Here is a 144,179-nt window from a genome sequence, read left to right on the forward strand (position 1 = left end):
CCTCAATATCCACGGATGTTGAGGTGGGTTTTGCTTATGGCTCTCCATCGAGGTGATGGTCTAGTGGTGAAATACACACATGCATTTTTTGTGTGGTTGGGTCAACATATTATCATGATCTAGGATTTCCCATATTCAAGGATGGACTACAGGGGTGACTCGGATATTCCACTTCTGGCAGGGATGCGGTGGGGTGACCTAGGTAAAAAATTCTAATTTTGATGTTTCTTTTTATGTTTTTAAATTTTTATATGTTTTTCGTCTTTCAAGGTTAATTATTTGAAATTCTTATCCATATCTGGGCCCAATTTGACCGACAAGGCTACAATGTTTTAACAGGTGGGGTGACCAACCTGTATCAGTTGTAGCACCAAACCCAGATGTAGTAGAGGTGTTGACCAAGCTGGAACACAACCTATAGAGGTTGACCATAGATATCCCAGAGACCGAGACTGATGATTTGCCTCTCTAGTACCAGAGGCACGTAGTTGGGGTTCTAGGACCGCTCAGGCGATTGTTATGTCGGGTTACTCGTGCTATTGTCTGCTATCATGATCATCATCATGCTTAGTCTTCTAGGGCTACATTTTTGTTTTTGTATCGGCATATTCGAATAATAAAGGCCATGGGGCTTTATCTTCTTGGATGACATATTTTTTATATAACACACTCTCTACAAACTTTATCTAATGGATACTACTACTTTTGATTTCAGTTTGTCTTGTTCAATATATGGATGGATATTATTTTTACTTACAAATGTTGCAAATTTATATTTAACACGTGATTAGCTAATGCATCAATTAATGTGTTTAAATTTCTTGGAATGTGTTGATATTCGATGTAATCAATCTGCCTTTCCAAAAGACGGACCTGTAAAAACATTCTTAACATTGTGTTGGGCATGGAATCCCCCCAATGCATGTTTTGGGGCTCAAAGCCCAAGTTTCGACCCAATCTTGTTGTAAATTTTTGTGAAAGTATGATAAAGTCACAAGGTTGTCCGCCCTAGTTTTGTAATGTAATGTCGGCCTACCCATGGTCCGCGGACCATGGCATTGTATAAATAGAGTGAGGCTTTAAGTGTGAAAGAGGAGGAATAGTAGAGAAGAATAAAAAGTATAAGCAATTGAGTCGCAAGTGTAAAGTGTGTCTTTAGGTCGTAGAGTAGGAGAAGGCTCTGCAGCTGAGTGCGCAGAGGCATAGTCGCCCGCAGATGAGTGCGCGGACCCCTGCAGTTGAGAGTGCAGGGCGGAGTCGAGTCTGTAACCGAGGAAGGAATTAATAAAGAGAAGTTTTATCATAATTCTATGTATCTGTTCTTGGGTTAATGCATGGTTGATTTGATTTGTAAATATATTGTTTATTTATTGCACGCACCTGTAAAATGGTTTATATTGTTAAGTATAACTTAAAGCATGCAAGTAGGCTAAGATAATCAACTAACATTGGAATGCCAGTAACATCTTGGGTAATAACGAAGAAGCGCGATGTTCAGCCCCTCGGTAGGGTTGTGCGCAGGCCATATATCGGGCCGCGAGGTACGGGAAAGTGCGTGAAGCAACCTGTGCATAGGGTCAAACCACAAACCACTTGAACTCATCAGACATTTCCAAGGTGTGAAAACCTGGTTCTAACACCCTGTTACACTAAAAAATGTCACCTTGACTACTTACAGTTAGTATGGCTCAAAATCAACAGTCATGCTACCCTCTTAGGAAAGTCTATGCCTCTGTTATCCATCTCGAACTCAACGAAGAGAGAAAGTCTTGTAAAAACTATGTTTATCTCTGGGGTCGCAGGTTCTCTCTAGCCTTACCTGCGGGGACGCAGGAAATGTTCACAAAAACTGCGTCCATGGACGCTCTGTATGTTAAAGGACAGGTGCGTCCTCCTGTAAAAGGCAAAATGCGCAAGTTTTATCTTGAGAAAGTTACTTGTGGTTACTTCTAGAACATTCTAGAGGTCGGTTTGATGAAATGGATGCGCCTCCAGTTGGTTCATGTATCTCTATTAAGAGGGAGCTTATCCCATCAATAAGGGAGCTATCCCACCCATAGAGGGGGATGATCCCATTGATAGTGGACCTGAATAACCTCTTTACAGCACTATAAATAAAGGCATTGAGCCAGAAGGAGGAGAGGTTGGAGCTATACATTTTCTTTGGGTAAATGCTGCAGGATTTAGGTCTTCCATTAGAACCTTTGTGAGGAGAGATTGTCTTTACATGATTCTACTTGGAAGTGGGTGAGCTTTGTCAAAGTAGAGGAAGACACTTGATGGACCCTGGGAGGAACTTGCACAACACCGAGGCCAGGTTGTAAGAGTTTCTTTGTTTCGTTATTAATACAAACTGGTTTGTTTTTCTCAATAGCTTATGTTAATGAGTTATTTCATGTGTTCCTTGGTCTGCATGTTGAATCTATGTTTTATTATATGAAATACAAGTGCTCGGTAATTGTTTGATTGTTTGTGGTTGCAGGAATTGACTTGAAGGAAGAGCTCATCCGGATTGGCAAGAACGAACTACAACAATAGCGTTTTGGAATAAGGTAAGCCTAAACACTTGTACTTTTCATGTTGTAAAAGGTAGATTTAGAGAAAGATCACTCCATTTTGTCTTGTTTGTCGCTAGCGAGTTTATACTCCTAGGGAGGTCAGTTGTGTCAGCCCAAATGACTTTTTCCGCCACGACAAATTGGCGACTCCGCTGGGGACTCCATTAATGGATAAGTCTTTTCCTTTATATGAACTTTGCTTTGTGAAAATCATTTTTATTTTCTGGTTTTTGGCTGTGGGAATTAGTATTTGGGTGGTTTAGCTGTAGAATTAGTTGGCTTTAGTTTTTCTTCCTTTTTCCAGAAGGACGCAGTCTCTGTGTGCTTTACAGTGCGTCCTTGGACGCGGTGTTGTCGACTGCACAGTGCGGGGCCGCACCTGTGACAACGGGTGGCCTGCGTCTTCCTGTAAAAGTCAAGAAAATTCCATTTTTGCTTTAAATTACTTTTAGATTTTGTTTTTCCTTAGTGTTTTCTGCCCATATCCTTTAGTACCCTGTCAAGAATTCTCACCTGAACTGGTTTTGTGAGCTTTGAGTGTTTTAGTGGATTTCAACGAAGTTTAGACCTAGGGTTTGATTTTTGAATAGGTTCTGTAGTGACTTTGAGCTTAGAAAGTTGTCCAGCCTTAGATATCTCTGGTTAGTCAACCTTCTTAGAAGTTGAGCCTGTCGTAAAGTCTCCTTGTGTGAGCAACTTATCATTTGAGTTGTTTTGGGTCAAATTTCGCATTGCTTGTTTTTAAAGTATTGATTTCCATTTTCAAAAAGGACAAAAAGATTAGACTTTTGTTTTGACTAGTTTTTGGTTCTGCGATAAGCTAGTCCTTGATTCGTTCATAATCAAGTAAAACACCTTAGAATAATCATTGTTAGTTTTGACCTTGTTAGAATTGCTTAGAATAAATTTGCCTTTAGTTTGCTTATGAGTGGATTTTCATAGATTTTGATAGTTGTTAAAAGATTGCTTTTGGTTATATTAGTTTTATTTACTTTATTAAAAGAAAAATACAAAAACATCTTCTTTAAAAGTCTTGTTTCAAGTAGCTTTTTGTTTTTTGTTTCAAAGAAGAAAAGAGTTTTTTCGTGCATGTAAAGAGAAGTTATGTTTTTATGCTTGGAAAAGAAAATCGAATTGTTTCTTTGATTGTCTTCAATTAAGAAGTTGCTTTTATAAAGATTGCATTCTCTCAACTTTTTAGTTAAAACAATTCATCGAAAAAGCAAAAGTAGTGGATAAATCATCCTAGGTGCATTTTGTAGTGGTTTTGAGTCGAGTCAACACACCACAAGTTTCACTTCCATCACCTTTTGACTTAAAGAACAACCTTAAAAGTAACGCTTAAATTAAAATTGATCTAGTAACTTTTATTTTTTAGGGTTCTGAAGCACCAACATAGCGTAGGCTAGGGTCTTGGAGTAGGTGAGTACTTAACTCTCCAAGACTACAAAACCAAACAGTTAGTCTATCTTGAGTAGAACAAATCCAATTATTTCAGTTACATTCTGGGAAAGCTCCTCTTAAAGGAGAAGCACGAGCTCGTGTCCGAACCAGTGAGGGGATCATTCCTCCCTCGTTGGGAACGACGCCAGGCAGTACGTATTAAAAACGGTAAACCTCGGATTAACCATTGTCGAGGAGCCAGGGGTCACTTATCGGTAAACCTTGGATTACTGTCAAGGAGCCGGTAAGGGGATTGGAGCTTGTTACTCTGCCCTTGCGTGCTGTCGGAGTTTAGACTGTTCCCCCAGGTGTAATTGTTGTGATTGGTAACCTTAGTGGCCATAATATCTAGGATTCTACCCAAGGTGACGGTGGAGGGAAGGTCCCACTGTACCTGGAGCAGACGTCGGCTATACTCACTTGGATTTTCTGGGGGGTACGCTTCACTTCGAGACGGTTAAAGTGGAGGTACTTGGTCCAGTCTATTCATTAAGCAGGTTGTCGGCGTAACTGTTCCACCCGCCATTTCTGTACTGAATCCTGCGAGGTTGGGCCTAATCACCAACTAGCGCTTTTGGTCCGGAAGATACTGTTTGTGTGTGCTTTGACACTCTAGATTATTTAGGCGTATGCTTCAAATTTTTTTGGTTCTTTAGAAGACTTAGGTGGTTTGATTTGAAATTTTTTACTTTGTTTTCGTGTGTTGTAATTAAAATCATTAATTGTGGCGGAATTACCGAGACGGTCCCGTCGCATTGCGGGCCAGTCTCCTGAAGTTGTTTCTGTGGCCGAATTGTTGAGAAGATCCCGTGAACTTAGGGGTTCACCTCCTCGAGACGTCCCCAGTGTTTTAGAGGGTTTAAAGGTCCTTGTAACTCCTAGTGGCAGTAAAGTAGGTTCACCTGAAGAAGGAGAGTCTGCCTTGGTAGTCCATCCAGATTACCAAAGTTTAGAAACAGGTTACAATCCCGAAGCTGTTACAGTTTCCGAGCTTACTGGTAGTTTTTCATCTGCCAGTGAAATAGGCGAAGAACCTGAAATTTCCGAACCTGTTACTCCAACTCCTAGTGTTCCTGATTCACCAAGAATAGAAAGAATTATCACCGAAAATCTTCCTGTTGGGTTAATTGCAATAGAAGAACTTGTTCCAGAGGAAGAACTAGGCGTTTCTGATTCTGAAGATATAATTACCCTTGATCTAAGGGAGCGTGAGTCCATCTTTTACAGTCCTCCTAGAAGTGAACCTTGGTACCTTGCTTTAACCAATTTTTTAGACAACTCAGCAGGTTTTTCTACACCTCGTACTCCTTTTCCACCCGGAGGAATTCATAATCCTGTAAATATGTCTGGTCCGTCATCTGTGTTTTCACAAAGTCCTGAATCATTTTTACATGGTGGTCCTTCTGTTCCTGCTGGGTATCAGTCACTTTCTGGTACTTTTTCAGGAGCATCTCCTCGACCCATTGAGCATGGGTTATTCGTTGGAAATAGTGGTAACGTTCCATTGAGTATAGGTGATGTTTATATGATGTCAGGTTCAACTCCCGTTAACCAACCTCAAGGTGGCCAATTACCGCCTGGGGGGCAACCTTCGTTAATGCCTGGGGGGCAACCTCAAGGTACTTCATTCGCGTCTGGGGGGCAACCTCAAGGGTATCAACCCCAAGGGTATCAACCCCAGCCTCAATATGTACCCCAAAGTCAACCTCAGTATCAATACCAACCTCAAGGATGGCAACCTCAAGGATGGCAACCCCAAGGGTATCAACCCCAAGGGTATCAACCTCAAGGATACCAACCCCAAGGTCAAGGTCAACCCCAGTACTCGTATTTACCTCAAGGTTATCAACCTACGGGTCAATATCCTGGTCAAAGTTATCAACCACCTCAAGGACAGTCATATGGGACTGCACCTTACAGTTATCAACCCTATCCTCAATACGGTTATGGATCCAGTATCCTCAACCTGTTACGAGTCAATACCCTGGAATGTTAACATGGGACCTGTCACAAGGTCAACAGATGTTGCAGCCAAGTGTACAGTCGGCACCTCAAGCAGGACAACCTGTAGTTCCGGGTCCACCCCAGCAACCGCAACCTGTCCAGTCAAGTGTTCAGACCCCTGTAACTTCGGTAGTTACTCAGCCGCCAATTGCACCTGGTACTCCACCTCACACGGCTGCAGCAACTATCGCTTCATCTACCATGCTTACTTCTGGAGTATCGGCAGCTCCGGTTTCTACAGTCCCTGTAACCACTCCTCAGACATCTGTTCCGTTGTCTGGACCTACAGTCCAAACCACAGTCCAGATGCCTGTAAGACCACTTGGTACAAGTACGGTTGTTACTACTCAACCTCAATTTGTTCAACCTCCGTACCAGGGACCTTATCAACCTGCGCAAGCTGCCCAACAACCGGCTTACCAGTATCAACCGTATCCTGGGTACACTTATCAACAACCTCAGCAACCCCAGTACGGTCCAGTTAATCCTGGTTTTCCAGGAGGATATAATATCCCCAATGCGATTCCTGTTCCTAGTTATCCAGGATATCCTCCTCCTGGGGCTGGTATTGTGACTCAGAATTTTAGAGATCCTAACCGGTAGTTACCCATTATTGCAACTTTAGATTTACCCGACTTGACGCGCCTAACAAACGATCCAATTCAATATCAACAGTTCTGGCCGCCAATGCCAAATAAGTTGCCCAGCGATATACCCAAGTTCGAAGGTAAGTCTGGAGAGGATCCATCCAATCACGTGATGACTTACCACCTCTGGTGTGCATCAAATCCATCTCAAATGATTCCATCCGCTTACGTCTTTTCCAGCGTACACTCATTGGTCTCGCAGCCAAGTGGTACATTGAGTTGCCATGGGCTTCTTTTTACAACTTTAGCCAGTTAGCTACTTCATTCTTAACTCATTTTCAGTTACCAGTCAGATACGATAATGGTACAGAATTATTAACTTCGCTAAAACAATCGACATCCACGTACATTTCTGATCACATCCATGAGTGGAGACGTCGAAGAAGATTAGTGAAAGTTTTTATCCCGGACCAAATCTTAGCTGAATGGTTTGTAAAATCATTATTACCACGAATTACTGAAGATGTAGCTAAGGCCGGAGTAGTTACTGAGGAGCAAGTCATTGCTCAAGCACAGTACCTTGACTTAGTTTATACTCAGTCGGGTACGTTACACGAGAAAATACCGGATCTTCCCAATCAAACCAAATCGCTGCTGCTCCTTCGGGATCTCATGCCGCTGATGGTATGATTGGTATCGTGACTACGAAGAGCAAGAAGAAGTCTTCCAAGACTTCAACTACTCCAATTATCACTTTGCCTGATTCTCCGACAGGAGAGTCTTCTCCTGAACTCACCGCCGACATTCACGCCGTAGAGTCATCTACGGCCAAACCAAAAAACGGTGGAAAGAAGAAAGGAAAGAAGAAGACCAAAGCAGACAAGGCTCCAAAGGAGAAAGTAGAAAAATCGGAAACCAATGACGAAAAACGCAAACCTCGTTATCCTTGTCTCATTTGTGAAGAAGATCATTTTACGAGAGACTGCCCTCATCGGGCCGAGGTAGTGAAAATCGTTAAAGGTTCTTCCACTCCTGCTGTGTTAAAGAATCCATTTCCCGAGCAGGAAAATAAAATGATAGGTTCTTCTTCGAATGCCAGTGAAGAACCCATTTTGATGATGTCTCATGTCAGGATTGCGACTCGATCGCAAGATTATGGTAGTAAGGCTCCTATTGATGGTAAAGAAGCAGAATCTTCTCACTCTAACCCATCAACCTCAACTCCTGGTTCCGATCCACTACAGATCAAGAAACCTAACCCAGACTTAGTGATTAAGCCGCCCGCCAAGGGTGTACTTCGAAGGTCTGCTTTCAACCCACATGCGAGAGCAGCCCAGAATTACAACATTGTTGAAGACTTAGCTGTTTCACCTTCAGCAATGTCGGCACTCGAAGTGCTGCAATCATGTCCAGCGCAACGAAAATTGCTTTTGTCGGCTATCGGAGCTGTCGATGTTCAGGACCCGAACCTAATGATCTTTGATCTAGAAAATAGTACACCACGTCTCCCCCATCAAATGGCTTTCCAAATCCCAGTGATAGTCAAAAACAGGCCTATTCATCGGACTGTGATTGATGAGGGAGCTTCTACGTGTATTATGTCGATTCAATGTTGGAGATCGCTTGGTTCTCCTTCGTTGAACCAATCCCCCACCATCCTTAAGGCCTTTGATGGCCGTGGGTTCCGTCCGTTTGGTATTCTACAAGAATTGCCTATAGGGGTCGAAGGTAAAACCGTTAGTCTGGATGTGGAAGTGGTTGATGCCCCTCTAGATTACAACCTTCTTTTGGGTCGAAGTTGGTCATATGCTATGACAGCGGTCGTTTCATCGGTCTTCAGAGTCATTAAATTCCACATAACGGTAAGATCGTGACTATTGATCAGCTGACATACTTTTCATCCGACCCATCCTCTTCCGAAACTATCCAACATGTTGGTAAAACGACAATCCCTTATAAGGACATTGGTGTAGGTTTAGTTAAGGATTCCGGTTTACTGGGAACTTTTCCTCTCCCTCCACTCAATGTAGATCCTTCATTTGCAACGATTCATATGATCACGTCAGAAAACATTATTTATGATGATCCTTGGTATGTTCCCTCTGACTCTGAGCTAGATTCACTCGGTGATGTTATGCCGTTGAGTCCGTATGAAATTGCTTATGAAGCTCTTATGTCTTTTACTGATTTTCATTCAACCGAACCCGATCAAATGAATGTGGTCAGTGAAGAGTCACTTTTCACCTCACCTTTAGAACGGATAACGTTTCCCGAAGAAGTGTCATCTGACGAACGAACTTCGCGAAATCCTAAGTGTAGATGATCTACCATGGGAAGATCTCCATCACAGATCTTCGTTTTTACCTAAGGGCGATGCATTTGAAAATGATTTTTCATCTATCTTTACCGCTGATTATGTCAAAGACGCTCAGGATCCAACGAAACATTCTGATTCAGAGCTGAATTTAGGGAATATTTCTCGTACTGTCCCCATTGATATATCAGTGAAGCCCGGAATTAAGGAGAACATTCATATAGGTGCCGCATGTACTGACGAAGAAATTGAAACTTACAAGGCCCTATTCCAAGAATTCCGCGACGTGTTTGCCTGGTCCTACGAGGAAATGCCAGGAATCGATCCTGCCATTGTTGTTCATGAAATCAAAACCTACCCGGATGCTAAACCCATTCGGCAACGGTTGCGTCAGATTCACCCTCGAAAAGCAGCTGCCATCAAAGCCGAAGTCGAAAAGCTGTTGAAAGCAGGTTTCATTTATCCGATCCCGTTAACGGATTGGGTATCGAATATTGTTCCCGTCAATAAAAAACAAGGAACAATAAGAATCTGTATCGATTATAGGGATATCAATCGAGCTTGTCCAAAAGACAACTATCCTACGCCTTATATCGATCAAATAATTGATGATTGTGCCGGAAGTGAGATGTTTTCCTTCATGGATGGTTTCTCAGGTTATAATCAAATCAATATTCTACCTGCCGATCAACCAAAAACGGCATTCATTTGTCCATGGGGGACATTTGCTTATTGCAAATTACCTTTTGGCCTTAAGAATGCCGGTGCTACTTTTCAACGGGCTATGTCTTATGCGTTTCATGACATCAAGCACATTGTGCAACCCTATCTCGATGATTTGCCTGCTCATTCTTTACACCGAGCTGATCACCTTGTCCATTTACGAGCAATCTTTATGAGGTGTAGGCATTATCGAATTCGGTTGAATCCCCACAAGTGTGTTTTCTGTATAGAAACAGGTCGATTGCTGGGATTTGTTGTTTCCAAAACCGGCATTCGCGTCGATCCCTCGAAAGTCGAGGCTATCATCCAATTGCCTCCTCCTTCGAGTTTGCGCCAACTCCAAAGTTTGCAAGGGAAAGCGAACTTTTTACGCCGATTCATCCCTAACTACGCCGAGGTCACTAAAGGTTTTACACGGTTGTTGAAACAGAACGTACAATTCTTTTGGGACGAGATTGCTCAACAATCTTTTGATGCATTAAAACACGCGTTGACCCATGCACCGTTATTGCATCCTCCCAACTACAACCAGGACTACTTCTTATACCTCGCAGCTTCGCATTCCACCATTGGAATGGTGTTAGTCTAAGAAGATGAATTCAAGGCAGAGCATGTGATATATTACCTTAGCAGAACCTTAAATCCAACTGAGTTAAAATATTCACATGTGGAGAAATTGGCCCTGGCAGCCGTTCAAGCTGTCCAGCGTTTTCGTCACTACATTCTTCTCCGCAAAACTACTGTTATTTCGGATTGCAACCCTATGATTTATATCTTGACAAAACAACTGCTAGGGGGCAAGTACTCTAAATGGATCGTCATCCTGCAAGAGTTCGACTTGGAGTTTGAGAAGTCCAAGTCTAAGAAATCTTTAGTCTTCGCGGAATTGATGTGTGATTTCCCGAGTGCTGACACAGAGACTGTGGCAGAGGAGTCCATTGCGGACGAATCTTTGTTTCTTATTAGCACTGTAGATCCGTGGTATGGGGATATAATCATCTATCTCCAAACCCAAACCTTTCGGCCTGAAGCTTCCAAGGAAAACCGTCGAAAAATTCGGTTTCAATCCCAGCAATACAGAATTATTGGAGATACACTTTATCGCCTGGGGGCAGACTTAGTTTTTCGACGTTGTTTAACTCACGATGAGGCTGAGAGAGTTTTGAATGATTGTCACTCTGGAGCATGTGGCGGTCATATGTCTGGGTATGCCACAGCTCAGAAGGTGTTGCGCGCTGGCTATTTCTGGCCGTCTATGTTTAAAGATTGTATCCTTGCCGTCAGAAAATGCCACAACTGTCAAGTGTTTGATCGCAAGATGCGCGCTCCACCTGCTCCTCTCCACCCTATAATTGCCGCTGGTCCATTCGCCAAATGGGGCATTGACTTTATTACTTGTAACCCTCACTCGGCCGGGGGGCATGCGTATATCATCCTTGCGGTTGATTATTTTACTAAGTGGGCCGAGGCGATGCCTACATTCGACGCAAGCGGCAAGACAGCTGCACTTTTCGTATTCAATCATATCATAACTAGGTTTGGTGTCCCACAAGCAATCATTACGGACCATGGAAGCCATTTTCGAAATGTCATGATGACTGAGCTTACAAGCCAGCTTGGTTTGCGCCACGATAGCTCTACACCTTATTATCCGCAAGCCAACGGTTTGGTTGAGTCAATCAACAAAGTTCTAGTCGTCATGATTCGACGGATCATTGGTATCCATCGAACGAATTGGCATAACATGTTATTTTCGGCGCTATGGGCATATCGAACTTCAGTGAAAAATTCAACAGGTTTCACCCCTTTTCAGCTAGTTTATGGCTTAGAAGCTGTGTTACCTATTGAGTGCGAAATCCCATCACTTCAAATGGCTGTCGAATTACTTCCAGCTACTTCCGAAGAGGAGAAACGGTTGTTATACTTGGCTAAATTAGATGAGACTCGACGTGACGCTACTTTAGCCATCGAGACTCACGCAAAACGAATGAAAGCCCAGTACGATAAAAATGTAACTCCTCGAAGTTTTTCAGAAGGAGACCTAGTACTATTATATGATCAAGCGAACGATAAGCTAGGTGCTGGAAAATTCGTTCCCATGTGGCATGGGCCCTACATTGTAAAGCGAAAGCTAGCAAAAGGGGCTTATGAGTTAGTTGATTTTGATGGGGACTCTTTGGGCAAACCCAGAAATGGACTTTACCTAAAGAGGTATTATGCTTAAAATGATGGATGGAGAAATTTTTAGATAGGTTAGATTTCCTTTCTAGCTAGCAAGTGTGTTAGTTTAGTCAGTGTGCTTAGTTTAGCGAGTGTGGTTTTCGTCATTATCCTGGCTTATCTTGGTTTTACTCTTGATATTGTAGATGTCGACGCCTCTCCAAACATACATTGGATTCGCTGATGGTGCTTGTCGTAGTACACGGAATATCTCTTCCGCAGCTTGGGTTATCTATTCACCCTCTGACGAGTTAGTTTCTATGCATGGGGTAAGCCTCGGTCAAACAACGAATAACATTGCAGAATACAGTGCAGTGGTTGAATTATTATCCGAATCTATTTCATTTGGAATTCGACGTTTGATTGTGAGGTTAGATTCTGAACTTGTTGTATTACAGCTTAATAGAGTTTATGCCATTAGAAATCCTGTGTTGTTAAGGTTGTTTTTGAGAGTGCGTCTCTTGGAACGTGAATTTGATTACATTGAATATCAACATATTCCAAGGTCCCTGAATACATTAGCAGATGCAATTGCTTCTCGAGTGTTGGACAGACATTTATAATAATCATGCAAGTAAATTTAAAGACATTTCATCATACATGTTAAACAAGATAAGCCAGTAATAGTGATATATAGATATAGATAGAAGTGTGTCCAAAAATATATACATCGTCTTCGATCATAGGTTTAACACACCTTATGATCGGCAAAATGATAGTACAAAAAGTCAAAAATGTCACATGTGACTACAAAAGTGACTAGTCAATCACTGGTGATGCTCTCTGTACGACACCACTGCGCGGGCTACCTTGCGCAAAAATCTCCTAAACGGTCCAGGAACCGCGACTACAAAACGTTGAAGCCTGATAGGAATGTCGTCCATAGAAGTCTCAGGTATGTCTACCGTGAGACGATCTAGGTCATGCTCCAACTCAGCTAGTACGTCCGCAGCCGCGTCCTGTGGGGCCGGTGCCGGTGCAGCTGGATGTCGTCTGTCGTAAGGCCGGAGATTGGCTGGACGCTGTGGTCCAACATCTGCATTTTTAAAATTTTACTGTTACTTTGAGACGATATATATGAAAAATAAAAAATACATAATTAGAAAACTTGTGAAAATGAAAGTACCTCTGTCATCCCATTGTTCTCCCTGTGGAAGAACCATGTCCGGATCACCTCTGAAATCCATTCCGGCATATGGAAAGTCTTGTATCACAAAAAGCTGGCCCTCTAGCCAGTCGAAGTAACTGTCTGAGAATCGAACCACTGCAGCACCCTCGTCAGGATGCCGGGCCATCACCGCTACCCATCGAACAAGCTTTGGCTCCCGAGGACCCAAGTCATCAACAGTGAGTTGCTGAGGGATCAGCATAGGAACTCTCTCCAAGGCAAAGCTCACGACTATAGGCCCATATCCAAAAGTCTTTAGTCGTCCGTTCTTTGCCTTGGTCAGTTGGCTCTTCATATGAGCCGACACAGCTTCGCACCAGTTGAAGATGGTGCCTTGGTAACAGTCAACTGCCATCCGCATTTGGGATCCGGAGGCAATGTGCAAGGCGGCCGCGCCACAAATCCTGGTGACCGTAAATGCAATAACTCTAAGTTCCGCCAGAGCGATGTGTTTTATCTCCACGCCTTTTTTATGGCGAGTCCCTGGTCTGCACCACTCCTCGCGGAGATCATTAAGGGATTGGCCACCCGGCCTGGTCCCCGCAAGGTTGAGTTGCTCACCTCTGTTTGGCAAGCCAGTGAGAAAGTATACATCCGAGGGCTCTATCTCGAGCTGGTGCCCTCCAATGTAAAAACATTGATCCTGAACGTTCCATCGCTCAACTAGCCATTCCAAAAATCTTACCTGGCCCCTCATGCCCGGTATGGTCCAATATTTGTACAATCCACATGTTCTTAAGGCATCCAGAGAGGGTTGGTGGTTAATCGCAGCTTCATCGTCCTCTACGTGCTCTCTCTCTCTCCAGTCTAACATGTTCAAGGTCCTGCACATCAAAAGAGTCAATTAGAAATTAATTTGAGCAAATTTGGTGGTTTTTTGAAAGAGTTGGGGTTTTGAAATGCGCCCTTTGCGGAGGACGCACCCCGGCTTTGTAGCACAGGGCGTCCGGACGCAGTTTTCCTGAAGGCGGGCTGCGTCCCCCGACCTTTTTCCCGTGTGAGAAAAAGTCGGGGGACGCAGGTCACCCGAAGGGCACCTGCGTCCGCCGAGGGGCGCATTTTGAACCCAAACCCCCCCCAAAAAATGAAACAGAGACCAAAAACTAAATTCTAAACGGATAGAAATGAAGAGTGGGATGTGTAAAATACCTCGGTGAAGCGGCGTTCGATTCCGACGGTCAGATTTTCCGCAGCGACCACGGGAAGTTTCTTGTCAAAAGCTCCTTTTTCAATCTCCAAAGTCAAACGGTAAAAATGACATGGTAAAAGGTCTTTTTATAGGTTTTTTGGGTGAATGAGTTCATTTTTTACCATGAAAAGATGTTTTTCGATGAATTTTTGCCTATTTTAAACAGGTATGAGTAATGTGTCGCTTTTGTGCAGGACAAAGGGATTTCGAGGGAAATTGTAATTTTCACTAATAAAAATATCAGAGTCATCTTTTAAGCCCTTTTCTGACTCCTAAAACATGAAAAGATCGCCGAGTGTCTCTTTTTCACTCGTTAAAACGGAATTAAAAGACGGTCCCCTTTTAGCTCTTTTCTGACCGTAAAATCAGGAAAAGATTGCCGGGTTTTTGTCGTTTCAAACTCGATAAGGAACTAAAACGACGTGTCTTTGATCACTTTTTACTTTTCAGGTCAACGACACTATTATGAAAGTACTCCTTGGTCGCAAGATCAAGCGGTTCCCCCAGGTATTATTTTATACTTTTTCGGGCTTGAGGGACACAAACTTACGAAAAAGTTCAACGTGGAGTTTCCTTAAGTTTTTCAGACTCTCTAAAAATGAAAAACACCGAGTTTCTCCTATACTGGGCTCGTTAAACTTTTACAGTAAAGGACCTGTTCAATTACAAACAGGAACGAACCACTCCTTCCTAGGGTTCGAATTTAAACTAGGTTGGACTCGTCCGAAGGATGAGCTTATAACCAAGCATATGTTATCCTCCTCAAGCTTGTTAAAAATAAAGAGGTACTTGCCAGAAATGGTGGGGGAAAAGAGAGAAGAATGAACCTATTTGTCACCTTTTGTCTCAAACGAAACTTTATTACCACTCTTGAGCACGACACTTTTTCATTTCACCTGGGTTGGGAAATCTTTTACCTCACAGTTGACCAAATCACTTTGAAAATCTTTAACCGGGTTCAGGGATCAACTTTGAGTTATTCGCCACCAAACCATCTGTTGTGTCGTTATGTGTTCAAGAGGTCTGCAAGCAAAACTTTCATCTGCAAAATACTTATCATCCATTTGACCATCCCTGAGTCAGTCCTTACAGCAACATTTCTTCAACTTGAACAATGATTTCGTGTTGCAGGCTTGCCTGCAACGAGTCACTTTCTATCGACATCGACACATTATCTAGAAAGATGACTTAGGAATCGACAGTACCTTGAAGTCTGCATGCATCAATGGCAGGTTTCTCGCCTTTGACGACAGTTTACATCATTGACTTTCGATCAAAGGATTCCGTGAAGTGTTCGACATCAGAACATATATTCACATTTCACGGGTTGTGCTTGGTACTTTGAGAACCATTGACATTACTGGTGGTCTCTCTCACGCTTGTTAACAGTTCACATCATCGACTGGTAATCAAGTGGTTTCTAACATGTTCGACATCAAATCATTTAATCACATGCTTAGAATCGTACCAATTCGGGAAGTAGGAGTGAAGACCCTGGATCTAGTTTCTACCATCCAGGCTGCGAGGAGTTTTGTATTCATTATCTATGTAGACTAATCATAAACGGATGGCTGCGTCCATACTGTGTCTACAAAAGTCTATAAAATGATGTACTGCAAGATCATTCCTGTATCAGACTAGTTAGTCCATTAGTTAAAGTTTTGAATCTGAGTATGGGAATGCCTACCTCAGTGATGATATAATCTTATACATGTATTTTGTGTTGAAAATTGCAGGTTCTAACCAGGTCATCCACAAGTCAATCCTTGAAATGATAAAGCGCTTCACCCTTCCTAGAATTACAAATACCAATCTATTCCAGGCTTCGCACTTTAGGGGGCAATCTGTTACACTAAAAAATGTCACCTTGACTACTTACAGTTAGTATGGCTCAAAATCAACAGTCATGCTACCCTCTTAGGCAAGTCTATGCCTCTGTTATCCATCTCGAACTCAAAGAAGAGAGAAAGTCTTGTAAAAACTATGTTTATCTCTGGGGTCGCAGGTTCTCTCTAGCCTTACCTGCGGGGACGCAGGAAATGTTCACAAAAACTGCGTCCATGGACGCTCTGTATGTTAAAGGACAGGTGCGTCCTCCTGTAAAAGGCAAAATGCGCAAGTTTTATCTTGAGAAAGTTACTTGTGGTTACTTCTAGAACATTCTAGAGGTCGGTTTGATGAAATGGATGCGCCTCCAGTTGGTTCATGTATCTCTATTAAGAGGGAGCTTATCCCATCAATAAGGGAGCTATCCCACCCATAGAGGGGGATGATCCCATTGATAGTGGACCTGAATAACCTCTTTACAGCATTATAAATAAAGGCATTGAGCCAGAAGGAGGAGAGGTTGGAGCTATACATTTTCTTTGGGTAAATGCTGCAGGATTTAGGTCTTCCATTAGAACCTTTGTGAGGAGAGATTGTCTTTACATGATTCTACTTGGAAGTGGGTGAGCTTTGTCAAAGTAGAGGAAGACACTTGATGGACCCTGGGAGGAACTTGCACAACACCGAGGCCAGGTTGTAAGAGTTTCTTTGTTTCGTTATTAATACAAACTGGTTTGTTTTTCTCAATAGCTTATGTTAATGAGTTATTTCATGTGTTCCTTGGTCTGCATGTTGAATCTATGTTTTATTATATGAAATACAAGTGCTCAGTAATTGTTTGATTGTTTGTGGTTGCAGGAATTGACTTGAAGGAAGAGCTCATCCGGATTGGCAAGAACGAACTACAACAATAGCGTTTTGGAATAAGGTAAGCCTAAACACTTGTACTTTTCATGTTGTAAAAGGTAGATTTAGAGAAAGATCACTCCATTTTGTCTTGTTTGTCGCTAGCGAGTTTATACTCCTAGGGAGGTCAGTTGTGTCAGCCCAAATGACTTTTTCCGCCACGACACACCCTCCCATACTACTTCGGGTGCGGCCTCAGTCCGCGCTCCGTAGACTGTTACCGAAAGGGCAGTAGTACTAGGATTTGTTTGGATAAATTAAATCTAAACCTAGATCAGGCCCCAATAAGCCAACAAATGGTTCCGTTGTCAGGACCAAGATCTGCATAAGAGATGTCTGATGTCGTATCACTGGAATCCGACAAAGAAAGGAATTGAAGAGTGGTTGGACAGGAAGATTCACGAGTTCACGGCGTAGGAAAACAAGAATCCATGATTATCGAAGGAAGAGTGGTTAGATTTCTACTTATATACGAAAATCCATGAAATTTTCTTTGCATCTTTCCCCTCTGAGTTGTGCGAGTGGATCGCGAAGCTAGCAGACAGTCAAGGAAGGTGTAGGCTTGAAAAACCTATTGTGTGGACTCTAGAGTTGGTGCACATACTGGAAGCATCGAAAGATAAGATCGCGCACATTGTGGATCACTGACTCGATCAAATTATAGGGGGATTTATTACCGAGTTCATGGTAGATACTTCAATCAGCTATAGCGAGGCGGAATGACGCTTCCTCAAAGGACCGTGAGGTAAGTACGTTAAATCTTTGAACACTTGGATTAAGATGCTACTGTGTGAAAAGCAGGTTATGTGAATAAATTGATGTTTCAAGCTATGCAAAGTGGGAGGATCTATAGAAACAAAGGTAGCGCAGAACTAGAAACTAGCCCCTTGATTTCACCTCCATGAGAAAGCGAATAAGAGCTCGCGAAGGTCTTGCCAAGAAGTGTGATCAGTTTGATAAAGCAGTGAATTCTGCGCATACCACTTCCACCTACACCACCACCAGTTTCACCATCTTCACCCCCGTCTTCGCCCACACCACCTCAGCCACCACCACAATTCAAAATGGTGAGCGTGATAAAGTTGTCAGTGTTCAAAGGAGTAGGGAACGAAGATCTGGACCAGTTTTGGTTCGTGGTAAACATTGTATGGGAAGCACAGGGAGTCACGGATGACAATATAAAGAAAGAAATGCTCGTGAGCGCTCTGCGGGATTACACACTGACGTGGTACATTAAGCACTCCAATGACAATCCAAACATATGGGTCGCAGATATCCAAGCTGTGCTAAACAGGGAATTTAGCAGGGCAAAATCAGACACACAGTCGATTATTGGATTTAAGGAAATCGCGATGCTTCCAGGTGAGACCCCCTGGGAGCTGGATCAGAGACTGAAGGGTATGATTCATGAAGCTAACATGACCTTGACAGATGGGCAGCACCGCGCATGGTTTGTAGCATCGCTAACGCCGCATCTAAGGAACGCGTTGTCATAGTAGAAGCTATCCACTCAGGCCAAGGCCTTGGATATCGCAATGAGACTGCACGAGACCCCGATACAAGATCCTAACCTGGGAGTCCAACAGATCCATGCGCAGTTGAAAAACTTGTGTCTTGAGATGCAGAGTTTGAAACAAGACAAGACAGCTCGCCCAGAAGTGCGTGAGGAGGTATGGTGCGTAAAGTGCAAGGGCCAGGGACATGACAAGGACCATTGTCCAGTCTTCGCGAACTACCTGGCGGGAGGTGGACCAATGCTATTAAGACCAGAGGCACAAGCCAAACCGAGCATGGCGCCTGCATTATGGTGCACAATTTTTCAGATAGGAGGGAAGCATGCTACAGATATCTGCCATCTATTGCATAAGTATATGCAGAGTTCCCAAAATTTGTTCTATAATTTCTGTAGGTGAGTAGGCCACAATGAGTGTACCTGTAGAATTTATGAACTAATGATGGATCGGACTCCTACCTACAGAGTTCAGACCGAAACACAGGCTCTCGATCAAAATGCAGGGATGGCGCCCACTGGATTTCAAGGGCCCAAACGAGGTCGAGGTGGAATGGAACTAGGAAGAGGTTTCGGACAATTGATATGTTACAATTGCGGAGGACCGGGGCATTATGCTCGCAATTGTATAAATCCGACGAGACCATCATGCTTATATTGTACCTAGTTTGATCATGAGACGAAGGATTGTCCCATGCTGATAGCGAAGTTGCGTGATAAAGGAGCACTCCAACCTCCCCCGACTCAGAACCTGCAAATGATGAGGTCTGAGCCGTGCGAGGAAGACCCAAATGTATATCGTGCTCTAAAGTGGTATCACAACAGGAGATGACAAAGGCAAGCAACCCGAAGAGAGTGCCTGGGTTCACAAGGTTCCAACAAAGGGCCCAAAATTTTATTTGGATCGCGCTAAGGAGACATTCATGGAAGCTAAGAAGAACTTCACGTAGGCCTCCACTTCAGGTAGTAAAGACAAATTGGAACAAGAAATGGACCCATCAATGCTCACTACCTTTCTGGAGATATGCATGAAGCTGTTGCGCGACAGCAAATCTGTGAAGGGACTGCAAGAACTCATAACTAGATGTGCAGGGACCACACCAGGAGAACCGCGTGCAGTCCGGAAGCTCGAGAAGCACACAACACGAACAAGAAGAGAGATGAGATTGACCACGCAGATCGAGGAATATGAAATGGATCAAGTGGCTTTAGATCTAAGATCGGACACGAGCTTCCTACCAAAGTAGACATGGGAGAGCATGGGAAGACCCGCATTGCAATGGTCTCCTATTCAATTGTGAATGGTGAACCAGCAAAAAATCCTACCTATGGCACGATTGCAAGGAATAACATTAGATATCAAAGGTGTGAGTGCGCTTGCAGATTTCGAAGTGATAGAGATTGTTGATGACAGCAATCCCTATCTCGCGCTACTGGGAATAGATTGGGCCACAGACATGAATGGGGTAATGAATCTAAAGAAGCGTAAGATGATTTTTTAGAAAAAGTCACTGCATGTAGTGGTACCTTTAGACCCTGCGAAAGGATCGTGCTACATAGAACCGTTGCATGACTACGATAGCGACGATGATTTAGACTGTATTTATAAGATAACCGCACGGGAGCAGGACTAGGTGAATCCAACAATGGATGGCAGATTCTCATGTGAGTGCGAAAGCTACTGCACCTCAGATTCGGATGAGGAAATAGAACGATGGCAGAACCAGTTACACAAGGTAACCACGCTCAACTGCAACATGATGATAAAGTCACTGCGCTGCATGACAACAGAGGTAAGAGATCTACCTATGTATGACGGGTTGACAGAGGTGGATGATTTCCTGAACAAATTTGAAAGAGAAGTACCGGAACAGTAGCATTTCGACACTCTAAAATGGGTACTGCAAACTACGCCAGCAAGATGGTGGGGTACGCGCCAAAGAAGTTTTGAGGACTGGCACGAATGCAGAAGGATGATGCTCATGCAATTTTGGAAGCCTCAGATGGGAATGAAACCCGATTACGACGGACGAAACAACATGTGTGCCCACCTTTTTAGAGGGGTACAGATGTATGGTGCGCACCCTGCACGAACGCACACCATCCTCGCAATAGGAAACACGACCAACAAGCAGGATCGGGCAAGATGATGGAACGAGTGATGACCAGAACGTATGATAAGACCAAGCGTGTAGAAGTTTATCCACATGGAAGCCTTTGACAAAGTATGCGAAGCACTAAATGCGGTCAACCATGTGAAGTGAACTAATTGGGACCTACGTGTACCAGCGGTTCTATGGGCTTATAGGACCATGCGTAAAACCCTGACCGCGTGGGCACTTCCAAAGCTGAGGTATGAAGAAGATGTTGTAATCCCTATGGATCATGCGAAGCCTAGTCTGCGCACAATAGCACCCATAGAAATGATGGTTCATGAAGCCCGGAAAGGAGGGATCACACAGTCGCAAGAAACAAAACGCATGGGACTTGAGGAATAAATCCAACAGGGAAACCTTAGATTCCATGAACTTGAAGAAGAAAGGGTACATTTAAGGAAGAAAATACCTTTGATGGACACGGAAGTTAAGAAGCTGGAGGACGAGATAAAGGAAGATTTTCTCACCGAAAAAGCTAGGATGGTAAGGCAAGGAACCAGGACGGAGGACAGGATGGAACTCTACACAGATGGTGCAGCCACTTGAATATCCCAGAGAAGGACAGTCTTAGTGCTCCAGGCAGTTGGAAGGGAGTGCGAGACTATAAACTATTCTGCCCGAGAGCTGCGCGATGTTGGAGATGCGCGCAGAAGCAAGGAGTCACAAGGTCCGCGACCACACAGACAGAGTGACTCGAGGGTGAGTCACGATGTTTTTGTCGGGGGCCTGTTGGGCATGGAATCCCCCTAAGGCATGTTTTGGGGCTCAAAGCCCAAGTTTTGACCCAATCTTGTTGTAAAGCTCCGCGAATTGCGGGCGCGGGGCACGAAAGTATGATAGAGTCACAGGGTTGTCCGCCCTAGTTTTATAATGTAATGTCGGCCTACTGGACCATGGGATTGTATAAATAGAGCGAGGCTCTAAGTGTAAAAGAGAAGGAATAGTAGAGAACAATAACAAGTCTAAGCGATTGAGTCGCAAGTGTAAAGTGTGTCTTTAGGTCGTAGAGTAGGAGAAGGCTCTGCAGCTGAGTGCGCGGACCCCTGTAGCTAAGTGCGCAAGGCAGAGTCGAGTCTATAACCGAGGAAGGAATTAATAAAGAGAAGTTTTATCATAATTCTGTGCATCTGTTCTTGGGTTAATGCATGGTTGATTTGATTTGCAAATATACTGTTTATTTACTGCACGCACCTGTATGAATGGTTTATATTGTTAAGTATAATTTAAAGCATGCAAGTCGGCTAAGGTAATCAACTAACATTGGAATACCAGTAAAGTCTTGGATAATAATGCAGAAGCGCGACGTACAGCCCCTCGGTAGGGCTACACGTAGGCCATATATCGAGTCGTGAGGTACGGGAAAGTGCACGAAGCAACCTGCGCGTAGGGTCAAACCGTGGACCACTTGAACTCATCAGACATCTCCAGGGTGCAGAAACCTGGTTCTAGCACACTCCCATACTACTTCGGGTGATACCTCAGTCCGCACTCCGCGGACTATTTCCAAAAGGGCCAGTTTTACCGGGATTTGTTTGGCTAAATTAACTCTAAAACTGGGTCAAGCCCCAATAAGCCAACACATTGATATATTTCTTACTGTATAAACATTGTTCAAATGTAATACTATGGGTTGTGAATCTAACCTAACAATCAAATGTTGAATGCCAAATGAGATGGCGTCAGATAATAGTTCAATAACTACACTATATTCTGCTATGTTATTCGTTGTTTAACCAAGGCGTATCCCATTAATGGAAACTAACTCATCACTGGGTGAATAAATGACCCAAGATGCAGAAGACAAGTTCTAAGTACTACAACTAGTGCCATCAGCAAAGCCAATGTAAGTTTGAGGGGATGTCGACATCTACAAATCAAGTGTAAAACAAGATAAGAAGGAGAAGTAGTAGTAAATTGTAACAATGCTAAAACTACCGCACACACTTATAAAAATATAATACAAGTAATGTACAAATATTCATGAAATATTTTATGCATAATATCTCTTTAGATAAAGGCCATTTTTGGGATTTCCTAAAGAAACGCCATCATAATTGACCAGCTCATAGTCCCCTTTGGCTAATACACGTTTTAAAATGTAAGGGTCATGCCACATAGGCTCGAATTTACCTTCACATAATTTTCATGTGCTTAATTGCAGACCAAGACAAGGTCACCTTCTGCATAAGAACGAGGATTCATGTTTTGATAAAATTGAGCCTTGACTCGTTTTTTATGAGCCTCGCTAGCCAGTGCAGCCTCACAACAAGTTTCATCTAGATGTGCTAAGTGAAAAAAATGGTCTTACTCTCCATAGGTAGCTGGTAATAACTCAATGGCTAGCTTCAAAGATGGAATTTCACATTCAATTGATAAAATTGCCTCCAAGCCATTGACAAGTTGGAAGGGAGTGAAACCCGTAGATATTTTCGCAGTAGTACAGTATGCCCATAAGGCTGAAAAAAGCATGGTATGCCAGTTTCCTTTATGAATTCCAACTATTTGTTTAATCATGTTTGTTAAAACTTTGTTAACAGCTTCGACTTGACCATTTTCTTGTGGATAATAGATGGTAGATCTATCATGGTGTAGGATGAGTTGTGCAAATAGTTTAGTCATCATAAAATTACGAAAATGGATACCATGGTTCGTAACAATGGCTTGTGGGACACTGAACCGAGCAATCACATGATTGAAAATGAAAATTGTTGCAGTTTCATCGTCGTCCTTGTATGTAGGTATTGCATCGTCCCATTTCGTAAAATAATCAACTGGAAGGATAATATACCCATTCCCCCCAGCCGAGTGAGGGTTACAGGTGATGAAATTTGTGCCCGATTTTGAAAAATGACCAATAACTATAATAAGGTGAAGAGGAGCTGGGGGCACTAGCATCTTGTGATCATAAACCTGGAAATTATGGAATTTTTTTACTGTGATTATGCAATTTTAAAAACGAAAGGCCAAAAATAGTCAGATTGCAATATCTTTTGGGAATGGCATACCCAGACATATGACCACCACACGCTTTAGAATGAAAATCATTTAGTGCTTTTTCATCCTCTTGATGAGTTAGGAAACGTTGAAAGATAGAGTCATCGCCGCGATGATAAAGAGTATCACCAATAATGTTATATTGTTGGGATTGGTAGCGGATGCGATGACGATTAATCCGAGATAACTCAAGCCTAAAAGTTTGGGTTTGAAGAAATGTAATGATATCTGCATACCAAGGATCAGACGTACTTATCATAAAGAGAGATTCATCTACTAGAGAATCTTCTACCACTCTTTTTGTGTCGGTATAAGGAAAGTCACATAATAATTCAACAAAAACTAATGATTTCTTTGATTTAGATCTTTTAAGTTCCAAATAAAATTCCTGTAAGATGAATATCCATTTGGAATACTTGCCCCCTAGCAATTGTTTGGTAAGAATATACATCATAGGGTTGCAATCTGAAATTATTGTTATTTTTCGCAAGACTATATAGCGATGAAAACGTTGAACAACTTGAACGGTTGCCAAAGCTAAATTCTCGACATGTGCCTACTTGATCTAAGTTTTGGTGATATTTCTACTTAGGTAATAAATCACATGTTCGTTGTTAGATTCATCTTCTTGAACTAATACCATGCCAATGGTGGCATATAATGCAGCTAGATATAGAAAGTAATCCCGATGATAATCAGGCAGATGCAATAACGGTGCATGGGTCAACACGTATTTCAATGCATCAAAATATTTTTCAGCAAGCTCATCCCAAATTAAAGGAATTCCCTTTTTCAAATGTCAAGTAAAACCTTTGGTCAGTTCAACATAGTTAGGTATGAATCTACGTAAAAATTTTGCTTTCCCTTGCAAACTTTAGAGTTGACGAATATTAGAAGGAGCATGAAAGTTTAGGATCGCCTCTACCTTAAGAGGGTTGACACAAATGACTTCTTTTGAAACAAAAAATCCTAGTATTCGACTAGATTGTACACAAAAAATGCATTTGTGTGTATTCAAATGAATATTGTAATGCCTACATCTAATGAAGATTTCTCTCAAATGCGTTGGATGGTCCTGCCGTCTCCGTGAGTGAGATGGTAGGTCATCTAGGTAGGGATGGACAATATGTTTGATATCATGAAATGTGTAAGACATTTCTCTTTGAAAAGTTACGCCAGCATTCTTCAAGCCAAATGGGAGTTTGCAATAAGAAAAAGTTCCCCATGGATAGATGAATGTAGTCTTATGTTGATCAACAGGGAATATGTTTATTTGGTTGTAACTGGAAAATCCATCCGTGAAAGAGAAAATATTGTTTCCAGCACAATCATCGACAATTTGATCGATATACGGGGTTTGGAAATTGTCTTTTGGACAAGATTTGTTAATGTCCTTGTAATCGACACATACTCTAATGGTTCCTTGTTTCTTATTGACTGGTACAATATTGGATACCCAATCAGTCAAAGGAATGGGGTAAATAAATCCTACTTTTAATAGTTTTTCAACTTCATCTTTTATAGCAATATCTTTTCGCGGATGCAACGGATGCAATCTTTTCTAAAAGGTTCAGCATCTGGATAAGTCTTAATCTCATGGGCTACAATATTAAGATTGATTCCTGGCATTTCTTCATAAGACCAAGAACAAATGTCATGGAATTCCTAGAAGAGGTCTTTGTATGTTTGAATTTCTTCAAAAGAACAAGAAGAAACTATATGAATTCAATAATTCCTGGTTTCACTGAGATATTAATTGGCATATTTGTTGATATGTTTCCTAAATTATTTTAAGATTCAAAATGAAGGATAGACATCGAGAATTCAGGATCATTCACAATCTCAGGTGAAAACATAGACGAAAAATCATTCTCAATTTTGTCAAGGCAGGGTAAGAAAGATGAGCGATGATGGTAATCATCCCATGGAATTTCATCCAAAGTCATTACCTCCATGATGCCTTCATCAGTTATAAAATTTTTATCAAAAGGATCGAGTATTGATATTGGTTCTAAATGTGACAAATGAGAATAATCATCGATGATCGTATTCACTCAGTCATTTTTAGATGGTGATGGGTTGGAAAAGGATTGAACTGCCTAATAAGCCAATTCAAAAGGGCTAAGAGGCATATGATTGTCGTACAAGGCTAATTCTGACTCTGAAGGCACTTTCCAAGGATTAGAAGATTTGAAAGTGCTTGATGTAATCATATTGACCTGGGAAACATTATGAAGAATATTTGGTGGAGGGAGTGCGAAATTCCCATAAGAGATGAGCCTTTACGAAGACCAACACCAACATCCTCATAAGCAGTAATCAATTTTCCAACAAAATGAATGCTACTAGTAGAGTTAGGGTCTGAAGTGTAATAGGATATCTGGTCTACTTTCACAATTTTTCCTTTATGAGGAAACATAATCATTCGAAAAAATGATGAGACCACAGAATCTATAGCATAGGTCCAACTTTGGCCCAGTAATAGGTTATAATCAAGTTGAGTGTCAACAACCTCAACTTCAATTGCAACTGTTTTACCTTCTAATTCTATAGGTAGGTCGTTCAAAATTCCATAAGGTCAAAAACCTCTTCCATCAAAGGCTTTAAAAGTTGTGGGAGACTAATTGATAGCTGGAGAACCTAAATCTCTCCAACAAGCAATAGACATAATGCATGTAGATGCTCCTTCGTCAATTACCATTCGAAAAACTCGTTTGTTCTTAATAAAAACTGGTATCTAGAAGTCCAGTTGATGTGGGAGTCTGGGTACATGATTTTCGAGATAAAAACGATTAGATTAGAGTCCTAGGGATCAACTGCTCCTATGGCTGATAACAATAATTTCCTTTGTGCTGGAAAAGTCTACAGCACTTCGAGAGCCAACATCGTTGAAGGTGACATAGCCAGATCTTCAACAATGTTGTAATTCTGAGCAGCTCTAGCATGAGGATTAAAAGATGACTTTCGAAGAACACCCTTAGGAGGTGGTCGAATTACCATATAAGGATTAGGTTTTTCAATTTGTAAAGGTTCAGAAAGAGGAGGAGCTGATGTGGAAGAATGACCAGGTGAACTGGAATCATTTCCATCTACACTAGGACTTTTAGATCCATAGTCTTTAGACCTCATAGCCACCATAATTTGTGAAGACATCATCATGATGTTTGTCGATGTGGAAGAAGAAGATGGGTTATGGGAAACCATATTACTGCCTTGAGAAGGAAATGGATCCTTAAAAATAGTCGAAGTAGGTGAACCTATAACAAATTTAGAAACTTCAACGCGATGAGGGCATTCCTTGTTGTAAATATCATCATCACAGATTAAACAAGGATAGCGAGGTTTCTTCTTTTCGTTAGATGGTTCATTATTGTTTGATTTCTACTTGGGAGCAGTGTTTTTCTTTTTTTTCCTTTTCCTTTCTTTTTACCTCTGGATTGCTTGTTCTTGCCAGTATATAAATGTATAGCATTTATTTCAAAAGTAATTATAGGAGAAGTATTTTCTTTGGGTGAATCTGGTAAGGCCAAAATCTGAGTCTTTTTAGAATTTTTCGTTTTAGTCTTAGATTGTTGGCTAATAGAGCCAATCACACCATCAGTGGCATGTGATCCTATAAGAGCTGGGTTGGTTTGACCTGGATGAGGAAAATTTGAAATTTTTTCATACAAAGTGCCAGATGGAGTATAAACAAGATCTAAGTAATAAGCACGAACAATAACTTGCTCTTAAGTTACAACACCACCTTTGGAAACATCTTCATTAATTACCTGCAAAAGTGATTTTATAAACCATTCAGCTAAAATCTGATCTGGGATATAAACTTTAACTAAACGGTGTCTTCGTCTCCATTCATGAAAATGATCTGAAATATAGGTATAATTTGATTGTTTTAGAGAATTTAAAAGTTCAGTACCATTATCATACCAGATGGGTAACTGAAAATGTGTCAAAAAAGTGGTGGCAATGGAGTTGAAAGTATTGAAAGATTCTCGCGGTAATTCAGCATACCACTTGGCTTCTGAACTAGTTAAGATCCTTTGGAAAAGTCGTAGCCTAATTGAATCATCGATTAACGAGTTTGATGTGCACCAAAGATGATAATTCATGATGTGGTTTGATGTGTCCTCTCCTGATTTACCTTGAATTTTCGGAATGTCACTGGGAAACTTCATAGGGATTGTCGGCCAAAATGGTAGATAGAAAATGGGATCATTTGTTAACTGAGATAGAACTGGTAAATCCAAAGTCGCAATAAATGATAACTAACGGTTAGGATTTTGTTGCAGGTATTGATAACCTTGAGGGACGAGTCCTGTTCCTGGAGGGGAATATACATGATATCCTGGAATATCCTGAGCAGTTGGAATTTGCATACCTCCAAGATATCCAGGATGAACCATACCAAATTGTGGTTGAATTGGTACTTGAAAAGTATGATCGGGGTATGGTTGATTCTAGAAAGGAGGACCCTGGCCCATTTGACCCTAGATAAACTATCCCTGATAGGGTTGACTCTACAAAGGTTGATCTTGGAAGAATTGACTTTGAAAAGGTTGGCCTTGTAAAGGTTGGTCTTGAAAAAATTGACTATGGGTTCAACCTTGAAAATTCCATACCTCAAACGGTGTCTACATATATGGTATACTAGGTTGTACCACATGAATTTGGGGTATAGACTGAATCGTAAAAATAGTTTGATAAGAAGATGCCTGAGGAATAGCCTGAGTAGTTAGTTGCACCATTACTTGAGGAGTAATTGGAACAGTTACTTGTGATACTCCTGGGATGGGAGTTTGTGGTGAACTCGAAACTAGATTTTGAACAGACGTTTGCACAACAAACTAAACCAGAGTTTGTGGAGTAATTGGGATAGGTTGTTGGAGTGGTTGTTGAACAGGTGTTGATGGGTTACTCTGGACAGGTTGTTGGAATTGTATAGGAATACCTTGAACAGAAATTTCCTGAATAAGTTATCCAATAGGTTGAACAAGTTGATAAATTGGCACTTGAGGAGCAAATTGCATTGACTGATGATTATATGAAGGATTCCATATTGTGTTCATCATAGGATACGGAGTACCAATAACGGGTTGAGATATGACAGAATGACCTAAACTGGCTTGAGATATCTGACCATAACTTGGATAATTTTCGGTAGGAGGTTGCCCTCCAACTGTAGGATAAGATCCAACTAAAGGTTGTCCTCCAGGAGGAGGATATGATGGTTTCCCCCAATGCGTGTAATAACCGTCTGTTGGGTTAACATGAGGATTACCTACATTGTCATCATATTTACATATTGGTCAGATATCAAGCCCTGGACAATAGAATCAGTTAAACTGGTTGACATAGTTGAAGGTTTAATTAAAGGAGAAGATCCTGAATAAGTACCAGAAAGAGACAGATATCGAGGAGGGACTGATGGGCCACCATATAAAATTGATTCTGGAGAAGTAAAAGGAAGAGAAGTATCTGACGACATATCTCTCGAAGTCATTCTAGACATATCGAAGTCTGGTATAGTAGAATAAGGGGTAGTGTATCGTGGAATTCCTTGACCTAAAAAGTTCAGGGGCGCAAAGTACCAAGGGTCAGGTTGAAAAGCAGAAAAAAGAAGTTTCAGAATATTTGTATAGTCATCGATAGAAACTGGTGTATGTGGCGATTCTTCCTCTTCATCTGAGATGATTTCTTCAATACTAATAAGACCAGAAGGTGGACTATTGGTAATAATAAGTTTTACTCACGGTGAATTTGGAATAAGAGTAGGGGCTAAAGCAGCTAAAGGTGACTTGAGTTGAGAAACATTAGACTCAGGTTCTTCGATATCTGGTTTGGTCAATTGTGAGTCTGAAATCTCTCCAGTATCTGATTTTGTTCGAATAAGTTCAGTAATTATTGGATCAGTTACTTCTAAGTCTGATTCTAGTGTTTAAGGTTGATCAGATTCGGATTTTGTTACTTTAGGTCTTGGAATAGTAGATTTTTATGGTTGATTCATTTCAGTTCTTGTTATATTATATTCTAAAATAGTAGAAGTTTCAGGGTCATTTGTAATCCTGGATCCTTTTGATTTAGATTTTTCAGTTTAATCTTTTGTAGATGGCTTTCCGTATATTCGGGGGGTTGACCTAGCATTCGACGTGATTGTCTCGGTAATTCAGCCATGATGAATTCTTGAATTAATAGTTCACACAATATTAAAATCACACCTAAAGTCTCTAAAAGTAAAAAACAAACAAAGTAACACACACTAATAAATCTATGGATTCAAACCATGCAAATTGACTTTTCACGACGAAATCACTAGTTGGTGATGAAATCCAACATCGGAGAGATCAAAGTGAAAAGTTTATAGATATGAGCGATTGGAACCAGTTACATTGACAACCTCCTTAATGAAATGATCTAGTGCAAGTAACTTCACTTATGCCATCTCGAGCGAAGATTACCCTCCAAAAAGTCCAAGTGAGTCTAGCCAACATTTGTTCCAGGTACAGTAGGACCTTCCCTCTATCGTCACCTCGATAATAGCCCTAGGATTATGGTCACTAAGGTTACCAACTACAACAATTATGTCTGGGGGGACATTCGTAAATCAGACGTACACACAAGTGCAGAGTAACAAAACTCAATCCCCTTGAAATCTCCTCAACATGGTTAATTGGAGGTTTCCTTTCAAGTAACCCCAAGTACCTTTCGGCACTGTTGTAATACGTGCAAATTACTCTATCATATCCAATGAAGTGGATATGATGACTTCACTAGGTCTGACATGATCCCGTGCTTAACTCATGTGTTAGACGAGCTTCCCAGACCAAAACTGAAATAATTGGATTTATCTCCCTATCGCAAGATTTTATTGTTTATCTGTAGCTTTGGAAAGTTTACTCACTTTCTTATTCCAAAGCCCTACAACTTAAGCTACTGTAGGTGGTAAGAGCCCTAAAAAATAAAACATTCTAATTGATTTTAATTAACATTGCATTATTAAGCAGTGATTTACTCAATAGGTGACGAGAGTGAAACTTGTGATATTATGACTCAAATAGAAATTCTAATGCAATCAAACATGCAATTTGTAATCTATTGTTCAATGAAATCCTAATTAAGGGAAGGTAAGAGTTTCTTGATTTTCTTCAAATAAAATGCAAAACTCGAAACTTCACTAACATTCTTTTCACAAAATAACCAATTTCACTTTGATGCAATCCAGATGCAAAAATAAACTAAGATTTCAACTTTGCCTAAGAGATCAAACAAACTCAAAATGTCCTTTATCATTAATCACTCTAAATTTTGAAACACACAAAAATTGATCGAGTTTGGAAAAAATGAAATTTTCCTAATGAATGCTCTAACTTAATGATGTCAAAAGTGTACCTATGAAAGACTTCAAATCTAACCAAAAAAAAAATTGATTTCCTTTTTACCATTGAGGGATGAAACCAATTATTCACAAAACACACCAATTTCTGAGAAACCTTAATTTGCGATTAAACAAAGAATTTCATAAAAAAAGAAAGATTAATAATGGATATGGTGTATTTGACAGAAAAATATAGGAATACAGTGATCTTGAGAACAACCTATCTCTTTTTGACCAATCAACAAACAAGCCAGACAAAACCCTTATCAATTTTGCAAAAGGAATTGATTCCCAAAAAGACTTCGCCAAAGCACTCAAACAAGTTCAGAAAAGGAATTATACAATCAAAACAAACATCATGACACATTTAGAAACCAAAATTTAGACTCTGGGTAAGAGAAAACCTAATTTTTCAAAAATTTATAGGAACTGTGCAAACGAGTAGTATAGTTCAGTGCGCATGTGCATAGTTGCGGGGAAAAAACTGCTCATATTTGCGCTTTGTTGATGACCAGAAACTGCGTAGATCTAGGAAGTTCAAGAAAAAATAAAAAATAAAGCAATCAAAACACAAGATATGAAAGATCATAAATTTGCTAACACTTGGGTTCAGCTAAACAAAAAGGATCGGAAAGCGAAAACAATGAAAGAGAAAAATCAACTTGTATTGACATTATACTAGTGGGTTATTTCGCGAGGTAATGTGTAATAGAATACCCAATACGCTGATTCAGAATGTCCATTTCATGATGGTCTCAGCATAGTTGAATTGGTATTACCCTTACATAGAATAATGCGGATAATTTGGTTAGTCCAGTAAACTCGTAACTAGGCAGGATCAGAGAAAGTATAATGAGGAACTTACTGAGCAAGAGAGATGGCATATGCTCGCAGAAAAAGAAAAGGATACTACCACTTAATTCATAAAGATCTCTCTATATATGTTGTGGTTTATAATATTGATGATCTTAGTGTTTCGTGAAGTCAAATACCTCAGCATAGTTGAGTGTGTGTTAATTGCGTGCCTTGATTAAACGCTTCTCAAATCTCAAAGTTGATTTAATTGGTCTTAATTTTAAATGTTTAGAAAAAAGGTGTAACAGAGGAGGTAATAGCCAGCGAAATCGACCTGATTCATCCAATTCCCTAACAAGAAGGTGAGGTCGATGACGAATTTGCAACTAACTTTATGTTCTCGCTGTAACGCACAACGACTATGAGGAACTGGATTCTTATGTTGACATGTTCATGGATGTTGTGGACCATAATTTTCACACTAAGAAAAGCACTAACCCTTGTTGAACTTGCGAACAAGGATTTTTGACGTGGATGAAGCAGTAGGATTTGGAAGAATTTAATATTGTTTGCTTCCATTGCGCCACTAGTAGGTGTCACTGCCAATCGAGCAATGCCTTGACTCGTTAGCAATGCATGGGCATGAAGTTACACGGGCCCTTAAAGGGAAACCATGATAAATTAGCGAAACAAAATAACAAAATATAAATAATAGTGGGTATCTTGTGAATTTGGTCTCTTGATTAAGGATCCCAGAGTTTTTTCTTTATTTATTTAGAGAATCTAGCCACAACATGGTAGCTGAGTGAACTTTTGTCTACAAGGCCTCACCAAAAAGTGTGGCCAGAGGGTGTGCTAAAATGGTTGTATATGTGGGCACTGCGGTTCTTGAATAGATCCAAAAAGCTCAGTTGGATGTTGTTGCATTTCGTGCATTTCGGCCGAAAGGAATACTTCAAATATGGAATCAATTTGATCAAGGACACTATCTTGACATGAGATATGGGAATCGGGGTAAATTGCTTACGCTTCTGGTGTGTAGCGTAGGAGTAACTGGGGGAGAAATGGGTAAAGCCTATCCCAAGTTACAAAGGGATTCCATTATATATGCTATTATGAAAAAGGCTTTATGAATAGTTGGTTGTCGAAAGTGCAGTGTATTAACCAGGTCTGGTGTCTAGCTATGTATTCAGAAGGCATTCCATGTCGGGTGATACAGCCATTGCCATGAAGTCGCCTTCCAAATTTTGCATCACATATTCAAAACTCTAGAATGAAAAGTCACAACTTGATATGTTATATCTAAGAGCATTGTTGTTGTTTTGTCAGACATTATCAAGTGTTTTAAAAATACAAATGTAAAATGAAATAAACCAATGTGTGTGTATTTAATAAAGAATGTTATAACTTCACAATGATATTTCTAGACTCAACCACGTCCAATAGCAATTGCAATATATAGCCCTACAATATATTGACCAAGTTGGGGTCGAAGTTGATCTCTTCCTGTGGGTTGTCACGTGAAAATTCAGTCCCAACCTCTGACTACTGGGGTCTGGGTCGATCTCATAGTCGAAATTGATCTCTTCATGTGGGTTGTCAAATGAAACTCAGTCTCGACCTCCGACTACTGGGGTCGGGGCTGATCTGATAGTCGAGATAGAATTCCATTAGATACGTTTCCGGCACCTTCTTTTTCTAAGTCACAAGTGTTTGATATATCCCACTTACAAGTTATTGGATTCACTATTAAATTATTGACACCTAGTAAATTTGATCTCAAATATAGTTTAAATCATTCAGATGAATTTTCCATTTCCATAATTCAAAAATAAAAGCAAAACAAATATTTTCAGTATCACAGTTTATATATATATATATATATATATATATAAACATTTTCATAGCCAGTAAGAAAGGTAAGAGTAAAATTATAATTTTAAATTGCAAAATAAAATTTTAAATTGTTTTTAACAATTAGAAATTTTAAATTTTTAAATAAAATTCAAAAAAAATTTAATGCCATTGTCTGTTATGACTAATAAATAAAATGACTTTTTTCACTAGTTATATAGTTTCAAGTAACACTGTGATTTCTAGTTATTTAAAATACATTTTTTAATGCATAAATGAATTCAGCAGCTTAGACCTAGGCTATTAGAATTTTCTAGATTAAACCTCTTAAACTCTAAGATTTTAAAAAGCTCTACAAAATATTTTATTAAAATTGATAGAAAAAATTATTTAGGAAAATGTTATTTCATCCATCAGTTAGTTAGACTATGTTGTTTTTAATTGGTTGAAAGTTTTTTTTAATAAACCCGATAATCTTTAAAAAAATTACTAGTAATCAGATGAAGAACTCTTGGCATAAAGTTAAATAGATGAAGATTAAAAAAAAATGGTCATTAGATTTGACCAAATAAATAATATTTCAATATAAGGAAATAATTGTTAGGATATATTTTTTTGTTAAATCTTATTTTTTAATGTATAAATAATTTAAACATCCATGAATTTTTTAAAATAGTATACATTACTCAACAGAAATATATAAATTTCACAAGTATTAAATTTTGTCAAAATCGACCAAAAAAATAGTTGTAAAAAAAAATCCTAAATATCAAAAAGTAAAACTAATTAAGAATTTTATTAATTTCACAAATCTCCATTAAATTTTGTCAAAAATATTTAAATAATAATAATAATAATTGTTGGCCCAAAAACAAGACAACCAAAACATCAAAAAGTAAAACTAAATGCAAATTTTAATTAAATCTGCATCTTAGCATATTTGTTGTTTGTTCATGACATACAATATCTAAATTAATCTTTATTCTTTCAACTTTTAAGCATTTAATGATGTTCATATTTTTAACATTAAATTATAAATATAAATGGAAAAAAAATACATTTTATTTAGTGTATATATGTATATACTATTAAATCTATGAAATATCTTATACTAGCAACTAAAGTTCAAACAATTAAACAGAAGTAGCGTGGACTTGTTTATGCCCTCCAATATGTCACACTCTAATTCTATTTTCTAGTGAATTTGAACAAACACATTAAATAAAATTCCATCAAATTTATTAGACTACATGCCACCAAGTGGCTTACATGCCACCAAGTGGCTCTGGTTATAATATTTTTAATATATAATTTTTTTTTACACAAATGTTTTCTTTAAATGGATTTTTATGAAACACATGAATATTTTTTAAGTTTAAATTGAAAATATAATGCAATTTTTTGATGTGTTTTTTGGTCAAGGGATTATTAGTATTTTTTATATGTTTTGTTGTTTAGTGTGAAATTTAAATTGAAAATATAATGTAAGTTTTTGGTGAGTCTTTTGGGCTGGATATTAGTATTGTTCATATGCTTTGTTGTTTATTGTTTTATGTGGAGGTAGATATTTCAAGTTAGATCCATTTTAACGTATAACTCAAGTTTAAGGGATTTACACATATGTAAAAACTTTTATATCTAAATTTTTAATTGCAGTTTTTCTTATTTATCTTAATTTATTAAGATTTGTTCTTTTCGCATTTAAACAAAGTTTTGTCGTTGCACCACTTTCACATAATCTCTCGAATAAAATTCCCAAAATCACCAAATCAATCTCAAAGTCATCTAATGACTCTCACAGAGGTAAACGAAAAAAAAAAAACAAACATACAAACAAGCAAACAAACAAAAACAAACACAAAAAGCAAAAAACAAAAAACAAAAACATGTTCCAAAGCACAATGTAACCCTTGCACTTATAGTAGGTAAAAAATGGGTGCCAAAGTAGGAGTGGTTAGTGTAGTGTCACCATATGTTACAAATGAGTCTTGCACTTGTTGAAAGGGATAAATAAATGGTGAGTCACACAACAAGTTGAGAAATTTCTAGTAAAATTTAATAGGCAACAATTGATATAACTGCAAGTGCCCCTCCTACTCAATCAATATTTTTGCATGCTTCCTTGGAGAGTTCCCCCTTCCATGATGTTACTATCAAAAATTGAATATTCCATCTTGGAATGTTAGGAGGGTCTCTAGCAATGATAGACAAGCCAATGGTAAAATTGTCATGGCCGATTTGCACACTACTTTGTCCTTCTTTCAAGAGGTAACAATGTTTTTTCTTCTAGTTGTATGTGCTAATGGGCAATTGGAATGGTGATTTTCTGTTACTTCTCAAAAGGAAGGAAAAAAGGGAGCTTATTTGCATAGTTACCACTTGGCTTGTACCTCATATTTTAGATAAAGGGAGGGATTTAGTGAATTAGTGTCATCAAGATTTTGTTTGGTGTGTGCTCCAATGATCTTATTGGTAGGATGCAACTTTGGTGATGGATAACCCAATTGTAGCATATTGGTGAGTGGGTCCTTATAGGGGACTTCAATATGGTTGAGTGGGATTGAGACTGTGTTGGAGAGTGTGAAATTTCTCTTCAATTGGATGAAAGCAAAGCATGAATGATTGCAAAAGGATGTTACTTGTATCTAAAATTGTGGTCATAGAAAAATCACACACCAACAAGGTGATTCACTTAACCCAATATTGTACAAGTGCACAATGACAGGATCCATGTTAGGCTTGGTAGGTTCTATGCAAAGTCCCATGTTGCCACAGTCTCATCCAGCGATGAACGCTTTGTCCATGTGGACTTGTCTGTAATTGGCTTAATTCATTAGGTTATTTCCATTTTTATGCTCATTGATCTTGACTTCTAATATGAGGCTCACTCTTCCTTCAACCTAGATGTTTGTCTTCTTGAGTTCAAAGATTGCCATCATGTCATTTCAATGGTTTGGCCTTTGGTGTTTTTTCTAGTAGGAGATAACAATTGGGTTCTATGGTGGAAACCAACCATCCAAGGAAAAACAAGATTTCTTAGGGGTGGGGAAATATGGTTTCTAGGATTGGTAAAGGAAAAGAAAACTATGTAAAAAAATAGAGCTAGGATGGATAAAGGAAAAGAAAACTATATACAAAATTAGCTTTGATGAGCTTGACAATAAGTGGAACTAGACCATTAAATGAATTACATCAAGAAGTATCCAATGAGTCGAAATCACAAGTATTTGAATATTATAATGCACTAGGGGCTAAAATTAGGAGTTGCATGCAAAGGATGAGAACAACAATGCACCTCGTCAATTATATTGGATCTATGAAATCCCAAAGGAAAACTTACGAAAGATGGTATGAAAATTAACAAATTTTCAAGAATATTTCCAAAGGATATTCACATTCGTAGGCTTGGAACCTATGTGTGATGCTCCTATTGATCTTGAACTAGTTGTCCCTTGGAAGATGGAAACTTTTGGAAGGGTTCATCTTTTTTTTTTTTAGACAAATTTCGGTTGCTATATTATGAGCTGAAAAAGGGAGTCAGTTCTCCATACATACAATACTTTCTGGATATCATGGATCAGAGGAATTACAAAAAGGTTCCCTTCCTTGATCCTTGTTCTAGTAGTTCTGCCTCTAAAACTTCCTAAACTACTATAAATCCTAACAAACTGCAAAGACCAAAATTTACAGCTACACATCATAATTAGTCTATTTCAATATGACTGATCTGCCTGGCCGTGGACTCTTCTGGATTTGGGTCTGGATCCACCTGTTTTGCGCTGGAGGAGCTGGGGGCAGCCTTGTTCTTTTTATCCATCATGTACTGAAGGATTGAAATCGACTCTTCTGCATGACTACAGCGATTTGCCAAGTTTCTGAACTGTTCATAGAGAGAAGACACTCTATGCAGAAAGAGATTGATTTCTGCCCTGTATTTCTCATTAAGAATCCTATACTGATCCTCCATTCTTGTCTCCAGACTCTTGACCTGGTCCTCCATGATGCGCTGCTGCGCTCTCAGCTCCTCAAATTCTGCTTGGAGGTCTGCGCAATGAAGACAGTCCTCTGTTCGATTCATATTTGTCTCCGGCAACGTCCTGTTTGATATACCAGCCACTAAAACTCGAATCTCTAATGCACGAATGTAGCTGGGCGAGGCTGCTACTGTGATTCGAGCAGGCTTGATGAATTGAGCACTTTGCCAAATACTGTTGTGCCAATGCTCACCCAAACCACTATGCTTAATGCGTTGTGGTGCTCTGTTCTCTATTGCATTTATAGAATCGGACTGCTTGCTCCGAAGGCGGGAAGATGTCGACCTGGATGTCTTGGGATTATTGCTGACCCGCTGTGTGATCAGATGCAGATCTTGCTTAGTATGGAGGTTCGATCTGAAAGGACGATCCTCGCTTGAGAGCCTGTGCCATTTCGCGTTTCTAGACGAGTTCCTGTTTGCATATCCGGGCAAAATCCTCCCCACATGCCTGATTCTGTCGCCGGCACGGATTACCTGATCAATCCCACTATTTCTGTCAGCTGGGAACCGCGTGCTGTTGACTTGTTTTGAAACGGTCATGGTAATGGTTGGAACGACACGCTGGAGTTACAGCACAGACTGCCAACGGGCCTTTCACATGCCCTGTTGGCATGCTTATCCGCTTCCTTGTTCAGACTGCGTAGAATGTGATAATAGCTTACCTCTTCCATTGTTTCGTGTAGGAGTTGATTTCGCTGATTTATCTGCTGGAGGAGTATGTTTGGAGTGCTCTGCCGGTGTGCCATAAGTCGGATGATTATTGAGGAATCCCCGAACACCGCTGCCTTCTTTATCCCGAGCTTAATTAATTGGGTGAGCCCCTGATATAGGGCTAGTCCTTCAGCTCTATTGTTGGAGTTCTCCCCTAGCCCCCATTCATAATGAAGGATACAGTCCCCGTTTGCATTGCAAATAAGGCCCCCTGCACCTGCTAAACCTGGGTTCGACTTTGATGCGCCATCGAAGAATAGGCAAAATTTATTACAGTTGCTCATCCACTTAGAGAGTTCCTCTTCTTTCAATCGCAGTTTCCATGCACTGTTTACTTCCTTCACCTTGGTCCCCTTCCTGCTGGTTTCCTGAGCGCTGGATATATTCTCCAGAACGTAGCTGAGGAAATTTCTCTCCTCTGCACTGTAGTTTGTTGCATTAACTTTGCCATTGGTGTGATTTGTTATTGATTCTAGAGCCAACATTTTGGCCTTATGGCAAATTTTCCTGGTGCTGAATCCTTTTTCTTGGAAGACCTTGCCATTTCGCGCTAGCCAAATGCGCCATAGAAGAGTGAGTGGTATGGTGTTCCATACTCTTTGAGCCAGTTGGCTTCTTTTCTCCTTCCAAGGGCAGTTCTTCCTCCATTTGTAGATCGTTTCTGCAATTGTGTTCTGGGGTTCCCATGGTGATTCTCCAATTGAGGCCATTTCCTTCCAGCATTCACCGGCAACCGGGCAATCAATAAATAAGTGTTGCATTGTTTCCTCTGATCTGCAACAATTTGGGCACCTGGATGGGCCCATTATGCCTCTCTTTCTTAGATTCTCCGCTGTTAATGTTTTCCCTTTCAGAAGAAGCCAAAAGAAGAACTTAACCTTGGGGGGAGCCTCGGCTCTCCATACTATTTTCCAGTGGTTCCAGGATTCTTGTTGATAGGTGCTGTCACAAAGATATTGATGTCCCGCTTTAACTGTGTATTGTGTTCCAGATGGATCCCATCGATACCCATCCAGTGCACCTTCTTGAACCGGAGCTTTGCTGTGGAGGAGCGTTTTTAGGGCAGTGAGACTGTTATCCAACACATTGGGAGGATCCGGAAAGCTCCAGCCTATCCAGGCATGAGTATGGGTATCCCATTTTGATATTTGGGACAGGTGGAAGAGTCCTTTATCATTGAGCCAGTTTATGATTGGCATTGCCTCTGCTTTTGATCCAATAGGCTGCTGCCCGAGGATTTTGTCTAAGGAGAAATTGATACTGTTTCCCCCACCTGGAACCTTAGATATGTTTTGATTCATGAATGGTATTGCCTTCTTGCAAAGATGCCAGATCTTTGTACAATCTCTGTTAGGAATATTAGACTCCAGAAGCTGCTGCCTTGTACAATTTAGGTATTTAGCCTCCAAAACCTTCTTCCACCACACTGTAGGCCCTGTGATCAGTCTCCATACAATTTTTGCTCCTAGGGCCAGGTTGAGAAGCTTTGGGGACCTGATGCCCAATCCTCCTTTCTCCTGGGATTGGATTATGTTCTTCCAGCTGACTAGATTAAATTTGCTTTTATCCGTTTTCCCTCCTTGCCAAAGAAAGTGCCTGAGTAATTTTTCCATTTTCTGATGGAAAACAGCTGGAGCATGATATAAAGAGAAACGATATATGGGGAGAGAAGCAATACCTGATTTTAGAAGAATTAACCTTCCTGCTGGGTTTAGCCACATTGTGCCCCATTGCTGCACTTTCCTCTTTATTTTATCCAATATCTCATTCCAGGTGTCGGCTTTCAGGGGGCCCAAACTCACTGGCATTCCTAAGTAGGAGAAGTGATTCCAGATTAGATTGCAAGTAACTCCAAATATACTTGCTATGCTGTGGATGGTGTGATTTGCAGTATTCCATCCGTAAATGCAACTTTTTATCTGGTTGACTTTTCCTCCTGAGTAATCCATGAATTGGTCCAAGAGCTTTTTAAATCTCCTTGCTATTGTTGTGGATGCTCCTCCTATCAGCAGAGTGTCGTCCGCAAACTGAGAATGATTGATGTTCTTTGCTCCATGTTCGATCTTGATGCCAGTGATTAATCCTACTCTCCTGTTATAGTCCAAGGCTTGACTGAATGATTCAGCCATAAGGATGAACAAATAGGGAGACAGCGGGCAACCTTGTCTGAGGCCACGGGATGATTGGAAGGCCGCACATGGCCTCCCATTTATTAAGGGGGAGATCCAAGGTCCAGATATACATGCTGCAATCATCGTGATGAAGGAAGAGTCGAACCCAATTTTATGAAGAACAGCATACAGATAGGAGTGCCTTACCCTATCAAAGGCATTTGCAAGATCCAGCTTTAGAACAAAACCTTTTTCCTTCCTGGTTAAACTTGAGTGGATGGCCTCTTGAACAAGGAGTATAGAATCAGTAATGTGCCTGTTGGGGAGAAAGCCCCCTTGATTTTCAGAGATCAAGGAGGGAAGGAGAGGTTTTAGTCTGGTTGCCAAGATTTTCGAAATTATTTTGTAGGCTGAGTTGCATAATGAGATTGGCCGGAATCTCGAGAATGAGGAAGGGCGATTTTCTTTTGGTATTAAGGCAAGGTAAGTGGAGTTGGTGTATCCCCCCATTTTACCTTTTCTCATCACCCATCGAATCATCTTTAAGAGATCTTTTTTTATTATTGACCAGTATTCCCTATAGAAGCAAATAGGGAATCCATCCGGTCCTGGTGCCTTATCCGGATGTAAACTCCAAATAGCTGCTTTTATTTCCTCTTCTTCCACTTCTTTCGTAAGCTTATTGTTCATTTCTTGAGTGACCCCTTTCGGTAAGTACTGGAGCATGTCTGAGTAGTCTTCTGAACCTTTGTCTTCAGTCAGGAGTTGACAAAAATGCCTGGTGGCTGCTTCCTTTATTGAATCCTGAGTACTATATCTGTTTCCCTCATTGTCCATTATTGTGCTCACTGTGTTTCTAAGTTTTCGCACAGTGGCTTGCTTATGAAAATAAGTTGTGTTTTTATCCCCTTCCTGCAACCAAAGTTGCCTTGATTTCAATCTCCACTTTATTTCTTCATCCCTAAGGATTTGGCTCAGCTGTGAATATAATCTACCTTCCTGTTCTTTATTCTGCTGAGATAGCCCCTGCCTTTCGATGCTCTGTTGTATCTCCTCTAACTCTTGTTTGATTTTCTGTTTATTTAGTTCGGGCTCTTGATAATTGTTCTTTGCCCAGCTCTTTAAGGCCTGCCTTACTCGTTTAAGTTTTGTCTCCCAGATATAACTTGGAGATCCCTCAACATGATGGAGCCATGTTGCCTGCACCACTTCTTTTGCAGCTGGTATCCGGTTCCATATTGAGCTATATTTGAAGGGTATGGGCCCTAGCGGGCAGTGGCTTTGAAGAGTTAGAGTTATCGGATAGTGGTCAGAGGCCGACCCATTGAGGATATTTGAGTAGCCTGTTGAAAAAAAGGAAAGGTATGTTATACTAATAAGGAATCTATCCAGCCGTTCCATGATGTTGCTGGCTCCAATTCTTCTGTTACTCCAGGTGTACTTACGATTTTTGGGTCTGACATCAACCAGATCATGATCCTGAATTATAGCCTCTAACCGATTTCTGGAAGGGTCAGGAGTAAAATTACCTCCTCTTTTTTCATTAGCATGCAGCACTAGATTGAAGTCTCCTGCTACAATGAGATTGGTATTCTGGTCCAGATCTATGTTTGCTTTCAGAGTGTCCCAGCATATCTCCTTTTCTCTATACTGATTTGGTGCATACACATTGTACACTGTCACTGACTGGCCTCCGGTTCTGCTGTCCAGAGCGGTTCGGATCCAATTTTGATGAACATTAGAAGAGCTGCACATCCATTTGTTGCTATCCCATAGTGTTGCTATACCGCCTGAGGCTCCTCTTGCCTCACTTATGATTCCACAAAAGTGTTTTTGCTGACTAATGACTCTGTTCATTTCACATTGCTCTTGCTTTGTTTCTTGTATAAGTATGATTTCAGGGTTCTCACTGTATATCAGATCCTTGAGGGCAACTAACTTGGAGGGGTGCCCTAATCCCCTGCTATTCCAAGATAGTATTTTCATCATGAGATACTTGATGTGTGGAGAGGTGCTCGCCTCTCATGTCCTTTGCTACTGTTCTCTTTTTCCAGATGCCCAAGTATAAAGGACTCTATTGGCGTTTGAGTGCCCAGTGCTATATCTTTTTGTGCACTTTCATCCCTTTGTTGTTTAGCTGATTTTCTTCCAGGGCCTTGCTTTTTTGGAACATCACTGGGCGCTCCATGGTCCTTTGAAGAGCTCCTGGTAATTCTCGAAACGGGAGGTTCAGGAGGGGGCTGCATGGAGGGAGGAGTCGAATGCTGGGGCGGGGGCTGCATGGAGGGAGGAGTCGATTGCTGGGGCGGGGGCTCAATGGAGGGTATGTCAGGCCCCGATTCAGCCTCAGAAAGGATTGAGAAGGGATTGGAAGAGGGAGGGAGTGGAGGATCGGGAATCAGAGAGGGAGATGAAGAAGGTTGCTGATTGGAGGTTCCAGGGGCATCAGAATCCGAAGGTGGTTTGAGGGGAGGAGAAGATTTTTTCTTTTTTACAGGTTCCCAGTGACCTTCTTGCTCATCATTGTCAACATTCACAATTTTTGTGCATCTATTTGCAAAGTGTCCATACTCGTGACATACCTTGCATTTAAATGGTATCTGCTCGTAGTCCAGTTGCTGAATGTGGCTCCAATCATCCACTTTCAGCTTGATCGCCTCCGGCAGTCCTCGACCTAGGTCGACTTCGACACATATCCGTGCGCATGCCTGCATGTTGTCTTTGGGTTCGCTGCGATCTATGTATTTTCCCACCGCATTTCCTATAGCTTTGACTGATTCATCCCCCCAGCAGTGAAGAGGAAGATGAGGCAGCCTTACCCAAACTGGAACAGCATTCGGGATATCAAGTTCTGGGTCGAAATCCGGAGTCCATTTATTGAGGTAGAGGCCCCTGGAGTCCATAAAATATGGTCCGTTCCTGAATATTAGATCTTTATCCTCCTTGGTCTCAAAATGAAATGTAAAATATCCTCTGCCACAGAATCTGATAGCTATTTTGCCTTGAATCTTGTCCGACCAGTTCCTTTCGACCCATCTTTGTACTGTTCTGGGCGACGGCCAAAGCCCTGTGAACTGTCCAATTAATCCTTTCTCTGCTAGAGAAAGGGCTGCCATGCGTGGAGTAGCAGGCGGCAGTTGAACTTCCTGTAATACATCGAGCTTCTTTACAAACTTTGTTGCTGCTGGTCGAGGTCGCTGCGGGGGAAGGGATTTAACCAGGTTAGAGAAGGCTCTTTGCAGATCCGGATCCCCACGGGGTGGATCCGGAGGATCCATACTGAGGCGCAGTCGCAGGCTCTCAGGGTCGCGTTCTCAGGCTCACGCGCAGAGGGTTGAAGGGTTCATCTTTTTAGGGAACTAGAGTTAGACAAATTGGACGCAATAATGAAAGAGACCAAAAATGAAAACTCATTGAACTCTTATGATCTCCTAGTGGAATTCTGAAAAAGGGTGTGGGATGTGATTAGTCCTGCATATTTGAAGATCTGCTATGGGTTGATAATTGGTGGTGAATAGAACTTGTTAATGCAAGTGTATCAAACATTTCCCTATAGGTGTTAGAATGGGTTTGGTAGGTGATGGTCATCAAATTACTCTCAATTTTTGTTATAAAATCCTAACAAAAAATGTCCAATAGGATTAGATTGTTGTCTTCTCTGATAGTCTAAAAGATGCAAACAGTTTTATTAAAGGAAGATTTATTTTTGATAATTTACAACTTCATGGGAAGTTTTTGAGTGGGCTCACGACACTAGTCAAAAGGATCTCCTTTTCAAAATTTATTTTGATAAGTGTCGGCTAGATAAATCGTTCTTGCAGACAAGACTGATCTCCCTAGTATCAGATATCTAGCGACAAGCAGAACAAGCAAATCTACCTTTCTCTAAATATATTGCGATTTATCAATAAAAACTAAGAGGTGTTTTAGACCCTACCTTAAGTCCAACGCTGGTTTGTAGCAGCCACGCTTCGACTGTCTGAATGAGTTTCCTTTTGAGAACCTACAATCACAAACAAGCACACATCAAATAACACCTGCATAGCTAATATAATAAATCATATTCATCATGGTGATCAAGGAATCCATGAAATAAACCATAAAACACGGCTTATTGAGAAAAATAAACTTGATTGTATTAAATTTGAAAAAAGAAGAACTTTACAACCTTTGGTGCCTTGATGTTGTACAAGCTCCTCCCAGGGTCCAGATAGGAATATCTTCTACTTTGACAAGCCTCACACTTTTCCCAATGAGATCAAAAAAGGTATGTAATCTCTCCTCTCAAGCTCAATTAGGAAGACTAAATTCCAACAGCATTTCACCTCAAAAATATTTAGCTTTCAACCTCCTCAGTAACCAGCCCAATGCCTCATTTTATAGTGCAAAGGAATGAGGTTAAAAGTCCACCTATGAAGGGATAGAGTCCTCTGTTAGGGCCCTATACTACTAGTGTAACCCCTTATTGTTATTAGTACAACCCACTTATTATATTGATGTACCCATGTAGTGCCCATATTGTTGCCACTATTATTATTGTTGTGCCCTTACATTATTATTGTTATGTCGGCTCTGATTATGTTATGACCCCTTAGACTCCTATATATAGAAAGGAGGTCTTTTCATTTGTATCATCCAAGAATTGTTCATTTGTGTAATGTAAAGGAGGTTTCCCCCTCGAAAAGGCTTATTTCTAAGGCGTTGATCTCTCTTTTCTATCTTTTTGTGAACCGGTTTCATAACATCCTCCTTCAATGCGATAAGCTCCTCACATAAAGGGATTAGCTCCTTAAGGTATGGGATGCATGAACCTTAAAGGAGCGAACTTGCCACCTCAAGATTCCCTCTAGAAGCTTCCAGAAATAACCCAAAGTGAGTTTTTAAGAATGTACTTGTGCCTTTTTTACTTTGACAGGGGTCCGCACCCATTACACAGAAACAGAGCGGTCAGGTACGCAGGGGACATGACCAGTAGGTGTGGGACTGCAGGTAATGCTAAGAGAAAGTGCGAAACCAAAGTTTTAGAGATTTTTAAGGGCTTTCTCTTATTTTTCAAGGCTTGACATGAAGAACTGGGGTTTAAGACTTGTAAAAGAGGAAAGTATGAGTGGTGATAGACTCACACTGATTGCAGAATGTCATGGTGACAATATTTTGTGCAACAGATTGCCCCCTAAAGTGCGAAGTCTATAATAATCGAGGATTTCATTTGTCATCTAAGAAGAGTGAATTACTTGATCATTTCAAATATCATCTTGTAGACGCCCTGGTTATAACCTGTAAAAACATTTAATACAAAATATATATATTTGAACATATCATCGCTGAGGTAGGCATTCCCATACTCAGATCAAAACTGACTAGAAAAATAACTAAACTGGTCTGATATAGAAATGATTTTGTAATACATCACAAGTATAGACATATGTAGACACAGTATGGGCGCAGCCATCTATTTATGAATAGTCCACTGTATAATGAATAACAAAATTCCTCGTAGCCTGGATGGTAGAAACTAGATCCAGGGTCATGATTTCTGCTTCCCAAACTAGTACGATTCTATCCATGTGAATGAATGTGTCGAAGTCGAACATGGTAGAAACCACTTGATTACCAGTCAATGATGTAAATTGTTAACAAGTGTGAGAGAAACCACCAGTGATGTCAATGGCTCTCAAAGTACTCAGTACAATCCATGAAATGTGAATAGATGAGTTGATGTCAAACATGTCATAGAATCCTTTGATCGAAGGTCAATGATGCAACCTATCGTCGAAGGCGAGAAACCTGCCATTTAGGCATGCAGATTCCAAGATACTGATGATTTCTAGATCATCTTTCTAGATAATGAGCTGAAGTCGATAGAAAGCGATCCATCGTAGGCAAGCCCACAACACGAAATCATAGATCAAATTTGAAGAAATATATTTGCAAGGAGTAATTCAGGAATGGTCAAGATGGATGACAGATATTTTGCAGATGAATGGTTCATTTGAACTGACCTCTTGAACACATAATGACACTGCAGATGGTTTTGTGTTAATTTTTGGTATGTTCTATGCTAGAGCAATTTATTTAAATTTTCACAGTTAGCAATCACATCAGCATTACGATAAACTGCAGATAGAACATAAATATAATATGCAGAAGACAAGCCAAGACAAGAGGACACAAGATATGGCGCAAGCCAGGGACAAACCCCACAATGTGTGGGGAAACCCTTTGATCAAATCTTCTTTTATCTTCAAAGTTCAGCAGAGAAAGAGAGAGAGAGAGAGAGAGTACAATTACAACAGAAGTCAACACTTTGACTTGTCTAGATCTAAGCATAGATCATCTTCTATAACAATGAGATCAGTTGAAGACATTCTGCTTCAACTGATTCTCCAAGGTGACTCCTTCACCTATCATCATTCTGCGTCTTGTCCATTTGCTGCACCTGACCGTGTAGCACCATCATGTTGTATCATCATGCTGCTCATGATCACTGTGCTGTCCACACATCATGTTGTCCATGACCTCATACATCATGCTGCCCATGTGTTGTGCTGCTGCATGATTCTATCATGCTGCCCATGTGTTGTGCTGCTGCATGATTCTATCATGCTGCCCATTCATTATGCAGTGTTGCTTCCAGAAATTATTGAGCTGTTCTCAATCATCATGGATCTGCACCTCAATGACTATAATGCTGCTCTCATTATACAGCATCACATTGCTACCCCAAATCAACAAATCCGGTCTTTTCATTGTAATATACTCCTTGTGGAGATTCATAGATCTTCTTTGCTGTCTGTGCATCATCACGCTGCAACACTATAATACTGTCATCAGCCTTAGCTGCTTGCTATGGCTTGCAGCCTAGCAAAGCAGCTAGGCTATAGATGTAGTCTCAAACTACACAATCAAGTTGTCATCTACAGTAATGTGAAAGTTGTGCATGTATATATTGACTGCGTGTATATATATATATATTACCTGAGTGACTTCTTGTTGTTGAGTGACTGCGTGTATATATATATTCATTGAGCTGCATATCCACCTGGGTTGTGTGTATGTATATTTAATGAGTTGTTGTTGTTGCGTATCCACATACATTCATGAAGTTGCTGCTTGCATCACTGCGTGGACAGCATATATATAATGCATATATTACAGCGTTCCATTCCAGTCAGCAACGATGATCTCAGATAGGATATTCTAGCCTTTTACCATCTTCACACTTTATGAGGAATCATCCCATACATAACATCCTCTCGATTTTGTAATTTCGTGATGCCAAATGGATGACTGTTATAAGTCAATGAAGACAGAATCCTTTGCTTTAGTATGCGGGTGCACGAGATGGCTTCGGTCTCTATGGTACTGAAATATCCATCCAATCTGCGGCTAGATTGGATCTACAACCCAACAGTGTTCCCATGAAACCCTTCTCTCGTTTATCCTTTCACTCTGTTGTCCTTCAAGAGCGAGTTATGATTGAATGTGTGTACGCATATTCCCAGGGCATCATCCACATATAAGCTAGGGCATTCATGTGTGGTATTATATCTCCTTATGTATTGCGTTCTCCTCATGATCAGCATATAATGTTTGCAGCTCTTCCATATGACAACGAAGTAGATTTATCATGAAACTGTCTTGCGTGAAAGGAACAGTGTATTCCCTGATCTGTGTATCAATGTACAGCATCAGCATATTCCTTGATCTACGTATTAATGGTCTCCATTAACAGTGTATAAGATCCAGCGTATAAGGTCTCTGCGTCCATCCTCATAAGCCTGCGGCTTATTGCGGCTAGGGTATTACAGCAGTTAGGGCATCATATTTAATCCAGCGTATCTTCTTGTGAGTCTCTCCTTCACCAAAAACCCAAGACGTGGTGAGGAGGAGATCACATGAAGTGTGTGTTATCCTAATGACTCCAAATCCTCTCTTATTTATACTAAAAGCATGGATGATTGAATAGACATGACGTTAGGGCTTCTAGAGCCTACATAAGAGCTGGTCGGCTTGATAATAATTACATAAGCAAAATAAATTCATATCTCCATAATATTGTTGACACCTAATCCTCAACGGATGGGTGAATTGGAACGTGAACAGTCATCAAGAAGATGAACTGTTCCGTCTCCTTTTTGTATATAAACAATAGTTCTCTAATGAAATAATATATCAGTTTTTCTTCCGCTCATTCTGGAGTTACCCTGGCCTGACATGGTATCAGAGCACAGGTCCCAGGTTCTAAAAATAGTTGTAACTCCTGCCTCTGTCCTGAGCGCTGCTCATTCCTGAGCGTTGCTCTCTCCTGAGCGTTGCTCTCTCCTGAGCGCTGCTCTGAGTGTCATTGATTCTCTGCGCATCATTGATTGTCTGCGCCTCTGTCCTGCGTCTCAATGATGATTCTCTGCGCTCTCTGACTGCCAGAGACTGCGCATTGTTTTTATGAACATATCTTACCGTTTTAGCGTCCATAAGCACTGAGCTATTCAAACGTTACACATACAATCGCCTCAATTGTTTAGCTGAAACATTGGGCGGATATCTTTGTGAAAAACGTATTGCAGGACGATCCCTTGATCTCCTCCGAACGATTACACGCCTTGTATTCCCATTCTGTCAGTGAGAAGCTCGTAGGCGGTTTGTATCTTCTGGAAGAGGGCAGCCGCGTTGGGGTCGTCGGGCCTTTTGTGGGGATGGAAAACAAGGGCTCGGGCTCTGTAGGCCTTGCGTATCTCGACCACTAAAAGCTTTGAACCCTCTCGGCCATGTCACGCCCTTGCCTTTTTTTTTCACTTCAGCAGTCCATTCATTCGATGTCTTCATGAAAAACTCGAATATTTTTTGAATGTGGTCTGGAAGGCGGCTTATTAGTGAAGTATCCCATCTTCTCACTCCCTCAGTGAAGATTTTGATTTCGTCCAAAGTTCCGTGAGTATCATATAGGTCATCTATAACCGTCATCGAGGTTGAAAGTTTTGTGAAGGCGATTCTGCTGCTACGAAATTCGGGCTCGAATGTGCCTAGAAACGCCCAAAAGTAAAGTTCCACGTGACGTTTCCTATAGAAATCCAGCTGCGGCAGATATGACTCTGACCACCACCTCGAGATAAGTTGCATTTCCTTCTTATGTGTACATGTCGAAGCTGGCGGAAGAAATGTAAGACCGAGCTGCTTATGGTGATTCGTTCTACGTAAGTCGTTTGATCTCTGCGTTCAAGACCGAGCTGCATGGATTGTATGACCGTTGATCTGACCTTATACTCATGTGTTAATTGCTGCCTTGAATGGTATATGATGGTCCATGTTGTTGTGCGTTACAACTGAGATTGTATGTGTGTTGATTGCATGCCAGTGTATTTACAATACATTGAAATTTTTTATGATCACTTTATATGCGGTGTTCCTTTTATCTGAGATAGCGGTGCTGATTTAATGTTGTTGCTGTGGCGGTGCTTTATATGTGCACTAACGTTGTATATATGTGTGCACTGTGGTTACATTAACCAGCGTTTGAGTTTTGAATGCGTAGTCTATACATATGTAATATGGTGAGGATCTTTGGAGGGCTTTGAAGAAACAGTAAAGTATTTGCCCTTTTTTTAGTACAATTTCACTGTACATCAGTAGAAGTTTTTTTTTATCAGCAGAAATTTCTTATCAGCAGAAGTTTTTTTAGCAGAAATATTTTTTTACAGAATGCATTCAATCATCTCTATGGTCAGAATAGTTCTCACTGGCAAGGAGAACTATTCTGAATGGTCTCAGATGGTAAAACACACCCTCATCTACAATGAGTTGTGGAAAGGAGTGTGTGTCGGAGAAGAAGACAAAGACCCTGTGCAGCCTACATCAGATAAAGAACTTGTCATTTGGGAAAACAAGAACAGCAAAGCCTATGCATTGATCGCAGCATCTGTAAATGAAGAAGTAAGTCGTCATATTTCATCCTATTCCACTGCCTTTGAAGCTTTACAAAAGCTGAAAGAACTCTATGATTCACATTCTGCACTTGAAGTTGTTCAGCTCATGATTAAACTCTTCACTATTGAACTAAAAAATAATGATCCCCTTGCTCTTGCATCTGAAATAAAGTCTATAATGCATGATATTAAATCCACTAAGGTTGAGCTGGATATCTCTCTTATTGCCTTTCTCAAAGCACTCTATCCTACCTACTCCAATTATCTTGAGTCTTTACAAGCAAATGGAAATCTTAAAGACATAACCTTTGAGTCTCTTGTGAAAAACTTTGTTGAAAGAGAGAAAGCCTTTGGAAAGAAAACAGTCCCTGAATCTTCTGAAGAGACTGTTTGCCTTGCTCATAAAGAAAAGCATCCTGCTCAAGATTCTACAAGAGGAAGAGGTGGACGAAGAGGAAGAGGAAGATACTTCAGAGGCAGGGGGGGCAGACATTCTCAAGGAGAAAAGGCAGATCTGCATTGCATTCGCTGCAAACGAAATGGATCACATGATGCTTCTACATGCAAGCTACCATGGGACAAAATTGAGCAGAGAAGAAACCAGCAGAAAGTTAAAACTGATGACACAGACAAAGGTAAAGCACCTGAATCCGCTCACTATATTGAGGCACAATGTAACATTGGAGTAAATGAAGATTTGTTTAATGCTTCACTTGCTTCTTCGAAAAATGATTGGCTGCTTGATTCAGGAGCAACCTGTCATATGACTCATAGGAAAGATTTTTTTGAAGATTTCACTGACAATGTTGATGGAGTAGTATACTTTGCAGATCAGTCAAAAATCAAGCCATCAGGGCTTGGCACAATCAGGCTTAAACTGCCTGGTCTTCCAGACTTTCTTCTGGACCATGTTCTATATCTCCCACAGCTCAAGAGAAACTTGTTGTCCCTGGTCCACATCCGCCAGCAAGGTCACTCCATTCATATGTTTGATGGCAAGCTTGAGGTAAGAAAGGCATCTGACCACTCACTTGTCATGAGGGGTATAGAAGAAGAAAGACTTCTTAAACTGCAAGGAACCTCTGCTCATGCACAACATTTCTCATATATTTCTCATCATGAAGAAGGTACACTTCCATCAAGTTTATTATGGCATGCTAGATTTGGACATTTAAACTATGACAGTCTCCACTTATTAAAGAAAAATGGTGTTGCTGGTTTGCCTACAATTCCTAGAAAACATAAGCAATGTGATGCTTGCATTCTAGGAAAGCATAGCAAACAGTCTTTTCATGATTCACATTCAAGAGCACATAGGAAGCTTGAACTCATTCATTCATATTATGTGGTCCAATGCCTATTCCTTCTGCAAATGGAAACAAATATATCATGACATTTATTGATGATTACACCAGAATGTGTTGGGTTTATTTATTGAAGAACAAATCTGATGCTTTTCAAACATTCAAGAATTTTCATAAGTGGATTGAAAATGATGCACAATCTCATATTGGGTCTATCCGCACTGATAATGGAAAAGAATATACATCAAATGAATTTGAAAACTATCTTCGCCAACATGGGATCAAACATCAAACAATTGTACCTTATAATCCCCAACAGAATGGTGTAGCAGAAAGAATGAATAGAACAATCTTGAATATGGTACGATCCATGCTTTTCTTCAAAAATGTAAAGATAATGTTTTAGACTGATGCTGTTCTATGTGTTGCATATATAAAGAATAGATGTCCATCTAGTGCTATAAGAAACAAGACTCCTTATGAATTGTGGTATGGACATGTTCCTTCGGTAAAACATCTCAGGATCTTTGGTTCCACCTGTTATGCTTTAATACCAAAGGTACATAGAAACAAACTTGGTGCTAGAAGTCGTAAGTGTATCTTCCTGGGGTATTCAAACACCTCTAAAGCATACCGTCTCTATGATGAAGTAAATAAAAAGTTTGTTGTATCTAGAGATTTCATTTTTCTTGAATCATCCAAATCTGACAGTGTTGTTGAGCGGCAACTTGATCGCTTGGATAGATTCACAAAAACGAAATCATTTCAAGAGTTTGAGAATCAGATTCCACATCTTGAAGGGGGGATTCCTATACTAGATCAACATATGGAATCTTCTTCTGAAGAACAATCTCCCTTGCATGAAACTCCAACACCGGATGATCCTTTAAGTGATGTAATTGATAGAATTGGGAGACTCAATCTTGATTCAGTCCCAACTCAATCAACGGGGCAGCCTGGACCATCTCAGAAAGGTCCCCCAAAGTGGCTGACAAAGACACTTGAAAGTGTTCATCCTGATGAAATTAGAAAAACAGGAACCAGAAATACAAACCGACAAGATGGAGGTGATGTAGATAACTCTAATTCACCTGTTGATATGGATGTAACTTATGATTGTGAATTGAACTTGTCTACAGATTTTGAACCAACTTCCTTCAAAGAAGGTTCTTCTCATGATGAATGGAAAGAAGCGATGCAGAAGGAGTATGATGCCCTCATAAAGAATGGCACTTGGAAGCTGGTTGATCCTCCATTTGGAACCAAACCAATTGGCTGCAAGTGGGTCTACAAGAACAAGTACAAAGCTGATGGCTCACTTGACAAGCACAAAGCTAGGCTTGTGGCAAAAGGTTTTGCACAGAAGGAAGGGGTCGATTATGAGGAAACTTTTGCCCCCACAGCAAAATGAGCCACCATCCGGACACTCTTTGCACTAGCTACTCAGAACGGTTGGAAAGTCCATCAAATGGATGTAAAAACTGCATTCTTGAATGGAGATTTAAAAGAGAATGTTTTTATGTCCCAGCCTGAAGGATTTGCTGTGAAAGGACATGAACACAAAGTATGCAATCTTGTGAAGTCCTTGTATGGCCTCAAACAAGCACTACGAGCCTGGTATGAAAAACTAACTGAGCATCTTCTGAAACTCAACTTCAAACATTTTGATCTTGATGATGCAACTTTATTTGTCAAGAAAGTTGGCAAAACAGTTGTATATCTTGTGGTATATGTAGATGATCTTTTAATGACAGGGAACAATGAAAGCTATATTGCATCCATAAAGAAAGAATTAGGAAAAAGTTTTGAAATGACTGATTTGGGCTATGTTCATTACTATCTTGGCATTGAAGTAACCCAACATCCAAAATCCATATTTCTTTCTCAAAAGAAATACATTGGAGATTTGTTAAACAGATTTGGCATGACAGAGTGCAATCCTCTTTCTACTCCAATGGAACAAAACTTGAAGCTCACATCTATTGAAGGAAAGGAATTTGAGGATGCAACAAAGTATAGACAGCTTGTAGGAAGTCTCATCTACCTCACTACTACCAGACCAGACATTTCATTTGCTGTTGGAATCCTCTCCAGGTTTATGCAAAAGCCTTGTGAGGGACATTGGTCTGCTGCAAAAATAGTTCTAAGGTACTTGAAGGGAACTCAAGACCATGGAATCAAGTATACACAGGTGGACGACTTCAACTTGATTGGATACTCTGATTCAGACTTCGATGGAGACAAAGAAACTGGGGTATCTACTTCAGGATATGCTATGAGTCTTGGATCAGGAGTTGTCTCCTGGAGATCACGCAAACAATCAGTACCAGCAGATTCCACAACAGAAGCAGAATACGTGGCAACAGCTGAAGCAACGAAAGAAATTGTGTGGCTCAGGAAAATTCTTGAAGATTTGCAGGTAAAACAAATACAATCAACTCCACTCATGATTGATAACACCTCTGCAATAAAGTTGGCCAAGAACACAAAGTTCCATGATCGTACTAAGCACGTCAATACTAAATATCATCTGATCTGACATCATGTTGAGGCCAAAACAATCCATCTCCGTCATTGTTCCACAAACGAGCAAATTGCAGACATCTTCACCAAAGCGCTTGGAAGAGAAAAGCTTGAAAGATTCAGAACGATGCTTGGACTCACCAACATCCCTTCAGATTAAGGGGAGGAATGTTGACACCTAATCCTCAACGGATGGGTGAACTGGAACGTGAACAGTCATCAAGAAGATGAACTGTTCCGTCTCCTTTTTGTATATAAACAATAGTTCTCTAATGAAATAATATATCAGTTTTTCTTCCGCTCATTCTGGAGTTACCCTGGCCTGACAAATACTTATCGGAATCGGATGATCTTTGGATCAATCCTACACCTCTCGACGAGAGGGATCCAATAAAATTATCAGATGCCATAAATAAGCTGACCCACATGGAGTTTTGCCCTAGTTGCCAATTTAACATTTTGTGACAATTGACCCAAAGCTAATACCAAAAAACCGGCTGAAAAATTTCAATATGGTTTGATTAACTGTTAGGCAAAGAATTTCCCAACCTAGGTGAACAAAAAGTGTCGTGTTCAAGAGTGGTTGAATGCTTTTCTAAGACACAAAGTGCAACAGACAAGTTCATTTTTGTCTCTTTTCCCCCACCATTTCTGGCAAGTACCTCTTTATTTTTGACAAGCTTGAGGAGGATAACATTTGCTTGGTTATAAGCTAATCCTTCGGATTAGTCCAACTTAGTTTAAAATTTGAACCCTAAGAAGGAGTGGTTCATTCTTGTTTGAAATTGAACAGGTCCTTTACTGTTAAATTTTAACGAGTCCAGTATAGGAGAAACTCGGTGTTTTTCAATTTTAGGGAGTCAAAAGAAAAACTTAAGAAAACTCCATGGTTGTCCTTTTTCGTAAATTTTTGTCTCCCAAGCCCGAAAAAGTATAAAATAATACTTGAGAGAACCGCTTGACCATTACGATCAAGGAGTATTTTTCATAATTAGTGTCTCTGATCCGAAAAAGTAAAAAAGCGATCAATGACACGTCGTTTTATAACCAATATCGAATTTGAAATGACAAAAATCCAGCAATCTTTTCATGTTTATGCGATCAGAAAAGAGCTGTAAGTGGACCGTCTTTTTAATTCTGTTTTAACGAGCTTAAAAAGAAAAACTCGGCAATATTTTCATATTTTACGAGTCAGAAAAGAGCTTAAAGAGGACTCCAATGTTTTTGTTGAAAATGATCAATTTTGCCTGAAAAATCCAATATTCTGCACAAAAACTCAAACATTACTCATACCTATTTAAAATAAATAAAAATGCATCAAAAAGTTACCTTTTTAAAGTGAAAAATAAACAAATTAAAAATTCATTTATTCAAAAAAGCTTATAAAAAGGGCTTTTGTAAATTCATTTTTACCGTTTGACTTCAGAGTGAGAAAAGAGAGCTTTTGGGTAAGAAACTTCCTGTGAAGATTGCGGAAAATCCGTCCGTTGGAATCGAAAACCGTCAGCTCCAGGTAATCCACATCACTTTAATCTTGCATTTCAACCATTTGAAATTTGTTTTTAGGCTTCCATTTTGATTTTTTAAGGAAAAATTAGTTTAAAAAACCGCTCGCGGGGGTCCGCAGGCGCAACATGCGAAACCTGCGAACCCTGACTTTTTCTGACAAAGGAAAGAGCCAGGGGCCCGCACCTGTTACTTGGGAAGAGTGCGGACCTACGCACTGTCCCTAACTAGCGGGTGCAGACCCCGCGAAAAGGGTTTTAAAAATTCAAATTTTTCCATTTCCGCCCAAAAATTTTTGAACTAAAATGTTCTAATCCGCCGTTTTTGCAATGTAGGATATACAAAATGCTCATTTGGCGGGAACAGGAGCACGAAGATGTGGACCTAGCCACATTAATTCATCCACCTTCAATACAGGCATTAAAAACATGCGGACTATTTAAATTCTGGGCTCTACCTGGCATGAGGGCCCAAATAGACTTTTTGCAATGGCTGGTGGACAGGTGGAATATACAGGACTAGTGTTTCATTATTGGTGGCCACCGGCTCGAGATCGAGCTAGAGGACATTTATTTCTTGACTGGTTTTCCCAAGAGAGGTGAACGATTATCTCTATTCGGGACTAGGCCAGATGGCCAGTCTGTCGATAGTCTCCGGCTAGAGTTTTGTAATGACCAAACAAAGGACAAAGGGATCGATATCAAAACTCTCTCCCATCCTGAACTTAAAGCGATTTCATTTACTGTCACCAGACTCTGCGGAAGCACAGCACTGCATGTAGCTACCGGATCCCAAATGCGAATGGCAGTAGACTATTATCGAGGCACCATCTTCAACTAGTGCGAAGCTGTGTTGGCGAATGTAAAAGGCCAACTAACTAGAGCAAGGAACGGACAACTAAAAAACTTTGGATATGGTTTCCTAGTTGTGAGTTTTGGTCTAGATAGGGTCCCAATGTTGGTCCCACAGCATCTTTCCATTGGAGTTGGACTTCCCCGAGAGCCTAAGCTCATGCGATGGGTTACAGTTATGGCTCGGCATCCTGAGGAGGGCTCAGAGGTTGTTCGATTTCTGCCAGAGTATTTTCATTGGTTGGAGAACCAACTTTTCGTGATTCAGGATTTTCCATATGCTGGGATGGATTATAGTGGAGATCCAGACATGACTCTTCCACAAGGAGAGCAGTGGGATACTAGCGCGCAATATCTTTTGGGTTGTGGCATACCCAGACATATGACTGCCACATGCTCCAAAGTGACAATCATTTAGAACCTTTTCAGCTTCTTCATGAGTTATACAACGTCGGAAAACAGAATCCGCCCCATGACGATAGAGTGTATTTCTAATGATTTTGAATTGTTGGGATTGGAAATGTATTTTTCGTCGCTGAGATCGTGAAATTTCAGGCCGAAAAGATTGGATTTGGAGATAAACTATAATATTTCCATACCATGGATCAAGATTATTGATAAGAAACAAGGATTCGTCCGCAATGGGCTCTTCCACCACAGTTTCAGTATCAGCACGCAGGAAGTCACACATCAGTTCCGCAAAAACCAAAGATTTCTTTGCCTTGGATTTTTCAAATTCCAAGTCAAATTCCTACATGATAACAATCCATTTGGAATACTTGCCCCCTAGCAATTGTTTGGTCAAAATATAGATCATAGGGTTACAGTCAGAAATTACGGTAGTTTTGCATAGTAAGATGTAATGATGAAATCTTTGGACAGCTTGAACCGCTGCCAAGGCTAATTTCTCCACATGCGAACATTTAAGCTCAATGGGATTTAAAGTTCGATTAAGATAGTAAATCACATGTTTACTATTAAATTCATCTTCCTGAACTAACACCATCCCGATGGTGGAATGAGAAGCAGCGAGGTACAAGAAGTAATCCTGGTTGTAGTTGGGAGGATGCAATAACGGTGCATGGGTCAACGCGTGTTTAAGTGCATCAAAAGATTTGTCAGCTATCTCATCCCAAAAGAATGGAGTATTCTGTTTCAAAAACCTAGTAAAACCCTTTGTTATCTCGGCGTAGTTAGGAATGAAACGACGTAAAAAGTTTGCTTTCCCTTGCAAACTTTGGAGTTGGCGAAGAGTCGAAGGAGGAGGAAATTTGACAATAGCTTCAACCTTCGAGGGATCGACATGAATGTCGGCTTTCAAAACAAAAAATCCCAGTAAACGACCCGTTTCTATACAGAAAACACATTTGTGTGGATTCAGCCTAATCCGATAATGCCTACATCTCATAAAGATTGCTCGTAAATGAGTGAGATGATCGGATCTACGTAATGAATGGGCAGGTAAATCATCGAGATATGGCTGCACAATGTGCTTAATGTCATGAAACCCGTAAGACATAGCTCTTTGAAAAGTTGCTCCGGCGTTCTTCAATCCAAAAGGTAATTTGCAGTAAGAAAACATCCCCCATGGACAAATGAAAGCCGTTTTTGGTTGATCAGTAGGTAGTATGTTGATTTGATTGTAACGAGAAAAACCATCCATAATGGAGAATATTTCATTGCCGGCACAATCATCAATGATTTGATCGATATAGGGGGTTGGATAATTGTTTTGGAACAAGCTCGATTAATATCCCTATAATCAATACAAATTCTTATCGTTCCTTGCTTTTTGTTAACAAGAACAATATTCGATACCCAATCTGTTAAGGGAATTGGATAAATGAAACCTGCTCGAAGTAATTTCTCAACTTCTGCTTTAATAGCAGCAGCTTTTCGCGGATGGATCTGACACAAACGTTACCGGACAGGTTTAGCATCCGGGTAAGTTTTAATTTAATGAACAACAATTGCTGGATCAATTCCTGGCATTTCTTCATATGACCAGGCAAACACGTCACGGAATTATTGAAATAGGGCCTTATAAGTTTGGATTTCATATTCCGTACAGGAAGCACCTATATGAATGTTTTCAACAATTCCAGGTTTAACTGAAATGTCAATAGGAACCGTTCGAGAAATATTTCCCAAATTTAATTCATAATCAGGATTTTGCAATGGATTCTGTGGTTCTTATACATAATCAATAGTAAAAATAGATGAAAATCATTTTCAAAATGATCAAGCTCAGGTAAGAACGAAGATTGATGATGAAGATCTTCCCATGGTAAATCATCAACAGACAAAAGTTCACGAATCTGTTCATTTGTATGAACAGGCTCAGAAAAAGTTGGTGAAGCTGAGGTTGATATTGAAAGTGATTCTCCACAGACCACATTCATTAGATCGATTTCGGTTGAACAAGGGTCAGAAAACGACTGTACAGCCTTATATGCAATTTCATAGGGACTCAAAGGCATCACATCACCAAATGAATCCTCATCTATTACAGACTTCGCACTTTAGGGGGAAATCTGTTGCACAAAATATTGTCACCATGACATTCTGCAATCAGTGTGAGTCTATCACCACTCATACTTCCCTCTTTTGCAAGTCTTAAACCTCAGTTCTTCATGTCAAGCCTTGAAAAATAAGAGGAAGCCCTTAAAAATCTCTAAAACTCTGGTTTTGCACTTTCCCTTAGCATTACCTGCGGTCCCGCACCTACTGGTCATGTCCCCTGCGTACCTGACCGCTCTGTCTCTGTGTAATGGGTGCGGACCCCTGTAAAAGTCAAAAAGGCGCAAGTACATTCTGAAAAACTCACTTTGGGTTATTTCTGGAAGCTTCTAGAAATAACTCAAAGTGAGTTTTTAAGAATGTACTTGCGCCTTTTTTACTTTTACAGGGGTCCGCACCCATTACACAGAGACAGAGCGGTCAGGTATGCAGGGGACATGACCAGTAGGTGCAGTACTGCAAGTAATGCTAAGAGAAAGTGCGAAACCAGAGTTTTAGAGATTTTTAAGGGCTTTCTCTAATTTTTCAAGGCTTGACATGAAGAACTGAGGTTTAAGACTTGCAAAAGAGGAAAGTATGAGTGGTGATAGACTCACACTGATTGCAGAATGTCATGGTGACAATATTTTGTGCAACAATAAGGCCTATGAAAAGATTGGATGGGATTTCCTATGAAAAGATTGAATGGGATTTCACCCTTCATCACATTGGTTGGGGTTGCTTCCTTTTGTCATGATCAATGGAGAACTCTCACAGAGTTCAACAACATTCATTGTGAATGGTGTACTATTTGATTCTATTCTTATACCTTGATCTATTCAACAAGGTTTCCCTCTTGTTCCTTATTTCCATGTGATAGTAGAAAATGCTCTAATTATTCGTCAAAGGAAACTAAAGAGAGGCCAAATCGGGGGATTTTGTTGACCTAGTGGTAACTACCTTCTCAATGTGCACTTTGTAGATGTTTCAACAGTGACCCATGAATCATCAATTTGTTTAATGCACTATTCTTTGCTTTGGCACATTTGCAAAAGTTGTTGGAGTAAGGAAAAAATAGAGGTCTTCCTTAATGATTGTGATGACCCCTCTAATTGGTTCATCATACATGGAAGATAATAAACCCAAGGAAATCATTTATTATTTGGGCATTGCCTCTAGTATTCAACTTTATTGCGGATTAGTGGAAGTGTATAATAGCCAAGTTTAAAAAAAAAAAGACTTCAAGACTAGAGCCTCTTCCACTTGCCAAAAAGGTTGTAATTGTCGATAGAATTCATATAGATATGCACATTTATTGTCCTTATTCTTTTCCCTTGTCAAGCTACTATAAAATGTTGGAGAATGTATTTGGAAGTCTTCTTTAGGTAAAGTGGGGTGGGGTTAAAGGGGCTCCTCTAGCAGCCTAGGATATTTGTACTTTTCTAAAGGATCAAGGGCGTTGGGCCTCCCTGACATACGATTTCAAGGAGATGTTAAGGTCAACAAATGTGTAGTACGAGCAATGGGAGGGAATGCTCCTTAGCAATTTTTACCATGTCACCAAGTTCAACATGGTACTTAGTTCATGCTTCAAGTTCAATACTACTTAAAAGGCTTCCACACTTCAAGTTTAGCTTTGCTTAAAAGGATGTGGATTAGATAGTAGATAATTTCTAGCTTTCTCACATGCCAATTTGAGGGACCTCAAGATGCCTAGGATCTCGTGAAAAGAACTGTTTGGACGTTCCAATCTACCAACAATGAGCTTAGTATCTCGAATGAGTTCGTTGCCAAATGATTTGCCAAAAAAATATATTTCTATTAGAGGGATGTATGGAACCATGAACATGAAGAATACCATACTTGTGATCAACAAAGCACATAAGTTAAATCATTCAAATTACACTATTCAGGAGGCCATATGCAAAATGATTCTAAACATTACCTTTTTGAAATGCAACTCCATTGGTCAAGTCCATTTTCGAAGTATTGGATCTCCAATCATTGCAAAACCCCTCCACATCTATATGGAAAAGGACCTTTATGACCTTGTCAAACATAGATTGGGGATTTTCTTATGCTTGAAAGATGGGGTGAGGGATCTTTAAACATGTTGGTTTAGGTGTCAATCCATTTGGATGTCTCCCTCTCCTTTCAAGCATGGGGTATGGAAATGGCTAATGATTCACCAAGGATTGGTTGTCAACACTAGACTTCCTAAGGGAAGTGTTACAGATGTTATAATCATGATTTGTGGTAGTGATGAAATAGTTGAGCGTGTCTTTTTAAAATGCCCCTTTGCAAAGACCCATTGGGCATGATTTCATGTTGGATTTAACTCCTTTTTTACCACCTTGCTTTCTTAGAAAGGCCCCTTCTTGGGGTACAAAGTTAATGGTACAAAATCCAATTATGTGCTCCATGTAAAAGCTATTTTTCATGAGGTACCATCCCCCCTTAGCGTAGGTATATAAAGAATTGCTAAGCAATAATTGGCTTTGTTAGTTAATGCAAATTCATTTTTGAGCAAAGAGATGGACTCCTTCGCTATTGGGGTGCAACATTATATGCTAACGATTTGAACCTTTTAAGATGGAGAATTTCCTTATCATCTTCTTAAATTTTTACAACTCTCTATTCCATTATGTAACTAATTACTATATGGAATAATATATGATGTACTTATTTATTAAAAAAAATCTCACACTAAAAGTGTGTTTTATATCCCAAACAAGTGAGGCATGTTGATCCTTAAAATTTAAGGCCTTCAGGATAATGAGTGGATGATAATAACTATTTTAGGAAGAGAATGAACGTGGTCAGCAAGCTATTTAGAAATTCAAAATGAAAAGTTCTTAAGAGCAATGATTGCATGAAGCAAAGTAACCCATTAATAGAAGCATGTCATTAGGACAACAATAAACATTCAAATCATTTCATAAAGATCAGGGCAAGCCACCACTGTGGAAGAACCCAAATTGGATGTGCATCTGCAATGGACCCTAAGTAACACATATATATACAAATTAGTGATGTTTAGTTGTAAGGGGAGAAGGGAATGCATCAAAAGTAGAAATGTTAGAAATCATAGTTAAGTTGCACCATGTGATAAAGCTTCAAGTGCTTATGATATTGAACATACCTTGCACTTTTGCACAAGTATTAATGGAGGTAATGATGGTTATGAGAAGTCATCAGCCAAAGGTAGTTTTAAGAATTCGAGACATTCAAACGTTAGCAAGTCCTTCAATGATATCAAATTATTTATGTATTATTTTGAATCTAAAGACCAATTGGTTATTGGGAGAAGACATTACAACTTTCTAATTTTTAACATTGAAATCACTGTTACACGCTTCATACCATTTAAAGTAGTAGCAACTTTTTAAAGTATTCAAATTACTCTTTAGCTCTCAATTTAAATGGTACCTGTATTAAACCTGAATTTATTATAATCATATACTTACTAAAATTCTATAGGGTTTTACAGTTTGCCATAAAATCTAACATATTGGTGTTTTATCATGATTTGTAGTGAAACACATTATGTGCTAATTTTTTATATTATTTCTTAAATATAATCTATCTTAATATATATCCGCATAAAATTATTTTAACTTTGCATCTATAAAGCAATGAGATAGATCAACTCTCTTGAGATGGAAAAAAAAAATTATAGAAAGTTTAGGACGCGGAGAAATTTGAACCCTCTTAACACTTGAGAAATCCTAAAATAAATTTATGTTAGATATAATTATGTTAATTTTTTAAATAATAATTAATGTGAAAAAAGACATTAACATTATACTAGCTCACTTGTATCAATCTTCCCTGGGCTGATTTATTGAATGCAACTCTCAATGCAAAGGAAAAGCCTAAGCCTAAATATATATGTATATTGTTTGTATCTTTGATTGATTGCAATTAATTTTTGGACTTGATATTGGTAATATACGGCATGAGAAATAACTTGCACCGCTAAATCAACCAAAAGTGTTATATATCAACATAAAAGTGGCAAAGTTAAATTGTAGACTCATTTATTAGTAACTAATTGACTACATTCTCAAGATTTTGCAGTATGAGGAATTAATTTTTGGACTTGATACTGGTATATGGCATGAGAAATAACTTGCACAGCTAAATCAACAAAAAGTGTTCAAGATAACAATGCATGAGAAATAACTTGCACCGCTAAATCAACAAAAAGTGTTCAAGATAACAATGGCAAAATTAAATAATAGACTCACTTCTTAGTGACTAATTGGGTACATTCTCAAGAATTTCCCGTCCGAAGAATAAAGAAGATTTTACTATCAACATTAACAATAATATATGTGAATTTCTCTTTTGTAATTTTTGGACTTAATATGATTTTGATATCAAATATTATGAGTAGAGTTTGTAATGTAATGATGGGGTAAATTTTAGCGGATCCTAGGGCAGCAGCAAATGGAAGGGGATGAACCCCAAGGATAAAGACCCTTTACTCAACCTAGGCACTATCTCAACTGCATCTTGATACAGCGCTTTACTTCAACGAACTGGCCTATTGATTTTGGTATTAATCCTCGTGATTTAGTATGTGTTGGCCTATAGCATTTATTTTTGGCCATGCATGGCCAATTGATTTTGGTTTTTCGGCCCTGCATGGCACCTTTTTTTTTATCGAACTGGCCTATTGATTTTGGTATTAATCCTCGCGATTTAGTGTGTGTTGGCCTATAGCATTTATTTTTGGCCATGCATGGCCAATTGATTTTGGTTTTTTGCCTTGCAGGGCACCATTTTTTATCTGGTCACAAGAATGTTAGATATTGGCCATGTATTTGTGGTCACTGTTGTTATGGTTTTTTCTTTTATTTAAAAGATAAGTAAACTTTATAATAATAATAATAATTTAATTTTATGGTTATGGTCAAGTCAGACACCAAATTTGTGTATGAGATTCTTGTTTGTAGGTCAAGGGACCCTTTTCATGTCGTGTAATTCATGTATAAGACTCTCTTGTTTGTAGGTCAAGGGACCCCCTTCGTGTAGCAATTTGACTGCTGCAGTCTACAAAAGTGTACATAATTTACCCCGCTGCGATTTGAAGCTGACATCTTAAGAGTGAACACATATTCTTAACCATTAAACCAACTCAATTTTATTCAAAAACCACTTGTTAGCACAAAGAACACCCTAAAAAATCAGCCATTCACATCTATAACGCCCCCTTTTGTACCTTGTTAGCATTCACATTGCATAATAGGAAAAAGACATTCTTCGGTCCCACTGCCGAACAACTTTTCTCTATGACAAGCAAACTTAACTACGAGAATAATTAATATTCACAACATGCAATTTTAAAAAAATACCAGACCCTGTTCATAGCTAGAGCTACAACTACCTGATATTTATAATATTGCAGTAAAAAAATCAATAAAATGAACTTTAGCTTTCCAAAAGTTGCACAGTAGCAAAGACTATTTCTTCAGAACAAAAATGAAATCCTTGTACAAAGCGCATTTCAAATGGCGTTCATAAATAGTAGTACAATGGTTTACAATGAATGTAATAGTCAGCAGCTCAAAAAATTCAAGCATCCGCACCTTTAGCACTACTTGAAAGCTTTCTTGAAAACTAAAGTCAGACAATGGAAGGTATATCAATGCTTCCGACTGCTACTGCCATACAACTTTTCTCCAGCCCTTGACAGCAGTGAATAAAAAGTGGAGTCATGAAACCAACCTCTACTGGTAAGTCAGATAAGCAACTTTATAGCAGAATACTTGTGCTGGCAATAGAAACCAGTGCCACAAATAGATTCACTAATCCCTGCCAATAAGTTCAATCATTAAATTACAGCTAAATGTGCAACCTTGCAGTTGACCCAAACGCCTGAGATGATCCAAAAGTGGGAAGTCTACTGAATTAATTTTCTGGTCTTTCAGAAACCAAAATAAATTTCCTGAAATTGGAGCCTTTCAGGAGTCCACTGAAATTACCAGGAGATTAGTTCACGACCTTAAATAAGAACGATGTCATGAACTATTGAGAAGAAAAATGGGAAAATGTATTTGGTTGCATAGACCGTGGTACAAACACAGGAGATTGAGATTGCACTAATTGTCCACGCAATGGTCTGGTTTCCTGAGAAGCCTGTGGTGGAATAACATGCGAACTAGATGATTTCTGAGAGCCTTCATGGTCAGGTCCTGAAGAACTTTCCTTTCTAGTGTTTATCATCGAAGGTACACCAAGAGGGCCCCCATAGAATATAGAGTCACCACTGTACAAAAGGTTTTCGGGTTGTGAAACTGAACCCAGCCTACCTGAACTCCTCGGATGCACATGTGGCCTAGGAGAGGGCAGCTCATATAAATGAAGATCGGAAGAGGGTGAATGCAACACCTGAAGATTTGGAGAGGGAGATCTTCTGTCAATATCACCTTCCCTGGTGAGATTTTCTGAGTATAAAGATGGAGATGATGATTCATCAGCCAAGTGGCCCTGTGAGCGAAAAACTGTGCCTCCTTCGCTGGCAAGCTCATTTCTACCAGGAACTGCAAACGATACATACCTTCCAGCAGTTTGGTCCCAGAAAACAGATGACCTCCTGTTCTCTCTTGCCATTCTATTCGGTTGGTTTGCACCCACTTGTCCAATAACCATGTTATTTCGCGATAGTCCACCTTCAACATGATCATCAGTAAATGCTTCATAAGCATCACCTGCGGAAGAAAATCCTGAATAGAGAGAATGCTCTAAGGCAGAATTGTAAATTGGAATATTGGACCTCATATTTGACATGTTCGTTGCTATTGCGGGCAAAGGTTCCACACGTGTCCTGTTCAGGGGAGCTGATAAATGCATCCCACTCGTAGGACCATATCTGTGCTCTTGTGGGAGAGGACTCAGTGTAGCCGATTCATTCAGATGGCCAGGACTGCTGTAGCTACTTAAACTTTGTGTTCCAGTTTCAATATCATCTTTGCTAGCACGACTTGGAGGATAGCTATATTTCAAAGGTGACTGAATCCGCTCATTTCTCAGTCTCTTCTTTGCAGCAAATTCTGTACTCATACTGCTCCTGCTACTAGCATTGCCACTAGAGCTATAATCAGTATCAGGGACTCCTCGAGCACCAACTGGACGCAAAACAGATGAAGACTCCCTAGCCTTTGCCGCTGCTCGCATAGCTTCATCTGGATTCAATTTGGCCAGCCTCCAAGCACTGATTCTAACAGGACGCTTCTGCATCCTGTTTTCCATCCTATTTACAACCTCGATATCATCAGGATCAACAGTGGATGGCACTTGCCCAGGGCCCAAGTGTGGAATAACTTCATCCTGCCATTTAACACACAATACATGTCAGCCTGTACTACTATAGTCTGACCAAATTACAGACCTAAACCAAGATTTGAAATCGTGGATAACAAATTTATATACCTGATGCTCAACAAATATTCTAGGTGGTGTACACCATGCACCTTTATACTGCAAACCAAGAGAACTTCCTCCACTTAAACCAGTGGCAGTTGAACCACTTGGAGAAGAAGGTATACTTCGTGCATCACCCTCAGCAGAAACTCCTGGCGGCTCACTTTGTGACCTCATTGCCACTACATATTCATATGTCGTAATTCCCTGCTATTCAGTACTCTTGTTAAAGGATGTTAAGTTTAGTGAATAGAAATCGACAAAAGATTGTTGAGAACCATATGGATTTTTAAATAAAACTAACCTTTTTAATCAGTATAATATGAAAAAAGAAAAGCTCTGCTAATGGCATTGAAGCAAGTAAGGCCACCAATGTACATACTGCCTGCACGAAGACAACATCAGAACTCAATTTCAGAGACAAAAGCTTACTAAAGTTTTATACCAGTTATCAAACTTAGAGTACCTTAATATTGGCTGAATGTTGTTAGGTTTATCAGATTTTATAGAACCTCTTCAATGAATTACTGTCCTTCCTATAATTCAGGAATCATTCAACATTTTCATACAATTTTTTCTCTTGTGATTCTATACAGGCATTCTGTGGTCCAGACTCCAACATAACATTCTAAGAAGTTTTCCTCAAACAACATAAACTTTAGATCCTTCTAGAAAATCTCTGAAAGAATACAGTTTCAGTTCACTGAAACTGGGTAACAGCATGCCAATCACAGACAAGAGTGGACAAACATACAACCACATAGATCATCCAAAAGCATATTTCATTTCAAATACATGACAGAAATATGTTGTTCAATGTAAAGCAATTTATCTTCCTAGCAATGAAGCAAGTTTTGAACACATACATAACCAATAATCTCCTGAATCTATCAGAAATATTTTGTTCCTCGTAATATCAACTCAGCTTTAGATTTTAAAAGGGAATGATGTGTATGCCCAACGAAGCTCCCAGGATTTTATCATGCATCAATATATCCACCATCCCAGCTTATTATAAAGCCTGAGTGTTCCATTTTGACACTGAAGTAAATGTTGATCCTCAAGTATTACATTGCCTTTCCAGGACTTTTAATGCTACTACTGCAATCGACTTAACTATCTCCTATTATAAAAATTTTATAAAAAAGCAAACTTAGCCATTTGCATCAGCTATAACCTTTCATAATGCATTTCCACAAGATTATTCACTTTATGCGTGCGCAGCCACGCAATCGGATGCTGACAATTGATCATCAATAGTTTTCCCCCAGACAAATGTCAAATATTAGATAGCTCTGTTGCATCTTAGAAAGCATTCACAAAGCCTTCAACACTGCTCCTTGAGTCCCCAAAAGTCACACAGGATATCATTGCAGCTGCAATGACATCTTGTAACTTGTAAGAGAGTAATAGGCAGATCCAAACTTCTAGGTATGTCCAGAAAAATTCAGAGCGACTGAGTCAAACAGGGTATGATTTCCAACATAAATAAACAAAATCCCAGATACTGTTGAGGCATAGTTAGGCGCCTACTCAGCATTAGTATCCTAATCACTGTGCATCTGCACATTAATAATTGCATGGGCAACATATATGCCAGGCAAGCTACATAACCTGTCAAAACCCATAGAATGGTTTGAAGCGTCCTCATATGCGTAGAATAATCTCTCTATGGATAAAATACCACTTCATATATTCTCCTTGAAAGTTGAAAGTTGAAACCTTTCATCTGCATCCAAGGAGATTAGTCCGGCTTTCGTGGATGATGTACACAGAAGATCTCCAAGTCACTTGAATAGCTTCATTAACCTAAGCTAGCAGTTAGCACCCCACTGAAAGCACTGAACCCCTAGATACACATGGCATCATGTGAACTGGTATCTGCTATTCCATTAGACAGATCAGAGTTTACCCTCAGTAACTGTGACTGGAAGTTAAGCATTTAGGGGGCTACATTGATTATATCCCAAGTTTATCCCTTGGGATTTGAATATGGGATTCAGCAAAGAATATAACTTGTATTAAGCATTCAACCTTTGGGGATAAAGCTACGCATTCATGCCTCAGGACATGGCTTTCCAAGGTCTGTTGGAATGGATGTAGAGATGGAGAAATATCTTGTCTTTTGCTCTGCAATCAATTATGGGACTAAAGATTGATTCCATTGCTTGTTAAGAAATAACTAATAAGAAAATAACTTATATTGATGTCTACAAGTGACCAAAATAGATCAATAGGACAAGGAAAATCAACATCTGATGACAACAATTGCCTAGAGCATCTCCAAAACAGTCTAAAAACTAGGTTAAAGAAAGAAAGAGAGCTATTTCACCGGAGGTCAATCCCTCTTTCCATAGAGCAACCGCAAAAGGAAAATAAGAAATGACGGGTCATATCAGACTTTAATTAATGACATCTATAGCTGGGCACAGGCACCTACTCATCAAACATTGTGCCCTAGGCTGAACCCTAATGACCCCCTTGTAAAATCCTATATGAGACTCCCTCATATTTACAACATTTTCAATATACCACAGATAATTCAGATTGTAGTGACTTTCTTTGATGGCCTTTATTGATCGTTCAAGAACAGGGAAAACAGAACAATGACCCAATTATGTCTGGCCCTACCTTGAAATGTAAGTGCCTTCTCCATGCAGAATGATCTTCTGGATCAGAGAGCTTATTATTTAGCAAATGAAAGATGTCCAAGAAAAAAGATTCAATATGGGGTAGATAAAGAAGATCATTGTAATGTCCTCTATGAATTGAGGATAAATGGGACTCATTAGACCATCCATCCCCGTAGGCTATAGGTCCATACTACTCTATCCAATATCTATAATGCTATGATGTCAGACTTCACAACCATGCCAACAAAGTGTTCATTCAGTAGTTAGGTCAAGAGAATGTTAAGCTGTTCACGAGGATTACATTCTCACCGTAGTCTGCCCCACTCATATGGCATGAGTTTCAAAGGGATGCAGCTAAGTGCAGGTCCAAGAAGACTTTGTCATAATAGATACCACTAAGACCTGGTACCGAGGCCAAAGGAACTGACTCTAATGATGTTTAAGCTAACAAAGGGGTGTTCTCCAATATTTCTAAACAAACAAAGCAGGATGTTCACTCCCAGTGTCATGATAGTTCTTATTCTCTCCTTTTCATCCACATAGGTGGTTTTCTGTAACTTCTCCTAGGAAAGTATTTCCTATAATATGCGACATACAAGACAAAACATCGTAATTAAATAAGAATTGAGAAGCTGAGAGTCGATTTTGTGTCTAAGCAGGGAGAAACACCTCTGTCAGGGAGACTGACAAAAGACTAAAGAAACAAGGAACTCAATTCCAACTCCAGCATCAAAAGGAATAAGGAAAAGAAAAGAAAAAAACTCCAAACTCCAGCTCATGTTTGGCAAGATATGTTTTCCAAGACAATACAACCAAAAGCGAATTAGACATGAAAACCCAGATTAAACCCTAATCCTTTAAATTTCAAAAACCACTTGTAGGTAAGAAAGCAATAAGGCAATGAAGCAACTTTTTAATCATAACCATCCTTTTTCTGCCATCATACGTAAATAGCTTGCCTATCTCTGGCTAACTAAAAGGAAAAATAGCAGCAATATGTGGACAAAAAAAAAAGATGTTTCATGTGCAATGTTCAGATGTAGCCAAAGACAGCTGATAACACAAATGTGATGTTGTACCATCCATGGTGAAAATACGAAGGTAGATAACACCAATAGAGTATTATACTATTATGGAAATTAGAGATCGAAAAAAAAAAAGTAGTATACTGATATAAACTAAAAGAAAATAAGTACCATGCCAAGAGGAGCTTTCAAAACAACAGATGGCAACACACTTCAACTGTCTAAGATAAGAAATATCTTTGAAATAATAACTTATTTGTAACAAACAACTAATAATAGATAGAATCATAATATCATTACATAGGGCTTAGAAAGGCCTATGAATAGTAGCAATATTAGTATCTTCGTCTGTCTTTTTATAAGCTGCTATTACAAACTACTCCATATTTTTTCAAGCCCCATATCTCATTTTAATCTCCATCAACCCCTAATGAGGGGCCTTCAACATCTCTTCTAAGTGGCAAGGTCTCGATCCCATGTGGCAGCAGCAGCTATCATTGATCATTTTGTGAAAGCCTACAGTATATCTGCATAGCACTCCAATCATGGATTCAACTGTAAATGTGTCACCAAAGCAGAGCCTCTCCGTTCCCTAAGATTTTACTACAATTCTCCAATCTTGAAGGAAAATACTCTGCCCAATAAAGGTTTGATCTGCAGATTCACTTCCGGCCCCTCCGCAAAGAATCTTACAACTGGATTTCCAATGTTTAGGATCATTTGGATTCATTATTTAGGTCCTTTGAAATTTCATTTGGATGCAAAAGTTTGATCATTTTGGTTTTGGCCAGAGGAAGACAAACTTTCAGTTTTTCAAGACAGGCCCTGGTTCTTGGGGAAAGCTGCGCTCTGCATGAAAACTTGTCTTTTAGATTTTAACCCTGCCATAGACGAATTTGAGACCATCCTGAATTGAGATAGACTCCAGAAACTACTGCAATATTTTGGGGAAACTACAATGCTCGAAGGCATAAAGCACCAATTGGGAAACTGACTCTAAACTCTACCACCGTACGTGGGATAATTGACTTCTTGAGCCAAGATTGTGTGGAAATGAATCTGCATAAGGAGCTTCCAGAGAGATTTCTTTAGAACTTCAAGGAATCTCCTGGAAACGGGTGCTGAATTAAGAAAATATGACCTCCTCGTGCAGATCTTATGCTTATGGGCAGTTAGTCTCTTCTTGTCCACTCCCAGAACCCATGGGTTAAAACAGAACAGAAAGATAATCTAGAAGGTTTCCACGAACCAAAATGGAGAAGGAAAAGAAAAGCGGAGAGACAAGGCAAGGTGAGAGAGTTGATGAAGATGGAAAGCCCCCATTGGCTTCTTAGGACAATTCAGAATCAAGCTCAGCTCAGACAAGGGAAACAACAAAAGGAAAAAGAGAGTGATAAGGAGGAGATTAACAAATCTGGAAGGAGTTATCTAGGAAAAACCTTTAAAAGTGAATTGCAACATGCAGATTTTAGAGTGTAATAAACACAAAAACCATAGTTTTAAACTCATAATTGGACAAGTGACCTTCAGAGTCAGACTGGAATCCAACCAGTTTTAATTTTGAGTCAGTTTACTTAAAAAACACATAAAATAATAAAATTTGCTGAAAAAAATATATTTAAAGATTCCAAACCATCAGAGACAAAAGATGCTATGTCTACTGATGTATATACCATGTAAGGTTGAATATATCAAAATGACACCAAGTGCAATACATATTTGAAACAAAATACATAATCAACAAGGCACTAATTGGCTTCTTCAGTCCAAAAAGCAAAATGCTACAAACTACTATCCTACTACACATCATTGATAAACATGATCAATCATCAAACTCATCACCACTGCTAAAAATGAGAACCTCGGCATGATCTAGAGGACCATCCTTTGGTTCCAGTTTGTCGGACTCCTCAAGGATATCTACAACTGTAGTAGTACTAGTAGAAGCACAGCTAGTCTGTGCCATGCCAATGCCTGGTGCTACTCCTACTAGTGGAGCCAAATCCAAACCAATTGAACCCCGTCACCAATATCAAGATCAAACTCTATTAGCTGAGTCTCCTCTACCCATTGTGAGCCTTGAGATTGGATCAATATCATCCAACACGATAGGATTTGTACCAAGACTTCCTTCTAGTAACTAAACCAATCATTTTAATATTCTGGAACTCCTGATTTGTAGGAGTCATAATTGCTATTTTTGGCATGTATATTTTTAGCATTGTTTTAAAACTCTAATTCAGCCTCAAAATCAGTCGAGGGTCAACTCGGACTCAGCCATAGATTAGACCCGATTGACTAAAAAATACATAAATATTTAAATTTTAATGAGTAAACTTTTCAATGCATCCTGAATTGTCACTTATGCAAACTTATTGAAGAATACATAGCACTCCAAAGGCTTAAATTCAGCCTATTATTATAAAATTAAAAAGTCTAGAAGCTTGAGAAGATAAAAGCTTAAATTCAGCTTATCGTTATGAAATTAAAAAAGTGTAGCAACTTGGGCAGCTAACAGCATTCAAATATACAGTCCTATTAATTATATTGGGTTGTATGAAGACATACTACAACAGAAGCATATGGGGCCCGTGAAAATACATCGCCCAGCTTTTCTGTTATCTGAATATCAGTGCCTCTTTTATCAACAAAACAGCGCACCAGAACAGCAATTCCTATTCCCCCTTCAAGCAGAAGCTGCAATTTACAAGCCAGAATCAGAAATGGAGAATGCACAGAAATATAAAAATTGTGATCACTGCAAAATATATTTCTTCCAAATACTTCTTAGAACAGCTGAATTTCTCTTTAGAAATCTTCAAGTAGATGCTTTTATTCTCACCCAGGTAAGACTGGCAGCCATAAGAGCAAAAAATGTTATGTAGTTCTTCTTTCCAACACAGTTATTCAGCCACTGCAAACAAAATAAAGGTGGTCTCTCAAACACCAAGATTCTGAACCAAAAGAGTCATTATCAAACAAGCTTAATATAATCCCTAAGTATCAATTCTCTGAACCTAATGACAAGTTAATGAAAGACCAATCTGAACCTCAAAAAAACAGATAGCTGGACCTAATGAAATGGGATTAACATCATTGATGGGAAAGGATAAAATGGTGCATCAATTAAAGAACAGTCTATTTCATTGTGCAACTATCATTACAGGCAGTAGTTACTACACACCCGACAATGGTGATCAAATCCATCCACACATTTGTCGCAACTTCTACAGTGTTTACTGAACTTGCGCACCTGCATTACATAAGCATAAAGAATGACTGATATAAAAATAACGCTATCTAGCTACAGAACATCGCAAGAGTAATTATAAACATTGACAAAACTTTAATGAAGGCAAGGAAGCTACAACTGCCATCATTTAGCATACTCATTAATTATTAATATGAGAAAAGGAAACCACTCAGTTCCATAGCATTCAAAAGCTAGAATCTTACTCTGGCCATATTTTCCATGCTAAATATGCGCCAAATATGAAAAGGAAAAACACTAACTATTATATTTTATTGAATGCTTTAGTAAATCATTAGGCATGTGTGACATCAATTGGTTTATCTTGAGTGGTTGGGAAGAATGATTGTTCTCCTCCCCACACAGGTTCAATTCCTGCAAGTGACATGTTGAGCTCATATCAAGTATATTGTTGTAATGGCTTTGAGCCTTGTTGATGAACAACCTTGAGCCCTGAAGAATATCTTACACTTGCCTATAGGATGGAGGGTTGGGTGCTTTGTTACATAGAAAAAACTTAAAAAAAAAACCGCTGGGGGTGGAAGAACATGAAGAACTGGCTCTGTAACAATCCAAATCCTCCACTCCAGTCAATCCAGCCATTCCAGGCTCTATACGTCTTCATGATGGTTTCAGTTAACTTATGGTTTTTCTACTTCACTCGGAATTTGCCACTATTGTGGCATAATGTCTTGCATAATGAAGTCTTGGTCAGTAGACCTTTTTGTATGTATCCGGTTAGTATATGGACATTTGGGGCAAAAGACATACATACATACACATACACACACAGACACACATACATACATAAACACACATACATACATACATAGACACACACATACATACACACATACATGCACACACAAACACATACACATACACATACATACATACACACACCTAAAAGAATGAGTGATAGAAAATAAGTGTTGATAAAAACACATCAAGTGCATAATAAAACAGAAACTCATTGGAACATAGCATGATAATTCAACTTTAACGTGGCAGACACATTTCATGCACTGAGTATTTTCCCATGATTAATCACAGGAAACAGTGTTACAGATGCAAATTTTGTTCTCTGGAAGAGAACAAATTTCGCATGCATAGGATGTCAATGTTTTCAATTACAACAATAGTACCTGATCACAAGACATTAGATAGAATCTATGTAACATGAATGATGGGTCACCAAATTTCGTTGCCAAATTTGAAATTTGGTGAATTTAAAGGTATGTGTTGAAATTTGTTCATGTTCACTGAATTTCAAAGCCCTTGGTCATGTTTACTATTTATCATGCTTCATATTTGTTCATTATCAATTTGTTTATGGTGCATTTACTAGTTTATCATCATTCATAGAATACATAGTGGTTCATAGTTTATGGTGCATTTACTAGTTTATCATCATTCATAGAATACATATTGGTTCATAGTTTATCAATATTTTATGCATCTGTGTTAGATGAAGCTAATTTTTAGTAACTTGTTATTAAACTTTTAACTTTTGAAAATTTAAATACATGTATGAACAAATTCGATGGTAAGTTTTTTTTCCAAATTTTATCCAAATTTCATTGGCACAAACCATGTGACATGAGATAGAATTACTTTACAGATCCACACCTCAATGTGATTCTATTCATACATTTGGCAACATCGCAGACTTCTCTACAGAGTCCAATATAATGTAGTGTGACAACAGCATAATCTAAAAGCACTACCATATGCGAAACCTATTTGAATTTTGAAGTGTCCCTGGTACAATTCCGCAGATTCATCTATATACATTAGACAACTACCTGCATTTTTTTACAGATATTTATCCTGCAATATATCTGGCACTAAAATATACAATCCTAGATATCTAGAAAATAAACTTTAACCTTGAATAATGAAATGGACAGTAACTGAACCTTAAAGAAAATTACAACACAATACCTCGGCATTGCATAACGTGCAAAACAAAGCATCATCTTCTGCATCTTGTGGTGGAAGTGCTTCATTCTGACAGTTATCATCTTTAACAAACCACCCACAAAGTAAACATCCAACAACATTCACGAAGCTCTTCTTCCCAGTGTCTTCAGGGCTCATCCATGTCATTCTCCCAGCTTCAGGTCTATTCCCAGACTGTATAAAAGAGCTCCCACCAGAGGATAAGGCTGGAGATTGCTTAACTCCTTGACCTCCATTTAAAATTAAAGTGCTTGATGAAAATTCTTGTCTCTTCCCCTTTGTTTCAAAAGATTTGTGACCAAAGTTCGATAAAATTCCAGGATCTGCTGGATCAATTGCAGAACAGCGAATATAAAGAAGGAAAACAGCTAATGCCTGCAAAAGGTTCATATTTCAGACAGTTTCAGGCATAAACGAAGCAAAAGGTATCAGCAATCTTTCTACTATATAAATTTTAAAAATTGCTCTAAAAGAAGAAAGGAGAGGAGGAAAAATAAACCATAGGAGTGTAAACCGCAATAGCTGCATACTCCAATGTAGCACTGCCTAAAAATGGTGCAAAAAATGCATAGAATGCAATTGCCAGCACGAAAAACACTGTGATAGCTACAACCTGAACAAGCAGCACAGAATCAGTTTAGATACAACCAAAGTCTGGCAATACTGATAGAAATATGGCTTCTAATGTTAGATAACTAAAAAATAATAGAGCACACTACAAAATATAAAACTAAGTCAAGCAATTTGTTATTAGTTGTAATTTTTCAACTACTAATTATCAATGAATCCAGGAAACTGTTCCCAGTAGACTGTAAACCTATTTCCAGTGTCCCAAACATTTCCAGTTGCCAGATAACGAGTACCATTTCCAAATGTGTTTAGCAATACTGGGAAACTGTTCAGCGGTTTCCAACATTTTCCAGAAACCTCTGAGGCAGTTTCCACTTTCCAGCGATTTTCAGAAAACTCTGTTGCAGTTTCTTGAATGTTTCCAGAAACTGGTACAGTTTCCACCAATTTTTCACTTCTTTTAAAGCTCCAAAACAAGAAATAAAAAATAAAAGATCCTACACTTTCCCTAAAAGTACCCACTAACCCTAAAATAAAAACTATTGAAATGGGGAAAAAGTTAAAAACCTCTTATTTCTGACTTTTCAATAGACAGAAGCAGACCACTACCAGTAAAAAGAAGAGCATTAAAGGCAGATTTTGTTTGAAAATGTTTGTTCCTGTTTCCAGAAACCAATTCATAGTGTTTCTACATTTCATCCATTTTCCTACACAGACTACCCATTTCTGGCAACCCTTCTACTTTCTTTTCCCTTTTCATGCTTCAATCCTTGGGGACCTATAGGTTAATTATCATAATTATTAATTGCAGAAGAATACATATCATACACCATACAACTAGACTTTCACATATATCATTCAGTTCACAGACTTAGCAGTAAAGACCAGGGCTTGCAAAATCCTGCATGCTCTAATTCCAAGCCAGTGTTTTCATTCCAGCAACTCCTTTTATACACAGCATCCTGAGGTCCCACAGTAATTACGGACTGTGGCCAAGGAAAAACTCTACAGTATTGGCTACTCTGATAACTACCATTATACAAGCCCAGTGGGTTAGCTCGAATTGTTGAGAGCTTTAAGGCCCATGGAGGAGGTCTCAGAGTCAATTCCCCCAACTGGATGCCTCAGTTATGTGCCTCCCTCGATGTCCCTGCCAGGTCAGGCGCTGTAATCAGAACCTACAGGTTTACACTAGGTTCCATCCAAGAAACTACCATTCTACTACTACCACAGGACGGACTATCGTTCCCAATTAGCTCCAATATGTTATAGATAGTATCCAAAGTCTATGCTACCTGTGATAGGTCAATCTTATTACTTATTCCCAACTTTGAATTTTTGAAATGCTTTTTTTAAAACAAAAGCAAAGTGAAATATAAATAGCAGTTCAATAAGCTTGGTAAAAGCCTCATGGGCATTAAAAAAGGTCAAATTCCAGTTATCAAGATTTTAGCATTTGCACAACCTGCCCATATAGAAATCAATCATGACGTCAAAAAAAGTATCAAACAACACGATTGTGTCATTCCAACTAGTCACAATCTTCCACGTCCTCATATTTGACATAACAGAATACAGAGGCTCTAGACTGTAATTTTGAATGCATCTGTTCATTTTTAGGTAACAATATGTCGGTTCCCTTTCTGATTTGTACCTTGATCTTCTAATGATATCTAATTATAATGATGCAAATCAATTACACCAAATACTTCATCTATAACCTGGTTTGATAAACCAAGTTAGAACTCTAAAATCTACAAATTGCATAAGCAACAGAACAACCAATATAAATTTTAATTTTAATTGTTCCTAAGGATTTGGCCTCTTAGTATAAACATAAGATACCTCTGTATTCATCCTCACCTAGGGTGGGATCAATGTAATATTTATTTGGAACAACATCAACTGCTTTAAGGATATAAGATTATACAAATGGTATCATCAACAGACAATCTGCACAACTCATGTTCCTCTGGCAATTAACCTCTTATTTCCCTGACAGGGTAATTGATCCCTGAGATATGCTCATCTTTACATGTTATGACCTGAGATTCGGCAAGACGTAGCTCAGAGTCTATTCTCAACGTCCTAAGCATCTGTGTGTGTCCCTTGAGCTTGAAGGAATTTTCACTTGTCCAAGACTGTGCCACGAAAGGGGAGGTATGTAGGCGGTTGGGAGTTTCCCGTTCGGATGTGCCCGGTAGGAAGAAGTATGTAAATGAAATAACTGTAGGAGCCCCTATTCCCCATTACTGAGAAAAAGTAAGCCACCAGTTCGTAGCAAAACTAGTTCTAGAATAGAATCACATTTCTTTCTTCTAACAGAAAGAAGTAAAATGGATTTTCTTGAACTTATTTACAAAACAAACTTATAGAGCTATAAAGCATTTTCATAAAAAATGAAAAGTTGTAAGAAGAATCTGAGTGGGAAAAGAAAGGAAAAAGGAAGACTCCCTCAAGAAGCTGTCATTGAAGTCAGTGCTTTCTAGTGTGTTTAAAGTGACCTCCTATTTGTGTTGTTCATCCTCTCCTCTCTTACCGTCAGCAATACAGTTTCCTCCACCGATTAAATTGTTCCATTGTAATTACTGCAGCCATACTATTTGTAAAGGTGAACGTTTAAAAAAGTAAGCAACAGAGCAAAAATATAATCAGATTTATTTTACCTTATGCTTCAAGTTTGACATAGGTGAAGTGTTATCACTTTGGCATAGACCTTATTAAAAACATAAGTTTATAAGTTTATTACACATTAGGTGGTTTAACCAAGAAAGTGGAGTATAAAGTCAACATAGAATTCAAGGTTACATTAATACAATTTTTACCTCATTTACATTCTTACTAATCTATTCATTGTCCAATTATTTTCAGAAAAATAGATCAAATAGTTAGTCTAAAAATATATCAATTTAATTCATGTTTTATGCATTCATGCACAACAATGCACGGGTATAGTAGAGTCTAGACATGACACAGAGATACATGTACTCATACAAATGACCAACCATACAACCAGTCAACAACCAATACATACAAATGCACTACATGCACTTACATACATATTGCACAGCTTTGTAGAGGAGCTTTGCTTCATCTTTGAAGAGCAGCGAGCCATCATCACCCCTCCCTATTGTGTAGCCATCTACCCAGACTCCTAGAGACATACCAGTCCCACTTGAGTTCACAATCAGGTCCCTGTCAGTTACAAATTGTCTACTTTTCATTGTCCCAGCAGAGTTAACCATATATTATGATATTTCAATTTTTCCTTACATGGTCACATCTCTTCTCCAGAGCATGCAACTTCATTATTGGTCCATGCTACATAGCATGTAGTTCAAAATGATTATGTGATCCTTGCAAGACATGTGCTTTTGATCATCTGCTACAAAAACATCTTTTTCCATTTTCCTGAGCAGAATTTCAACCTCAAAAGGCTATTATGAGATCTGAACTGCAAAACTTTTGATATCTTGTTACCTTTGGGGTTGGTTCATGGCTGTTTACTCTTTAGCCCTAACCCATTCTTCATGAAGGCTAGTTGAGAAGACTTGACCCTATTTCTTGGTTGAAGTTTAGGTGCCTTAAATTTTGGTGCATGAGGTTATTTTGCTCAATTCCTACATCATTTTGGCTTCATATTAGAATGTCTCCAAAGAATTTTCCATTTACAGTTGTTTCATCGCAACACACGCAATTTTGGTTTTTGGTGTGGACAAGTAGAGCTCTTTCACACTTGAAACTGCTTGCCAGTTTCATAATCATTATTTAGGGCTCAAGGTTGCAACATTACAGAGGTTCATGCCCCATACTCTCTGACTTTTCTTTTTAGATGGTAGACTCAAGTGAGTATTGTGATATTTCTTCGTGAAACTGTCATTGCTGTTATAAGATTGCTCACTTAGATTATTAGTTTTATTTTCACCATCAGTTTTTGTGAGAAAGCCCACCCCACCTTGCAGGGGATCGACCTCCACAGTCACTTTAGTCTAGACCCCTGGACAGTCATAAATGGCCTGCCAGCTGCCACTCGGGAGAGCCATTACCTTTGTAACTTGTTTTCAGCATCTATTGGTTGTTATTCACTTGCATGAAGTTTTCTTGAAAAAAGATAGCAATTTTGTTCCTACTTTATTTCCTTATCTACAAGTTGGCACCAGCAGACAGGTTAATTTGTTGTGATGGAATTTTTCATTTTTCTTGATTGCGGTAAACCCAATGATAGTCTTGTACCAAGCACTCCAGCACCCCTCCTCCTCTACATTGTTTAATGGCAATTACAGTGGAACAATGCCCTCCTATTTGTCATTTATAAGAGAAAAAGCACTTTCCCATTTACCCAGACAGAACTTGAACAGAATAGACCTCTAATGTCTGGACTGCAGATCTCTGGGTGTATTTTTGCTTTCGTATTGGCCCATGGATTTTTCCTCTTAGCCCCAATCCACCCTTCATGAAGGCTTGTTAATAATAAGTCTTGGCTCTATTTAATGGTTGAAGCTACTTGTGTGCCCTAAATTCTACTGCATTAGGTTATTTTGTTGTTTGATTCCTCCATCACCTTGGCTTTATATCACAAAGTCTTCAAAATTGTCGGCATTTGCACTTGTTTTACTTTTATCCCAACACAGACAGTTTTGGTTCTTAGCATTGTCAAAGTGGCATATCCATTCACATTTGTTGTTTCTTGTTGGCTTCATCATCATTACAAGGGGTTTAGTTGGCTTTTATTTCACAACATTATAGGTGTTTATATTCCACTCCATGTGATTTTGTTTGTTAGATAATACTAAATGGATATTACCTAAGAAGATTTGAACGAGTATTATCATCTTTTGAGGTGAAAATCTCATTATTGATATGTGATTAGTGCTTCTAAATATTATCATTTTTAATTTCAACATATCTTGTTTGCCATTCAATTGTATGAGCTTTGGATGAAAGGATATAATGGCTCCATTACTCACCTTTTCTTTAGCCCCAGGTTAGCACTCAGAGATGACAAATTATTGCAATTGAGCTTTTCATTTTGTTGGTTACAATTAACCCGTGCTTATTCCTGTATCAAATACACAGCTACCCCTTCTCAGCTATATTATTCTGGCAATCAATAAGTGGCAATAATTAGCATTCAAAATATCTTACCCTGTCTAGTGGCGAAGCTCTACAAGCATCAACACATTTTGGTTTATTATGACACCACATATCATGTTTTCTCTTAAAGCCCATGGTAGACACTGATCCAAACTTAATCCAATGCAAAAAGACAGTCACATCTGATTTATGAATGGGATGATATTTAGATCTTACTACCATTGGACTTCCCTAGGTCACTTACATTGATTCTAGTCAGCAACACTCCTTTACAGGTAGAGGCATACAATGGCCTGGACAACAAAAACCCTCATTCTATCACACATCATTCATTAATGGAAGCAAGAAGTATGGTGAACCCCCCCTCATCATTCACAATTAAGTCTGAGTATCGTCTCTTTCCTGTTCCTCTTCATTCCATTATTTTACATGTGTTGCTTAATTTGAATATGGTCAGTGAATATTTTGAAGCTTTGCAACATCATCACATATGAGTTGTCTGTTTGGAGAGAAAAATGTAAAAACAAAAATTGCACCTGTCACAAAGCCATATTGAGCTTGAGGACAACCCATACATACATTTGCACTCTGCATATGTGTTGCACAGCTTTGTGAAGAGCGCTGCCTCGCCTTCTAAGAGCCATCACCACCTCTTCAAATTCTGTAGTTGCTTACCTAACACCTCACCTAAAACCACACCAATCCTGTCTGTGGGACAAAATTAAATGTTTGTAGGATCCACATTGTCCACCACTGCCTCCACCTTGACGTCCCAACCAAATCAGCCTTGAATTTTCTCTGTCTCTACTGAGTCACATCTCTTCACCAAACCATACGACTCAACCATTGTTACACAGTATAAAACATGTATTTTAACGAGATTGCACAATAGTATGCTCCTGATCATCAACTACAAATATGCAACCTTCTTTCATTTTCCCAGGCAAAGATTTTGGTCTCAAGAGACTTATTTGACATCTTGATTATGCTTTTCTTCGTATATTGTTTCTTTTGGAATTGACTCATGGATTTATCCTCTTTACCTAATCCATCCTCCATAAAGGACATGGAGAAGTCTTGACCCTATTTCATGGCTAAAGTGCCATAAATTCTACTGCTTGAAATTATTTTTGTTAATAACTTAATTCCTCAGTCACATTAGCTCCATATCACAAAGTCTTCCATATTGTTGATATTCAGACCTAATTCATCCCAACAGAAGCAATTTTAGCTCTTGGTGGTCAGAATGGTGATCGTTCACACTTATTGATGCTTGTGAATTTCATCTTCATTGTTGAGGGTTCAAGGTTGTGACAGTACAAGTGTTCATGCTGCATATTTTGCAGTTTTGGTTGTTCATTTGTGTGCCTATTGCGATCCTTCATGGTGAAATTGTCATTACAATTATTGGATTTCTTGAATAGTTTCTTAGTTATATTTTCAACATATCTTACCTGTTATTCAATTGCACGAGCTTGCTTGAAAGAACATAGTGGTTGTGTTTCATTTATTTCTTTAGGTCCAAGTTGGTGTTCAGAGAATGTCTTTTGTTGTGATTGAGTTTTTTTTTACAACTCTTCGCTAATCTTCCTCTACAGTTGGAGCACCAAGTCACTTTGAACCCAAGAAATATGGCATGGTCAACAGCCCGCAAAATACAACAAACAACTTAAGGTAATTGAAGAAGTTGCTCCAGGTATCGCTATCCTTCTAAGCTGAAATTTCATTTTGCTTCATTAGAGAACCTTCGCAGATTGCTCAAGTGCACAAAGACAATTTACAACACAAATTAGTAATTACCATGACTTCAAACATCTTTCAATTATTAGATATATTTTCCCTTCGCCACTCAACCAATCATTTTAAGACAGGTTGCAAAGGAAATAATTCTACGACCCTAAAAGCATCAGCCCTATCATTCAAACATTATTTTAAGCCCCAAAAGCATATCGCCTTGCCAGACGGTCAAAAACATGGATTCAACTCAAAAGAAAAAATAGGCATATGACGCATAACACTATTGACCCTATTGAGTAGGAGCCAAGGAAACTTAATATTGCATACGCTGCTGAGCAGAGGCAATCCCTAAAAACAATATCAAGGCCACTTCATAGCATGATGAGATACTCCTCTGAGCTGCAGAAGATAGGTTATTTATCAAAATGCAAGTTACAAAATCTGGTGTTTTAAAAGCACCCAAACATGAACGGAACTCACTGACTCGGCTAGTTTGACCTTGAAAGAGGACGGACCAGCCCTTTAACAAGTTCTGTGACTGGTTCTGTACCAAACAAGCCAGTTTGGTAATGAACCAGCCAGACCTCAACCAGTACAACAATCGTGTCCATGAAATATTTTTTTTAAAATGAAATTTTCATATTTTATGTATTTTTTAGTAAGCCGGATCATGAACTGAGTCATCGACCAATTACGATCCGAGTCGGTCTACCTTTGGCCAATTTTAAGTGCGATTCCGATCTTTATAACATTACATCAGATGAGGCTTGATGCTCTTTGTTAACCTTCCTGTTGAAGGGTAAATTTGACTAACTAATTTAGGTTCTTATTTAGAATAGTTTTCAAGTTGATGTAATGAAAGGCGCTTCAGAGAAACCTATATCTCTATGTAAATTTCATTTAATAGGTTCAGAAAATATATTACCGTTACTTGTTGTAAAATCCGTAACGCAGGTCATTTGCGGCTTTAAAGAACAAGAGGAAAAGCATATGTTTACTTACTCAAATATGGCTTGATTTCTATTGCATGAGAGAATGCGCTACAAAGAAGTAAGCAACGAAATAAATCTTATCTAAGTGTAAATAATATTAAGTTCTTGATCTGCTGCTAAAAGCAGAGAGTGCATGGGGGCTGTAAAATTCTTTTAAAGTACTCAGTGAAGTACTCCAGGGCTTCCATAGTCTAATAAAATTGTCTAGAAAATTTGAAGTCCTAAAGCTCCGCAAGAATGACAATAGCGAAATCAAACTCTCTCTTGGAAACAAAGAAAGCAAAATTTCACTAGTTTACAGTTTTTTGCACGCAAATTGGTCTCTGTTAAGCTAACGAAATCTCTTCAAAGCATGCAAAAATTCACTTGATAACAGTTTTTTCCTTTCACAGACACACAAGCATCATAGTAGACTTGTCTCTGTGAAACTAATGAAATGTCTTCACAGGATCCAAAATTTCAGTAGCTTATTTTTTTCCCGTTCACAGAAGCAAAAGCTTTGTACCTCAACACAAATTTCGCTGACTTTACTATTATTTTCTGCAGAATGCAAAATCTCTGAAATAACCAGAATTCCACTTAATCTTTTTTGTCCCTTCGACCAAAATCACTGTTGTTCTTTTCCGGCAGAAGCACTAGTTTTCTAATTTAGCCAAGATTTTTTTAACAAAATTACTATCACATTTTTGCCAGAATGCAGTAGCTGAACATGCAGGAGATTTTCGAATAATTCCTTCATGTAAGAATCAGACGAAACCAAAAAAGCAACAAGATACACGCATAAAAACCAGAAAAAGGCCCCAAAGCATAACCTGAAAAGTGTGAGCAGGCAGCTGCCAGCCATGGCGGCGAACCATCGCGCCTTCACGACAAATGGCGTGCAAAGTTTGCACGCCCCTGGAGCACTACCGGCATGCGTTTCAAAATCAACGTCCTTTCACTTCGCACAAAAGATAAAAAGACTCAAGCGTCGTCCTCAACAAAGAGCCCTACAAAAACAAGAGCTGCTGCATTTGTACGCATCGTGTAGGCATGGATCTGGTAGGGTTTCTGTTAAAAAAGAAAAAAGAAAAGGATCGCGCACAAAAGCTAAAAGGAAAAGAAATTCCTCACCAACCAATATACCAAACGCGAATTTGGCGCTCCTAGCCAGCAGCCCTACATGTGTCAGTAAACCCTCCGCACTATCAGCCGAGTCGGCCAACGGCCCCGACGTTCAGAAACCGCTTTTCTCCGGCTCCCTCAGTCCAGCGCAGTTGCAAAGCACAGAGATAAAGAGAAATCACTGTGGCAATGACGAAAAGGACGCCAATGGCAAATTCCCACAGAGAATGATGTTTTGACCCAGGGAGCTATATATTATCTCGTGCACGTGGCAGTTTGAAGAGAAATATTCTTGCCACGTCATTCTCGTTGAAACCCGACAATGCCAGCCACCGTCTCTCTTTGTTGGCATCTTTTGTCGTTGCGGTTAGGTTGTAATAATAAGAAGAAGCATCCAAATTGGCCACAATGGTCCCTCCCCCATTATGGGACTCGTGAAGTTGTTTTAATATTTATTTAAAGTAATTGTAATGTTCCTAGGTGACCAAATTAATCAGTCCGTCTCACTCAAAAACAGCGTAAAGAGCATCATTTCAAGAGAAAAGAGGGTGAGGGGTCACCATTCCCAAAAACATAGAAATTCGCTCAAGGTCAATTGTGAAAAGATGCCAAGGAAAAAACCAAAAATTTATGAGAAGATAGGGGAGCGTGATGTTGTGATTTTGATTAGGTGAGTAATATATTTGTGATGTTGTCATTTTGATTAGGTGAGTAATATATTTATCATTTTGTTTTGAGGATGAATTATATTGAATGGTTCGAAATGTTACGACAAAATTATCAAAATAATATAATTTTTATTTAATTTTTTTTTATTTTTATAGAAATAATAATATTATTATTTTTTTGGAATTGAATATAATTTGTGTATTTGTTTTTATGTTTATTTAAATGATGTAATAGTAATATGAGAATTTAGTGATGTATAGTAATTTTAATAAGTTTAAAGAATTAGATTAATTAATTATTATAATCGTTGTTGAATATTAGGTAGCTTTTGTGTTATAATCTTTAAATATTTTAAGTTAAATATATTAATCTATATTAATGAGTTTATGAAGGATATTAGAAAAAAAAAAAAAACAACATTTTTTGAGTTTCTCATTAAAAAAATTGAGAAAAAAATATAACAATTTCTTTGAAAATAGAAGAAGGTAATCTTATAATATAAGGATGATATTTTCCATAATTAGTTTGATATAGATCCAATAAAAAATAAAAACATGATCAAAATGTTTTAAAATTCCATGTACAATATATTTCTATTCATTACTAAATCAAATAAAACATTAGCACTATGAAGAGATTCCTAGAATAGCACTGTGAATGTACAGTCTATACATTACTCTGTTATTTCGGAAATCTCTAACCATTAAAGAATATGTTAGAATTTTGAGCCAATCAAAACTCTAACCACTTATATCATCAAACTAACTTAACTAATTTAATCATTTTAACTATCATCATGTTTATACATTTTTACTCAAATTATTTATCTTTATAAAACAATTTTTATAATCATCATAATTATCTTCATCTTCTCATATCACTTCTTATTTTTAAGATTTTTATAATTTCCTTAATTTTCAAGGACATATCACTTTGTATTCATTTAAAACCTTTCAACTTCCTTATATTGCACTTTTTCCTTCCTAAAGCAAGCTTTAATTTAATTTTACACTCTTTTCTTCATGCTTTTTTTTTTTGATAAATAACTTTATATCATATTTTAAATTTTGAATACATTTTTATTAAAGTTGAAATTATTATACATGTTAAAGAGTTGATTGTTTATGTTTGAAGTATTAATTAAAGTGTTTGTGATCTCTTATTTTAGAATCAATTATATTTTACTTGTTATTTAATTTATTTGTCCATGATAATATTAGAATTGTCCCTACATCCATTACTTCTTACATTATTTCATTTGTTGGTGATTATAACATCAAATTTATCCCTACATCCATTACTTCTTGGTAGTTTCTCCAATGGTCTTCTATGTGCACGTGAATACTTACTTGCATCCATTACATCATAGCCTACTTATTCATTACACAAGTGACTTCTTTAATGGTTGAGCATGCATTAATCCTTACCTCTTTGTATGCATAAATTAATTCATTGATCCCTCTTAAACATTTAGAGTTACAAGATCTAGATTATCCCTATAGCCATTACTACTTGCGACATAGCCTAAGTGACATAATTTTATGGTAAGTATTGTATCATTAATAGAAGAGGAATTGTATTGTATATAATGTCTAATGTTTCACGCAATACTAAAACCGTATTCTGAATTTTTAAAAATTATAATTTTCACTTCCTTCAAATAAAAGTACTAGTTTTGTTAATATTATGTGACAAATCATAATTAATTGAGGTTGATAAATTGAAAGCTTTTATTTACCTTACCCACAATCCTTGACAAATGATATTTACTACACTATCATAGCATTGCATACTCACTGCCACAAGTCAAAAAATTCCTTTCGTATTAGATCAAGCATAAATATCACTAACACAATTTAACTCTTGGTTGTACTTTTAAAAATCAATGACAAATTCAATCTTAAGGGAATTCCATATTAATCAAAATAGGCATAATATTGTGCACATACTATGGCTAAACATTATATAATTGTTTTGGTGGCAAATTTGAGATCGCATTACAGAACAAATTTCATCTCTTTAACTTTCATACCTTTCCTTGAAGTTTCTAGTTGACGTCTACTTTTGCAAATATAATTTCCAACACACGATTCTCTATGTTAAATGGTTTCACATTTGCTCTGTATTAAGTACAGTGTAAGCTCATGATGTCAAATTGTTTCGTTAATCCAATGTGATTGATTGAACTATTTCCGCAAATGGTAAGTGATAGTGATACCTTATTTGCTAATTACATGGACTCATTGCTTTAGTTGTTCTTTTAATTTTTCGTTGATTTTAATTTTTTGTGATTTCACAATTAATTTTGGTTTCACTATGCAAATAAAGCTATCATTAAAGAAGAAGGAAAAAAAAAATGGACTCAAATCTTTTTTATATTAACTTGTAATTAAGGTAAATTTATTAAAAACTCTTTGAGTCAAATTCAAACCTAGAAAATATATGTTTATCATTAGTTATTAAATATCAATTTATTTATAATTGTCTTATATAATTTATTTTGTTATTGTTGAAAATATTTGATTTAGATGATTTTGATACATAAGAGTGGGTGGCTAGAAATTATACACCAAAGCAAGAAATTTTAGCATCAAAAGGGGATAATTAGAAAGCAATATTAGGAGTGAAGTAATCAAATCTAAGAATAAAGGTTGATAATTAGATGGTTATGAAGTTGTTTCCAACCATGCATGTTTTCAAATTTGTTTCTCATTAATTGATCTACATTGACATATGTTTTCAATATTTTCCACCAATAAATGCACAATCATAAGTTATTCAATCATACTCCACCAAACCTAAGTTGACAATGAAAACCAAAATTTGAAATTCTTCTACAATTTGCCACTTATAGAGAACTCTCTATTTTTATTCCTCTTGCTACCAAACCTTGTAGTTATTCATCTCAAACTACATGGACAATTCAAGAGAATGAAGCTTATTTCTCTGTTTTTTTATCTTGAAATATTCATAGATCTTGTGTAAATATTGAGACATTCATAAACCTCTAAGCAAGAGCAAGCAATGGTTGATATTTGGAAACTCACTCAAACTAATGTTGAAAGTAGGACTATCCTTGGTTCTTCGAGGTTGCTTTTGACCCTCCTCCCTCTTTTGAGATAAAGATAATTAGGAATTTAGATCAATGATGTTGATGCATTAGTGTATCTTTTTTGGAGAATGATAATAAGCTAAGCATTTCACATGTAGAAGCAATTCCCAACCTAACTGATGTTTTCAAGGTGGGCCATCTTGAGGCAAAGGGACATGTTGTAAGGGCAATCTCTAATGTAGCCTTGCATGATGAGAACGTTACTACCATTGGTATATTGAGTGTTATTCCTCCATTGATCCACATACCATCCATGCACTAACAGTTTGACTATTGTTCATTTGTTAACCTACACGAACTCAAGCAAGCCATTAACAACGGGGCCAACAACTTGGATTGATAGCCCATGAGATGCATTGGTAGATGAACCAATGGTAGCATTCACATCTTATACTTGCAACATGAAGCTTTAATTCACATACTTATACTACCACTTTTTATAAAGTGCAAAACATAGTGCATGTAGTAGACCAATTTCAAGTTAAAATAAGTGGACAACATATGGCCAAAGCCTTTTGCTCAACAATGATAATTTTTCTTTTATATTAGTAAAAATTTAAGACACGTTATAAACCATGAAGAAAAGACGTGATGTTTAATTTGTCTTGTTGATTATCTTGCATGGATCATTCGCCTATAAATCACATTTGTCTTCTCATCATTCATATCCATTCTTATTGCATCGATATGTGCTCTCCAACCCAATTTGGAAGAAATGTTGTAATGTCTTCTTTTGTAAATATTTTCTTTTGTAAGCATGGGTAGTACCTTCCTTTTCTATTTATAATAACAAGTTGAAACAAATACAACATTTTGGTGGCCTCAACTTGCCCAAAAGGGAAACCAAGTCTGTTGGCCACCTGAGTTTGTTATAAGCCATCCAGTAACAAAATTTAATCAGTCTTTCCATCCAAGCTACATGCACTGTACATCTAAAAACACTTAACATGCTAAAAACTAACATATAAACGTCTGAAAAGAAGAGCTATCCGCAAAATAATCAGAATAAACTGTGAAGGATTAGTCCTTCTGGTCATCAGTGACCAATTCTGCATTAACAGGTGCTACCATGGAGTCATTGGGTGCTGGAGTCATCTGTATCAACCTCTGCTGGATCTCATCCAGCTTGTTGTCTTGCATTATCATGATGACCTGCAAGTTTTTCATTTCCTTTTTAATATTCGGCATTCCTTGGGCTATTGTTGCCACTTCTCCTGCCACCTGCTCAAGAGCCTTCGCTAGAAGCCGCTTTAACACCCAGTACACATGAAGGGCTTGCCTATAAAGCGTCATACGACCTCTGGTGTGGCCTGGGTCAGGGATGATATCTCCCCATTCCTCCATCTCAGGATCTGATTCCTCTTCCATTACATTATCTTCCATTTCTTGGATTAATTGGCGGATGTCCGCATCTGTCCCTTCTCGATAGGCTCTAGCTGCCTCCTGGACTGTTGTCCTCATAGATCTCCTCCCACGCCGCTGACTTGCAGGCGTCGAGGTTGGTTGGTCAGCTCTGTTCGGTTGGCTCTGTCGCCCTCTGCCTCCACGCCCCCTGCCTCTACCCAGGCGTGCCATTTTCTCCTTTATTGTCGCCTGTTTGCAATTTTCATCAGCAGAAGTTAGATTTCGATGAGTTACAGACTTCCCATCAGCCAACATTTCCTTATCCCTAATCCCTCCTACCCTACTCCAATCGTCTCCATTGTTCTGAGGTTTCCATTGATTCTCTCCCCCCAGATAAAGGAAGGTGAGTAAACCCTCTGTCATACTAGCCATCGCCTGGGCCAGGTTCACAGTTTTCTCGGCTTGACTCTCTGTCCCCTACTGCAATTCGCCAGAATATTTGTGCTCTGGTCCTTGTTTTTTCTCCCCAGGCGACCCTCTGGTTCGCTCATCCTCTGCCCTTCTTTTGCAAATCCCTGCTTACCCCCCTCTTCTGCTTTACTGTGCATGGCAGAATATAAAGCTACCCCGCTCATACACCCCTCCTCCCCGGTAGTTGCCATTAGACCCCTCTCTTCCATCATACTATGCAAGTCAGAGAGAAATGCAGGAGGATGGCCAAAGGAAACATACCCGAGTTCACGCTTTCCCGTCGAAGCTCCCAATGCCTGCGCAGCACCGTTCTCCTCCTCCCTTCGCCGCATACTAAGTTTCCCTCTCCCCCTTGCCACCCTCAAGTACCTCAGCCCATCTAGCCCACGTCCCATCCCACTACCGCCGTCATTTCTATCCTTCTCTCTCCCCCCACTCCTTCCACTCCGCTACCTTGGAACTCCCACTGACATGCAGGATGCCACCATGGCCTTTTGGTCGATGCTGTGGGCAATAAGTAGTTGCCCTATCCAGCCTCTCCCACGCGTTGTTCATCTTCCCGTACTTTCCTTCCTTCTCACCCCGATCGAGGGATCTTCTCTTGTAAATATTTTGACTTAATCAAATTACATAAAAATAAAATAAAATAAATTAATAATTAATAATTATAATTATAATTAATTAATAATTAAACCAGCCTAGATCCATCTTAACTCTCAATCTCCCAAGAGTCAAGAGGGATTAGATCACTTGAGCTGCAAACCTCTTTTAGAGTGAAAAAGGGTTTGATCTCTCATCCCTTAGTAGATCTAGAACTAAGATGAATCTAAGCTGGTAGATAAGATATTGTTTTCTTTTTATTTGTCAAATATTTGCATTTTTTTATTACATCTTTGATGAATATTTTTAGCCATCATTCATTTTCATTCTTATATATATATATGTATATAACTTTTGTTAATTGGATAAGTTAAGCTTTTGTTATTTTAGTAAGAAATATTACAATAAAATTATATATATATATAGATATATATAATTTTATTGTAATATTTCTTACTAAAATAACAAAAGCTTAACTTATCCAATTAACAAAAATTATATATATATATATATATCATGATGTTAATTATTCTTTAATGTTAGATGATAAAATAAGAATGCATGTTAATTTGATATATATATATATATATATATATATATATATATATATATATATATATATATCAAATTAACATGCATTCTTATTTTATCATCTAACATTAAAGAATAATTAACATCATGATTGTGATGCCCAATAAATAATAAATAATGATGCGAAAATAAAAACGAGCAATTAACATCATAATACGATACATAATATATACATTTTCACAACAACATTTGTAAAAAATTATACTAAAATAAAAATTAATAATAAATATATTTTTATAATAAATATCAATATTGTTTAGTTATTTTCATTAATATATAAAATTATTGTTGCAACATTTTATTGTTTAAACAATCATATACATATTTGTTTATTTCATATTTTAAAGACATTCATATTTATTATGGAGTTAAAATGGTTTTAATTGAATAATCACGTAATTTGTCTAAACAAATTACAATTTGATATTTAAATATATATTTATATAATATGTGTTCTTAAATAGACAAATTTATTATTATCTAATTTTAAAGTTACGGCTAAGCCATACACTAAATTGGTGTAGGAAACCTTCTTGTTTGTGGAACAAGGGACCTACCCAAATTGGTGTATGGGACCCTCTTATTTGTGGAACAAGAGACCCATCTCCGCGACTACTAAATCTATGAAATCATACATATTCTATCCCTCTAGTTTTGAACCTATAACTTTTTAAGAGAAAACACATGTTCTTAACCATTAAAATCACTCAATATTATAATACAGTTTGATATTTAAATATATATTTACATAATATATATTCTTAAATAAACAAATAATATTATAATACAATTTGATATTCAAATATATACTTGCATATTTTTAAATAGACCAATAATATTGTAAATCAACTTTGAGTATATGATGATTTTGAAATTTATAATATTTTGGATCAACTTTGCAACATGCTTTACCACTTAATTTTTACCAAGTAAATTGCTTTACTTTTCACTCCTTCATTGCTATTTATTTATGAAACACATACACTTTGTAAACATGTAACACCAATCAATGCACTGTAGCATAAGCATGCACACATATGTCCCAAATAATAAGTCATGTAGGCCAATGATATCCCCATCAAATAGAGGGCTCCATAATTGCATTCAAGCCTATCATATTCATTGTTATAATCTTGCCCAACAAATAATGGTGGGCATCAAGTAATAATTCAAAACAAATATGACTCAGACCGGGGAAATAGATTCATCATTACAAGCATGTTGCGTTTCTAGTGCTTTTAGACGAGCAGATATTAAATGATGGCATCTGAATTATTATAATATTATATTATATGTAATTGTTAAAATAAGAAGTAAAATTTAAAATATATCATGAAATTTATAATTTATGATAGTTTTTTAATTTGATATGATATTATAAAGAAAAAATGATTAAAGATGATAATTTATAATTTTTTTAATATAAGCTTTAATATATATAAGAGGTTGATTAGTTGGTTTGTACGGAGTTTAGTTACTTTATTTCAAAGTAGTTACTTTATTTCAAAGTGTCTCACTATGATATTTTACAAATATAATTTTTTGGTACTTTTGTATAATGATATACCAGCATAAATGATAATTTTTTTATATATATTTTTTGCCTCACATATATACGGAAAATTCACTCATAAACCTTGACTATGATGATATATGTTTCTATTTAAAGACGATAAATTGTTTTTGACTCTTATAAAAAATAAAAATGATTTTGAATAATAAATGAGATGTGAAGTTAAATTTAAAATTTAGTCATAAATTATGAAGCGACTTTGTCATTAACATTTCAAAACTTTCTTTATATTAAAAGTATTTCATTTTTTTATGTTTGTCTTTTAATTTATTTATAAAAATTGTAATTTTTATCTTAGATAATAAACTTTTAGATGTTCATTAGAAGAAAGTTATATTTTACACTTGTCTCAATTTTCATTGTTTTGGATTTTCCTTCATGTTCTTTCGTTCTTTTTCTCATAGATTTGAGTTTGGTAAGTAAGATGACTAATAAACATATATATTTTAATGCAAATTCTTCTTATTTGTATTTTTCTATTAGAGATCACTCTCTTCAAATTCACCTATTTCATTATAAAGCAAAAACTTTCTATGTGAGCTATAGACAAGTAAGTTCCCTATCTAGTCTCAGATTCAAATCTCATTGAGAGGGGTTGAGGGTAAGACCCAATTGTGGAGTGTACACTATCCCAAACAGTGTCTAGGCTTGACTAGACCTCACACATTCTTAATGACAGTATCCCACAATTGGGAGAATAATTCTTCATCCAACATGTGGGTTGGTCATACCCTACACACTACCTAGTTTAAAAGAAAAAAAATCACTAAAACATTGGAGTTATATTATTTCCTCTTTAAATGCAATTGATATTGGTTCAAAGTGATCCAAAATTCTCATATACATAATAAATTTGAAATTAAATGTAATTAAATCTCATCCAAAATTCTCAATCATAAATATTTTTTTTAAATAAACCATAAATCCTAAATTCTCTTATATCTTAAAATAATAATAATAATAATAAATTATTTTTTATTATTTAATAATAATGAGAAATTTTATTATTACAAATAACATCAAAATGCCACAAATTCGTTCGGAAATAATATTTTTTTCTCAATTAAAAAAAACAAAAACAAAAACAAAAAAACAAAAAATCAGAATATTGGAGTGTTTGAATTATTTTTTGATGGTGAAAATGGATTGAGCATCAACATCATCAAGAACCCTTGCGACACCCAAAATCTTAACATTTAACAACTATAACCCAGAGTTTCAAAAATTTATACCAAATTTTATCATAATCTTTACCGAATTTTTTATTATTTTCCAAACTAATTTATAAATTTTTTAAACCACATTAAAAATATTCTTCCATACCCCACTCAAAAATATTCTACTACTATTTTTGTTTTATAATTCAAATAAATAAAACATTATCAAATTATTCTCTAAACTAAACGTGCAGAGATGTCGTGAAGTTTTTCCACTAAAATTTATAAAAATAGATATGGCCATATGCACTAAATCTACTCCAGTGGGAATCTCATATAACAAAGACATTCCACTCATGCCAAAATATAATTTATGATTAAAATTAGATATTATTCATATAGTTTTTGTTTATTTTATTAAATGCCATTCCATGGTTTCACCATTACGTGTACGCCAACTTAATACAAAATGTTGGAACTCACGTAATGGAAAAGAGTCGTCGCTATCTCAATCTAAAATTCATATTAATATTCTTTAAGTTAAATAACGAGGACGACACCTAACACGTAAATGAATTAAATATAATAATTTGTTGAAAATAATGCAACGTTTTACGAAGAAAAACTGTTTATGATATATAAGGTGTTATTTATTTATCTATTATATAATATTAAAAAAAGTTGTGCATAAAGATGCGATAATTTTTTCAAAATACAATTTTTTTTTTGTGATTTATAATGATAAGATAAAATATTTTTGGAAAATTATATCTTCATTTTTATTACTGACGTGTTTGGAACTACATAAATAAATAATATTTTGAAAAAATATGTATAATATTAAAAAAATTCATTTCATGACTAATAACATTATAAAAATAAGGGTCTTGAGAGTTAGTTCAATTAGTCATATTCTCGTCGTTAAAGCATTTTTTTTATTAAGGTTATGGGTTCAATATTTTCGATGCCCTCTGGGTTGGGATCCGTGGTTGAGTTGACAAAGAAGTAATCCCTTGGGGTAGATATGTTTGGTACAAAAAATTTATGAACGTATCAGTGACCAATCTCTAAAATATGTGAACCAAAAAAAAAATTATAAAAATAAGATAAATATCAATTAGTTATAGCTAATAACAATATTAAACAATAAAGTTCATAACATTGCCTTTCGGAGTGACTGCGACTGCGTCTGAGCGCCCTGCAATCGACCTGCGTGAGCTATCTGCAGCGGATCGGACCTGTCCGACCTCAGCCTCCTGAACCTGCGATTTGCATGCAGAGATTGGCCGATCTATGGACCCTGCCGGGTGCTGATCCTCCAGCCCCTGGGGTTTGATTCAATGGAGGGGTTGGGCTCTCCTTCGCTTCCCCCGCCTCCTCCACCGAGATCGCCAACTGAGGCCTTCTCCCAGCTCCTGGCTGGCCTTCCAAAGAAGAGAACATCAGATGCAGCGAAGTTTGTCAAAAAATTAGATGAAATCCCGGAGATTTCTCTTCCTCCAGAAACCCCGATCCAAGTTGCACTGTCGTTAGCTGAATGGGCTCTCATCGGCCAGTTTACAGGGCTATGGCCGTCTCCAAAGTCCACCGAGAGCTGGGTCAATAAGAACTGGGCGCCGCTAATCAAAGAAAATGTCACCTCATACTTTCTGGGGAGAGGATTTTTCCTTTTCGAATTCACATCAAAGGAAGACAAGGAACTGATCTTCCAAAACGGCCCCTACTTCATGGGTCCTCAGGGTCTGTACCTAAACAACTGGACCCCGGACTTTGATCCGACAGTTGATGTACCAAAAGCAGTCCCGGTATGGGTCAGGCTCCCAAACCTCCTGGTTCACTGTTGGAATTGGGACTCATTGAGTCATATCGGAAACGCCCTGGGGAAATTCATAGACCGAGCAAATAACAAGGATCAATATGACTGTGCCAGGATCTGCGTTGAGGTTGACCTGGAGGTGGGATTACCAGAGGCCATCACACTAAAGGTCGGAAGTTGGACGCATCTACAGAAACTGGATTATGAACAGTTACCCTTCAAATGCCGGAAATGTCATGTTTATGGACATTTCGCCAGAGACTGCCCTAACAACAAAGAAACGGTGCAAGGGAGGGAGGAAGGATGGAACCAGGTCAAGAGATCCAAAGCTCAATCTAAAAACCAGAAACCGGGAGGCCCTACCAGCAAAGCGACTCATCAAACTATCGCCCATCAGATACCGACCAAGACTGTGCATGAAAATAAATTTGACCCTCTGAGTTCGCAAACAGAGGGCACCCAGGAGATCGAGCCCCAAAAAGAGACAGAAATGGTTCAGGAGACCGAGGTCCACAAATCAGCTCCTCCAGAAAAAGGTACCCCCTCAACCTCCTCCAAAGGAGCTGTAGATCCCAACGACAAGAATCCAGAAGCGGCGGAAGAAGAACATGAATCTGAAGAATCAGAAGAGGAAGGAGAAATAGGAGAGTCCCAATCCTCAGTAAGAAGATCTACAAGAGGACGGAAAACGGACAGAGAAAAAAGGGAGCAGGAGACCTACAAAGAAAAACTACAGGGCAGCCAACCAACCTTGGAAAAACTGCTGGCACCAAAGTCAAAGACGCTGAAAAATCAGATCCAAGGCTCCAAGGGAGCCCACCAGAAACACAAATAATGAAGATCATCTCCTGGAACTGTAGAGGTATGGGGAGCAAAGTTAAGGAAGAAGCTATCAGAAGTCTAATCAGAGCAGAAGGCCCAGACATACTTCTTGTCCAGGAGACAAAGCTGGAAGACACTGTCTTCCTCCAGTCAAGCAAGAAAATCTGGTATAAAAGTGAAGCAAGAGCCATCTCTGCCCGGGGGGCCTCGGGAGGAATTGGCACTGTTTGGAATATGAGTAAATTTGCAGTTCAATTTGAGGCTAGAAATACCCATTGGTTACTGCTGAAAATGCAGAATCTAGTCACCAAGGAAACCTTCTGTCTTTTCAATGTTTACTCTCCAATCAATATTGGGGAAAAAAAGAACTGTTGGGACTCCATAAGACAACAAGCAGATCTGGCAAACATGGAGAATATAATAATAGCCGGAGATCTCAACCTCACTCTTCATTCCTCCGAAAAAAGGGGAGGCAGCATAGTACGAGATCCAGCTAGGGAATGGGTGGAGGACATCTTGCAGGACTGGGACATGCTGGATATCAAGCCCTCTTCCGGTAAGTACTCTTGGTCTAATAAAAGATTAGGCCCTGGCCATATCGCTGCCAGGCTAGATAGATTCTTTATTCAAAGCTCCTTTTTGCTGCTAGGATTAGAACCAAGAATGCACATTCTGCCTAATAGCACTTCGGACCATAAGCCAATTAAGCTAGAGCTTCTAGCCCATCTGGATCTGGGCCCTATCCCTTTTCGTTTTAGCCCGCTTTGGATTAAGGAACCAGGCTTCATGCAAATTGTCAAAGATAGTTGGAACCAGTCGGTCAAAGGCTCGCCTTTCTATGTATGGGAAGAAAAGCTCAGGAGGGTAAAAGGAGCTCTCAAAAGATGGGCAAAAACTCTGTCCAATCCGGCTACAGACAGAAAATCCTTGAAAACCTTGCTCGACTCCCACCAAAAGAGCATGGAGAAGGATGCAATCACTAAGGAAGTGATTGATCAGGAATCTCAACTGCAGCAGCGATACCACAAGGCTTGCCTCGCTGAAGAAGAATACTAGAGACTGAAATCCCGCAATCTCTGGCTCAAAGCTGGGGATAGGAACACTGCCTTTTTTCACAAACAAACCCAGGTGAGGAAATGTTTCAACATTATCTCAGAGATCAAAGAAGAGAATGACATCTATAAAGATTTTGAATACATAAAGAAATCTGCATTTTTACACTTCCAAAGTTTGTATAGTGAGGACAAGGATCAGAATCAAAATTCAGATCTGCTAGATGTTGTACCCTCAATAATATCTCAGCAAACAAAGGAAAAGCTTGAGGCCAAAATCACCAAAGAGGAAGTGGAAAAAGCCCTTTTTGACATGGATCCGGATAAGGCCCCAGGGCCGGATGGCTTCTCAGCTAGATTTCTCCAAGTCTGCTGGCCGATCATAGAAAAGGACTTGCTCAGAATGGTTCAAAAATCTTAGAATACCCAGAAAATAGGAGGTAGCACAAATTCTGCCTTCTTAGCCCTTATCCCAAAGGAAAAAGGGGCCAACACCTTCAGCAGATTTCGTCCGATCTCCCTATGTAACACCGGATACAAAATAATCACCAGAATAATTGCAAACAGATTGAAGCCAATTCTCCCTAAAATAATCCCTGAGAACCAAGGAGGCTTCATTCAAGGAAGGCAGATCGTGGATAACTACTTTCTCGTCCAAGAGGCAATTCACTCAAGTCTTCTTCGAAAAGAGCAAGGTATGGCAATTAAACTCGATTTAGCCAATGCATTTGATAGAGTAAATCATAGTTTTCTGTTAAATGTTATGAGCAAATTTGGGTTTGGAGAAAAGTTCATTAAATGGATCCGGGCATGCATTTCGGAGCCGTGGATCGCCCCATTAGTGAATGGAAGAGCCACTGACTTCTTCAAAGCTTCGAGAGGACTTAGACAGGGGTGTCCTCTTTCCCCTCTGTTATTTGTCATTCAAGCATCCGTCCTCAGCTTCCTGCTAAACAAAAGGAGGCAAGAACAAGACATTATAGGATTGTGCATTGCAAGAGGGGCAAAGAACATAAATCATGCATTGTTTGCAGACGACACACTGCTGCTGGGACCTGCCACAATCTCCTCTGCATCAAAATTCAAAGTGGTTTTGGATGATTTCAGCAAGGCCACAGGCAGCGCTGTAAATAAGAGCAAATGCCACATATATAGCTGGAACATTACCCCAAGGGTGCTATCTGATATTTCAAGATGCCTGGGCTTCGCAGCCTCCTCCTCCTGGTCCTCATTTAAATACTTGGGACTGCCTGTACATCATAAGAAGCTCACAAGTAAAGACTGGCTACCACAGTTGGAAAAATTCAAAACAAAAACTCAAGCCTGGGGCTACTCTTGGTTAAATACTGCTGGGAAATCTGTGTTGATTAAATCAGTGTTGCACAGCCTCCCACTATTCCAATTCGCTGGCCTCCTTGCTCTAGCAAACATCATCAAAAAAATGGAAGAACATATCCGGAGGTTCTTCTGGAAGGGAGGAAAGCACAATGAAAAAAAAATCCCACTTATTAGCTGGGAAATCATAACCAAGCCGCTGTGGGAGGGGGGCTTAAAGATCAAAAACCTCTGCCAACAGAACGTGGCAATGGCAGCAAAGATCCTTTGGAAAATCACTTCCCCCAATCCGGGCTGGGCTCAAGTCGCACTATGGAAGAAATACTTCAGGGGCCCCCGCACCAGGTGTTTAGAAAACGTCATTCACAGGCCCAATTCAGCATTTCTGAAACTCCATGCTAAAGCTGCTCAGTTAATAACTGCGCATTCATTTTGGATCCCAGGCAGCGGTAAAAAGGTCCGAATATGGAGCGATCGAATCATGAATCAGGAGCCGGTCGACAGCAGAGTCTCCCTCATCGAGCTGCACAGCTGGATGGACAGTGAACGCCTGCGCACATTGTATGACATTTCGCAGTGGAATGACGGTTCCTGGGCAGGATGGAAGCAGTTAGACGTGCCGGATCACTTGGTAAAAGACTGTGCCACGCTCATGGATTGTCTGCATGGTTTGGCGCCCATTCATATGAGAATAAAAGATCAGAAAGGATGGGGCACGAGCGTTAAAGGATACACCGTCTCACAGGGATACAATAAACTGATTGAACGCCCATACGTTCCTCCCAACCCAGCTCCATGGCGAGGCGTATGGCGCATTCCCTCACTGCCTAAGGTGGATTACTTTGCCTGGCAGCTCTGTCACACCAAAATCCTCACCTACGATATCCTTCAGAAAAAAGGCTTTTATGGTCCCTCCATCTGCCCACTGTGCAGAGAAAACGCAGAGACAGTTGTACATTTGTTTCTTGAGTGCAGTTTCTCCAAGCAGGTATGGTCTTCCCTCATATCAAGCCCGAATTTCAAGCTTCCAGACACCATGGCGGGTCTCTTTGCAACCTGGGCATTCATTTACCCCGGCCCAACCTCTAAAAATCAGGTAATCAGAACAGCGTGGGCAATTCTTCCTAAGATCATAAGCTGGCAGATATGGCTTGAACGTAACAGAAGAATATTCAGGAATACTGACCATAGTCACAGGATCTTAGAAAATAAAATTAAATGTCAAATTAAGGAGTGCTTGGCGGATACCAAAGATGACTCTAATCTGAGCCAGCATGACATCGCTTGGGGATCGACTCTAGGCCTTCAATTCCAGCCAGCAGCCACTTTCATCCCAATTATTAAAGACTGGCAGATAAGGAAATATGAAGATGAAATGCAAGGCTGGATCAAAATGCATGCAAGGCATTCCCTCTTTTTTGACGGGGCAGCAAAGGGTAATCCGGGCAAAGTTGGAGCAGGAGGAATCGTTCTAAATCAGATAGGAGAAAAAGTTCAATCCTATGCCTGGGGTCTCGGACATGCTTCCAGCGTTCAAGCGGAGGCCTTAGCCCTCCTTCAAGGTCTCCAGAGCCTCAAGGAATTAAACATAAAAGAAGCTAACGTCATAGGAGATTCCCAGATCATCATCAGCGCAATGGCTACCAAATCCCCAGCTTCGGATCTTAATCTAGCAAGATTGATAACCAGAATCAAAGGCTTGGAAAGCCATTTCCAAAATTTGAGATACTACCATGTGTTGAGAAATCACAATAAAGAGGCGGACAGAGAAGCCAACAAAGTTGTCCTCCTCCCTGCCGGAACCAAGATGAAAGACGGAAAAGAAACATGGGAACCCATTCCATAGCCAGATCACCGTCATGTTTTATTGCTGGTTATTAAATAAATTCGTTTGCATCTTCAAGGGGGGGAAAATCACTGATTTGGATTTCATGGACCCTATAGTACTTAGGAATTCTGCAAGCTCCAGCTGCACTCTCAGTCACTACAGAGTGTGGCATCAGGGCAATGAGTTTCCCAATGTAACAAGTATTTCGGCATTCAGGCCAAGATGAATACAAACAATCCATAATCGTTACTGTTAAAAAAAAAAACAATATTAAACAAAAAGATTTATTTTTTTCGTTGTGCCTCCGAGCTGCAACGTTACTGCTCTGCACGCAGTTAGGGCTGCAGCCTCCTCGGCCGATCCTGCTCGCGGTCTGGGCCTCATGCCCCTCAGCACCGTTTCTGAACGTGCTTTGATCTGATCCTACTAGTGATTCCCTCTTCGGCTGTGAGATGCAGCGTCTCCCTGCTGCTTGTCAAAGCGCAGTTAGGGCTAGTAGCAGTCTTTGATCAGATCTGCTTGTTGAGTGGGCCTCAAGATCATGGAGACCCAGGGATCACCTCTTTCTCCTTCACCGCCTCCTCCCCCTGTCGCGGAAGCTGCGTTCAACTCTCTGCTAGCTTCTTTGCCTAAGAAGAAGATGCCAGAAGCCGCCAAGTTTGTCAAAAAGCTTGAGGATGTCCAAGAGGTCACCCTTCCTCCTCAAGGCCCAATCCAGGTTGCCTTGTCCCTGGCAGATCGAGCCTTAGTGGGTCAGTTCACGGGCCTTTGGCCCTCTCCAAAATCGACGGAGATCTGGGTTGTCAAGAACTGGATCTCGCTAATCAGGAAGAGCATAACTTCATACTTCCTGGGTAGAGGCTACTTCCTGTTCAAATTCAACACAAAGGAGGATAAAGACTTGATTTTCAGGAATGGTCCCTATTTCATGGGACCCCAGGTGTCACGCCCCTACACCTACGGTAGTCTTTCAACCGCTTGTAGCGAGGTGCAACACCACCAAACACTTTCTTTTCACCAATACTTATGTTCGTGGACTACGCCTTAATTCACTTTCTCCTACTTAGTTTGTGTTTCGCAACCAAGTATTATTATGTTTATCCTTTATACCAATGAACACCCATACTCATTCATTATCAACAGCAATTATAAACAAGAAGACAATTGCACAGTATAAAGGGGAGGGGCAACTCCCTGCAATATGAGTCTGCCCGAATCAATATATTATATAATCATCACTTTTACAATGTACAAGCTAAATCTTGGGAAACCCAAAATTTACACTTAGTCAATTTTACAATCAAGGTGAACCTCCGTTCACCTTCGTGCACACCTTGCATGATGGGCGGGTGCTCACCCGAGCCACCAAGACACCCACGCCAAGTCCTGGCACAAACCAGCACTTTGCACGACCGTCGTGTACACCGCAACCAATCACCGGGCACACCTTGCCCAACACCTTCACCCAACTCAAGTGCACTCTCCAAAACTGTGCGACTAACCAAGAGGAGCGCATGAGATATGCACCTTACCACTCCTTGCTTCTGCGCACTTAGATCTGCGCCTTAGCTCCTTAGCGAAGATGCTTGTTAAATGATGAATGAATGCTCCCAAAACGCATCCAATATATACTCACTGTAGAGGGGGTGGTGGCTTGCCCAGCCGACCACCAAATCCATGTTTACACACCCTTAAAACGTGTCTGAACGCCCATGAACAGGTCGGCCTAGCCTCCAACACGAGTCGGCCTCCTATCTCCATCGTTCCACGCTTCACCATGTATAAATCTCCTATCGCAAGTCATATCGTCGCACATGACTCGCTGAAACGTCGCATTGTCGTGTGCGCGCGCCCGCCCGCGCGCCTGCCGTGTGCGCCCGCCCGCGCGCCCGCCGTGTGCGCCCGCCTGCGCGAATAACTGAGGACCTTACATCCTCCTCCACCTGAAATCGTTGTCGTCCTCGACAACATACCATCTCGGTAGCCATCCACCAAGATCATCAATATCCATGATGTCAACTCCTCCACATACTGCAACTATCTCTGCAACGTATGTAGAACCACCGTCTCCATCATGTCTTGCCTCGGCAACCATCTGTCACCAAGATCACCATACCAAGGTATACACCTATCGGTATGTCATACATCAGAGATCATCTCAATCCATGATCATCGACCACCCTGTCACAATCTCCACATGCTGCTCTCCTCCATGGAAGGCTGGCCCCTCCATCCAAGCTACATGCCCACTGCAACATCTCGTGTCGACCTCCTCATGTGTCATCATGTGAACTGCTGCCATGGTACTCCAACATAATGCTAACACCTCTCTGTACATGCTATAGCCCCCATGTCTGAACTAGTTGGGTAGCTAATCCAACCGTCACGTCCAAACCATGAGAATGCACATCCTCATGCCACCATCAGTTGTTTCTCAAAACATCCTGCCACATCCTCAACTCAATCAAGAATCCATCTCCATACAAGTATAAGCCATGCTCAGATCCATGAAGTAGTCCTCATCTCATCTGCAACATGCTGTCCATGATGTTTGGTGTCAATGTGCTACATGAAATCAGCCACATCTATCCCAACATCATCCATGTGTGTATCTCCTCCATATGAAGAAACCATCTCATCAACCTCCAACTCTCAGTGTGCCACATCCAGGTCCATGAAGCAACCTCCATTATATCTGCAATGTGCCATCCCTAAAGTTTGCCATAGAAACAAGTATGCACCTGTCTCATCTATCCGTGTGCTGTCCATGATCATAGATCAATCAGCTCCCATGTCAAAAGGTAGTTGAGTCTCAGCTCAACCCATTCCCAAGTGTTGCCACCAAGGCATCATCATCGTTGTAACTCCATCACCCCAAAGTGTCTCATATCGATCCTCCACATCAAGTCACTCTTTCAAGCCATACCCATACATGTACTTGAAAGTATGCACCCCATCCTGCATCAAAGTCTCTGACCTCAGCTCCTCAATGCATCAGATCCTCTAAGTCCACCATATATGAAGTCCCTAAAAGTCACAACCTCATGTCATCATGAGTTCCATGAGTCATCTCCAACCAACATCTCAGCAAGCATACAAGTCTCGGCCCAAAGGTCTCTGCAAGATGCCTCAGCTCTCCATGTAGTAGGAATGCTCCATAGTCTACTCACAACTCCATCCAAGTCCATGGCCTTGTTGTACAAGAGTGCACAACCTCTCCATCGGCTCATAAGTAATAAGTCTCCATGTCACACTAGCAAATCCATCTGCACAACATCCCTGCCTTGGCACTCCTCATTGGATGCCCATAAGTGACACCTCTACAAGTGCTCCTGCACAATGTCCCTGCATAAGACTGCCATGCTCCATGTCTCCAACCTGATGTCCATGACTAAGTTGCCCATGTAGTCCAACCAAGTAGACCCATCACAACAATCGATCATCCTCATCCAAGTCTGCAATCTTCGGTCTAGTGAACTCGGTCACCCAACCATATCATCATCACATGAGTCTCTCCATCATAGCTCCCCACTAAAGGTTCCACCAAGACTATCTCTTGGTCTCGGCCATGAGAAGTCCACCAAAGTATCTCAAGTGTGTGCCCTTCCTCAATCTGTCCATGAGTCATGCCAGGCACTTAGCCAATTTTCCATGTGGCTAAAGCATGACCAATCCTCCGCAACGATCATCATGTTCCTCCCTTGTCACGGGCCTTTGCACCTTCTACCATAAGGTCACAAACAACCCCAACAAGTCCTGCAACAATCAACAATCCTTGCTCTTCATCATGATCATGAGGCTCCTCCATGTGAGTATCCTCATCCATCCATGTCTGCAAACTGCACGATCCTGGTCCAACTTGATCAATCTCAAGTTCATCCTCCATCGTTGTCACATCTGCAACATCTTCAATCATCACGGCTTCCTCTTCCTTGATAGCACAATCTGCAACTTCATCTTGCTCCATTGTCCAACCAAGTTGAAGAAGTTCGTCTTCAACATTCTTTTCCAAGACTTCAAGTTCCTTTCGAATCCGAGGATTCTCTTCTTTCAACCTCTTCAACCTGTATAAGGTAAGCAAGAGCTTCCCTTTGCATTCTTCCAAACTTGCCATGCCTTGTCGTTCAGCTTGGCCCAAGCACTAAGCTTCACCCCTGCTAAACCTGTTTTATTCACCAGCTTCACCAAGTTCCCTGCAATCATGAACCGGCCCTTGTTCCACTTGTATGTGAAACTAGCTTCCTTCACCTGCAAGTACCTGCTTCCACTGTCATCAACTGTCAAGTGCATCCACACCTGCACTTCGTCACGAGCAACCCTGCTCTAACACCGGCTCCAACCGAGCTCTGATACCAACTCACGATAGCGTAGTGGGATTAGCACTTCTTCATAAACCCGGTCATTAGCCTGCTCTGATACCAACTGTCACGCCCCTACACCTGCGGTAGTCTTTCAACCGCTTATAGCGAGGTGCGGCACCACCGAACACTTTCTTTTCACCAATACTTATGTTCGTGGACTATGCCTTAATTCACTTTCTCCTACTTAGTTTGTGTTTCGCAACCAAGTATTATTATGTTTATCCTTTATACCAATGAACACCCATACTCATTCATTATCAACAGCAATTATAAACAAGAAGACAATTGCACAGTATAAAGGGGAGGGGCAACTCCCTGCAATATGAGTCTGCCCGAATCAATATATTATATAATCATCACTTTTACAATGTACAAGCTAAATCTTGGGAAACCCCAAATTTACACTTAGTCAATTTTACAATCAAGGTGAACCTCCGTTCACCTTCGTGCACACCTTGCACGATGGGCGGGTGCTCACCCGAGCCACCAAGACACCCACGCCAAGTCCTGGCACAAACCGGCACTTTGCACGACCGTCGTGCACACCGCAACCGATCACCGGGCACACCTTGCCCAACACCTTCACCCAACTCAAGTGCGCTCTCCAAAACCGTGCGACTAACCAAGAGGAGCGCATGAGATATGCGCCTTACCACTCCTTGCTTCTGCGCACTTAGATCTGCGCCTTAGCTCCTTAGCGAAGATGCTTGTCGAATGATGAATGAATGCTCCCAAAATGCATCCAATATATACTCACTGTAGAGGGGGTGGTGGCTTGCCCAGCCGACCATCAAATCCATGTTTACACACCCTTAAAATGTGTCTGAACGCCCATGAACAGGTCGGCCTAGCCTCTAACACGAGTCGGCCTCCTATCTCCATCGTTCCACGCTTCACCATGTATAAATCTCTTATCGCAAGTCATATCGTCGCACATGACTCGCTGAAACGTCACATTGTCATGTGCGTGCGCCCGCCGTGTGCGCTCACCTGCGCGCCTGCCATGTGCGCCCGCCCGCGCGAATAACCGAGGACCTTACACCAGGGCCTCTACCTCAACAAATGGACCCCAGACTTCGATCCTGCCGTGGATGTTCCGACAGTAGTCTCTGTCTAGGTTCAGCTCCTGAACCTCCCAGTGCATTGTTGGAACTGGGATTCCCTCAAGCACATAGGCAATGCCCTGGGAAATTCATCGACAGGGCAAACAACAAGGATCAATATGACTGCGCTTGGATATGTGTTGAGGTAGACTTAGAGGTGGGTCTTCTAGAGGCCATTAAAATAAATGTTGGCAGTTGGACGCATTTGCAAAAGCTGGATTACGAGCAACTCCCATTCAAGTGCCACAAATGCCACATCTACGGCCATTTTGCTAGAGGGTGCTCAAACAAAGGAGAAGCAGAGAAAGGGAAGGAGGACGGTTGGAATCAAGTTAAGAGGACAAAGACCTCTCACAAGAAAACGGGGTCCCCAAACGGCCAAGGCCCTCAGCCGGCCTCTGCCCAAAATGGACCTCCACAGAAAAGCCAAGAAAACAGGTACGAGATCTTAAGCTCTGCAGAAGAGGTTCCACAGGAAGAGGAAATGCAAGATAAAACCTAAGATAAAGGGACCTCAGCAGGATCAAGGCCAGGAGAAAGTGTTACTAAAAGACATAAGGAAAAACAAGCAGAAGCCAACAAGGAGGAACAAGTCTTGGAGGAATCAGAGGAGGAAGTGGAAATAGGAGATTCGCAAACATCGATCAGAAGATCGTCACGGGGCCGCAAATCTGCTAGAGAAAAGAGAGAACAAGAAACCTACAAAGACAAGCTTCAGGGTAGTCATCCCACTTTGGAGAAAATCCTTGCTAAAAATCCGAAGGTGACAAGAAATCAAGCACAAGGTTCCAAGGGGGCCCATCAACATAAAAATAAATGATGAAGATAGTCTCCTGGAATTGCAGAGGAATGGGGAGTAGAGTGAAAGAAGAAGCAATGAGAAGTCTTATAAGAATAGAAGCCCCAGATATTCTTCTAATTCAGGAGACAAAAATGGAGGACAACGAGTTTCTCCAAATCAGTAAAAAAAAATTGGAAGGAAGGCAAAGGTCAAGCCGTCTCAGCATGGGGAGCCTCTGGGGGGTTGGGCTCTCTCTGGAATAAATCCAAGTATTTGTTGGTTACGAAGATCCTCAATACCCATTGGTTGTTTCTAAAGCTACAACACGTGTCCTCGAGGGAGGAATTTTGTCTCTTCAATGTTTATGTCCCAGTAAATGCAGGGGAGAAAAGGGCCTGTTGGGACTCCATCAGGCAACTGTCGAAATCAGAGAATTTGGAAAACATCATAGTTGTTGGAGATCTAAACCTCACCTTGCATGCGGAGGAAAAGTGAGGAGGCAGTACCATAAGGGATCCAGCAAGGGAGTGGGTGGAGGATCTCATGCAGGACTGGGATCTGCTCGACATCTCTCCTTCCAATGGTAAGTACACTTGGTCTAACAAAAGAATAGGCCCCCGCCACATTGCTGCAAGACTTGATAGATTTCTGGTGCAAAGTTCCTTTCTTTTGCTTGGTCTCGAGTCCAGAATTCACATCCTCCCTTGCAGTGTTTCAGATCATAAGCCCATTAAGCTTGAGATACTGGATCATAATGATTTTGGCCCTATTCCTTTCAGATTTAGTCCACTTTGGGTCAAGAATCCTGAGTTTCTGAACTTGGTTCAAGATTGTTGGAAAATGTCGGTGAAGGGCTCTCCCTTCTACATCTGGGAGGAAAAGCTTAGAAGACTAAAAGTTGTCCTAAAATCATGGGCCAAATACCTCCCCAACCTTGCAATAGAGAGAAAATTGGCCCAAGGTAGACTCGATTAGCATCATACCCAAAATGAAGATGCAGAAATCACTAGAGATGTATTAGATAAGGAGGCCGATCTTCAACAAACTTTCCATAAAGCTTGCCTCTCGGAGGAAGAATATTGGAGACAAAAGTCTCGGAATCTATGGCTTAAAGCGGGAGACAGAAATTCTGCCTTCTTCCACAAACAAGCCCAAGCTAGAAAGAGCTTCAACTCTATTGCAGAAATTAAGGAAGGGAACTCTATTCACAAGGATTTCGGGAGCATCAAGAACGCAGCTTTCACTCACTTTAAAAAACTTTACAGTAAAGAAGGAGTGACGGATCCAAACTCCAAATTCTTGGGGGTGGTCCTTTCTAAGATCTCCCCCACAATGAATCAGCATCTTGAAGAAAAAATCACTATAAAATAAATAAAGGATGTTCTCTTCGACATGGAGCCCAACAAAGCCCCAGCCCCAGATGGCTTCACCGCAAGATTCCTCCAATCTTGTTAGCATGTTGTGGAAAAAGACCTCTACAAAATGATCTTGAAATCTCAAAATTGCCAAAAAATAGGGGGCAACACCAATTCTTCCTTCCTTTCCCTCATCCCCAAGGAAAAGGGTGCTAAGGCTTTCAATAGGTTTCATTCCATCTCTCTTTGCAACATTTGATATAAATTAATCACAAAGGTGATCACCAATAGGCTAAAAGGTATCCTCCCAGCCATCATTCTGGAGAATCAAGGTGGGTTTGTTCAAGGGAGACAGATTGTGGACAACTTCATCCTAGTTCAAGAGGCAATTCATTCAAGCCTACAACGCAAAGAGAAAGGTATGGTAATCAAACTAGACTTGGTGAATGCTTTTGATCGAGTCAGACTTAGTTTTCTTTGGGAAGTCATGCAAAAAATTGGCTTTGGAATGAATTTTATTAAATGGATTCAAGCTTATATTGCCGATCCTTGGATCGCTCCCTTGGTGAACGGGAGAGCAGCAGATTTTTTCAAAGCATCAAGAGGACTCAGGCAGGGTTGTCCCCTTTCCTCGCTTCTTTTTGTCCTCCATGTTTCTGTCCTGAGCTTCTATTTAGATCAGAAGCTGGTTGATCAAGAGATCCCAGGGCTCAACATTGCCAGAGGGGTTAAAAATGTAAACCATGCTCTATTTGCCGATGATACTCTCCTGCTAGGGGCTGCCTCCACTCGATCCGCCTTAAGGTTCAAGGAAGTACTGGATGAATATTGTGAAGCTACAGGCAACATTTTAAACAAAGGGAAATGCAATGTTTTCTGTTGGAATATCTCTGCCAACACCCTCACCGCCATCTCTAGAACTTTAGGCTTCTCTGCCTCCCTCAATTGGACTTCCTTTATCTATCTGGGCCTTCCTATCTTCCGCAAACTTGCCTACAGCAAAGACTGGTTCCCTCTGCTAGACAAATTCAAGGCAAAAATTCAAGCTTGGGGATTCACTTGGCTAAATCTTGCCGGCAAAACAGTTCTCATCAAATCCGTACTCAGTAGTCTACCCATCTTCCAATTCTCTGTTATCCTAGCTCCAACTGGCATCATCAGGAAAATGGAAGCCTTCATCCGCAAATTCTTTTGGAAAGGTGGCAATCACAATGAAAGAAGAATCCCATTGGTAAGCTGGGATAAAATATGTAAGCCCTTGAATGAAGGAGGTCTGAACTTTAAGGATCTCAGTCTTCAAAACATAGCCATGGGAGCCAAGATTTTTTGGAAAATCATTGGTCCTCATCCAGGCTGGGCGCAAAGAGCATTATGGAAGAAGTATTTTACTGGGGCACGGAAAAGATGCTTGGACAATTCCCTGCCCACCACCGGATTGCAATTGTTAAAACTCTGTCACAAAGCAATTCCTTTAATTAAAAACAACACGTTTTGGATACCCGACAATGGAAAAGAAATTAGCCTTTGGGATGACGGTATCATAATGTACCCTCCCCTGTCGAGCAACGGCTCCCTTCAAGAGCTACGTTCGTGGTTGGATGACGCTGGGCTCTTTACACTTTGGGACGTCTCAACATGGACAGGAAACACTTGGCTGCGTTGGAACCTGCCGCCCGTGCCAGCTGAGTTGACCAACAATCGGGACACTCTGCTCACGCTGTTGAATGGGAAGGCACCTCTATGTGCAAGGAAGAAGGATGCCCGTGGTTGGGGAGCTAAGCCTGGAACATATACAGTAGCGCAGGGGTATAAATCATTACAGGAGGGCCCACATGTTCCACCGGATCCTGTTGTGTGGAAGGGTCTATGGAGTTACAAGCCCATGCCAAAGGTGGACTTTTTCTGTTGGCTGTTATGCCACAAAGGAATTCTTACTGAGGACAGGTTAAAGAAGAAAGGATTCCATGGACCCTCACGATGCCAATTGTGTTGTGACAACGAAGAGAATGCCCACCATTTAATGTTGGAATGCAAATACTCAGTAGAAATCTGGCAGAATCTCTTGAGCCTCTGGAAAAGAGTGTTCATCTTGCCAGTTTCTATCTCTGATTTATTTACATTCTGGTGAAATTTTTATCTAGAAACACTTCCAAAAAATGAAACCTTTAAGGCTGCTTGGATCTCCTTGCCAAAATTTATCTGCTGGCAAATTTGGCTTGAGAGAAATAGAAGAGTTTTCAGAGATGAAGGGCAAAATTCGAAATTCATCATAATCAAGATAAAAAGTCAATGGAAAGAAAGTCTAGGTGAGCATTTGTCAGATTCGAACCTAAGTTAGCAGGACTTAGATTGGGGTGCTTCGTTGGATCTCCATTCTCTCGAGAAATAAGACATCACAAGGAAAAAAAAAGAATGACAATTCAGAGGGAAGGAGAATGAACTATCAGAATGGCTCACCAGGCAATCCAAACATACCTTGTCCTTTGATGGGGTAGCAAAAGGAAACCCCGGTATGGCAGGGGCAGGAGGAGTTATAAAGAACAAGGAAGGCAAAATAGTGACTAACTTTGCTTGGGGACTAGGGTACTCCACAAGTATCCAAGCTGAAGCCTTGGCACTTCTTCAAAGTCTCAAGCAAGTCAAGGCCCTTGGTTTAACAGAGGTAAATGTTATCGGAGACTCTCAGCCCATTATTAGAGTCATAGTGGAGAATTCTCCTCATGTTGATCTTAGATTAGCGAGAGTGGTGTCAAGAATCAGACTTTTGGTGAAATCTGTTCGGTCTGTTAATTTCTTTCATGTATTGAGGGAGAACAATAAGGATGTTGACTTGGAAGCCAACAGAGCAGTGCCTCTTGCAGCTGGCTCTCTCTTGAGAGATGGGGTCGAGGAGTGGGACTCCATTCCATAATCTTGTTCTCATGTTTTACTGCATTATACTAAATCAGTTTGTTTGTGTCCATAAGATAGGGAAAATAACAGAAATAGATTCCCTGGTTCCGAGTAAGAAACATTGGCATCCAAATCTTGGGGCCCTTGATCATCTGGTGGAAGAAAGTTCATGGGCTTGGCCTGAATTATTGTAACCGATGAAAGGCATTTTAGCCACAGTGCCAATATAAACCCACACCTATTCTTGTAATATATATATATATATATATATATTAAATACAATAAATTCTTTGCTTCGTAGAGAATATTTTTATAAACAAAGTTGATCCCCAAATCATTAATAATGACAAACTCATCAATATATTAAACATGTCCGTCCAACTCAATTTTTAATGAAAATAGTTAATTTAAATTGAGAAAAAATGTGTTTTCTACATTAAAAACAATGTAACCAACTCTAAACAATCTAACCAACCTTATGTCATTATTGATTTTCAAATGGAATGGGTTGAATCAAACTAAGAATAAGTATCTAGAAAAACTTGACTCGCGATATAAGAGGTCACCCCTAATATACCAAAAATCTTTTAAGATGCCATAAATTGACCTTGCTAACATTTGCATAAACGTGCAAATGAATATTTACACAAATCAATATTTCTTTGAATAAAATAAAATTACAACATTATTGACATTTAAAATATATATATAATTTTTTCATTTTCTTAATTAAAAAATCAATTATAATTAATTATCAAATTACATAAAATTTCATGATTAAAAAGAAAAAAAATTCCTAATTAAAAAATAATTATAATTAATTATCATACTACATGAAATTCCATGATCCAAGAGAATTTGTCCCAAAAAAAGAGGATTTCCCTTCCCTTAAATGATTTGTAATGAGGATCTCATAAAGCGTGCTCTCACATTCAATTGGAAAAAATGAAGAATCAACCTAAATGGTTAACCATCTCTTGCTCATGACAAAATGGCCAAAAATGGGAAATAACTCATTATAGAGTAAAACTGGAACTTTAAAGATGTGAAAAATATCAACTAACAACGGGATGTATATCACTTTTTGAATGCTTAATCTATATTTAATGTTTGGTTTAATGAATGTGGATATTTTCCTTTAAATATATCACCATGACATGTTAACTTATTATATCACCAACATTTTTCTAGATGAAGGTGGATATTTATCTATACCCACTTTGAAAGTTGAAAGTTTCTTTTAAATATTTAACTCAGTGTATCATTCACTCTTTTTTAGATGAAAGTGTAGATAGATGTTAACTTTTTCTAGATGAAGGTGTATATCTATCTACACCTACTTTGAAAGTTGAAAGTTTCTTTTAAATATTTAACTTATTGTATTACTCACTCTTTTTTAGATGAAAGTGTATATCTATCTATACTTACTTTTTTCCTGACCAAAGTGTGTATATATAATTCTATCCCTTATAAAAGTGGGTAGTAGGGAGTAAATATGTCAAATCACTATTATTATTTTAAATTAATATATTAACAGCGTAGATCTATTTTAATTCTTGATCTATTAAGCGTTGAGAGAGATCAAAACTCTTTTCACTTTAAAAGATGTTTATATTTTAAGAGATTTGATCCCTCTCAGCGTTTAGTAGATCCATAGTTAAGATGGATCTCGGTTGGTATAATTTCCTCCTTTAAATAGACTATATTCCGCATTAATACTATTAGCCAATATTGTGGGTTCTCAACACCATGGGGTATTTTTATTTTATTATTATTTTTATAGGGTTATTTTTATTTTGACCAAGTTAAAATTTTTACATTACATTACATTAATTTTTTTATGTAATTTATTTTTTATTATTTTTATTTTTATTTACAACACCTTACATTAGATTACAAGACATTATGTTACAACATCTCTATCATATTGGGCTAAAGAGAGCCTCTCAACGCAATTATACTAATAAATATACATAATTCAATATAATGAACTTAAAAGTAGGTCGTGGGTCCAATGTAAATATCATTTTAAATTTATCATATTTTTTATAATTTTACAATTAGATCCTAGTTAATAATAATAAAGTTGTTAATTGGATTTATTTTTGTATTATGAGGGAGATGATGTTACATTTAAAAATAATTAAATAACACTTCCATTAATAAATTAAAAAATAGTAATAAATAATAAAATGATACTTATATTAATAAATTAGAAAATAGTAATTTCGAAAAAAATCAGTTTGACCATTAATAAAATACTTCAATTTCCACCTCAATTTTACATCAACTTTATATAGAGACAAATAAATAAAATACTTCCATGTCCACACCTTAATTTTACATCAAGTTTACACAGACATAAAGTTAAAAGACAAAAAACAAAAACAAAAATTACTTTTTAGTATTAGAGAGATATGTAATCCCTTCATTACTTAATGTCGAGATGACAAATAACATGTAAAACTAATATTATTGATATGGCATGATGTATAATTCATTTTATATTCAGTTGGCATGCAATATTTAAAACAAAAATCTATCAATAACAAAAAAAATTACTATTAACCATAAATAAAATATTTGAATGTCCATATTAAATAACATAATTTTATATAAAGAAAAACTAAGTAATTTAGTTAAAAAAATTCTAATAGTTTCATTAATAGTATATGTGTATACACATAGAAAATAGTATATGTGTGGGTGGGGATAGAAAGATAGATAAGCATGTAACATTTTAAGATATATATATATATATATATAGAGAGAGAGAGAGAGAGAGAAGAGATGCTTTTTACTTCAAAATATGGGGAGTCATGTATTCACATTTTAATGTGTAGAATGTGAATCATCAATAAAATATTTCATTGTTAATTACGAATGTATTATATACAACAAATGAAAAAAAAAAAAAACATTTTATTAGTGTGTTGCTCACAACCAACATAGATCCATCTCAACTCTAAATCTACCAAGAGTCAAGAGGAATCAAATCTTTCAAGGTGCAAACATTTTCTTAAGTTTTGAGCTCAAAAAGAGATTTGCAAATTTGCAATCCCTCTCAGGTAGATCCAGAGTTATGATAAATCTATACTAGGAAGTAGTTGAGAGATATAATTGTTATCCTCTCTACCTAAATTTAAATGTTGTAAATAATATAATAAACTTTATGAAATCCTAATTTAATTAAATATTAAATTTATTTTATTTATAAAAAAACCTCTTATATAACAATTTAAATATTTATATTTATAAAAATATTAATTAAAATTAACAATAAAATTTAAATAGTCAAGTCCCACTAGCACAACCAGTTGATGATGGGCCTCGTTAGCAAGGCGACCCAGGATCAAACCTTACGGAGGTTGTTGCGCTCATGCTAGGGGGAGGAGACATGCTAAAATCTAGTCATCTTAGGGTTGGTGTGACTAAGGCCGGGTGCAATCCCCGGGTGACTTTGAATGCTTAGATGCCCCTAGGTCGCGGTTGCTCAAGCCACAAGTCGCCTATAGAAACACAAACAACTTGAAAAACAAACATACAAACAAATAAAATTTAAATAAATAATTTTTATATTCATTTTAATAAAACTCATATATTTTTATTATTCAATTTTATGTTTCTCTATTATTCCAACCCAGTCTCAAATCTCAAATTAAAATTACAACTTATCAAATTAAATGTATATATATATTTTAATAAAACCCACATATTATTATTATTCATTTTTCTTCTTCTTCATTATCCCATCCAAGTCTCCAATCGCAAGTTAAGCTTGCAACTTATGAAATCCAATTTGGTGTCCATTTTTCAAAGAAAGTTAAACTTGTAGGGTGTCAAATCTAATTTGGTGTTTAGTTTTAATGGATGCTTTGTAGAAATTATTGTGTAGATTTGAAACTGCTCATGAAATCTGCTAAATCACAAGACTCGAAGCTACTCTATTGCTATGCGGAAGTTAATTCACAATCTAGAACACAAATCATAGACATGCAAAAGAAAAAATCACACATACACAAAGATTTATCTACGGGAAATCAATTGCTTAAAATCCCTTCCTATGTGTATTGCATTAATCAAATAATAGAGATGAATACATATCCTTGCTCAAGCTTGAACACAACCTGCAAGTGTATAGTCTATCTCTCTACCTGATTGACTTACTCTGGCTAGCACTTAGCCAATTTTCAAGCTCCTATTTCCTTGCATTGTTGCCTTGAGAAATTGGCCCCTATTATTTAGGAATTTCCCACTTGGAATTGCGCAATTTCCTTAGGTCCTTCCTATGACTGCATGCACCACCTATACACATTGGAATATGCTACAACTGATAGTACACTGCCTTGGAATCTCCATCTCAATTGGGTAACTCGAATTCTCTGCATGCAACAATTATTTTGGGTTGATTGATCAGTTAACTGGTTGATCACTAAGTGTGGTTGAAGTTCCATTTCCACAACTTGACCTCCACTAGTTCTTCTGACAATTAGAACTAGTTAAACTGACAATAACTCAAATTAATTGAAATAGATTCCTACAAATTAGAAATGAAGCGTATTGAAATGAACTCAAGCTTTCCCAACCTGAATTAACTAAGTGACAAGTGCCATGTCACCTCAGTTAAATACCTCCAAGATTTTTGCTGAAATAGAAATTCAAATTTTCTCTAGTTTGACCAAGGCAAGGTCAAAATAAGATTTTCTTGTTGCATTTTTAATACTCCCTCTCAGCAAGAAAGGGATTATCAACCACCTTTATCCTACAGCTGTGGAACTCGAACTTTCCTATTGACAAGGCCTTTTTCGAAATATCATCATCTTATTCCTTTTTCGGAATGTATTGTAACAACATAATCCATCTCTGCACACAATCTCGTAGATGGTGATACCGGATATCAATATGCTTGGATCGATCATGAAAAATAGGATCCTTGGAGAGTTTGATGCAACTCTTATTATCACAATAAATTGCAGTAGGATCCATTATCTGACCAAGCAAGCCAACAAGTATCTTTCTCATCCAAATCGCCTCACATGTTGCTTGACTAAGTGCCACAGATCTTTGCTTCATGTTGTACCAAGAAATTGCTACGGACCCAACACTGAAAATTTCACCTGATGTACTCTTCCGATTTGATGGACTTCCCGCCCAATTTGCATCTATGAAGCCACACAACTTCACTCCCTCTGTCTGTATGTACCATAGTTCAAACTGGGTAGTGCCTCTGAGGTACCATAGAATATGCTTAGTTTCCCTCCAAAATAGTTTGGTTGGCTTAACCATAGCTTGAATCAGCCGGTTGACTGCAAAGCACATGTTTGGTCGTGTGTTCACAAGACACATGAGTGAACCCGCCAAATGTCTGTAAACAGTCACATCCACTTCCTCACCTGAAGTGGCATCCTCCTTCCTCCAGTTGGTCGCTAGAGGAGTCTCCATGGGTTTTCACATGTCCATGTGGAACCTATGAAGTATCTTGTTGGCATACTTGCCCTGAGAGACAAACAATTCCCCATCACCTTGCCATACTTCCAATCCAATGAAGTAGTGCATGATACCCTTGTCCTTCATCTCGAACTCTCTTGCAAGGTCCTCCTTGCAAGATATGATCAGTTGATCATCACTAGTCAAGATCAAGTCAACAACATATAAAACAAAAATCAACAATTTACCTTCTACCAAAATATGATAGAGGTTTGCATCCGCTTCACTTTTGGTGAATCCCAAATCAGTGAGATAACTATCGATCCTAGTGTACCAAGCATGAGGTGCTTGATTGAGACCATACAACATTTGCTTGAGTCTGCATTCATGAAACTCTCAATCAAAAGTCTTGAAGCCTTCTATTTGCTCGATATAGACCTCCTCCTCAATAACTCCATTAAGGAATGAAATTTTCACATCCATCTGGTAGATCTTCCACCCCATCTATGCAACCAAAGCAAGGATCGATCTAATGGATGAGTACCTTGTTACAGGAGCAGAGGTATCTTCATAGTCAATCCCCTCAACCTGAGAGTACCCCTTGGCCACAAATTTGGCCTTGTACTTTTCTATACTTCTGTTTGTTGCATGCTTCACCTTGAATATCCATCTCAAACCCACAACTGATTTGTCCACTGGTATTGGGACCACTTCCCAAACATTGTTCTTCATAATGGATTTGTACTCCTCCATCATTGCATCAAACCATACATGTTGCTCTACTACTTCCCCGAAAGAGGATGGCTCGGTCTCTACTAGATCAGTCATTAGATCCATGTAGCTAGTGTACCGATATGGTGACCTTCTTTGTCTACACTGATTTGAAGGAGCACCGACATTCTCCCTCACATCTTGCACAAGTCTCTCAACTTCTCTGGTTCTCTTCCTGCCTTCTTTGGATGGTTCTACTTGAGTGAATGTCTCCACTCTCTGCTCCTCAACTTGTGGTTGCTCCACAACATCTTGAGGCTCCTCCTTTGGAGCTAAAATATCCTCCTTTGGTGGAATCTGAAGCTCCCTCTCAAGAGAGCACTGCATGGCTTTGTCTTCATCAAATTTGACATCCTATCACACAATTGTCATTTTGAGGGATGGAAAATACACATGGTAGTTGTGGGGAGTTTCTGTGTAACCCACAAATACCCCCAACTTTGTTGTCGGCTCTAACTTCTTCCTTGATTCTTTGGAGACATGGCAATAGACAGAGGCTCCAAAGATCCTGAAGTGCGACACATCCAGCTTCCTCCCCGAGAAAGCCTCCTCTGGTGTGATCATGCCAAGAATCCGATGAGGACTCATATTCTGCAAATAGACTATTGTGTTGCATGCTTCATCCCACAAGTGTAGAGGTAGGCTTTGGTCATGCAACATCACCCGTGTTGCTCCCACAATTCTTCAATTCTTCCTCTCAACCACCCCATTCTACTGTGGGTTGTGGGGTGTTGTCAACTCTCGTCAAATTCCTTCTTTTGCATATAAATTTTTGAATTCATTCAGCACGTACTCACTTCCATTATCACTCCCAAGAGCCTTCACCTTCTTTCCCATTTCTTTCTCCACCAGTACCTTGAACTCTAAGAACTTGGTGAAAGTATAATCCTTCTTCGGCATCAAGAAGATCCAACACTTTCACAAGTAGTCATCAATAAAGATGACAAAATACTTGTGCCTGACAGTGGAGGCTTTCGAGAAAGGTCCACAAAAATTAGAGTGGATCCTTTCAAGGACTGCATGTGTTCTACTGTCCCGATCATGGAAAGTGGATTTTGTGTACTTCCCCAAGGTACACCCTTTACGTGTGTCTTGCTTCTCTAGTGCTCCTTTGGGGAGCCCTGTGGTAATCTATTGCATGATCTTCAAAGTGCCATGATGCAAATGGCCAAGTCTTCTATGCCAAAGTTCACCGACATCGCGACTCTGCACCTTCTTCGTCTTTGTGCCCAATACAACATAATCCTCCACATCTAACTTGTAGAAATTCTTCACATGAACCCCGATCTTCTTCAACTGTCCCGTAGCTATGTGTATCAGGAATTCATTTCCTTTGGTGAAGATCACATCATAACCATGGTCTCCCAAAACTGCAACGGAGACAAGATTATTCTTTAGACCTGGAACAAACATCACATCCTTGAGCCTGAGAGGGGATCCTTACTCCCTCTGTAAGGTGACTGTACCAATATCAGTTGCATTTTACCTTCCATCATCTCCCATATCTATGTGCATATGAAGATTCTTCTCCACCAAATCACTGAAAAATCTATATTCCTTGTCATATGGAACAAGGCATCGCTGTCGGGGTACCACACGCTTCCCATCACTATGCTGGCCATGCATGTAATGAGAGTAAAATCAAGCATGAACTATGAAGCCAAAGATTCACCTGTTGCTCCTCCTTAGGTCTTCTTGTGTGGACACTTTGTGTCATAGTGCTTGAATTCATGACAATGAAAGCACTTGATTATGGACACGTATTTCTTCTTTCCCCAATGAATAGATTCTTCTTTGGATTGTGATTTATTCCCTTTCCTTTTGTTTTCATTTCCAACCATACCTCATTTCCTCCTGTACTAGGTTAGACCATAAGTGCTCCCAACTTGGTAGTTTCTTCCTACCAATTACCGAATCTTGATAGTTATGCAACTCTTGGGAAGGCCCAAAAGGGCTACAACTACCAAGTCTTCTTCAGGTACATTAACACCGACCCCACCAAGTTCATCACTATACTGTGCAAACCTGCTAAAATACTGCAAAATTGTGTCATTCTTCTGCATCTTGATATTTTGAAGCTTATCCTTGAGTGCCAACTTCCTGTGGCCACTATTATTCTTAAACAATTTAGTCAGTGCTTTCCACATTGTGAACAAAGTCTCTTTTCCATGGAGATTCGACATAATATGATCCCATACTCCTTCCAATATGATTCTCCTCACCTTGGCCACATCTTTCTTCCACTGAGCAAGATTCAAAGCATAAGATGCTTGGGGTTTTTCTACATCTATCTTGATGTATTCTAGCAGCCCATTGTCATCCAATACTGCCTCCATGTGGTCCTTCCTTGCAACAAAGTTTGAGGTGTCTTCCAAGGCATACTTGAGCCTGAGTCCATTGAAAGCCATCTTCTTAGTCCTGAAGAAAATCTACAACACTGATCTTAAAATTTGAACCTCCTACAATGAAAACTTCAAAATCTCTGTTCTACATTGGTTCCAACTCTTATACCATGTAGAAATTATTATGTAGATTTGAAACTACTCATGAAATTTACTAAATCACAAGACTCGAAGCTACTTTATTGCTATGTGGAAGTTAATTCACAATATAGAACACAAATCTTAAACATGCAAAAGGAAACATCACACATGCACAAAGATTTATCTAGGGGAAAGCAACTGCTCAAAACCCCTTCCTATCTGTATTGCATTAATCAAAGAATAGAGATGAATACATATGCTTACTCAAGCCCAAGCACAACTTACAAGTGTATAGTCTATCTCTCTGCCTGACTGACTAACTCTGGCCAACACTTAACCAATTTTCAAGCCCTTTAAGCTCCTATTTCCTTGTGTTGTTCCCTTGAGAAATTGGCCCGTATTATTTAGGAATTTCCCACTATGGAATTGTGCAATTGCCTTAGGTCCTTCCTCTGACTGCATGTACTACCTGTACACATTAGAATATGTAACAACTGATAGTACACTACCTTGGAATCTCCATCTCAACTGGGTAACTCTAATTCTTTGCATGTAAAAAATTATTTTGGGTTGATTGATTAGTTAACTGGTTGATCACTAAGTGTGGTTGAAGTTCCACTTCCACAATTTCACCTCCACTAGTTCTTTTGACAGTTAGAACTAGTTAAAGTGACAATAACTCAAATTAACTGAAATAGAGTGCTACAAATTAGCAATCAAGCATACTGAACTGAACTCAAGCTTCCCCAACTCAAATTAACTAAGTTAACTGAGTGACAAGTGCCATGTCACCTCAGTTAACTACCTCCAAGATTTCAGCTGAAATATGTAGGTTTTAACCCCGTACAGAAATTACCTGCATACGAATTCTAAAATGCAGAAAATAAACAATGCAAGAGCATAACACATAAAACACATATACACAAAGATTTTCCCCTGGATCCCAAAACTGGGACTACCAGCTTGATTTTTCATTATGTTCCTTTCAATGTTACAATACATATTTATACATGCCGAAGCATCCAATAACATGGACCGAAAAACCATCACGTCCAAAACCATGGACCGAAAACCATTGCGTCCAAAACCATGTGCGAAAAACATGCAGAAAACCATAGGTAGGTCCGCCCAACCTCACATAGGGTCCAAAACCAAAATTTTCTGGGGTGCTACCCTAGACCCCATAGAGTGGGGTTACCTGCACCCCTCAAACCCCTTGTGACCCCCCCCCACGTAATCAGCGCAATGAAGGGGGGCTCCGCCCCTCTTCTAACCCCCCAGTTAACTACGTGGACTAGTCATGGAAAGAATATAACACAACCCAACATTCTCCCACTTGTTGTTTTCTTTCCATAGGGGGGCCACAAGAGAGCTTAGTCATTTATTCAACCCTGCAATGCCCATTGTTCTCTACACCAAGAGAACTTCTCAGAGCTCAAAGATTTTTTCAATGCATTTGCAGTATTCTTCAAAGTGTCCACTTTACCAGCAACACCTTTTTGTCTTCTATCATATCCCTCACAAAGTGATACTGAACATCAATGTGCTTTGTATTTGAATGATATGCAGGGTTCTTTGCCAAGAAAATTTCACTTTGGCTGTCACAGTCTATCCTTATAGCTCCCTGTACTAACCCCACACTTGAACACAATCTTTGCAACCAAACTGCTTCCTTGCTTGCATGAGTGGTTGCCATGTATTCTACCTCTGTAGTTGATAGTGCCACTACAGATTGTTTCTTACTCATCCCACTGACTACACCTCCAAATAGATTAAACACATACCCACTTATAGAACTTTTTTGATCCAGATCTCCAGCCCAATCTACATCAACAAAGCCACGAATATCCAACACTTTGTCCAATCCTAGTCTTCCTTGGTAGCACAAACCATAATCACTAGTGCCACACAAATACCTGAAAACTCGCTTCACTGCTATCCAGTGCTCCTTCCCTGGCTTTGAAATAAACCTGCTCAATACTCCCACTGCATGTCCAATGTCTGGTCTAGTACAGACCATTGCATACATCAGGCTACTGACTGCACTTGCATATGGAACACGGGACATGTCCTCTTCCTCTTCTTGTGTCTTGGGACACTGTTCAGCAGATAACCTCACACCTACAGGAATAGGAACCTTCACTAGTATACTATCCTGCATATTAAACCTCTGTAGTATTGTCTCGACATACTTCCTCTGGTTTAACTAGAGCTTCCTCTTTTCTCATTCTCTTTTAATTTCCATGCCCAAAATATTGTTTACAGCACCAAGATCTTTCATGTCGAATTTGGAGGACAATTGGGTCTTCAAATCCTGGATAATTTATTTGTCATTTCCAACCAACAACATATCATCCAAAAACAAGACCAGATAAATAAAATGGTCACCAATTAATTTAAAATACACACAGTGATCTGCTTTGCTTTTGGTGAAGCCAAGTCCCTGTATAAATGTATCAAAATTCTGATACCACATCCTTGGTGACTGTTTTAACCCATATAGAGACTTCTTTAACTTGCATACCAGTTCTTTCTTACCCTTCACTGCAAAGCCTTCAGGTTGCATCATGTAGATTTCCTCTTCCAAATCCCCGTGAAGAAATGATGTCTTCACATCCATCTGTTCTACCTCAAAATCAAAAGCAGCAGCAACAAATAAAAGTAATATAATAGAAGTTACCTTGGCAACAGAAGAAAAAATATCACCAAAATAAATTCTTGGCACCTGGGAATAACCTTTTTCTACCAACCGAGTTTTGTATTTCTCACCTTTCCTTCTGCATTTGTCTTCTTCTTGAACACCCATTCGCTGCCAATGGGTTTCCTTCCAGCTGACAACTGCACCAGATCCCAAGCCTCATTTTTGTGCAAAGATGCCATTTTAGCAACCATGGCCTCTTTCCAGAGTTTGCCATCCTCTGAATCTACTGCTTCCTTCAGAGTTCTATGATCATCAATAACAGATAAAGCAAAATTTGAACAGAAAGTAGATGGACTATACCTTTCCGGTTGCCTTCTTTCTCGAACTGATATTCTCACACCTGGAGTTTGTGGCTCTTCATCTTCTGATTCGTCCTTTGCTGTAGAGTCTGATTCTTCCTCCTTAAGCTCAAACACTATCTTCTCAGGTTCCTTTGGTTGGACTTCATGTTTAATAACATCTTTCACCTCTCTGAACACCACATCTCGGCTGTACACAACCTTCCTTGTTACTGGGTTCCAAAGCTTATAACCCTTTAGACCATCCTTATACCCAATAAAGATGCACTTTTAAGATTTACTATCCAACTTGGTTCTTTTCTCCTTTGGAACATGTACATATGCATCACATCCAAATACCTTCAGATGTGAAAGAGAGGGTTTCTTACCAGTCCATACCTCTTGTGGAGTCTTATCCTCCAACGCTAATGAAGGTAATCTGTTGACCAGGTAACATGCTGTCTCCACTGCCTCTGCCCAGAATTTCTGTCCTAACCCGACACCATTGAGCATGCTTCTTGCCCTCTCCATCAATGTCTTGTTCATTCTTTCTGTAACTCCATTTTGCTAAGGTGTATATGGAGTAGTCTTCTGCCATGCTATACCACACTTCTCACAAAATTCTTCAAATTCCTTACTACAAAACTCTCCACCATTATATGTCCTCAGCACCTTTATCTTTTTCTCTGTCTGGTTTTCCACTAGAGCCTTAAATTCTTTAAACCTGTCAAAGAATTCAGATTTCTTCTTAAGGCAATATATCCATGTATTCTTTGAGAAGTCATCTATAAATGATACATAGTACACAGACTTACTTAGTGATGGAACCTTCACAGGTCCAAACACATCACTGTGCACAAGTTCTAATATTTGTTTCGCCCTCTTACCACCAGAGGGGAAACTCACCCGATTTTGCTTCCCATATATACAATTTTTATAGAAATCAAAATCCAAAGAGCTATTACTCATACCTTCTACCATACCTCTACCATGAAGTATTCGAAGGCCCTTCTCTCCAATATGTCCAAGCCTTTGATGCCACAACATGGTCTTCTCTCCAGAGATCACTAGATTTTCTGCTCCCCTTTCAGGAACCACGAAACTATTGCACCTATCAACAACAGTGCTACCTTGCAGCTTGTACAGAGTTCCAATTCGAACTCCCCACATTAATACCAGTGCCCTCTGAACCATCTTGCATGTATCATTCTCGAACACTGTTTTTACACTTGCATCATCCAACTTGCTTACAAAAATCAGATTTATGACCAATGCAGGAATATGCAGAACACCCAGAAGTGTTCTAACCCTTCTACCTTGCAACTTCAACTTTACTTTTCCGCAACCAACGGTTCTAGCCTTCCTATCATCCCCTAAGAAGACATCACCACCATCGTATTTCTCATACTCGCAGAACCACTCTCTATGGGGAGTGAAGTGAAAAGATGCACCTGAGTCAATCAACCATGCCTCATGATCTACATGTGTACTTGAAGTACCTAAGTACACATCCCCACCTTCATCTGAGGTGGTTTTCACCTCTGCAGAAGGAGCATCATCAGATCCCTTTCCTCTATTAGGAGCTTTAGATTTACTGTCTCTTTTGTAGTGCCCTTCCTTTCCACATTTCTAGCACACCACCTTTACAGGTTTTCCTGGAGATTTATATCTCCCTCCAGATTTTGATTTCCCACTCGATGACTTATTTTTGTTTCTATTCTGAGACCGTCCTCATACAGACAAGGCATCACCATTCTGGCTCTCCATATTTTTCCGTCTCATTTCTTCCATCAGCAAGGATGAGACTACTTCATAAAACTGCAAGCCAGTTGCATTGCTACCTATTGCAATAACTAGACTATCCCATGAATCTGGTAGAGAACACAACAAATTGACTCTGTCACCGAGTCTCCATCTTTCATCCTCAGGTTACACAACTTTTTCCGCAGGAACAGTTTATTCACCAGAGACTTAGATTGGTACAAAGTCTGTAACTTGTCCCACAAAGCCTTCGTCGTAGCTTCCCCTGATACATTCAACAATACTGAATCTGAGACACACAATCGTATTGTGCTCTTTGCCTTCCGATCCAAGTTCTTCCATTCTTCATCAGACACTCCCGTTGGTTTAGTACTCAGATCTATTGCGATCCACTGATATTTATCCACCAATAGATCCTCCATTTTGTGTTTCCACAACTCAAAACTTTGACCATTAAATTTCTCGATCTCTATCTTTCCACTGCTTGCCATCTTCTTTCACCACCAGAATTGATCTCGCAGATCTCCCACTGAACAGGGTCTACCACAAGCCCAAGCGAAACCCATCAGCAACAAAGGCGTCCCCTTGAAGCCAAAATAGTTCTGATACCAAATGTAGGTTTTAACCCGTACAGAAATTACCTGCATACGAATTCTAAAACACATAAAATAAACAATGTGAGAGCATAACACATAAAACACATATACATAGAGATTTTTCCTTAGATCCCAAAAACTGGGACTACGAGCTTGATTTTTCATTATGTTCCTTTCAATGTTACAATACATATTTATACATGCCGAAGCATCCAATACCATAGACCAAAAAACCATCGCGTCCAAAACCATGGACCGAAAACCACCGTGTCCAAAACCATGTGCGAAAAACATGCACAAAACCATGGGTAAGTCAGCCCAACCTAACATAGGGTCCAAAACCAAAATTTTCCGGGGTGCTGCTGTGGACCACATAGAGTGGGGTTACCTGCACCCCTCAAACCCCCTGTGACCCCCACCTGCTATGCAATCAGCGCAATGAAGGGGGGATCCGCCCCTCTTCTAACCCCCTGGTTAACTATGTGGGATAGTCATGGAAAGAATATAACACAACCCAACGTTTTCTTTCCACAGGGGGGCCATAAGAGAGCTTAGTCATTTATCCAGCCCTGCAATGCCCATTGTTTCTCTACACCGAGAGAACTTCTTAGAGCTCACAGATTTTGTTAATGCATCTGCGGTATTCTTCAAAGTGTCCACTTTTACCAGCAACACCTTTTTGTCTTCTATCATATCCCTCACAAAGTGATACTGAACATCAATGCGCTTTGTCTTTGAATGATATGCAGGGTTGTTTGCCAAGAAAATTGCACTTTGGCTGTCAGAGTCTATCCTTATAGCTTCTTGTACTAACCCCATACTTGAACACAATCTCTGCAACCAAACTGCTTCCTTGCTTGCATGAGTGGCTGCCATGTATTCTGCCTTTGTAGTTGATAGTGCCACTACAAATTGTTTCTTACTCATCTAACTTACTGCACCTCCAACTAGATTAAACACATACCCACTTGTAGATCTTCTCTGTTCCAGATCTCCAGCCCAATCTGCATCAACAAAGCCATGAATATCCAACACTTTGTCTAATCCTGGTCTTCCTTGGTAGCACAAACCATAATCACTAGTGCCACGCAAATACCTGAAAACCCGCTTCACTATTGTCCAGTGCTCCTTCCCTGGTTTTGACATAAACCTGCTCAATACTCCCACTGCATGTGCAATGTCTGGTCTAGTACAGACCATTGCATACATCAGGCTACCGATTGCACTTGCATATGGAACACGGGACATGTCCTCTTCCTCTTCTTATGTCTTGGGACGCTGCTCAACAGATAACCTCACACCCACAGGAATAGGAACCTTCACTAGTTTACTATCCTGCATATTAAACCTCTGTAGTATTGTCTCGACATACTTCCTCTGGTTTAACCAGAGCTTCCTCTTTTCTCGATCTCTTTTAATTTCCATGCCCAAAATATAGTTTACAGCACCAAGATCTTTCATGTCAAATTTGGAGGACAATTGGGTCTTCAAATCTTGGATAATTTCTTTGTCATTTCCAACCAACAACATATCATCCACAAACAAGACCAGATAAATAAAACAGTCACCAATTAATTTAAAATACACACAGTGATCTACTTTGCTTCTGGTGAAGCCAAGTCCCCGTATAAATGTATCAAAATTCTGATACCACATCCTTGGTGACTGTTTTAACCCATACAGAGACTTCTTTAACTTGCATACCAGTTCTTTCTTATCCTTCACCACAATGCCTTCAGGTTGCTTCATGTAGATTTCCTCTTCCATATCCCCGTGAATAAATGTTGTCTTCACATCCATCTATTCTAACTCAAAATCAAACGCAACAGCAACAGATAAAAGTAATCTAATAGAAGTTACCTTGGCAATAGGAGAAAAAATATCACCAAAATCAATTCTTGACACCTGGGAATAACCTTTTGCTACCAACCGAGCTTTGTATTTCTCCACCTTTCCTTCTGCATTTGTCTTCTTCTTGAACACACATTTGCTTCCAATGGGTTTCCTTCCAGCCGACAACTCCACCAGATCCCAAGCCTCATTTTTGTGCAAAGATGCCATTTCAGCAACCATGGCCTCTTTCCAGAGTTTGCCATCCTTTGAATCTATCGTTTCCTTCACAGTTCTGGAATCATCAATAACAGACAAAGAAAAATTTGAATAGAAAGTATATGGACTATACCTTTCCGGTTGCCTTCTTTCTCGAACTGATATTCTCACACCTGGAGTTTGTGGCTCTTCATCTTCTGATTCGTCCTCTGTTGTAGAGTCTGATTCTTCCTCCTTAAGCTCAAACTCTATCTTCTCAGATTCCTTTGGTTGGACTTCATGTTTAATAACATCTTTCACCTCTATGAACACCACATCTCGGCTGTACACAACCTTCCTTATTACTGGGTTTCAAAGCTTATAACCCTTTAGACCATCCTTATACCCAATAAAGATGCACTTTTAAGATTACTATCCAACTTGGTTCTTTTCTCCTTTGGAACATGTACATATGCATCACATCCAAATACCTTCATATGTGAAAGAGAGGGTTTCTTACCAGTCCATGCCTCTTATAGAGTCTTATCCTCCAACTCTAATGAAGGTGATCTGTTGACCAGGTAACGTGCTATCTCCACCGCCTCTGCCCAGAATTTTTGTCCTAACCCGACACCACTGAGCATGCTTCTTGCCCTCTCCATCAATGTCTTGTTCATTCTTTCTGTAACTCCATTTCGCTGAGGTGTATATGGAGTAGTCTTCTGCCATGCTATACCACACTTCTTACAGAATTCTTCAAATTCCTTACTGCAAAACTCTCCACCGTTATATGTCCTCAGCACCTTTATCTTTTTCTCTGTCTGGTTTTCCACTAGAGCCTTAAATTCTTTAAACCTGTCAAAGACTTCAGATTTCTTCTTAAGGAAATATATCCATGTATTCCTTGAGAAGTCATCTATAAATGATACATAGTACACAGACTTACCTAGTGATAGAACCTTCGTTCATAGGTTCAAACACATCACTGTGCACAAGTTCTAATATTTGTTTCGCCCTCTTACCACCAAAGGGGAAACTCACCCGATTCTGCTTCCCATATATACAATTTTCACAGAAATCAAAATCCAGAGAGCTATTACTCATACCTTCTACCATACCTCTACCATGAAGTATTTGAAGGTCCTTCTCTCCAATATGTCTAAGCCTTTGATGCCACAGCATGGTCTTCTCCCTAGAGACCACTAGATTTTCTGCTCCACTTTCAGGAATCACGGAACTGTTGCACCCATCAACAATAGTGCTACCTTGCAGCTTGTACAGAGTTCCAATTCAAACTCCCCACATCAATACCAGTGCCCCCCAAACCATCTTGCATGTATCATTCTCGAACAATATTTTTACACCTGCATCATCCAACTTGCTTACAGAAATCAGATTTCTGGCCAATGCAAGAATATGCATAACACCCGGAAGTGTTCTAACCCTTCCACCTTGCAAATTCAACTTTACTTTTCCGCAACCAACGATTCTAGCCTTCCTATCATCCCCTAAGAAGACATCACCACCATCGTATTTTTGATACTCGCAGAACCACTCTCTATGGGGAGTAAAGTGAAATGATGCACCTGAGTCAATCAACCATGCCTCATGATCTACATGTGTACTTGAAGAAGCCAAGTACACATCTCCACCTTCATCTGAGGTGGTTTTCGCCCCTGCAGAAGGAGCATCATCAGATCCCTTTCCTTTATCAAGAGCTTTAGATTTATTGTCCCTTTTGTAGTGCCATTCCTTTCCCCATTTCTAGCACACCACCTTTACAGGTTTTCCTGGAGATTTAGATCTCCCTCTAGATTTAGATCTCCCACTTGATGACTTATTTTTGTTTCTGTTCTGAGACCGTGCTCATACAGACAAGGCATCACCATTCTGGCTGTCCATATTTTTCCGTCTCATTTCTTCCATCAGCAAGGATGAGACTACTTCATAAAACTGCAAGGCAGTTGCATCGCTACCTATTGCAATAACCATACTATCCCATGAATCTGGTAGAGAACACAACAAACTGATGCACTTATCTTCATCTGAAATTTTAATATCAATACATGATAACTGACTTACCACAGTATTAAATGCGTTCAAATACTCTATCACCGAGTCTCCATCTTTCATCCTGCGACTATTCAACTTTTTCCGCAGGAACAGTTTATTCACCAGAGACTTAGATTGGTACAAAGTCCCTAACTTGTCCCACAAAGCCTTCATGGTAGCTTCCCCTGATACATTCAGCAATACTGAATCTGAGACACACAATCGTATTGTGCTCTTTGCCTTCTGATCCAAGTTCTTCCATTCTTCATCGGACACTCCCGTTTGTTTAGTACCTGGATCTACTGCGATCCACTAATCTTTATCCACCAATAGATCCTCCATTTTGTGTTTCCACAACTCAAAACTCTGACCATTAAATTTCTCAATCTCTATCTTTCCACTACTCGCCATCTTCTTTCACCACCAGAATTGATTTCGCAGATCTCCCACTAAATAGGGTCTACCACAAGCCCGAGAGAAACCCATCAGCAACAAAGGCGTCCCCTTGAAGCCAAAACGGCTCTGATACCAAATGTAGGTTTTAACCCATTACAGAAATTACCTGCATACGAATTCTAAAACACAGAAAATAAACAATGCGAGAGCATAACACATAAAACACATATACATAGAGATTTTCCCCTGGATCCCAAAACTGGGACTACCAGCTTGATTTTTCATTATGTTCCTTTCAATGTTACAATACATATTTATATATGCCGAAGCATCCAATACCATGGACCGAAAAACCATCACGTTCAAAAACATGGACCGAAAACCATCGCGTCCAAAACCATGTGCGAAAAAAATGCACAAAACCATAGGTAGGTCTGCCTAACCTAACATAGGGTCCAAAACCAAAATTTTCTGGGGCGCTGCCCTGGACCCCATAGAGTGGGGTTACCTGCACCCCTCAAACCCCCTGTGACCGCCCCACCCCCTGCTACGCAATCAGCGCAATGAAGGGGGGCTCTGCCCCTCTTCTACCCCCCGGTTAACTATGTGGGCTAGTCATGGAAAGAATATAACACAACCCAACATTCTCCCACTTGTTGTTTTCTTTCCACAAGGGGGCCACAAGAGAGCTTAGTCATTTATTCAGCCCTGCAACGCCCATTGTTTCTCTACACCAAGAGAACTTCTCAGAGCTCACAGATTTTGTCAATGCATCTACGGTATTTTTCTAAGTGTCCACTTTTACCAGCAACATCTTTTGGTCTTCTATCATATCCCTCACAAAGTGATACTGAACATCAATGTGCTTTGTCTTTGAATGATATGCAGGGTTCTTTGCCAAGAAAATTGCACTTTGGCTGTCACAGTCTATCCTTATAGCTCCCTGTACTAACCCCATACTTGAACACAATCTCCGCAACCAAACTGCTTCCTTGCCTGCATGAGCGGATGCCATGTATTCTGCCTCTGTACTTGATAGTGCCACTACAAATTGTTTCTTACTCATCCCACTGACTGTACCTCCAAATAGATTAAACACATACCCACTTGTAGATTTTCTCTGATCCAGATTTCCAGCCCAATCTGCATCAACAAAGCCACGAATATCCAACACTTTGTCCAATCCTGGTCTTTCTTGGTAGCACAAACCATAATCACTAGTGCCACACAAATACCTGAAAGCTCGCTTCACTGCTGTACAGTGCTCATTCCCTGGTTTTGACATAAACCTGCTCAATACTCCCACTTCATGTGCAATGTCTGGTCTAGTACAGACCATTGCATACATTAGGTTATCGACTGCACTTGCATATGGAACAAGGGACATGTCCTCTTCCTCTTTTTGTGTCTTAGGACATTGTTCAGCAGATAACCTCACACCTTCAGGAATAGGAACCTTCACTAGTTAACTATCCTGCATATTAAACCTCTGTAGTATTGTCTCGACATACTTCCTCTGGTTTAACCAGAGCTTCCTCTTTTCTCGGTCTTTTTTAATTTCCATGCCCAAAATATAGTTTGCAGTACCAAGATCTTTCATGTCGAATTTGGAGGACAATTAGGTCTTCAAATCCTGGATAATTTCTTTGTCATTTCCAACCAACAACATATCATCCACAAACAAGACTAGATAAATAAAACAGTCACCAATTAATTTAAAATACACACAGTGATCTGCTTTACTTTTGGTGAAGCCAAGTCCCTGTATAAATGTATCAAATTTCTGATACCACATATTTGGTGATTGTTTTAACCCATACAAAGCTTTTTTTAACTTGCATACCAGTTCTTTCTTACCCTTCACCGCAAAGCCTTCAGGTTGCTTCATGTAGATTTCCTCTTCTAGATCCCCGTGAAGAAATGATGTCTTCACATCCATCTGTTCTATCTCAAAATCAAAAGCAGCAACAACAAATAAAAGTAATATAATAGAAGTTACCTTGGCAACAGAAGAAAAAATATCACCAAAATCAATTCTTGGCACTTGGGAATAACCTTTTTCTACCAACCGAGCTTTGTATTTCTCCAACTTTCCTTCTGCATTTGTCTTCTTCTTGAACACCCATTTGCTGCCAATGGGTTTCCTTCCAGCCGACAACTGCACCAGATCCCAAGCCTCATTTTTGTGCAAAGATGCCATTTCAGCAACCATGGCCTCTTTCCAGAGTTTGCCATCCTCTGAATCTACTGCTTCCTTCACAGTTTTGGGATCATCAATAATAGATAAAGCAAAATTTGAACAGAAAGTAGATGGACTATACCTTTTCAGTTGCCTTCTTTCTCGAACTGATATTCTCACACCTAGAGTTTGTGGCTCTTCATCTTCTGATTCGTCCTCTGCTGTAGAGTATGATTCTTCCTCCTTAAGCTCAAACTCTATCTTCTCAGGTTCCTTTGGTTGGACTTCATGTTTAATAACATCTTTCACCTCTCTGAACACCACATCTCGGCTGTACACAACCTTCCTTGTTACTGGGTTCCAAAGCTTATAACCCTTTAGACCATCCTTATACCCAATAAAGATGCACTTTTAAGATTTACTATCCAACTTGGTTCTTTTCTCCTTTGGAACATGTACATATACATCACATCCAAATACTTTCAGACGTGAAAGAGAGGGTTTCTTACCAGTCCATACCTCTTGTAGAGTCTTATCCTCCAATGTTGATGAAGGTGATATGTTGACCAGGTAACATGTTGTCTCCACCGCCTCTGCCCAAAATTTCTATCCTAATCCGACACCACTGAGCATGCTTCTTGCCCTTTCCATCAATGGCTTATTCATTCTTTTTGCAACTCCATTTTGCTGAGGTGTATATGGAGTAGTCTTCTGCCATGCTATACCACACTTCTTACAGAATTCTTCAAATTCCTTACTGTAAAACTCTCCAACGTTATCTGTCCTCAGCACCTTCATCTTTTTCTCTGTCTGGTTTTCCACCAGAGCCTTAAATTCTTTAAACCTGTCAAAGACTTCAGATTTCTTCTTAAGGAAATATATCCATGTATTCCTTGAGAAGTCATCTATAAATGATACATAGTACACATACTTACCCAGTGATGGAACCTTCATAGGTCCAAACACATCACTGTGCACAAGTTCTAATATTTGTTTCGCCCTCTTACCACCAAAGGGGAAACTCACCTGATTTTGCTTCCCATATACACAATTTTCACAGAAATCAAAATCCAAAGAGCTATTACTCATACCTTCTACAATACCTCTACAATGAAGTATTTGAAGGCCCTTCTCTCCAATATTTCCAAGCCTTTGATGCCACAGCATGGTCTTCTCTCCAGAGACCACTAGATTTTCTGCTCCACTTTCAGGAACCACGGAACTGTTGCACCCATCAACAACAGTGCCACCTTGCAGCTTGTACAAAGTTCCAATTCAAACTCCCCGCATCAATACCAGTGCCCCCTGAACCATCTTGCATGTATCCTTCTCGTACACTGTGTTTACACCTGCATCATCCAACTTGCTTACAGAAATTAGATTTCTGGCCAATGTAAGAATATGCATAACACCCGGAAGTGTTCTAACCCTTCCACCTTGCAACTTCAACTTTACTTTTCCGCAACCAACAATTCTAGCCTTCCTATCATCCCCTAAGAAGACATCACCACCATCGTATTTCTGATACTCACAGAACCACTCTCTATGGGGAGTAAAGTGAAAGGATGCACCTGAGTCAATCAACCATGCCTCATGATCTACATGTGTACTTGAAGAAGCCAAGTACACATCTCCACCTTCATCTGAAGTGGTTTTCGCCCCTGCAGAAGGAGCATCATCAGATCCCTTTCCTTTATCAAGAGCTTTAGATTTATTGTCCCTTTTGTAGTGTCATTCCTTTCCCCATTTCTAGCACACCACCTTTACAGGTTTTCCTGGAGATTTAGATCTCCCTCTAGATTTAGATCTCCCACTCGATGACTTATTTTTGTTTCTATTCTGAGACCGTGCTCATACAGACAAGGCATCACCATTCTGGCTCTCCATATTTTCTCATCTCATTTCTTCCATTAGCAAGGATGAGACTACTTCATAAAACTGCAAGGCAGTTGCATTGCCACCTATTGCAATAACCAGACTATCCCACGAATCTGGTAGAGAACATAACAAACTGATGCACTTATCTTCATCTGAAATTTTAATATCAACAGATGATAACTGACTTACCACAATATTAAATGCGTTCAGATGCTCTGTCACCGAGTATCCATCTTTCATCCTCAAGTTATACAACTTTTTCTGCAGGAACAGTTTATTCACCAGAGACTTAGATTGGTACAAAGTCCCTAACTTGTCCCACAAAGCCTTTGTCATAGCTTCCCCTGATACATTCAGCAATACTGAATCTGAGACACACAATCATGTTGTGCTCTTTGCCTTCCGATCGAAGTTCTTCCATTCTTCATCGGACACTCCCGTTGGTTTAGTACCCGGATCTACTGTGATCCATTGATCTTTATCCACCAACAGATCCTCCATTTTGTGTTTCCACAACTCAAAACTCTGACCATTAATTTTCTCGATCTCTATCTTTCCATTGCTCGCCATCTTCTTTCACCACCACAATCAATCTCGCAGACCTCCCACTGAACAGAGTCTACCACAGGCCCAAGCGAAACCCATTAGCAACAAAGGCGTCCCCTTGAAGCCAAAACAACTCTGATACCAAATGTAGGTTTTAACCCCGTACAGAAATTACCTGCATACGAATTCTAAAACACAAAAAATAAACAATGCGAGAGCATAACACATAAAACACATATACACAGAGATTTTCCCCTGGATCCCAAAACTGGGACTACCAGCTTGATTTTTCATTATGTTCCTTTCAATGTTACAATACATATTTATACATGCCGAAGCATCCAATACCATGGACCAAAAAACCATCATGTCCAAAACCATGGACCGAAAACCATCACGTCCAAAACCATGTGCGAAAAACATGCACAAAACCATAAGTAGGTCTGCCCAACCTAACATAGGGTCCAAAACCAAAATTTTCTGAGGTGCTGCCCCAGACCCCATAGAGTGGGGTTACCTGCACCCCTCAAACCCCCTGTGAACCCTCCACCCCCCCGCTATGCAATCAGCGCAATGAAGGGGGGCTCCGCCCCTCTTCTAACCCCCCGGTTAACTATGTGGGCTAGTCATGGAAAGAATATAACACAACCCAACAAAATATAAATTCGATTTTTCTCTAATTTGACCAAGGCAAAGTCAAATTGAGATTTTCTTGCTACATTTTCAACATGCTTTAGAGTGAGCAAAATAATTTATTTATTGATTTTTTTGTAATTAATTAATTAATTGTTATAAAAATTTTAAATGTAAAAATAATTTAAAATTTATTTATTATAATTTAATTCATTCATAATTTTTTATTAAGTAATAAAACAAATTTTAAAATAATAAAGTTTATTAAAAAAATAAAATTAAATAAAACTTATTTTTAAAAAAATAGTTAAATTATAATTTTATGAAATAATAAAGTGTAGTTAAATATTAAGATGGGTTAAATTTGACTTTTTATTCTTCAATGATTTTCTTGTGGCACTTTGCATATCCTTTTTCTAGCCTAGACTTTTATTTAGGTTTGCTTGCGGCTACTCGCGATTTACATAGTTATTAAACATCCTGTGTGTATTACATTACATGCATAAGGGCTTTTATTATTTTTGGAAGATCCATATGAAGGTGCATAATGCCCTATTATTAGAAGATGCATTTTCGATTAGAGTTAAGTCTCTTTAGATGTGTTTCTATTGTATTCGAAGTGCGTGCATATTTGAAAGTATGGTAGGCACATTACTAAAAGAGTTTCTCATGCAATTCTCCGGGAATACGTTTATCCATGCATGTGGATGCATTATCCAAGGTGTCTAGGGTTAGGATATCCTCTTCACAAGTGAGGCATATCATAAGTTGTCTACATTCATTGCAACCCTAGCCTCTTCTCCTATAAAAGAAAGGTACTTCTCCTATAAAAGAAAGGTAGGGTTCTCTGCTAAGATGATCATAACAATAGAAGTTATGATATTATTGTAATATAAGTCTTTCTACTAAGTCTTTCTTAAGTTAGTAGAGAGTGATATGATTTAGTGCTAGAAAATAAGTTTGGTGTTCCATTTTTTAAATTGATGTGTTAGCAGATTTAACTTTCTTAATGTACTATTTTTATAGGTGAATAAGTAATTTTTGATTAATATAATAGGATATGGTTTTTAGGAGCACAAATTTGCTTACCATATATTGAAAATTCGACATGGTATCATGATTGTATAGTTGAAATCATCCAATCCATGTATGGAGAGGGTCATTTCTTGTGAAACAATGCTGTTTTTAGATGATTTTTACCTAGAAAACTGTATATATTGGAGTGACATGTGCTTGAGATAAGTGTTTAAACCTTAAAGGAGTCTATGGGTGAGACACCCTTCAAAAAGTTAGTAATTGAACTATTGGTTTATACCTACAAAAGGTGATTTATACTTGTGATAGCTTATTGATCTATTTTTTACATTTCTTTAACTTGATCTTTTATTAGAGGAGTTGCAAGGATAAAGAACGTATTTGGTTTCAAAGAAAGTGATCAACTAAAGGAAGCCTCTAAGACCCCCAACAACTTATTGATCATAACAAGAATGTTTTTAAGGGGGAGGGATCATATTGGATTATATGGAGGATCATTTGATCCCTCATATCATGGGTAAATTGGTGCACGAGATGTACAAAAATTGATCTATATTTATTAAATTGACATTGTCTCCCATGAGATGCTCCCAAGTAACAATCACACCAATGCCTACACAAGTCAAACATACATGGTGGCTATTACTTGATGAATATTTCCAATCTTAAAAATCAAATTGGATCTTAGTGATCATATAAAATATTAGAAACAATATGTTAGTGCCTTTAACGTTGAATGTGTTCTTAACACTTTGGGAATTCTTCATGCATGACATTTTTTCTCATGAGACATTGTTTGAGAATTTTTCAGATGACTTCATCCAATGGGAGATAAGATGAGAGATAGTCGTAGCAAGAGTGGAGGAAATACAAAACCTAGCCCCCATCTAGAAGGTGAGGACACGAGGTAAGATGGGAGGACCTGGGAGGGTTACAAGGTAAATAGGAAAAAGTTTAAATAGATTCTTCAAATTAAGGGAAGAAAGACCTAATTCATGTGAATTATTTCGAAGTGCCATGAGATAGACCATTATGCATCTTTATTTCTTGAGTATAAGAAAGTTAAATAGCGTCAAAATTAGTTTGTAAGGAGTGTAAGAACTTTATCTCAAAATCAAGGGAATTTTGAGGTAAAAAATGAGCCTAAAAACAAAATGTATTGAAAAAATCAACTTTAAAAGAACTAATAAGATTCAATATGACGATGTCATCCCTAGGGGTAAATATTTTTTTGAGAAAAAAGAAGAAAACTTCCTCTATCTTTTTTTTTTCTCAGCTTATCTCCTTATATATTTACTCAAATGTGAAGTGTAAGCACCTATTGGATGCATATTCAAATATCACATCCAACACATACCCACTCTACATACTTTTAAGTCACCAGGTGTGGCGAACAAAATTGATTAAATTCAAAGTTTCCCGAATTTCATTCTTGGGTGAATTTATTCAACGAGGTTCACAAATCTCAAGTTGAACATGAACAAGCCAAACACAAGCACGAATAATTACACAAAATTTCTCTAAAATTATATTGAAATTCGTTTCAAATTTGTTATGAAATCACAAGAAATTCAAAGAGGTTCATAGTAAAAAAATAAAAAACAATAAAACCTTAAAAGCTAAAACCTGCTTGCTTAAAAAAAAATCTAAGTTGCATGCACTATCAAAATGTTGTCTCTGAATGTCAAACTTGACAACAAGAGAGAGACCAATACAGATTAAGTTAGCTTTGAGAGGATGTTAAGAGCCGTGTTATGAATTATAGAACATGATTTTTTTATTTTGTTTTATTTTTAAATAATAATTTACATTTCTATTTTAATAATAATTTACATTTCTATTGTTTTATCTCTATCTTCACAATTTTGATATGTTAATTTTTTATTTATACTATACATATTTAAATTAATATAAATATATATATTTATAAGTAATTATAATAGAAGTGTAATATTTCAATAAAAAATAGAAATTAAATAGGTAAAAGAAACATATGTAAATTAAAAACTAATTTAATCTTTAAATTTAATTGTCATATATGTGTTATTTTGTTTTTATATCATACACATTTAAATTATATAAATTTATATATTTATAAATAGCTATAATAAAAGTATAATATTTCAATAAAATATAAAAGTTAAACACATAAAAAATATATATAAAAAATTAAAAAAAAATTATCTTTAAATTTTTATTTTTTATTTTTGAATACATATATATATATATGAATGATACACACCTAAATTATATAAATTTATAAAAACACACACATATATACTATTTTAGTTATGTTGTCATTTATTATTATTTTGTTTATACCATACATATTTCTATTATATCTATTTATTTATATAATTATAAACAATTATAATAGAAATATAATATTTTAATAAAATATAAAATTTAAACATATAAAAATATATATGAAAATTAAAAAAATATTTTAATTTTTAAATTTTCATGTTATTTTTTTATTTTTGAATATATATATATATAATTTTAATTATGTTGTCATTTATTATTATTTTTATTTATACTATACACACGTAAATTATATAAATTTATATATTTATAAATAGATATAATAAAAATACAATATTTCAATTATATATATATATATTAAAAAAAAACAATATGTATATTAAACAATATTTAATCTTTAAATTATATGATGATGATGATGGTTAATATCCACTGAGACCAAAATTTTGGTCTATCGGACTTAAAAAACGAATTATTTAGTTTGATTTAAGATTTTATTCCTATGCTCAAAAAGCTTGGAGAGAAACCTCTCGAGCTCACTGTAATTTTGACAACGTAAAAGGCTAGGAAGGTCAGTATTGCAACAAATATTTTGAAACTGAGATCTAATGTGTTTGTACGCGGGGCACTCTAAGAGGAAGTGATTTTCATCCTCGATGTTCATATTCTCATAGAGATGGCAAAACCTTTCCATCCATGGTGTTTTAGGAACTGCTCAACGACCCGTTTCACTATGGAGTTCATGAGAGTTCGTTCTAATCTTGGCTATATTAATTTTCTTCTTTGAGCTAGATAAAACAGAGAGATACTTTTGATCTTCTAGGGTGGGGTTGTTGACCTCCTTATAATATCTTAATTTTCTTTTAGCTGCTAAATCTTTCTCACACCACATTTTTTCTTTGAACTTAGAAGTAACAATATTTTTAATGTTCTTAATGTTTTGCAATGCAACATTCTCATCGATCTCCCAATGGTTTAACCAGACTTTGGTGTCTTGATACCAACCTCGTTTGAGCCTTAGGTGGTTTTGGCTGGAATTTAAAGCTAGCTTAGGAAGTCTATGGTCTCCTATGTTATTGAGTTTGTGCTTGTACAACAGATGCCTAGTCATAGCTAGGCTCTCGATAGGGGAAATACCCACTTCAATAAGTAGAATAGGATAGAGTGTTGCTTTCAATTTTGAGGTTATACATTATAAAACGCTTCTGGATTTGCTCAATCTTTCTCCAGGATTCTCTAGAGATACTACAACCCCAAACCTCACATCCATATAAGATAACCGGAGTGACTAAAGTTTCAAAGAGGAACTTCTTTCTATCCCACATAACAAGGTTTGTCATTTTACAATTATTTTCAAGACCAAAATAAGCTTTTCATCCCCCATTAATCCTTTTCTCAATGCTATAGTTCCAATTGAGCTTGTGATGAATATCAATTCCTAGGTACTTGTAGGAAGACACTTCCTCCAAGTTACTATTGTCATACATAAAATTAGCGTAAGTTTCCTTCTTGGATTTGATAATCATAACTTTTGTTTTGTCAGTGTTAACAATCATACCCATGGTAGAGCAGAAATCCTTAAGAAGTATAAGTTGCTTATCAAGATCAGATGGGCACCTTGCGAGAAGAACAATATTGTCAGCATAGAGAAGAAGGATGATGACTATCCCAGCTAAGATCATGCTAGCACATCCTGCTTCCTCTAAACAACCTTCTAGCTTGTCGATGTAAATGCCAAATAGGGTAGGGGAGAGGGGGCAACCTTGTTTAAATCCGATATTACACTTAATATCTTTCGACCACCCCTCATTGCTCTTTAACTTGGCAATTACATTTTCGTATAACCTTATAGCGGCAACTCTCAACTCAAAAGGAACCTTTAGCTCTTCTAATATGTTCCAAAGGTTGTTTCTAGGAACTGTATCGAAAGCCTTTCTAAAGTCCACAAAGCAACAAAAGAGATTGGATTTATCATTGCAACATTCCTCCACAATGATCCTAAGCATAATGAGGTGGTTTGTTGTTAAGTGCTGCTTTCTAAAACCCGTTTGGCCTTTAGCCTACTTACCTTCACTTTCAAGCCATATGCTCAACTTCCTTTCCAAAATAATACCATATAACTTGGCTAGGAGAGGGCTGATCATAATTGTCCGATAATTAGAGGGGTTATTTGTATCCCCACTTTTAAAAATAGGGATAATGAGGCTTTGAGTCCATGGTTTAGGGAACCCTTGCTTGACCGCTTGATTGAAAAGCTTGTGAATGTGGGGGATGAGGACAGGACCTCCAATTTTTAAGATTTTCGCCTGGTAACCTTCAATGTCCTTAGCTTTCCCATTAGCCAAGTGATTAACCCCAAAATCAATGTCTTCTAATGAGAAAACTTCTTTCGTTGTGAGCAGGGTTTCAAAGTTATCCGTGAAATTTGGAGATTCATAAAGCTTTTTAAGATAGGAGTTCTAGTCATGTAAAGCAATTTTATTATTATCTTTAGTTTTCCTAGTTAGAATCTGCCTCCAGAATTTCTTAGGAGTTACCTTAGAGAGGTGTAAGAGATTCTCTTGTCTTTTACGAATATAATGTCTTTTTTTCCTTTTAGTTAGGGCTTTGTATATTTTTATCTTGCCAATTTTAAGAGATTCATCAACAACTTCTTTAATTGCTCTCCTCGCACTTTTACGATCTCTGTCATACCATGGGTTAGTTTTGCTATTTCATTTATTACTTGAAACTTCAATTGAGAACTTGTTAATAGAATATGAGAGGGTTGTAGTAAAATTATGATAGAGATCTTCTATATAAAGGAAGCAAATTAGTTTTTAATTCATTTGGAAAGAGATCTTTTTTATTTCTATCAAAGATTAACTTCTTTTGTCTATAAGGATTATCTTCTATGGCATCTCTATGCATGACAAAATCGAGAGTTATAAATAGTGAAGGCCTATGATCAGAGTCAGACTTGTGGTCGTTTAAAATGTCAAAATTTGTTATTTCGTTGTATAGAGGGAGATCGGAGATCACATAGTCTACAATGCTACTACCAAGCCCATGGATGCAGGTCATCTGGCTAGAATTGGGCCACTTATTTAGACCGTTGCAAATTATGAGATCGTGAGCACTACAGAGCTTGACTAGCGCCGACCCAAACAAATTCTCCCCAAGGTCTTCAGAGCCCCTTTTGTATCGGCTAGCCAGAGGAAGGTCTTCGTCTAACCAAAGAGGATTAGGGTTAGAATGATTGCTTAGAAGAATAGCCTGGTTGCTTGAAGTTCGAGCATTAAAGTCACCCATTAAAAGGATATTGCCTTCATTCCTTAGGCTAGAAATATCATTCTCTAAACCATTGTAAAGACTATTTTTATCTAGATTCTTTTTCTTATAGAAGTTAGAATTGATGGGGGGGAATAACAGATTGCTATGTAGGTCTTTTTATCATAGATGTCAGTAATTTCTATCCAACTATATTGGTTGTAAGGGTCGGTTTTATAAATCCTAGCATAGGGAGAGATGTTCTTCTTAATGTAACAAGCTATACCCCCAATGCCTCTACAGGAAGATTGCTTATTCCAGGTAGACCATAATGTAAAGCCATCTATGTTAGGGACCTTAGATTCTTCATGCTCCCAAGTTTCAACAAGCAAAATAATATCAACATCATTCGAGATCCAACTTAGCTTGGGGCCTTTGTTCCATGGAAAGCCCCGACAGTTCCAAGAAAGAATCTGGAGCATGTTGAATTGCTATTTATTATTATCTTTTTGGTTTCTATCTCGAATAACGGCTTTTCTATTTCTGATTATTGCCCATTTTCCTTCCTTCCTAGCTTATTTTACCTTTTGAACCTCCTTTTTCAATTATGCTTGATCTTCTGGAATGAGATCTTCATTTATAAATATTCTTGTTCCTTTTAGACTTGAGGTTTTACTAAGTATGTCATACTTATGGTCAGTAGAGCTCACCTTTATTCGGATCAGCCTTCCTTTATTCTCAGTTAGTTTCCCCAACCTTGTTGCTTTTGTGAGACACGTTGTTTCAATTTGTAATTTGTTATGTAGTTCTGTCTAGGCTATGGCTAAAGTATCCTCATCTACCTCCTCTTTCAAACCGAAGATTATAAGGTTCAAGGCCCTTTTGTTACGCTCATGGTCTAATTCTATCAATTTTTTCATTTCATCTTTAATTGGTTTGATATCTAATTTACCTGCCACACTATTTAGGGTGAGGTGGCTATTAACTTTTTCTTCTAGCTCTTTAATCATGTCCTTCATTTTAAGACTCTCTAAAGTATTAGCATCTACTTGCTGGGATGTTTGGTTCATATCTTGGTTTTGTTTTTCTATAACCTGCAACCTAGTCTCCATTGCCTCCATCTTATTCTCCAATAGTTCTATTTTATTTTCTATTTGTTTTTGGATCTTGTCTTCAAGAGATGTGAATTTATTTTCCAGCATGGCTGCTAACTTTGTTTGTAGCTTGACTTCTCTTTCTTCTCTACATTTCTCTAAAGACTCTATATACTCATAAAGGCTCTGTAGAGTAACTGTGCTAGGTCTACCTTTGGTAATCTTTGGTAGTTGTGGTGAATTATTCATACTTGAAAATATATGAGCAGATATGTATTAGAAAAATATAAGGAATGTGTGCACCTGATATCAGCAAGCCGGACCGCAGACGCACGTGCCCCAAATTGTTTTTCTATTACCGCAGAGAGATCGTGTATATATATATATATATATATATATATATATTCACTTTATTTATAAAAAAAGAGTTACAACAATTTTTAGCATTTTACATATATATAATAATTTTAAATTTTTTTTAGTATGTCAATTTTAATATTGAATTTTATTTTCAAAATTTAAAGTGTCGAACTTTAAAGTTGTTGAACTCGAACACGAACAATGTGACTTGGCTTATTTCAAGCGCTATGAGATGGATCATTATGTATCTCAGTTTCTTGAGTATAAGAAATTAAATAAAAACAAAATTAGTTCGTAAGTAGTGCAAAAACTTTATCTAAAAATTAGGGGAATTTGAGGTAAAAAATGAGCCTAAAAAAAATAAAATGTATCGACAAAATCAACTTTAAAAGAACTAATAAGATTCAATAAGATGATGTCATCCTTAGGGGTAAATATTTTTTGAGGGAAAAGAAGAAAACTATATATTTTTTTAAAATTATATTTTTAGCTGATCTCTTTATAGATTTACTCAAATGTCAAGTGTAACACCCATTGGATGCATATTTAAATACTGCATCCAACACATACCCACTCTACATATATTTAAGTCACTAGGTTTGATGAACAAAATTGATTAAATTTAAAGCTCGTTGAATTTCATTCTTGGGTGAATTTATTCAATGAGGTTCGCAAATATCAAGCCGAACACGAATAAGTGAAACAC

The 144,179-nt window shown here is 38.8% G+C and overlaps 2 protein-coding genes across 4 annotated transcripts; one reads left to right on the plus strand and one right to left on the minus strand.

Annotated features, from left to right (window-relative positions):
• Positions 1-64,525: 64,525 nt before the first annotated feature.
• LOC149237522 (putative protein S-acyltransferase 19) lies at positions 64,526-85,109 on the minus strand. Of its 3 annotated transcripts, none has more exons than XM_089372676.1 (10): positions 84,889-85,109; positions 84,588-84,715; positions 75,882-75,995; positions 75,365-75,757; positions 73,355-73,423; positions 73,013-73,084; positions 72,739-72,867; positions 66,817-66,897; positions 66,522-66,719; positions 64,526-66,419 (listed from the first exon to the last, which is right to left on the minus strand). In XM_089372676.1, exons 2-10 carry the CDS (start codon positions 84,630-84,632, stop codon positions 65,118-65,120), a joined length of 2,403 nt encoding a protein of 800 aa, XP_089228802.1. In that variant the 5' UTR covers positions 84,633-84,715; positions 84,889-85,109; the 3' UTR covers positions 64,526-65,117. The 3 variants fall into 3 exon arrangements, with proteins under 3 accessions (XP_089228802.1, XP_089228800.1, XP_089228801.1); XM_089372674.1 differs by having other exon boundaries at positions 84,588-84,764; XM_089372675.1 differs by lacking the exon at positions 84,889-85,109 and having other exon boundaries at positions 84,588-84,873.
• A 26,252-nt stretch (positions 85,110-111,361) lies between these two features.
• On the plus strand, positions 111,362-111,760 carry LOC149237523 (uncharacterized). The gene has a single exon (XM_089369302.1). It carries the CDS (start codon positions 111,362-111,364, stop codon positions 111,758-111,760), a length of 399 nt encoding a protein of 132 aa, XP_089225428.1.
• The last annotated feature ends 32,419 nt before the right edge of the window (positions 111,761-144,179 follow it).

Source organism: Pinus tabuliformis, chromosome 8 (assembly GCF_031772625.1).
Source record: "Pinus tabuliformis cultivar Carrire ecotype Pingquan chromosome 8, CPIR1, whole genome shotgun sequence".
NCBI classification, from domain to species: Eukaryota; Viridiplantae; Streptophyta; class Pinopsida; order Pinales; family Pinaceae; genus Pinus; species Pinus tabuliformis.

Coding starts and splice junctions, on each gene's coding strand:
- LOC149237523 (XM_089369302.1), top strand. CDS start 111,362: ATGGCAGGGGCAGGAGGAGTTATAAAGAACAAGGAAGGCAAAATAGTG.
- LOC149237522 (XM_089372676.1), bottom strand. CDS start 84,632: ATGGTTCGCCGCCATGGCTGGCAGCTGCCTGCTCACACTTTTCAG. Junction 73,424..75,364: donor GCACGTTATGCAATGCCGAG/GTATTGTGTTGT, acceptor TATGTAATGCAG/GTGCGCAAGTTCAGTAAACA. Junction 73,085..73,354: donor GATTTGATCACCATTGTCGG/GTGTGTAGTAAC, acceptor TTTTGTTTGCAG/TGGCTGAATAACTGTGTTGG.